Source organism: Hypanus sabinus, chromosome 27 (assembly GCF_030144855.1).
Source record: "Hypanus sabinus isolate sHypSab1 chromosome 27, sHypSab1.hap1, whole genome shotgun sequence".
Lineage (NCBI taxonomy): Eukaryota > Metazoa > Chordata > Chondrichthyes > Myliobatiformes > Dasyatidae > Hypanus > Hypanus sabinus.
This window is the reverse complement of record NC_082732.1, coordinates 24,937,107-25,079,428: the sequence shown is the minus strand read 5'-3', so window position 1 is coordinate 25,079,428 and position 142,322 is coordinate 24,937,107. Positions and strand designations below refer to the sequence as shown.

At 47.3% G+C, this 142,322-nt stretch overlaps 1 protein-coding gene across 2 annotated transcripts; it reads right to left on the bottom strand.

Moving 5' to 3' along the window:
- Positions 1 to 61,355: 61,355 nt before the first annotated feature.
- Positions 61,356 to 139,870, bottom strand: c1qtnf12 (C1q and TNF related 12). Of its 2 annotated transcripts, XM_059952007.1 has the most exons (9): positions 138,950 to 139,870; positions 117,537 to 117,674; positions 108,107 to 108,223; positions 105,009 to 105,120; positions 101,420 to 101,589; positions 90,227 to 90,335; positions 87,191 to 87,281; positions 81,751 to 81,829; positions 61,356 to 68,923 (listed from the first exon to the last, which is right to left on the bottom strand). In XM_059952007.1, the coding sequence occupies exons 1-9, from the start codon at positions 139,088 to 139,090 to the stop codon at positions 68,825 to 68,827; spliced, it is 1,056 nt and encodes a 351-aa protein (XP_059807990.1). In that variant the 5' UTR covers positions 139,091 to 139,870; the 3' UTR covers positions 61,356 to 68,824. The 2 variants fall into 2 exon arrangements, with proteins under 2 accessions (XP_059807990.1, XP_059807991.1); XM_059952008.1 differs by lacking the exon at positions 117,537 to 117,674.
- Between the last annotated feature and the right edge of the window lie 2,452 nt (positions 139,871 to 142,322).

Below are 142,322 nucleotides of genomic sequence, written 5' to 3'. Positions count from 1 at the left end.
TCCCTGGAGTGTCGGAGGAAGTTGGACTGTGTTCCTGGAGTGTCGGAGGAAGTTGGACTGTGTTCCCTGGAGTGTCGGAGGAAGTTGGACTGTGTTCCTGGAGTGTCGGAGGAAGTTGGATTGTGTTCCCTGGAGTGTCGGAGGAAGTTGGATTGTGTTCCTGGAGTGTCGGAGGAAGTTGGATTGTGTTCCTGGAGTGTCGGAGGAAGTTGGATTGTGTTCCCTGGAGTGTCGGAGGAAGATGGACTCTGTTCCTGGAGTGTCGGAGGAAGTTGGACTGTGTTCCTGGAGTGTCGGAGGAAGTTGGACGGTGTTCCCTGGAGTGTCGGAGGAAGCTGGACTGTGTTCCTGGAGTGTCGGAGGAAGTTGGACTGTGTTCCCTGGAGTCTCGGAGGAAGTTGGATTGTGTTCCCTGGAGTGTCGGAGGAAGTTGGACTGTGTTCCTGGAGTGTCGGAGGAAGTTGGACTGTGTTCCCTGGAGTGTCGGAGGAAGTTGGATTGTGTTCCCTGGAGTGTCGGAGGAAGTTGGATTGTGTTCCCTGGAGTGTCGGAGGAAGTTGGATTGTGTTCCCTGGAGTGTCGGAGGAAGTTGGATTGTGTTTCTGGAGTGTCGGAGGAAGTTGGATTGTGTTACTGGAGTGTCGGAGGAAGTTGGATTGTGTTACTAGAGTGTCGGTGGAAGTTAGATTGTGTTCCCTGGAGTGTTGGTGGAAGTTGGATTGTGTTCCCTGGAGTGTCGGAGGAAGTTGGATTGTGTTCCTGGAGTGTCGGAGGAAGTTGGATTGTGTTCCTGGAGTGTCGGAGGAAGTTGGATTGTGTTCCCTGGAGTGTCGGAGGAAGTTGGATTGTGTTCCTGGAGTGTCGGAGGAAGTTGGATTGTGTTCCTGGATTGTCGGAGGAAGTTGGATTGTGTTCCTGGAGGGTCGGAGGAAGTTGGATTGTGTTCCTGGAGTGTCGGAGTATGTTGGATTGTGTTCCCTGGAGTGTCGGAGGAAGTTGGATTGTGTTCCCTGGAGTGTCGGAGGAAGTTGGATTGTGTTCCCTGGAGTGTCGGAGGAAGTTGGATTGTGTTCCTGGAGTGTCGGAGGAAGTTGGATTGTGTTCCCTGGAGTGTCGGAGGAAGTTGGATTGTGTTCCCTGGAGTGTCGGAGGAAGTTGGATTGTGTTCCTGGAGTGTCGGAGGAAGTTGGATTGTGTTCCTGGAGTGTCGGAGGAAGTTGGATTGTGTTCCCTGGAGTGTCGGAGGAAGTTGGATTGTGTTCCCTGGAGTGTCGGAGGAAGTTGGATTGTGTTCCCTGGATTGTCGGTGGAAGTTGGATTGTGTTCCCTGGAGTGTCGGAGGAAGTTGGATTGTGTTCCTGGAGTGTCGGAGGAAGTTGGATTGTGTTCCTGGAGTGTCGGAGGAAGTTGGATTGTGTTCCCTGGAGTGTCGGAGGAAGTTGGATTGTGTTCCTGGAGTGTCGGAGGAAGTTGGACTGTGTTCCTGGAGTGTCGGAGGAAGTTGGACTGTGTTCCCTGGAGTGTCGGAGGAAGTTGGACTGTGTTCCTGGAGTGTCGGAGGAAGTTGGACTGTGTTCCCTGGAGTGTCGGAGGAAGTTGGACTGTGTTCCTGGAGTGTCGGAGGAAGTTGGATTGTGTTCCCTGGAGTGTCGGAGGAAGTTGGATTGTGTTCCTGGAGTGTCGGAGGAAGTTTGATTGTGTTCCTGGAGTGTCGGAGGAAGTTGGATTGTGTTCCCTGGAGTGTCGGAGGAAGATGGACTTTGTTCCTGGAGTGTCGGAGGAAGTTGGACTGTGTTCCTGGAGTGTCGGAGGAAGTTGGACTGTGTTCCCTGGAGTGTCGGAGGAAGTTGGACTGTGTTCCTGGAGTGTCGGAGGAAGTTGGACTGTGTTCCCTGGAGTGTCGGAGGAAGTTGGATTGTGTTCCCTGGAGTGTCGGAGGAAGTTGGATTGTGTTCCCTGGATTGTCGGTGGAAGTTGGATTGTGTTCCCTGGAGTGTCGGAGGAAGTTGGATTGTGTTCCTGGAGTGTCGGAGGAAGTTGGATTGTGTTCCTGGAGTGTCGGAGGAAGTTGGATTGTGTTCCCTGGAGTGTCGGAGGAAGTTGGATTGTGTTCCTGGAGTGTCGGAGGAAGTTGGACTGTGTTCCTGGAGTGTCGGAGGAAGTTGGACTGTGTTCCCTGGAGTGTCGGAGGAAGTTGGACTGTGTTCCTGGAGTGTCGGAGGAAGTTGGACTGTGTTCCCTGGAGTGTCGGAGGAAGTTGGACTGTGTTCCTGGAGTGTCGGAGGAAGTTGGATTGTGTTCCCTGGAGTGTCGGAGGAAGTTGGATTGTGTTCCTGGAGTGTCGGAGGAAGTTGGATTGTGTTCCTGGAGTGTCGGAGGAAGTTGGATTGTGTTCCCTGGAGTGTCGGAGGAAGATGGACTGTGTTCCTGGAGTGTCGGAGGAAGTTGGACTGTGTTCCTGGAGTGTCGGAGCAAGTTGGACTGTGTTCCCTGGAGTGTCGGAGGAAGTTGGATTGTGTTCCTGGAGTGTCGGAGGATGTTGGATTGTGTTCCCTGGAGTGTCGGAGGAAGTTGGATTGTGTTCCTGGATTGTCGGAGGAAGTTGGATTGTGTTCCTGGAGTGTCGGAGGAAGTTGGACTGTGTTCCTGGAGTGTCGGAGGAAGTTGGACTGTGTTCCCTGGAGTGTCGGAGGAAGTTGGATTGTGTTCCCTGGAGTGTCGGAGGAAGTTGGATTGTGTTCCCTGGAGTGTCGGAGGAAGTTGGATTGTGTTCCCTGGAGTGTCGGAGGAAGTTGGATTGTGTTTCTGGAGTGTCGGAGGAAGTTGCATTGTGTTACTGGAGTGTCGGAGGAAGTTGGATTGTGTTACTGGAGTGTCGGTGGAAGTTAGATTGTGTTCCCTGGAGTGTTGGTGGAAGTTGGATTGTGTTCCCTGGAGTGTCGGAGGAAGTTGGATTGTGTTCCTGGAGTGTCGGAGGAAGTTGGATTGTGTTCCTGGAGTGTCGGAGGAAGTTGGATTGTGTTCCTGGAGTGTCGGAGGATGTTGGATTGTGTTCCCTGGAGTGTCGGAGGAAGTTGGATTGTGTTCCTGGATTGTCGGAGGAAGTTGGATTGTGTTCCTGGAGTGTCGGAGGAAGTTGGATTGTGTTCCTGGAGTGTCGGAGGATGTTGGATTGTGTTCGCTGGAGTGTCGGAGGAAGTTGGACTGTGTTCCCTCGAGTGTCGGAGGAAGTTGGATTGTGTTCCCTGGAGTGTCGGAGGAAGTTGGATTGTGTTCCTGGAGTGTCGGAGGAAGTTGGATTGTGTTCCCTGGAGTCTCGGAGGAAGTTGGATTGTGTTCCCTGGAGTGTCGGAGGAAGTTGGATTGTGTTCCTGGAGTGTCGGAGGAAGTTGGATTGTGTTCCTGGAGTGTCGGAGGAAGTTGGATTGTGTTCCCTGGAGTGTCGGAGGAAGATGGACTGTGTTCCTGGAGTGTCGGAGGAAGTTGGACTGTGTTCCTGGAGTGTCGGAGGAAGTTGGATTGTGTTCCCTGGAGTGTCGGAGGAAGTTGGATTGTGTTCCCTGGAGTGTCGGAGGAAGTTGGATTGTGTTCCCTGGATTGTCGGTGGAAGTTGGATTGTGTTCCCTGGAGTGTCGGAGGAAGTTGGATTGTGTTCCTGGAGTGTCGGAGGAAGTTGGATTGTGTTCCTGGAGTGTCGGAGGAAGTTGGATTGTGTTCCCTGGAGTGTCGGAGGAAGTTGGATTGTGTTCCTGGAGTGTCGGAGGAAGTTGGACTGTGTTCCTGGAGTGTCGGAGGAAGTTGGACTGTGTTCCCTGGAGTGTCGGAGGAAGTTGGACTGTGTTCCTGGAGTGTCGGAGGAAGTTGGACTGTGTTCCCTGGAGTGTCGGAGGAAGTTGGACTGTGTTCCTGGAGTGTCGGAGGAAGTTGGATTGTGTTCCCTGGAGTGTCGGAGGAAGTTGGATTGTGTTCCTGGAGTGTCGGAGGAAGTTGGATTGTGTTCCTGGAGTGTCGGAGGAAGTTGGATTGTGTTCCCTGGAGTGTCGGAGGAAGATGGACTCTGTTCCTGGAGTGTCGGAGGAAGTTGGACTGTGTTCCTGGAGTGTCGGAGGAAGTTGGACGGTGTTCCCTGGAGTGTCGGAGGAAGCTGGACTGTGTTCCTGGAGTGTCGGAGGAAGTTGGACTGTGTTCCCTGGAGTCTCGGAGGAAGTTGGATTGTGTTCCCTGGAGTGTCGGAGGAAGTTGGACTGTGTTCCTGGAGTGTCGGAGGAAGTTGGACTGTGTTCCCTGGAGTGTCGGAGGAAGTTGGATTGTGTTCCCTGGAGTGTCGGAGGAAGTTGGATTGTGTTCCCTGGAGTGTCGGAGGAAGTTGGATTGTGTTCCCTGGAGTGTCGGAGGAAGTTGGATTGTGTTTCTGGAGTGTCGGAGGAAGTTGGATTGTGTTACTGGAGTGTCGGAGGAAGTTGGATTGTGTTACTAGAGTGTCGGTGGAAGTTAGATTGTGTTCCCTGGAGTGTTGGTGGAAGTTGGATTGTGTTCCCTGGAGTGTCGGAGGAAGTTGGATTGTGTTCCTGGAGTGTCGGAGGAAGTTGGATTGTGTTCCTGGAGTGTCGGAGGAAGTTGGATTGTGTTCCCTGGAGTGTCGGAGGAAGTTGGATTGTGTTCCTGGAGTGTCGGAGGAAGTTGGATTGTGTTCCTGGATTGTCGGAGGAAGTTGGATTGTGTTCCTGGAGGGTCGGAGGAAGTTGGATTGTGTTCCTGGAGTGTCGGAGTATGTTGGATTGTGTTCCCTGGAGTGTCGGAGGAAGTTGGATTGTGTTCCCTGGAGTGTCGGAGGAAGTTGGATTGTGTTCCCTGGAGTGTCGGAGGAAGTTGGATTGTGTTCCTGGAGTGTCGGAGGAAGTTGGATTGTGTTCCCTGGAGTGTCGGAGGAAGTTGGATTGTGTTCCCTGGAGTGTCGGAGGAAGTTGGATTGTGTTCCTGGAGTGTCGGAGGAAGTTGGATTGTGTTCCTGGAGTGTCGGAGGAAGTTGGATTGTGTTCCCTGGAGTGTCGGAGGAAGTTGGATTGTGTTCCCTGGAGTGTCGGAGGAAGTTGGATTGTGTTCCCTGGATTGTCGGTGGAAGTTGGATTGTGTTCCCTGGAGTGTCGGAGGAAGTTGGATTGTGTTCCTGGAGTGTCGGAGGAAGTTGGATTGTGTTCCTGGAGTGTCGGAGGAAGTTGGATTGTGTTCCCTGGAGTGTCGGAGGAAGTTGGATTGTGTTCCTGGAGTGTCGGAGGAAGTTGGACTGTGTTCCTGGAGTGTCGGAGGAAGTTGGACTGTGTTCCCTGGAGTGTCGGAGGAAGTTGGACTGTGTTCCTGGAGTGTCGGAGGAAGTTGGACTGTGTTCCCTGGAGTGTCGGAGGAAGTTGGACTGTGTTCCTGGAGTGTCGGAGGAAGTTGGATTGTGTTCCCTGGAGTGTCGGAGGAAGTTGGATTGTGTTCCTGGAGTGTCGGAGGAAGTTTGATTGTGTTCCTGGAGTGTCGGAGGAAGTTGGATTGTGTTCCCTGGAGTGTCGGAGGAAGATGGACTTTGTTCCTGGAGTGTCGGAGGAAGTTGGACTGTGTTCCTGGAGTGTCGGAGGAAGTTGGACTGTGTTCCCTGGAGTGTCGGAGGAAGTTGGACTGTGTTCCTGGAGTGTCGGAGGAAGTTGGACTGTGTTCCCTGGAGTGTCGGAGGAAGTTGGATTGTGTTCCCTGGAGTGTCGGAGGAAGTTGGATTGTGTTCCCTGGATTGTCGGTGGAAGTTGGATTGTGTTCCCTGGAGTGTCGGAGGAAGTTGGATTGTGTTCCTGGAGTGTCGGAGGAAGTTGGATTGTGTTCCTGGAGTGTCGGAGGAAGTTGGATTGTGTTCCCTGGAGTGTCGGAGGAAGTTGGATTGTGTTCCTGGAGTGTCGGAGGAAGTTGGACTGTGTTCCTGGAGTGTCGGAGGAAGTTGGACTGTGTTCCCTGGAGTGTCGGAGGAAGTTGGACTGTGTTCCTGGAGTGTCGGAGGAAGTTGGACTGTGTTCCCTGGAGTGTCGGAGGAAGTTGGACTGTGTTCCTGGAGTGTCGGAGGAAGTTGGATTGTGTTCCCTGGAGTGTCGGAGGAAGTTGGATTGTGTTCCTGGAGTGTCGGAGGAAGTTGGATTGTGTTCCTGGAGTGTCGGAGGAAGTTGGATTGTGTTCCCTGGAGTGTCGGAGGAAGATGGACTGTGTTCCTGGAGTGTCGGAGGAAGTTGGACTGTGTTCCTGGAGTGTCGGAGCAAGTTGGACTGTGTTCCCTGGAGTGTCGGAGGAAGTTGGATTGTGTTCCTGGAGTGTCGGAGGATGTTGGATTGTGTTCCCTGGAGTGTCGGAGGAAGTTGGATTGTGTTCCTGGATTGTCGGAGGAAGTTGGATTGTGTTCCTGGAGTGTCGGAGGAAGTTGGACTGTGTTCCTGGAGTGTCGGAGGAAGTTGGACTGTGTTCCCTGGAGTGTCGGAGGAAGTTGGATTGTGTTCCCTGGAGTGTCGGAGGAAGTTGGATTGTGTTCCCTGGAGTGTCGGAGGAAGTTGGATTGTGTTCCCTGGAGTGTCGGAGGAAGTTGGATTGTGTTTCTGGAGTGTCGGAGGAAGTTGCATTGTGTTACTGGAGTGTCGGAGGAAGTTGGATTGTGTTACTGGAGTGTCGGTGGAAGTTAGATTGTGTTCCCTGGAGTGTTGGTGGAAGTTGGATTGTGTTCCCTGGAGTGTCGGAGGAAGTTGGATTGTGTTCCTGGAGTGTCGGAGGAAGTTGGATTGTGTTCCTGGAGTGTCGGAGGAAGTTGGATTGTGTTCCCTGGAGTGTCGGAGGAAGTTGGATTGTGTTCCTGGAGTGTCGGAGGAAGTTGGATTGTGTTCCTGGATTGTCGGAGGAAGTTGGATTGTGTTCCTGGAGTGTCGGAGGAAGTTGGACTGTGTTCCTGGAGTGTCGGAGGAAGTTGGACTGTGTTCCCTGGAGTGTCGGAGGAAGTTGGATTGTGTTCCCTGGAGTGTCGGAGGAAGTTGGATTGTGTTCCCTGGAGTGTCGGAGGAAGTTGGATTGTGTTCCCTGGAGTGTCGGAGGAAGTTGGATTGTGTTTCCGGAGTGTCGGAGGAAGTTGGATTGTGTTACTGGAGTGTCGGAGGAAGTTGGATTTTGTTACTGGAGTGTCGGTGGAAGTTAGATTGTGTTCCCTGGAGTGTCGGTGGAAGTTGGATTGTGTTCCCTGGAGTGTCGGAGGAAGTTGGATTGTGTTCCTGGAGTGTCGGAGGAAGTTGGATTGTGTTCCTGGAGTGTCGGAGGAAGTTGGATTGTGTTCCCTGGAGTGTCGGAGGTAGTTGGATTGTGTTCCTGGAGTGTCGGAGGAAGTTGGATTGTGTTCCTGGATTGTCGGAGGAAGTTGGATTGTGTTCCTGGAGTGTCGGAGGAAGTTGTATTGTGTTCCTGGAGTGTCGGGTGATGTTGGATTGTGTTCCCTGGAGTGTCGGAGGAAGTTGGATTGTGTTCCTGGATTGTCGGAGGAAGTTGGATTGTGTTCCTGGAGTGTCGGAGGAAGTTGGATTGTGTTCCTGGAGTGTCGGAGGATGTTGGATTGTGTTCCCTGGAGTGTCGGAGGAAGTTGGATTGTGTTCCCTCGAGTGTCGGAGGAAGTTGGATTGTGTTCCCTGGAGTGTCGGAGGAAGTTGGATTGTGTTCCTGGAGTGTCGGAGGAAGTTGGATTGTGTTCCCTGGAGTGTCGGAGGAAGTTGGATTGTGTTCCTGGAGTGTCGGAGGAAGTTGGATTGTGTTCCTGGAGTGTCGGAGGAAGTTGGATTGTGTTCCCTGGAGTGTCGGAGGAAGTTGGATTGTGTTCCCTGGAGTGTCGGAGGAAGTTGGATTGTGTTCCCTGGATTGTCGGTGGAAGTTGGATTGTGTTCCCTGGAGTGTCGGAGGAAGTTGGATTGTGTTCCTGGAGTGTCGGAGGAAGTTGGATTGTGTTCCTGGATTGTCGGAGGAAGTTGGATTGTGTTCGCTGGAGTGTCGGAGGAAGTTGGATTGTGTTCCCTGGAGTGTCGGAGGTAGTTGGATTGTGTTCCCTGGAGTGTCGGAGGAAGTTGGATTGTGTTCCTGGAGTGTCGGAGGAAGTTGGATTGTGTTCCTGGAGTGTCGGAGGATGTTGGATTGTGTTCCCTGGAGTGTCGGAGGCAGTTGGATTGTGTTCCCTGGAGTGTCGGAGGAAGTTGGATTGTGTTCCCTGGAGTGTCGGAGGAAGTTGGATTGTGTTCCCTGGAGTGTCGGAGGAAGTTGGATTGTGTTCCTGGAGTGTCGGAGGAAGTTGGATTGTGTACCCTGGAGTGTCGGAGGAAGTTGGATTGTGTTCCTGGAGTGTCGGAGGAAGTTGGATTGTGTTCCTGGAGTGTCGGAGGAAGTTGGACTGTGTTCCCTGGAGTGTCGGAGGAAGTTGGACTGTGCTCCTGGAGTGTCGGAGGAAGTTGGACTGTGCTCCTGGAGTGTCGGAGGAAGTTGGACTGTGTTCCCTGGAGTGTCGGAGGAAGTTGGACTGTGTTCCTGGAGTGTCGGAGGAAGTTGGATTGTGTTCCCTGGAGTGTCGGAGGACGTTGGATTGTGTTCCTGGAGTGTCGGAGGAAGTTGGATTGTGTTCCTGGAGTGTCGGAGGAAGTTGGATTGTGTTCCCTGGAGTGTCGGAGGAAGTTGGACTGTTTTCCTGGAGTGTCGGAGGAAGTTGGACTGTGTTCCTGGAGTGTCGGACGAAGTTGGACTGTGTTCCCTGGAGTGTCGGAGGAAGTTGGACTGTGTTCCTGGAGTGTCGGAGGAAGTTGGATTGTGTTCCCTGGAGTGTCGGAGGAAGTTGGATTGTGTTCCCTGGAGTGTCGGAGGAAGTTGGACTGTGTTCCTGGAGTGTCGGACGAAGTTGGACTGTGTTCCCTGGAGTGTCGGAGGAAGTTGGATTGTGTTCCCTGGAGTGTCGGAGGAAGTTGGATTGTGTTCCCTGGAGTGTTGGAGGAAGTTGGATTTTGTTCCCTGGAGTGTCGGTGGAAGTTGGATTGTGTTCCTGAAGTGTCGGAGGAAGTTGGATTGTGTTCCCTGGAGTGTCGGAGGAAGTTGGATTGTGTTTCTGGAGTGTCGGAGGAAGTTGGATTGTGTTACTGGAGTGTCGGAGGAAGTTGGATTGTGTTACTGGAGTGTCGGTGGAAGTTGGATTGTGTTCCCTGGAGTGTCGGTGGAAGTTGGATTGTGTTCCCTGGAGTGTCGGAGGAAGTTGGATTGTGTTCCTGGGGTGTCGGAGGAAGTTGGATTGTGTTCCTGGAGTGTCGGAGGAAGTTGGATTGTGTTCCCTGGAGTGTCGGAGGAAGTTGGATTGTGTTCCTGGAGTGTCGGAGGAAGTTGGATTGTGTTCCTGGAGTGTCGGAGGAAGTTGGATTGTGTTCCCTGGAGTGTCGGAGGAAGTTGGATTGTGTTCCTGGAGTTTCGGAGGAAGTTGGATTGTGTTCCCTGGAGTTTCGGAGGAAGTTCGATTGTGTTCCCTGGAGTGTCGGAGGAAGTTGGATTGTGTTCCTGGAGTGTCGGAGGAAGTTGGATTGTGTTCCTGGAGTGTCGGATGAAGTTGGATTGTGTTCCCTGGAGTGTCGGAGGAAGTTGGATTGTGTTCCCTGGAGTGTCGGAGGAAGTTGGATTGTGTTCCTGGAGTGTCGGAGGAAGTTGGATTGTGTTCCCTGGAGTGTCGGAGGAAGTTGGATTGTGTTCCCTGGAGTGTCGGAGGAATTTGGATTGTGTTCCCTGGAGTGTCGGAGGAAGTTGGATTGTGTTCCCTGGAGTGTGGATGGAAGTTGGATTGTGTTCCCTGGAGTGTCGGTGGAAGTTGGATTATGTTCCCTGGAGTGTCGGAGGAAGTTGGATTGTGTTCCTGGAGTGTCGGAGGAAGTTGGATTGTGTTCCTGGAGTGTCGGAGGAAGTTGGATTGTGTTCCCTGGAGTGTCGGAGGAAGTTGGATTGTGTTCCCTGGAGTGTCGGTGGAAGTTGGATTTTGTTCCTGGAGCGTCGGAGGAAGTTGGATTGTGTTCCCTCGAGTGTCGGAGGAAGTTGGATTGTGTTCCCTGGAGTGTCGGAGGAAGTTGGATTGTGTTCCTGGAGTGTCGGAGGAAGTTGGATTGTGTTCCCTGGAGTCTCGGAGGAAGTTGGATTGTGTTCCCTGGAGTGTCGGAGGAAGTTGGATTGTGTTCCTGGAGTGTCGGAGGAAGTTGGATTGTGTTCCTGGAGTGTCGGAGGAAGTTGGATTGTGTTCCCTGGAGTGTCGGAGGAAGTTGGATTGTGTTCCCTGGAGTGTCGGAGGAAGTTGGATTGTGTTCCCTGGATTGTCGGTGGAAGTTGGATTGTGTTCCCTGGAGTGTCGGAGGAAGTTGGATTGTGTTCCTGGAGTGTCGGAGGAAGTTGGATTGTGTTCCTGGATTGTCGGAGGAAGTTGGATTGTGTTCCCTGGAGTGTCGGAGGAAGTTGGATTGTGTTCCCTGGAGTGTCGGAGGAAGTTGGATTGTGTTCCCTGGAGTGTCGGAGGAAGTTGGATTGTGTTCCTGGAGTGTCGGAGGAAGTTGGATTGTGTTCCTGGAGTGTCGGAGGATGTTGGATTGTGTTCCCTGGAGTGTCGGAGGCAGTTGGATTGTGTTCCCTGGAGTGTCGGAGGAAGTTGGATTGTGTTCCCTGGAGTGTCGGAGGAAGTTGGATTGTGTTCCTGGAGTGTCGGAGGAAGTTGGATTGTGTTCCCTGGAGTGTCGGAGGAAGTTGGATTGTGTTCCTGGAGTGTCGGAGGAAGTTGGATTGTGTTCCTGGAGAGTCGGAGGAAGTTGGACTGTGTTCCCTGGAGTGTCGGAGGAAGTTGGACTTTGCTCCTGGAGTGTCGGAGGAAGTTGGACTGTGCTCCTGGAGTGTCGGAGGAAGTTGGACTGTGTTCCCTGGAGTGTCGGAGGAAGTTGGACTGTTTTCCTGGAGTGTCGGAGGATGTTGGACTGTGTTCCTGGAGTGTTGGACGAAGTTGGACTGTGTTCCCTGGAGTGTCGGAGGAAGTTGGATTGTGTTCCCTGGAGTGTCGGAGGAAGTTGGATTGTGTTCCCTGGAGTGTCGGAGGAAGTTGGACTGTGTTCCTGGAGTGTCGGACGAAGTTGGACTGTGTTCCCTGGAGTGTCGGAGGAAGTTGGATTGTGTTCCCTGGAGTGTCGGAGGAAGTTGGATTGTGTTCCCTGGAGTGTTGGAGGAAGATGGATTTTGTTCCCTGGAGTGTCGGTGGAAGTTGGATTGTGTTCCTGAAGTGTCGGAGGAAGTTGGATTGTGTTCCCTGGAGTGTCGGAGGAAGTTGGATTGTGTTTCTGGAGTGTCGGAGGAAGTTGGATTGTGTTACTGGAGTGTCGGTGGAAGTTGGATTGTGTTCCCTGGAGTGTCGGTGGAAGTTGGATTGTGTTCCCTGGAGTGTCGGAGGAAGTTGGATTGTGTTCCTGGGGTGTCGGAGGAAGTTGGATTGTGTTCCTGGAGTGTCGGAGGAAGTTGGATTGTGTTCCCTGGAGTGTCGGAGGAAGTTGGATTGTGTTCCTGGAGTGTCGGAGGAAGTTGGATTGTGTTCCTGGAGTGTCGGAGGAAGTTGGATTATGTTCCCTGGAGTGTCGGAGGAAGTTGCATTGTGTTCCTGGAGTTTCGGAGGAAGTTGGATTGTGTTCCCTGGAGTTTCGGAGGAAGTTCGATTGTGTTCCCTGGAGTGTCGGAGGAAGTTGGATTGTGTTCCTGGAGTGTCGGAGGAAGTTGGATTGTGTTCCTGGAGTGTCGGATGAAGTTGGATTGTGTTCCCTGGAGTGTCGGAGGAAGTTGGATTGTGTTCCCTGGAGTGTCGGAGGAAGTTGGATTGTGTTCCTGGAGTGTCGGAGGAAGTTGGATTGTGTTCCTGGAGTGTCGGAGGAAGTTGGATTGTGTTCCCTGGAGTGTCGGAGGAAGTTGGATTGTGTTCCCTGGAGTGTCGGAGGAAGTTGGATTGTGTTCCCTGGAGTGTCGGAGGAAGTTGGATTGTGTTCCCTGGAGTGTGGATGGAAGTTGGATTGTGTTCCCTGGAGTGTCGGTGGAAGTTGGATTATGTTCCCTGGAGTGTCGGAGGAAGTTGGATTGTGTTCCTGGAGTGTCGGAGGAAGTTGGATTGTGTTCCTGGAGTGTCGGAGGAAGTTGGATTGTGTTCCCTGGAGTGTCGGAGGAAGTTGGATTGTGTTCCCTGGAGCGTCGGTGGAAGTTGGATTTTGTTCCTGGAGCGTCGGAGGAAGTTGGATTGTGTTCCTGGAGCGTCGGAGGATGTTGGATTGTGTTCCTGGAGCGTCGGAGGAAGTTGGATTGTGTTCCCTGGAGTGTCGGAGGAAGTTGGACTGTTTTCCTGGAGTGTCGGAGGAAGTTGGACTGTGTTCCTGGAGTGTCGGACGAAGTTGGACTGTGTTCCCTGGAGTGTCGGAGGAAGTTGGACTGTGTTCCTGGAGTGTCGGAGGAAGTTGGATTGTGTTCCCTGGAGTGTCGGAGGAAGTTGGATTGTGTTCCCTGGAGTGTCGGAGGAAGTTGGACTGTGTTCCTGGAGTGTCGGACGAAGTTGGACTGTGTTCCCTGGAGTGTCGGAGGAAGTTGGATTGTGTTCCCTGGAGTGTCGGAGGAAGTTGGATTGTGTTCCCTGGAGTGTTGGAGGAAGATGGATTTTGTTCCCTGGAGTGTCGGTGGAAGTTGGATTGTGTTCCTGAAGTGTCGGAGGAAGTTGGATTGTGTTCCCTGGAGTGTCGGAGGAAGTTGGATTGTGTTTCTGGAGTGTCGGAGGAAGTTGGATTGTGTTACTGGAGTGTCGGAGGAAGTTGGATTGTGTTACTGGAGTGTCGGTGGAAGTTGGATTGTGTTCCCTGGAGTGTCGGTGGAAGTTGGATTGTGTTCCCTGGAGTGTCGGAGGAAGTTGGATTGTGTTCCTGGGGTGTCGGAGGAAGTTGGATTGTGTTCCTGGAGTGTCGGAGGAAGTTGGATTGTGTTCCCTGGAGTGTCGGAGGAAGTTGGATTGTGTTCCTGGAGTGTCGGAGGAAGTTGGATTGTGTTCCTGGAGTGTCGGAGGAAGTTGGATTGTGTTCCCTGGAGTGTCGGAGGAAGTTGGATTGTGTTCCTGGAGTTTCGGAGGAAGTTGGATTGTGTTCCCTGGAGTTTCGGAGGAAGTTCGATTGTGTTCCCTGGAGTGTCGGAGGAAGTTGGATTGTGTTCCTGGAGTGTCGGAGGAAGTTGGATTGTGTTCCTGGAGTGTCGGATGAAGTTGGATTGTGTTCCCTGGAGTGTCGGAGTAAGTTGGATTGTGTTCCCTGGAGTGTCGGAGGAAGTTGGATTGTGTTCCTGGAGTGTCGGAGGAAGTTGGATTGTGTTCCCTGGAGTGTCGGAGGAAGTTGGATTGTGTTCCCTGGAGTGTCGGAGGAAGTTGGATTGTGTTCCCTGGAGTGTCGGAGGAAGTTGGATTGTGTTCCCTGGAGTGTGGATGGAAGTTGGATTGTGTTCCCTGGAGTGTCGGTGGAAGTTGGATTATGTTCCCTGGAGTGTCGGAGGATGTTGGATTGTGTTCCTGGAGTGTCGGAGGAAGTTGGATTGTGTCCCTGGAGTGTCGGAGGAAGTTGGATTGTGTTCCCTGGAGTGTCGGCGGAAGTTGGATTGTGTTCCCTGGAGCGTCGGTGGAAGTTGGATTTTGTTCCTGGAGCGTCGGAGGAAGTTGGATTGTGTTCCTGGAGCGTCGGAGGATGTTGGATTGTGTTCCTGGAGCGTCGGAGGAAGTTGGATTGTGTTCCTGGAGCGTCGGAGGAAGTTGGATTGTGTTCCCTGGAGCGTCGGAGGAAGTTGGATTGTGTTCCCTGGAGCGTCGGAGGAAGTTGGATTGTGTTCCCTGGAGCGTCGGAGGAAGTTGGATTGTGCTCCCTGGAGCGTCGGAGGAAGTTGGATTGTGTTCCCTGGAGCGTCGGAGGAAGTTGGATTGTGTTCCCTGGAGCGTCGGAGGAAGTTGGATTGTGTTCCCTGGAGCGTCGGAGGAAGTTGGATTGTGTTCCTGGAGTGTCAGAAGAAGTTGGATTGTGTTCCCTGGAGTGTCGGAAGACGTTGGATTGTGTTCCCTGGAGTGTCGGAGGAAGTTGGATTGTGTTCCTGGAGTGTCGGAGGAAGTTGGATTGTGTGTCGGAGGAAGTTGGATTGTGTGTCGGAGGAAGTTGGATTGTGTTCCTGGAGTGTCGGAGGAAGTTGGATTGTGTTCCTGGAGTGTCGGAGGAAGTTGGATTGTGTTCCCTGGAGTGTCGGAGGAAGTTGGATTGTGTTCCCTGGAGTGTCGGAGGAAGTTGGATTGTGTTCCTGGAGTGTCGGAGGAAGTTGGATTGTGTTCCCTGGAGTGTCGGAGGAAGTTGGATTGTGTTCCTGGAGTGTCGGAGGAAGTTGGATTGTGTTCCTGGAGTGTCGGAGGAAGTTGGATTGTGTTCCCTGGAGTGTCGGAGGAAGTTTGATTGTGTTCCCTGGAGTGTCGGAGGAAGTTGGATTGTGTTCCCTGGATTGTCGGTGGAAGTTGGATTGTGTTCCCTGGAGTGTCGGAGGAAGTTGGATTGTGTTCCTGGATTGTCGGAGGAAGTTGGATTGTGTTCCCTGGAGTGTCGGAGGAAGTTGGATTGTGTTCCCTGGAGTGTCGGAGGAAGTTGGATTGTGTTCCTGGAGTGTCGGAGGAAGTTGGATTGTGTTCCTGGAGTGTCGGAGGATGTTGGATTGTGTTCCCTGGAGTGTCGGAGGAAGTTGGATTGTGTTCCCTGGAGTGTCGGAGGAAGTTGGATTGTGTTCCCTGGAGTGTCGGAGGAAGTTGGATTGTGTTCCTGGAGTGTCGGAGGAAGTTGGATTGTGTTCCCTGGAGTGTCGGAGGAAGTTGGATTGTGTTCCCTGGAGTGTCGGAGGAAGTTGGATTGTGTTCCCTGGAGTGTCGGTGGAAGTTGGATTGTGTTCCCTGGAGTGTCGGAGGAAGTTGGATTGTGTTCCTGGAGTGTCGGAGGAAGTTGGATTGTGTTCCTGGAGTGTCGGATGAAGTTGGATTGTGTTCCTAGAGTGTCGGAGGAAGTTGGATTGTGTTCCTGGAGTGTCGGAGGAAGTTGGATTGTGTGTCGGAGGAAGTTGGATTGTGTTCCTGGAGTGTCGGAGGAAGTTGGATTGTGTTCCTGGTGTGTCGGATGAAGTTGGATTGTGTTCCTGGAGTGTCGGAGGAAGTTGGATTGTGTTCCTGGAGTGTCGGAGGAAGTTGGATTGTGTGTCGGAGGAAGTTGGATTGTGTGTCGGAGGAAGTTGGATTGTGTTCCTGGAGTGTCGGAGGAAGTTGGATTGTGTTCCTGGAGTGTCGGAGGAAGTTGGATTGTGTTCCCTGGAGTGTCGGAGGAAGTTGGATTGTGTTCCCTGGAGTGTCGGAGGAAGTTGGATTGTGTTCCTGGAGTGTCGGAGGAAGTTGGATTGTGTTCCCTGGAGTGTCGGAGGAAGTTGGATTGTGTTCCCTGGAGTGTCGGAGGAAGTTGGATTGTGTTCCTGGAGTGTCGGAGGAAGTTGGATTGTGTTCCTGGAGTGTCGGAGGAAGTTGGATTGTGTTCCCTGGAGTGTCGGAGGAAGTTGGATTGTGTTCCCTGGAGTGTCGGAGGAAGTTGGATTGTGTTCCCTGGATTGTCGGTGGAAGTTGGATTGTGTTCCCTGGAGTGTCGGAGGAAGTTGGATTGTGTTCCTGGAGTGTCGGAGGAAGTTGGATTGTGTTCCTGGATTGTCGGAGGAAGTTGGATTGTGTTCCCTGGAGTGTCGGAGGAAGTTGGATTGTGTTCCCTGGAGTGTCGGAGGAAGTTGGATTGTGTTCCTGGAGTGTCGGAGGAAGTTGGATTGTGTTCCTGGAGTGTCGGAGGATGTTGGATTGTGTTCCCTGGAGTGTCGGAGGAAGTTGGATTGTGTTCCCTGGAGTGTCGGAGGAAGTTGGATTGTGTTCCCTGGAGTGTCGGAGGAAGTTGGATTGTGTTCCTGGAGTGTCGGAGTAAGTTGGATTGTGTTCCCTGGAGTGTCGGAGGAAGTTGGATTGTGTTCCCTGGAGTTTCGGAGGAAGTTGGACTGTGTTCCCTGGAGTGTCGGTGGAAGTTGGATTGTGTTCCCTGGAGTGTCGGAGGAAGTTGGATTGTGTTCCTGGAGTGTCGGAGGAAGTTGGATTGTGTTCCTGGAGTGTCGGATGAAGTTGGATTGTGTTCCTGGAGTGTCGGAGGAAGTTGGATTGTCTTCCTGGAGTGTCGGAGGAAGTTGGATTGTGTTCCCTGGAGTGTCGGAGGAAGTTGGATTGTGTTCCCTGGAGTGTCAGAGGAAGTTGGATTGTGTTCCCTGGAGTGTCGGAGGAAGTTGGATTGTGTTCCTGGAGTGTCGGAGGAAGTTGGATTGTGTTCCCTGGAGTGTCGGAGGAAGTTGGATTGTGTTCCCTGGAGTGTTGGAGGAAGTTGGATTTTGTTCCCTGGAGTGTCGGTGGAAGTTGGATTGTGTTCCTGCAGTGTCGGAGGAAGTTGGATTGTGTTCCCTGGAGTGTCGGAGGAAGTTGGATTGTGTTTCTGGAGTGTCGGAGGAAGTTGGATTGTGTTACTGGAGTGTCGGAGGAAGTTGGATTGTGTTACTGGAGTGTCGGTGGAAGTTGGATTGTGTTCCCTGGAGTGTCGGAGGAAGTTGGATTGTGTTCCCTGGAGTGTCGGAGGAAGTTGGATAGTGTTCCTGGAGTGTCGGAGGAAGTTGGATTGTGTTCCTGGAGTGTCGGAGGAAGTTGGACTGTATTCCCTGGAGTGTCGGAGGAAGTTGGACTGTGTTCCTGGAGTGTCGGAGGAAGTTGGACTGTGTTCCTGGAGTGTCGGAGGAAGTTGGACTGTGTTCCCTGGAGTGTCGGAGGAAGTTGGATTGTGTTCCTGGAGTGTCGGAGGAAGTTGGACTGTGTTCCTGGAGTGTCGGAGGAAGTTGGACTGTGTTCCCTGGAGTGTCGGAGGAAGTTGGACTGTGTTCCTGGAGTGTCGGAGGAAGTTGGTCTGTGTTCCCTGGAGTGTCGGAGGAAGTTGGACTGTGTTCCTGGAGTGTCGGAGGAAGTTGGATTGTGTTCCCTGGAGTGTCGGAGGAAGTTGGATTGTGTTCCCTGGAGTGTCGGAGGAAGTTTGACTGTGTTCCTGGAGTGTCGGAGGAAGTTGGACTGTGTTCCCTGGAGTGTCGGAGGAAGTTGGACTGTGTTCCCTGGAGTGTCGGAGGAAGTTGGACTGTGTTCCCTGGAGTGTCGGAGGAAGTTGGATGGTGTTCCCTGGAGCGTCGGAGGAAGTTGGATCGTGTTCCCTGGAGCGTCGGAGGAAGTTGGATCGTGTTCCCTGGAGCGTCGGAGGAAGTTGGATCGTGTTCCTGGAGCGTCGGAGGAAGTTGGATCGTGTTCCCTGGAGCGTCGGAGGAAGTTGGATCGTGTTCCCTGGAGTGTCGGAGGAAGTTGGATCGTGTTCCTGGAGTGTCGGAGGAAGTTGGACTGTGTTCCCTGGAGTGTCGGAGGAAGTTGGATTGTGTTCCTGGAGTGTCGGAGGAAGTTGGATTGTGTTCCTGGAGTGTCGGAGGAAGTTGGATTGTGTTCCCTGGAGTGTCGGAGGAAGTTGGACTGTGTTCCTGGAGTGTCGGAGGAAGTTGGACTGTGTTCCCTGGAGTGTCGGAGGAAGTTGGACTGTGTTCCTGGAGTGTCGGAGGAAGTTGGATTGTGTTCCCTGGAGTGTCGGAGGAAGTTGGATTGTGTTCCTGGAGTGTCGGAGGAAGTTGGATTGTGTTCCTGGAGTGTCGGAGGAAGTTGGATTGTGTTCCCTGGAGTGTCGGTGGAAGTTGGACTGTGTTCCTGGAGTGTCGGAGGAAGTTGGACTGTGTTCCTGGAGTGTCGGACGAAGTTGGACTGTGTTCCCTGGAGTGTCGGAGGAAGTTGGACTGTGTTCCATGAGCGTCGGAGGAAGTTGGACTGTGTTCCCTGGAGTGTCGGAGGAAGTTGGATTGTGTTCCCTGGAGTGTCGGAGGAAGTTGGACTGTGTTCCTGGAGTGTCGGAGGAAGTTGGACAGTGTTCCCTGGAGTGTCGGAGGAAGTTGGATTGTGTTCCCTGGAGTGTCGGAGGAAGTTGGATTGTGTTCCCTGGAGTGTCGGAGGAAGTTGGATTTTGTTCCCTGGCGTGTCGGAGGAAGTTGGACTGTGTTCCCTGGAGTGTCGGAGGAAGTTGGATTGTGTTTCTGGAGTGTCGGAGGAAGTTGGATTGTGTTACTGGAGTGTCGGAGGAAGTTGGATTGTGTTACTGGAGTGTCGGTGGAAGTTGGATTGTGTTCCCTGGAGTGTCGGTGGAAGTTGGATTGTGTTCCCTGGAGTGTCGGAGGAAGTTGGATTGTGTTCCTGGAGTGTCGGAGGAAGTTGGATTGTGTTCCTGGAGTGTCGGAGGAAGTTGGATTGTGTTCCCTGGAGTGTCGGAGGAAGTTGGATTGTGTTCCTGGAGTGTCGGAGGAAGTTGGATTGTGTTCCTGGATTGTCGGAAGAAGTTGGATTGTGTTCCTGGAGTGTCGGAGGAAGTTGGATTGTGTTCCTGGAGTGTCGGAGGATGTTGGATTGTGTTCCCTGGAGTGTCGGAGGAAGTTGGATTGTGTTCCTGGATTGTCGGAGGAAGTTGGATTGTGTTCCTGGAGTGTCGGAGGAAGTTGGATTGTGTTCCTGGAGTGTCGGAGGATGTTGGATTGTGTTCCCTGGAGTGTCGGAGGAAGTTGGATTGTGTTCCCTGGAGTGTCGGAGGAAGTTGGATTGTGTTCCCTGGAGTGTCGGAGGAAGTTGGATTGTGTTCCCTGGAGTGTCGGAGGAAGTTGGATTGTGTTCCCTGGAGTGTCGGAGGAAGTTGGATTGTGTTCCCTGGAGTGTCGGAGGAAGTTGGATTGTGTTCCCTGGAGTGTCGGAGGAAGTTGGATTGTGTTCCTGGAGTTTCGGAGGAAGTTGGATTGTGTTCCCTGGAGTTTCGGAGGAAGTTGGATTGTGTTCCCTGGAGTGTCGGAGGAAGTTGGATTGTGTTCCTGGAGTGTCGGAGGAAGTTGGATTGTGTTCCTGGAGTGTCGGAGGAAGTTGGATTGTGTTCCTGGAGTGTCGGAGGAAGTTGGATTGTGTTCCTGGAGTGTCGGAGGAAGTTGGATTCTGTACCCTGGAGTGTCGGAGGAAGTTGGATTGTGTTCCCTGGAGTGTCGGAGGAAGTTGGATTGTGTTCCGTGGAGTGTCGGAGGAAGTTGGATTGTGTTCCCTGGAGTGTCGGAGGAGGTTGGATTGTGTTCCCTGGAGTGTCGGAGGAGGTTGGATTGTGTTCCCTGGAGTGTCGGTGGAAGTTGGATTGTGTTCCCTGGAGTGTCGGAGGAAGTTGGATTGTGTTCCTGGAGTGTCGGAGGAAGTTGGATTGTGTTCCTGGAGTGTCGGAGGAAGTTGGATTGTGTTCCCTGGAGTGTCGGAGGAAGTTGGATTGTGTTCCCTGGAGCGTCGGTGGAAGTTGGATTTTGTTCCTGGAGCGTCGGAGGAAGTTGTATTGTGTTCCTGGAGCGTCGGAGGAAGTTGGATTGTGTTCCTGGAGCGTCGGAGGAAGTTGGATTGTGTTCCCTGGAGCGTCGGAGGAAGTTGGATTGTGTTCCCTGGAGCGTCGGAGGAAGTTGGATTGTGTTCCCTGGAGCGTCGGAGGAAGTTGGATTGTGTTCCCTGGAGCGTCGGAGGAAGTTGGATTGTGTTCCCTGGAGCGTCGGAGGAAGTTGGATTGTGTTCCCTGGAGCGTCGGAGAAAGTTGGATTGTGTTCCCTGGAGCGTCGGAGGAAGTTGGATTGTGTTCCCTGGAGCGTCGGAGGAAGTTGGATTGTGTTCCCTGTAGTGTCGGAGGAAGTTGGATTGTGTTCCTGGAGTGTCAGAAGAAGTTGGATTGTGTTCCCTGGAGTGTCGGAAGACGTTGGATTGTGTTCCTGGAGTGTCGGAGGAAGTTGGATTGTGTGTCGGAGGAAGTTGGATTGTGTGTCGGAGGAAGTTGGATTGTGTGTCGGAGGAAGTTGGATTGTGTGTCGGAGGAAGTTGGATTGTGTTCCTGGAGTGTCGGAGGAAGTTGGATTGTGTTCCCTGGAGTGTCGGAGGAAGTTGGATTGTGTTCCCTGGAGTGTCGGAGGAAGTTGGATTGTGTTCCCTGGAGAGTCGGAGGAAGTTGGATTGCGTTCCTGGAGTGTCGGAGGAAGTTGGATTGTGTTCCCTGGAGTGTCGGAGGAAGTTGGATTGTGTTCCCTGGAGTGTCGGAGGAAGTTGGATTGTGTTCCTGGAGTGTCGGAGGAAGTTGGATTGTGTTCCTGGAGTGTCGGAGGAAGTTGGATTGCGTTCCCTGGAGTGTCGGAGGAAGTTGGATTGTGTTCCCTGGAGTGTCGGAGGAAGTTGGATTGTGTTCCCTGGAGTGTCGGAGGAAGTTGGATTGTGTTCCTGGAGTGTCGGAGGAAGTTGGATTGTGTTCCTGGAGTGTCGGAGGATGTTGTATTGTGTTCCCTGGAGTGTCGGAGGAAGTTGGATTGTGTTCCCTGGAGTGTCGGAGGAAGTTGGATTGTGTTCCCTGGAGTGTCGGAGGAAGTTGGATTGTGTTCCCTGGAGTGTCGGAGGAAGTTGGATTGTGTTCCCTGGAGTGTCGGAGGAAGTTGGATTGTGTTCCCTGGAGTGTCGGAGGAAGTTGGATTGTGTTCCCTGGAGTGTCGGAGGAAGTTGGATTGTGTTCCCTGGAGTGTCGGAGGAAGTTGGATTGTGTTCCCTGGAGTGTCGGAGGAAGTTGGATTGTGTTCCTGGAGTTTCGGAGGAAGTTGGATTGTGTTCCCTGGAGTTTCGGAGGAAGTTGGATTGTGTTCCCTGGAGTGTCGGAGGAAGTTGGATTGTGTTCCTGGAGTGTCGGAGGAAGGTGGATTGTGTTCCTGGAGTGTCGGATGAAGTTGGATTGTGTTCCTGGAGTGTCGGAGGAAGTTGGATTGTGTTCCCTGGAGCGTCGGAGGAAGTTGGATTGTGTTCCCTGGAGCGTCGGTGGAAGTTGGATTTTGTTCCTGGAGCGTCGGAGGAAGTTGGATTGTGTTCCTGGAGCGTCGGAGGATGTTGGATTGTGTTCCTGGAGCGTCGGAGGAAGTTGGATTGTGTTCCTGGAGCGTCGGAGGAAGTTGGATTGTGTTCCCTGGAGCGTCGGAGGAAGTTGGATTGTGTTCCCTGGAGCGTCGGAGGAAGTTGGATTGTGTTCCCTGGAGCGTCGGAGGAAGTTGGATTGTGTTCCCTGGAGCGTCGGAGAAAGTTGGATTGTGTTCCCTGGAGCGTCGGAGAAAGTTGGATTGTGTTCCCTGGAGCGTCGGAGGAAGTTGGATTGTGTTCCCTGGAGCGTCGGAGGAAGTTGGATTGTGTTCCCTGGAGCGTCGGAGGAAGTTGGATTGTGTTCCTGGAGTGTCAGAAGAAGTTGGATTGTGTTCCCTGGAGTGTCGGAAGACGTTGGATTGTGTTCCTGGAGTGTCGGAGGAAGTTGGATTGTGTTCCTGGAGTGTCGGAGGAAGTTGGATTCTGTGTCGGAGGAAGTTGGATTGTGTGTCGGAGGAAGTTGGATTGTGTGTCGGAGGAAGTTGGATTGTGTTCCTGGAGTGTCGGAGGAAGTTGGATTGTGTTCCTGGAGTGTCGGAGGAAGTTGGATTGTGTTCCCTGGAGTGTCGGAGGAAGTTGGATTGTGTTCCCTGGAGTGTCGGAGGAAGTTGGATTGTGTTCCCTGGAGAGTCGGAGGAAGTTGGATTGTGTTCCTGGAGTGTCGGAGGAAGTTGGATTGTGTTCCCTGGAGTGTCGGAGGAAGTTGGATTGTGTTCCCTGGAGTGTCAGAGGAAGTTGGATTGTGTTCCTGGAGTGTCGGAGGAAGTTGGATTGTGCTCCTGGAGTGTCGGAGGAAGTTGGATTGTGTTCCCTGGAGTGTCGGAGGAAGTTGGATTGTGTTCCTGGAGTTTCGGAGGAAGTTGGATTGTGTTCCCTGGAGTTTCGGAGGAAGTTGGATTGTGTTCCCTGGAGTGTCGGAGGAAGTTGGATTGTGTTCCTGGAGTGTCGGAGGAAGTTGGATTGTGTTCCTGGAGTGTCGGATGAAGTTGGATTGTGTTCCTGGAGTGTCGGAGGAAGTTGGATTGTGTTCCTGGAGTGTCGGAGGAAGTTGGATTGTGTACCCTGGAGTGTCGGAGGAAGTTGGATTGTGTTCCCTGGAGTGTCGGAGGAAGTTGGATTGTGTTCCCTGGAGTGTCGGAGGAAGTTGGATTGTGTTCCCTGGAGTGTCGGAGCAGGTTGGATTGTGTTCCCTGGAGTGTCGGAGGAGGTTGGATTGTGTTCCCTGGAGTGTCGGTGGAAGTTGGATTGTGTTCCCTGGAGTGTCGGAGGAAGTTGGATTGTGTTCCTGGAGTGTCGGAGGAAGTTGGATTGTGTTCCTGGAGTGTCGGAGGAAGTTGGATTGTGTTCCCTGGAGCGTCGGAGGAAGTTGGATTGTGTTCCCTGGAGCGTCGGTGGAAGTTGGATTTTGTTCCTGGAGCGTCGGAGGAAGTTGGATTGTGTTCCTGGAGCATCGGAGGATGTTGGATTGTGTTCCTGGAGCGTCGGAGGAAGTTGGATTGTGTTCCTGGAGCGTCGGTGGAAGTTGGATTGTGTTCCCTGGAGCGTCGGAGGAAGTTGGATTGTGTTCCCTGGAGCGTCGGAGGAAGTTGGATTGTGTTCCCTGGAGCGTCGGAGGAAGTTGGATTGTGTTCCCTGGAGCGTCGGAGAAAGTTGGATTGTGTTCCCTGGAGCGTCGGAGGAAGTTGGATTGTGTTCCCTGGAGCGTCGGAGGAAGTTGGATTGTGTTCCCTGGAGTGTCGGAGGAAGTTGGATTGTGTTCCTGGAGTGTCAGAAGAAGTTGGATTGTGTTCCCTGGAGTGTCGGAAGACGTTGGATTGTGTTCCTGGAGTGTCGGAGGAAGTTGGATTGTGTTCCTGGAGTGTCGGAGGAAGTTGGATTGTGTGTCGGAAGAAGTTGGATTGTGTGTCGGAGGAAGTTGGATTGTGTGTCGGAGGAAGTTGGATTGTGTTCCTGGAGTGTCGGAGGAAGTTGGATTGTGTTCCTGGAGTGTCGGAGGAAGTTGGATTGTGTTCCCTGGAGTGTCGGAGGAAGTTGGATTGTGTTCCCTGGAGTGTCGGAGGAAGTTGGATTGTGTTCCCTGGAGAGTCGGAGGAAGTTGGATTGTGTTCCTGGAGTGTCGGAGGAAGTTGGATTGTGTTCCCTGGAGTGTCGGAGGAAGTTGGATTGTGTTCCCTGGAGTGTCGGAGGAAGTTGGATTGTGTTCCTGGAGTGTCGGAGGAAGTTGGATTGTGTTCCTGGAGTGTCGGAGGAAGTTGGATTGTGTTCCCTGGAGTGTCGGAGGAAGTTGGATTGTGTTCCCTGGAGTGTCGGAGGAAGTTGGATTGTGTTCCCTGGATTGTTGGTGGAAGTTGGATTGTGTTCCCTGGAGTGTCGGAGGAAGTTGGATTGTGTTCCTGGAGTGTCGGAGGAAGTTGGATTGTGTTCCTGGATTGTCGGAGGAAGTTGGATTGTGTTCCCTGGAGTGTCGGAGGAAGTTGGATTGTGTTCCCTGGAGTGTCGGAGGAAGTTGGATTGTGTTCCCTGGAGTGTCGGAGGAAGTTGGATTGTGTTCCTGGAGTGTCGGAGGAAGTTGGATTGTGTTCCTGGAGTGTCGGAGGATGTTGGATTGTGTTCCCTGGAGTGTCGGAGGAAGTTGGATTGTGTGTCGGAGGAAGTTGTACTGTGTTCCTGGAGTGTCGGAGGAAGTTGGACTGTGTTCCTGGAGTGTCGGAGGAAGTTGGATTGTGTTCCCTGGAGTGTCGGAGGAAGTTGGATTGTGTTCCCTGGAGTGTCGGAGGAAGTTGGATTGTGTTCCCTGGAGTGTCGGAGGAAGTTGGATTGTGTTCCCTGGAGTGTCGGAGGAAGTTGGATTGTGTTCCCTGGAGTGTTGGAGGAAGTTGTATTGTGTTCCCTGGAGTGTCGGAGGAAGTTGGATTGTGTTCCTGGAGTGTCGGAGGAAGTTGGATTGTGTTCCCTGGAGTGTCGGAGGAAGTTGGATTGTGTTCCCTGGAGTGTTGGAGGAAGTTGGATTTTGTTCCCTGGAGTGTCGGTGGAAGTTGGATTGTGTTCCCTGGAGTGTCGGAGGAAGTTGGATTGTGTTCCTGCAGTGTCGGAGGAAGTTGGATTGTGTTCCCTGGAGTGTCGGAGGAAGTTGGATTGTGTTTCTGCAGTGTCGGAGGAAGTTGGATTGTGTTACTGGAGTGTCGGAGGAAGTTGGACTGTGTTACTGGAGTGTCGGAGGAAGTTGGACTGTGTTACTGGAGTGTCGGAGGAAGTTGGACTGTGTTCCCTGGAGTGTCGGAGGAAGTTGGATTGTGTTCCCTGGAGTGTCGGAGGAAGTTGGATTGTGTTCCCTGGAGTGTCGGTGGAAGTTGTATCGTGTTCCCTGGAGTGTCGGAGGAAGTTGGATCGTGTTCCCTGGAGTGTCGGAGGAAGTTGGATCGTGTTCCTGGAGCGTCGGAGGAAGTTGGATCGTGTTCCCTGGAGCGTCGGAGGAAGTTGGATCGTGTTCCCTGGAGCGTCGGAGGAAGTTGGATCGTGTTCCCTGGATTGTCGGAGGAAGTTGGATCGTGTTCCTGGAGTGTCGGAGGAAGTTGGATTGTGTTCCCTGGAGTGTCGGAGGAAGTTGGACTGTGTTCCTGGAGTGTCGGAGGAAGTTGGATTGTGTTCCTGGAGTGTCGGAGGAAGTTGGATTGTGTTCCCTGGAGTGTCGGAGGAAGTTGGATTGTGTGTCGGAGGAAGTTGGATTGTGTTCCCTGGAGTGTCGGAGGAAGTTGGATTGTGTTCCTGGAGTGTCGGAGGAAGTTGGATTGTGTGTCGGAGGAAGTTGGATTGTGTTCCCTGGAGTGTCGGAGGAAGTTGGATTGTGTTCCCTGGAGTGTCGGAGGAAGTTGGATTGTGTTCCCTGGAGAGTCGGAGGAAGTTGGATTGTGTTCCTGGAGTGTCGGAGGAAGTTGGATTGTGTTCCCTGGAGTGTCGGAGGAAGTTGGATTGTGTTCCCTGGAGTGTCGGAGGAAGTTGGATTGTGTTCCTGGAGTGTCGGAGGAAGTTGGATTGTGTTCCTGGAGTGTCGGAGGAAGTTGGATTGTGTTCCCTGGAGTGTCGGAGGAAGTTGGATTGTGTTCCCTGGAGTGTCGGAGGAAGTTGGATTGTGTTCCCTGGATTGTTGGTGGAAGTTGGATTGTGTTCCCTGGAGTGTCGGAGGAAGTTGGATTGTGTTCCTGGAGTGTCGGAGGAAGTTGGATTGTGTTCCTGGATTGTCGGAGGAAGTTGGATTGTGTTCCCTGGAGTGTCGGAGGAAGTTGGATTGTGTTCCCTGGAGTGTCGGAGGAAGTTGGATTGTGTTCCCTGGAGTGTCGGAGGAAGTTGGATTGTGTTCCTGGAGTGTCGGAGGAAGTTGGATTGTGTTCCTGGAGTGTCGGAGGATGTTGGATTGTGTTCCCTGGAGTGTCGGAGGAAGTTGGATTGTGTGTCGGAGGAAGTTGTACTGTGTTCCTGGAGTGTCGGAGGAAGTTGGACTGTGTTCCTGGAGTGTCGGAGGAAGTTGGATTGTGTTCCCTGGAGTGTCGGAGGAAGTTGGATTGTGTTCCCTGGAGTGTCGGAGGAAGTTGGATTGTGTTCCCTGGAGTGTCGGAGGAAGTTGGATTGTGTTCCCTGGAGTGTCGGAGGAAGTTGGATTGTGTTCCCTGGAGTGTCGGAGGAAGTTGGATTGTGTTCCCTGGAGTGTTGGAGGAAGTTGTATTGTGTTCCCTGGAGTGTCGGAGGAAGTTGGATTGTGTTCCTGGAGTGTCGGAGGAAGTTGGATTGTGTTCCCTGGAGTGTCGGAGGAAGTTGGATTGTGTTCCCTGGAGTGTTGGAGGAAGTTGGATTTTGTTCCCTGGAGTGTCGGTGGAAGTTGGATTGTGTTCCCTGGAGTGTCGGAGGAAGTTGGATTGTGTTCCTGCAGTGTCGGAGGAAGTTGGATTGTGTTCCCTGGAGTGTCGGAGGAAGTTGGATTGTGTTTCTGCAGTGTCGGAGGAAGTTGGATTGTGTTACTGGAGTGTCGGAGGAAGTTGGACTGTGTTACTGGAGTGTCGGAGGAAGTTGGACTGTGTTCCCTGGAGTGTCGGAGGAAGTTGGATTGTGTTCCCTGGAGTGTCGGAGGAAGTTGGATTGTGTTCCCTGGAGTGTCGGTGGAAGTTGTATCGTGTTCCCTGGAGTGTCGGAGGAAGTTGGATCGTGTTCCCTGGAGTGTCGGAGGAAGTTGGATCGTGTTCCTGGAGCGTCGGAGGAAGTTGGATCGTGTTCCCTGGAGCGTCGGAGGAAGTTGGATCGTGTTCACTGGAGCGTCGGAGGAAGTTGGATCGTGTTCCCTGGATTGTCGGAGGAAGTTGGATTGTGTTCCCTGGAGTGTCGGAGGAAGTTGGATTGTGTTCCTGGAGTGTCGGAGGAAGTTGGATTGTGTTCCCTGGAGTGTCGGAGGAAGTTGGATTGTGTGTCGGAGGAAGTTGGATTGTGTTCCCTGGAGTGTCGGAGGAAGTTGGATTGTGTTCCTGGAGTGTCGGAGGAAGTTGGATTGTGTGTCGGAGGAAGTTGGATTGTGTTCCCTGGAGTGTCGGAGGAAGTTGGATTGTGTTCCTGGAGTGTCGGAGGAAGTTGGATTGTGTTCCTGGATTGTCGGAGGAAGTTGGATTGTGTTCCCTGGAGTGTCGGAGGAAGTTGGATTGTGTTCCCTGGAGTGTCGGAGGAAGTTGGATTGTGTTCCTGGAGTGTCGGAGGAAGTTGGATTGTGTTCCTGGAGTGTCGGAGGATGTTGGATTGTGTTCCCTGGAGTGTCGGAGGAAGTTGGATTGTGTTCCCTGGAGTGTCGGAGGAAGTTGGATTGTGTTCCCTGGAGTGTCGGAGGAAGTTGGATTGTGTTCCCTGGAGTGTCGGAGGAAGTTGGATTGTGTTCCTGGAGTGTCGGAGGAAGTTGGATTGTGTTCCCTGGAGTGTCGGAGGAAGTTGGATTGTGTTCCCTGGAGTTTCGGAGGAAGTTGGATTGTGTTCCCTGGAGTGTCGGTGGAAGTTGGATTGTGTTCCCTGGAGTGTCGGAGGAAGTTGGATTGTGTTCCTGGAGTGTCGGAGGAAGTTGGATTGTGTTCCTGGAGTGTCGGATGAAGTTGGATTGTGTTCCTAGAGTGTCGGAGGAAGTTGGATTGTGTTCCTGGAGTGTCGGAGGAAGTTGGATTGTGTGTCGGAGGAAGTTGGATTGTGTTCCTGGAGTGTCGGAGGAAGTTGGATTGTGTTCCTGGTGTGTCGGATGAAGTTGGATTGTGTTCCTGGAGTGTCGGAGGAAGTTGGATTGTGTTCCTGGAGTGTCGGAGGAAGTTGGATTGTGTGTCGGAGGAAGTTGGATTGTGTGTCGGAGGAAGTTGGATTGTGTTCCTGGAGTGTCGGAGGAAGTTGGATTGTGTTCCTGGAGTGTCGGAGGAAGTTGGATTGTGTTCCCTGGAGTGTCGGAGGAAGTTGGATTGTGTTCCCTGGAGTGTCGGAGGAAGTTGGATTGTGTTCCTGGAGTGTCGGAGGAAGTTGGATTGTGTTCCCTGGAGTGTCGGAGGAAGTTGGATTGTGTTCCCTGGAGTGTCGGAGGAAGTTGGATTGTGTTCCTGGAGTGTCGGAGGAAGTTGGATTGTGTTCCTGGAGTGTCGGAGGAAGTTGGATTGTGTTCCCTGGAGTGTCGGAGGAAGTTGGATTGTGTTCCCTGGAGTGTCGGAGGAAGTTGGATTGTGTTCCCTGGATTGTCGGTGGAAGTTGGATTGTGTTCCCTGGAGTGTCGGAGGAAGTTGGATTGTGTTCCTGGAGTGTCGGAGGAAGTTGGATTGTGTTCCTGGATTGTCGGAGGAAGTTGGATTGTGTTCCCTGGAGTGTCAGAGGAAGTTGGATTGTGTTTCCTGGAGTGTCGGAGGAAGTTGGATTGTGTTCCTGGAGTGTCGGAGGAAGTTGGATTGTGTTCCTGGAGTGTCGGAGGATGTTGGATTGTGTTCCCTGGAGTGTCGGAGGAAGTTGGATTGTGTTCCCTGGAGTGTCGGAGGAAGTTGGATTGTGTTCCTGGAGTGTCGGAGGAAGTTGGATTGTGTTCCTGGAGTGTCGGAGTAAGTTGGATTGTGTTCCCTGGAGTGTCGGAGGAAGTTGGATTGTGTTCCCTGGAGTTTCGGAGGAAGTTGGATTGTGTTCCCTGGAGTGTAGGTGGAAGTTGGATTGTGTTCCCTGGAGTGTCGGAGGAAGTTGGATTGTGTTCCTGGAGTGTCGGAGGAAGTTGGATTGTGTTCCTGGAGTGTCGGATGAAGTTGGATTGTGTTCCTGGAGTGTCGGAGGAAGTTGGATTGTCTTCCTGGAGTGACAGAGGAAGTTGGATTGTGTTCCCTGGAGTGTCGGAGGAAGTTGGATTGTGTTCCCTGGAGTGTCGGAGGAAGTTGGATTGTGTTCCCTGCAGTGTCGGAGGAAGTTGGATTGTGTTCCTGGAGTGTCGGAGGAAGTTGGATTGTGTTCCCTGGAGTGTCGGAGGAAGTTGGATTGTGTTCCCTGGAGTGTTGGAGGAAGTTGGATTTTGTTCCCTGGAGTGTCGGTGGAAGTTGGATTGTGTTCCTGCAGTGTCGGAGGAAGTTGGATTGTGTTCCCTGGAGTGTCGGAGGAAGTTGGATTGTGTTTCTGGAGTGTCGGAGGAAGTTCGATTGTGTTACTGGAGTGTCGGAGGAAGTTGGATTGTGTTACTGGAGTGTCGGTGGAAGTTGGATTGTGTTCCCTGGAGTGTCGGAGGAAGTTGGATTGTGTTCCCTGGAGTGTCGGAGGAAGTTGGATTGTGTTCCTGGAGTGTCGGAGGAAGTTGGATTGTGTTCCTGGAGTGTCGGAGGAAGTTGGACTATATTCCCTGGAGTGTCGGAGGAAGTTGGACTGTGTTCCTGGAGTGTCGGAGGAAGTTGGACTGTGTTCCTGGAGTGTCGGAGGAAGTTGGACTGTGTTCCCTGGAGTGTCGGAGGAAGTTGGACTGTGTTCCTGGAGTGTCGGAGGAAGTTGGACTGTGTTCCTGGAGTGTCGGAGGAAGTTGGACTGTGTTCCCTGGAGTGTCGGAGGAAGTTGGACTGTGTTCCTGGAGTGTCGGAGGAAGTTGGACTGTGTTCCCTGGAGTGTCGGAGGAAGTTGGACTGTGTTCCTGGAGTGTCGGAGGAAGTTGGATTCTGTTCCCTGGAGTGTCGGAGGAAGTTGGATTGTGTTCCCTGGAGTGTCGGAGGAAGTTTGACTGTGTTCCTGGAGTGTCGGAGGAAGTTGGACTGTGTTCCCTGGAGTGTCGGAGGAAGTTGGACTGTGTTCCCTGGAGTGTCGGAGGAAGTTGGACTGTGTTCCCTGGAGCGTCGGAGGAAGTTGGATCGTGTTCCCTGGAGCGTCGGAGGAAGTTGGATCGTGTTCCCTGGAGCGTCGGAGGAAGTTGGATCGTGTTCCCTGGAGCGTCGGAGGAAGTTGGATCGTGTTCCTGGAGCGTCGGAGGAAGTTGGATCGTGTTCCCTGGAGCGTCGCAGGAAGTTGGATCGTGTTCCCTGGAGTGTCGGAGGAAGTTGGATCGTGTTCCTGGAGTGTCGGAGGAAGTTGGATCGTGTTCCTGGAGTGTCGGAGGAAGTTGGATTGTGTTCCCTGGAGTGTCGGAGGAAGTTGGATTGTGTTCCCTGGAGTGTCGGAGGAAGTTGGATTGTGTTCCTGGAGTGTCGGAGGAAGTTGGATTGTGTTCCTGGAGTGTCGGAGGAAGTTGGATTGTGTTCCCTGGAGTGTCGGAGGAAGTTGGATTGTGTTCCTGGAGTGTCGGAGGAAGTTGGATTGTGTTCCTGGAGCGTCGGAGGAAGTTGGATTGTGTCCCTGGAGTGTCGGAGGAAGTTGGATTGTGTTCCCTGGAGTGTCGGAGGAAGTTGGATTGTGTTCCCTGGAGTGTTGGAGGAAGCTGGATTGTGTTCCCTGGAGTGTTGGAGGAAGTTGGATTTTGTTCCCTGGAGTGTCGGTTGAAGTTGGATTGTGTTCCTGAAGTGTCGGAGGAAGTTGGATTGTGTTCCCTGGAGTGTCGGAGGAAGTTGGATTGTGTTTCTGGAGTGTCGGAGGAAGTTGGATTGTGTTCCTGGAGTGTCGGAGGAAGTTGGATTGTGTTCCCTGGAGTGTCGGAGGAAGTTGGATTGTGTTCCTGGAGTGTCGGAGGAAGTTGGATTGTGTTCCTTGAGTGTCGGAGGAAGTTGGATTGTGTTCCCTGGAGTGTCGGAGGAAGTTGGACTGTGTTCCTGGAGTGTCGGAGGAAGTTGGACTGTGTTCCCTGGAGTGTCGGAGGAAGTTGGACTCTGTTCCTGGAGTGTCAGAGGAAGTTGGATTGTGTTCCCTGGAGTGTCGGAGGAAGTTGGATTGTGTTCCTGGAGTGTCGGAGGAGGTTGGATTGTGTTCCTGGAGTGTCGGAGGAAGTTGGATTGTGTTCCCTGGAGTGTCGGAGGAAGTTGGACTGTGTTCCTGGAGTGTCGGAGGAAGTTGGACTGTGTTCCTGGAGTGTCGGACGAAGTTGGACTGTGTTCCCTGGAGTGTCGGAGGAAGTTGGACTGTGTTCCTGGAGTGTCGGAGGAAGTTGGACTGTGTTCCCTGGAGTGTCGGAGGAAGTTGGATTGTGTTCCCTGGAGTGTCGGAGGAAGTTGGACTGTGTTCCTGGAGTGTCGGAGGAAGTTGGACTGTGTTCCCTGGAGTGTCGGAGGAAGTTGGATTGTGTTCCCTGGAGTGTCGGAGGAAGTTGGATTGTGTTCCCTGGAGTGTCGGAGGAAGTTGGATTTTGTTCCCTGGAGTGTCGGAGGAAGTTGGACTGTGTTCCTGGAGTGTCGGAGGAAGTTGGACTGTGTTCCCTGGAGTGTCGGAGGAAGTTGGATTGTGTTCCCTGGAGTGTCGGAGGAAGTTGGATTGTGTTCCCTGGAGTGTCGGAGGAAGTTGGATTTTGTTCCCTGGAGTGTCGGAGGAAGTTGGACTGTGTTCCCTGGAGTGTCGGAGGAAGTTGGATTGTGTTTCTGGAGTGTCGGAGGAAGTTGGATTGTGTTACTGGAGTGTCGGAGGAAGTTGGATTGTGTTACTGGAGTGTCGGTGGAAGTTGGATTGTGTTCCCTGGAGTGTCGGTGGAAGTTGGATTGTGTTCCCTGGAGTGTCGGAGGAAGTTGGATTGTGTTCCTGGAGTGTCGGAGGAAGTTGGATTGTGTTCCTGGAGTGTCGGAGGAAGTTGGATTGTGTTCCCTGGAGTGTCGGAGGAAGTTGGATTGTGTTCCTGGAGTGTCGGAGGAAGTTGGATTGTGTTCCTGGAGTGTCGGATGAAGTTGGATTGTGTTCCTGGAGTGTCGGAGGAAGTTGGATTGTCTTCCTGGAGTGACAGAGGAAGTTGGATTGTGTTCCCTGGAGTGTCGGAGGAAGTTGGATTGTGTTCCCTGGAGTGTCGGAGGAAGTTGGATTGTGTTCCCTGCAGTGTCGGAGGAAGTTGGATTGTGTTCCTGGAGTGTCGGAGGAAGTTGGATTGTGTTCCCTGGAGTGTCGGAGGAAGTTGGATTGTGTTCCCTGGAGTGTTGGAGGAAGTTGGATTTTGTTCCCTGGAGTGTCGGTGGAAGTTGGATTGTGTTCCTGCAGTGTCGGAGGAAGTTGGATTGTGTTCCCTGGAGTGTCGGAGGAAGTTGGATTGTGTTTCTGGAGTGTCGGAGGAAGTTCGATTGTGTTACTGGAGTGTCGGAGGAAGTTGGATTGTGTTACTGGAGTGTCGGTGGAAGTTGGATTGTGTTCCCTGGAGTGTCGGAGGAAGTTGGATTGTGTTCCCTGGAGTGTCGGAGGAAGTTGGATTGTGTTCCTGGAGTGTCGGAGGAAGTTGGATTGTGTTCCTGGAGTGTCGGAGGAAGTTGGACTATATTCCCTGGAGTGTCGGAGGAAGTTGGACTGTGTTCCTGGAGTGTCGGAGGAAGTTGGACTGTGTTCCTGGAGTGTCGGAGGAAGTTGGACTGTGTTCCCTGGAGTGTCGGAGGAAGTTGGACTGTGTTCCTGGAGTGTCGGAGGAAGTTGGACTGTGTTCCTGGAGTGTCGGAGGAAGTTGGACTGTGTTCCCTGGAGTGTCGGAGGAAGTTGGACTGTGTTCCTGGAGTGTCGGAGGAAGTTGGACTGTGTTCCCTGGAGTGTCGGAGGAAGTTGGACTGTGTTCCTGGAGTGTCGGAGGAAGTTGGATTCTGTTCCCTGGAGTGTCGGAGGAAGTTGGATTGTGTTCCCTGGAGTGTCGGAGGAAGTTTGACTGTGTTCCTGGAGTGTCGGAGGAAGTTGGACTGTGTTCCCTGGAGTGTCGGAGGAAGTTGGACTGTGTTCCCTGGAGTGTCGGAGGAAGTTGGACTGTGTTCCCTGGAGCGTCGGAGGAAGTTGGATCGTGTTCCCTGGAGCGTCGGAGGAAGTTGGATCGTGTTCCCTGGAGCGTCGGAGGAAGTTGGATCGTGTTCCCTGGAGCGTCGGAGGAAGTTGGATCGTGTTCCTGGAGCGTCGGAGGAAGTTGGATCGTGTTCCCTGGAGCGTCGCAGGAAGTTGGATCGTGTTCCCTGGAGTGTCGGAGGAAGTTGGATCGTGTTCCTGGAGTGTCGGAGGAAGTTGGATCGTGTTCCTGGAGTGTCGGAGGAAGTTGGATTGTGTTCCCTGGAGTGTCGGAGGAAGTTGGATTGTGTTCCCTGGAGTGTCGGAGGAAGTTGGATTGTGTTCCTGGAGTGTCGGAGGAAGTTGGATTGTGTTCCTGGAGTGTCGGAGGAAGTTGGATTGTGTTCCCTGGAGTGTCGGAGGAAGTTGGATTGTGTTCCTGGAGTGTCGGAGGAAGTTGGATTGTGTTCCTGGAGCGTCGGAGGAAGTTGGATTGTGTCCCTGGAGTGTCGGAGGAAGTTGGATTGTGTTCCCTGGAGTGTCGGAGGAAGTTGGATTGTGTTCCCTGGAGTGTTGGAGGAAGTTGGATTGTGTTCCCTGGAGTGTTGGAGGAAGTTGGATTTTGTTCCCTGGAGTGTCGGTTGAAGTTGGATTGTGTTCCTGAAGTGTCGGAGGAAGTTGGATTGTGTTCCCTGGAGTGTCGGAGGAAGTTGGATTGTGTTTCTGGAGTGTCGGAGGAAGTTGGATTGTGTTCCTGGAGTGTCGGAGGAAGTTGGATTGTGTTCCCTGGAGTGTCGGAGGAAGTTGGATTGTGTTCCTGGAGTGTCGGAGGAAGTTGGATTGTGTTCCTTGAGTGTCGGAGGAAGTTGGATTGTGTTCCCTGGAGTGTCGGAGGAAGTTGGACTGTGTTCCTGGAGTGTCGGAGGAAGTTGGACTGTGTTCCCTGGAGTGTCGGAGGAAGTTGGACTCTGTTCCTGGAGTGTCAGAGGAAGTTGGATTGTGTTCCCTGGAGTGTCGGAGGAAGTTGGATTGTGTTCCTGGAGTGTCGGAGGAGGTTGGATTGTGTTCCTGGAGTGTCGGAGGAAGTTGGATTGTGTTCCCTGGAGTGTCGGAGGAAGTTGGACTGTGTTCCTGGAGTGTCGGAGGAAGTTGGACTGTGTTCCTGGAGTGTCGGACGAAGTTGGACTGTGTTCCCTGGAGTGTCGGAGGAAGTTGGACTGTGTTCCTGGAGTGTCGGAGGAAGTTGGACTGTGTTCCCTGGAGTGTCGGAGGAAGTTGGATTGTGTTCCCTGGAGTGTCGGAGGAAGTTGGACTGTGTTCCTGGAGTGTCGGAGGAAGTTGGACTGTGTTCCCTGGAGTGTCGGAGGAAGTTGGATTGTGTTCCCTGGAGTGTCGGAGGAAGTTGGATTGTGTTCCCTGGAGTGTCGGAGGAAGTTGGATTTTGTTCCCTGGAGTGTCGGAGGAAGTTGGACTGTGTTCCCTGGAGTGTCGGAGGAAGTTGGATTGTGTTTCTGGAGTGTCGGAGGAAGTTGGATTGTGTTACTGGAGTGTCGGAGGAAGTTGGATTGTGTTACTGGAGTGTCGGTGGAAGTTGGATTGTGTTCCCTGGAGTGTCGGTGGAAGTTGGATTGTGTTCCCTGGAGTGTCGGAGGAAGTTGGATTGTGTTCCTGGAGTGTCGGAGGAAGTTGGATTGTGTTCCTGGAGTGTCGGAGGAAGTTGGATTGTGTTCCCTGGAGTGTCGGAGGAAGTTGGATTGTGTTCCTGGAGTGTCGGAGGAAGTTGGATTGTGTTCCTGGATTGTCGGAGGAAGTTGGATTGTGTTCCTGGAGTGTCGGAGGATGTTGGATTGTGTTCCCTGGAGTGTCGGAGGAAGTTGGATTGTGTTCCTGGATTGTCGGAGGAAGTTGGATTGTGTTCCTGGAGTGTCGGAGGAAGTTGGATTGTGTTCCTGGAGTGTCGGAGGATGTTGGATTGTGTTCCCTGGAGTGTCGGAGGAAGTTGGATTGTGTTCCCTGGAGTGTCGGAGGAAGTTGGATTGTGTTCCCTGGAGTGTCGGAGGAAGTTGGATTGTGTTCCCTGGAGTGTCGGAGGAAGTTGGATTGTGTTCCCTGGAGTGTCGGAGGAAGTTGGATTGTGTTCCCTGGAGTGTCGGAGGAAGTTGAATTGTGTTCCCTGGAGTGTCGGAGGAAGTTGGATTGTGTTCCCTGGAGTGTCGGAGGAAGTTGGATTGTGTTCCCTGGAGTGTCGGAGGAAGTTGGATTGTGTTCCTGGAGTTTCGGAGGAAGTTGGATTGTGTTCCCTGGAGTTTCGGAGGAAGTTGGATTGTGTTCCCTGGAGTGTCGGAGGAAGTTGGATTGTGTTCCTGGAGTGTCGGAGGAAGTTGGATTGTGTTCCTGGAGTGTCGGATGAAGTTGGATTGTGTTCCTGGAGTGTCGGAGGAAGTTGGATTGTGTTCCTGGAGTGTCGGAGGAAGTTGGATTGTGTTCCCTGGAGTGTCGGAGGAAGTTGGATTGTGTTTCTGGAGTGTCGGAGGAAGTTCGATTGTGTTACTGGAGTGTCGGAGGAAGTTGGATTGTGTTACTGGAGTGTCGGTGGAAGTTGGATTGTGTTCCCTGGAGTGTCGGAGGAAGTTGGATTGTGTTCCCTGGAGTGTCGGAGGAAGTTGGATTGTGTTCCTGGAGTGTCGGAGGAAGTTGGATTGTGTTCCTGGAGTGTCGGAGGAAGTTGGACTATATTCCCTGGAGTGTCGGAGGAAGTTGGACTGTGTTCCTGGAGTGTCGGAGGAAGTTGGACTGTGTTCCTGGAGTGTCGGAGGAAGTTGGACTGTGTTCCCTGGAGTGTCGGAGGAAGTTGGACTGTGTTCCTGGAGTGTCGGAGGAAGTTGGACTGTGTTCCTGGAGTGTCGGAGGAAGTTGGACTGTGTTCCCTGGAGTGTCGGAGGAAGTTGGACTGTGTTCCTGGAGTGTCGGAGGAAGTTGGACTGTGTTCCCTGGAGTGTCGGAGGAAGTTGGACTGTGTTCCTGGAGTGTCGGAGGAAGTTGGATTCTGTTCCCTGGAGTGTCGGAGGAAGTTGGATTGTGTTCCCTGGAGTGTCGGAGGAAGTTTGACTGTGTTCCTGGAGTGTCGGAGGAAGTTGGACTGTGTTCCCTGGAGTGTCGGAGGAAGTTGGACTGTGTTCCCTGGAGTGTCGGAGGAAGTTGGACTGTGTTCCCTGGAGCGTCGGAGGAAGTTGGATCGTGTTCCCTGGAGCGTCGGAGGAAGTTGGATCGTGTTCCCTGGAGCGTCGGAGGAAGTTGGATCGTGTTCCCTGGAGCGTCGGAGGAAGTTGGATCGTGTTCCTGGAGCGTCGGAGGAAGTTGGATCGTGTTCCCTGGAGCGTCGGAGGAAGTTGGATCGTGTTCCCTGGAGTGTCGGAGGAAGTTGGATCGTGTTCCTGGAGTGTCGGAGGAAGTTGGATCGTGTTCCTGGAGTGTCGGAGGAAGTTGGATTGTGTTCCCTGGAGTGTCGGAGGAAGTTGGATTGTGTTCCCTGGAGTGTCGGAGGAAGTTGGATTGTGTTCCTGGAGTGTCGGAGGAAGTTGGATTGTGTTCCTGGAGTGTCGGAGGAAGTTGGATTGTGTTCCCTGGAGTGTCGGAGGAAGTTGGATTGTGTTCCTGGAGTGTCGGAGGAAGTTGGATTGTGTTCCTGGAGCGTCGGAGGAAGTTGGATTGTGTCCCTGGAGTGTCGGAGGAAGTTGGATTGTGTTCCCTGGAGTGTCGGAGGAAGTTGGATTGTGTTCCCTGGAGTGTTGGAGGAAGTTGGATTGTGTTCCCTGGAGTGTTGGAGGAAGTTGGATTTTGTTCCCTGGAGTGTCGGTTGAAGTTGGATTGTGTTCCTGAAGTGTCGGAGGAAGTTGGATTGTGTTCCCTGGAGTGTCGGAGGAAGTTGGATTGTGTTTCTGGAGTGTCGGAGGAAGTTGGATTGTGTTCCTGGAGTGTCGGAGGAAGTTGGATTGTGTTCCCTGGAGTGTCGGAGGAAGTTGGATTGTGTTCCTGGAGTGTCGGAGGAAGTTGGATTGTGTTCCTTGAGTGTCGGAGGAAGTTGGATTGTGTTCCCTGGAGTGTCGGAGGAAGTTGGACTGTGTTCCTGGAGTGTCGGAGGAAGTTGGACTGTGTTCCCTGGAGTGTCGGAGGAAGTTGGACTGTGTTCCTGGAGTGTCAGAGGAAGTTGGATTGTGTTCCCTGGAGTGTCGGAGGAAGTTGGATTGTGTTCCTGGAGTGTCGGAGGAGGTTGGATTGTGTTCCTGGAGTGTCGGAGGAAGTTGGATTGTGTTCCCTGGAGTGTCGGAGGAAGTTGGACTGTGTTCCTGGAGTGTCGGAGGAAGTTGGACTGTGTTCCTGGAGTGTCGGACGAAGTTGGACTGTGTTCCCTGGAGTGTCGGAGGAAGTTGGACTGTGTTCCTGGAGTGTCGGAGGAAGTTGGACTGTGTTCCCTGGAGTGTCGGAGGAAGTTGGATTGTGTTCCCTGGAGTGTCGGAGGAAGTTGGACTGTGTTCCTGGAGTGTCGGAGGAAGTTGGACTGTGTTCCCTGGAGTGTCGGAGGAAGTTGGATTGTGTTCCCTGGAGTGTCGGAGGAAGTTGGATTGTGTTCCCTGGAGTGTCGGAGGAAGTTGGATTTTGTTCCCTGGAGTGTCGGAGGAAGTTGGACTGTGTTCCCTGGAGTGTCGGAGGAAGTTGGATTGTGTTTCTGGAGTGTCGGAGGAAGTTGGATTGTGTTACTGGAGTGTCGGAGGAAGTTGGATTGTGTTACTGGAGTGTCGGTGGAAGTTGGATTGTGTTCCCTGGAGTGTCGGTGGAAGTTGGATTGTGTTCCCTGGAGTGTCGGAGGAAGTTGGATTGTGTTCCTGGAGTGTCGGAGGAAGTTGGATTGTGTTCCTGGAGTGTCGGAGGAAGTTGGATTGTGTTCCCTGGAGTGTCGGAGGAAGTTGGATTGTGTTCCTGGAGTGTCGGAGGAAGTTGGATTGTGTTCCTGGATTGTCGGAGGAAGTTGGATTGTGTTCCTGGAGTGTCGGAGGATGTTGGATTGTGTTCCCTGGAGTGTCGGAGGAAGTTGGATTGTGTTCCTGGATTGTCGGAGGAAGTTGGATTGTGTTCCTGGAGTGTCGGAGGAAGTTGGATTGTGTTCCTGGAGTGTCGGAGGATGTTGGATTGTGTTCCCTGGAGTGTCGGAGGAAGTTGGATTGTGTTCCCTGGAGTGTCGGAGGAAGTTGGATTGTGTTCCCTGGAGTGTCGGAGGAAGTTGGATTGTGTTCCCTGGAGTGTCGGAGGAAGTTGGATTGTGTTCCCTGGAGTGTCGGAGGAAGTTGGATTGTGTTCCCTGGAGTGTCGGAGGAAGTTGAATTGTGTTCCCTGGAGTGTCGGAGGAAGTTGGATTGTGTTCCCTGGAGTGTCGGAGGAAGTTGGATTGTGTTCCCTGGAGTGTCGGAGGAAGTTGGATTGTGTTCCTGGAGTTTCGGAGGAAGTTGGATTGTGTTCCCTGGAGTTTCGGAGGAAGTTGGATTGTGTTCCCTGGAGTGTCGGAGGAAGTTGGATTGTGTTCCTGGAGTGTCGGAGGAAGTTGGATTGTGTTCCTGGAGTGTCGGATGAAGTTGGATTGTGTTCCTGGAGTGTCGGAGGAAGTTGGATTGTGTTCCTGGAGTGTCGGAGGAAGTTGGATTGTGTACCCTGGAGTGTCGGAGGAAGTTGGATTGTGTTCCCTGGAGTGTCGGAGGAAGTTGGATTGTGTTCCCTGGTGTGTCGGAGGAAGTTGGATTGTGTTCCCTGGAGTGTCGGAGGAGGTTGGATTGTGTTCCCTGGAGTGTCGGAGGAGGTTGGATTGTGTTCCCTGGAGTGTCGGTGGAAGTTGGATTGTGTTCCCTGGAGTGTCGGAGGAAGTTGGATTGTGTTCCTGGAGTGTCGGAGGAAGTTGGATTGTGTTCCTGGAGTGTCGGAGGAAGTTGGATTGTGTTCCCTGGAGTGTCGGAGGAAGTTGGATTGTGTTCCCTGGAGCGTCGGTGGAAGTTGGATTTTGTTCCTGGAGCGTCGGAGGAAGTTGGATTGTGTTCCTGGAGCGTCGGAGGATGTTGGATTGTGTTCCTGGAGCGTCGGAGGAAGTTGGATTGTGTTCCTGGAGCGTCGGAGGAAGTTGGATTGTGTTCCCTGGAGCGTCGGAGGAAGTTGGATTGTGTTTTCTGGAGCGTCGGAGGAAGTTGGATTGTGTTCCCTGGAGCGTCGGAGGAAGTTGGATTGTGTTCCCTGGAGCGTCGGAGAAAGTTGGATTGTGTTCCCTGGAGCGTCGGAGGAAGTTGGATTGTGTTCCCTGGAGCGTCGGAGGAAGTTGGATTGTGTTCCCTGGAGTGTCGGAGGAAGTTGGATTGTGTTCCTGGAGTGTCAGAAGAAGTTGGATTGTGTTCCCTGGAGTGTCGGAAGACGTTGGATTGTGTTCCTGGAGTGTCGGAGGAAGTTGGATTGTGTTCCTGGAGTGTCGGAGGAAGTTGGATTGTGTGTCGGAGGAAGTTGGATTGTGTGTCGGAGGAAGTTGGATTGTGTTCCTGGAGTGTCGGAGGAAGTTGGATTGTGTTCCTGGAGTGTCGGAGGAAGTTGGATTGTGTTCCCTGGAGTGTCGGAGGAAGTTGGATTGTGTTCCCTGGAGTGTCGGAGGAAGTTGGATTGTGTTCCCTGGAGTGTCGGAGGAAGTTGGATTGTGTTCCTGGAGTGTCGGAGGAAGTTGGATTGTGTTCCCTGGAGTGTCGGAGGAAGTTGGATTGTGTTCCCTGGAGTGTCGGAGGAAGTTGGATTGTGTTCCTGGAGTGTCGGAGGAAGTTGGATTGTGTTCCTGGAGTGTCGGAGGAAGTTGGATTGTGTTCCCTGGAGTGTCGGAGGAAGTTGGATTGTGTTCCCTGGAGTGTCGGAGGAAGTTGGATTGTGTTCCCTGGATTGTCGGTGGAAGTTGGATTGTGTTCCCTGGAGTGTCGGAGGAAGTTGGATTGTGTTCCTGGAGTGTCGGAGGAAGTTGGATTGTGTTCCTGGATTGTCGGAGGAAGTTGGATTGTGTTCCCTGGAGTGTCGGAGGAAGTTGGATTGTGTTCCCTGGAGTGTCGGAGGAAGTTGGATTGTGTTCCTGGAGTGTCGGAGGAAGTTGGATTGTGTTCCTGGAGTGTCGGAGGATGTTGGATTGTGTTCCCTGGAGTGTCGGAGGAAGTTGGATTGTGTGTCGGAGGAAGTTGGACTGTGTTCTTGGAGTGTCGGAGGAAGTTGGACTGTGTTCCTGGAGTGTCGGAGGAAGTTGGATTGTGTTCCCTGGAGTGTCGGAGGAAGTTGGATTGTGTTCCCTGGAGTGTCGGAGGAAGTTGGATTGTGTTCCCTGGAGTGTCGGAGGAAGTTGGATTGTGTTCCCTGGAGTGTCGGAGGAAGTTGGATTGTGTTCCCTGGAGTGTTGGAGGAAGTTGGATTTTGTTCCCTGGAGTGTCGGTGGAAGTTGGATTGTGTTCCCTGGAGTGTCGGAGGAAGTTGGATTGTGTTCCTGCAGTGTCGGAGGAAGTTGGATTGTGTTCCCTGGAGTGTCGGAGGAAGTTGGATTGTGTTTCTGGAGTGTCGGAGGAAGTTGGATTGTGTTACTGGAGTGTCGGAGGAAGTTGGATTGTGTTACTGGAGTGTCGGAGGAAGTTGGATTGTGTTACTGGAGTGTCGGAGGAAGTTGGACTGTGTTCCCTGGAGTGTCGGAGGAAGTTGGATTTTGTTCCCTGGAGTGTCGGAGGAAGTTGGATTGTGTTCCCTGGAGTGTTGGTGGAAGTTGTATCGTGTTCCCTGGAGTGTCGGAGGAAGTTGGATCGTGTTCCCTGGAGTGTCGGAGGAAGTTGGATCGTGTTCCTGGAGCGTCGGAGGAAGTTGGATCGTGTTCCCTGGAGCGTCGGAGGAAGTTGGATCGTGTTCCCTGGAGCGTCGGAGGAAGTTGGATCGTGTTCCCTGGAGTGTCGGAGGAAGTTGGATCGTGTTCCTGGAGTGTCGGAGGAAGTTGGATTGTGTTCCTGGAGTGTCGAAGGAAGTTGGACTGTGTTCCTGGAGTGTCGGAGGAAGTTGGATTGTGTTCCCTGGAGTGTCGGAGGAAGTTGGATCGTGTTCCCTGGAGTGTCGGAGGAAGTTGGATTGTGTTCCTGGAGTGTCGGAGGAAGTTGGATTGTGTTCCTGGAGTGTCGGAGGAAGTTGGATTGTGTGTCGGAGGAAGTTGGATTGTGTGTCGGAGGAAGTTGGATTGTGTTCCTGGAGTGTCGGAGGAAGTTGGATTGTGTTCCTGGAGTGTCGGAGGAAGTTGGATTGTGTTCCCTGGAGTGTCGGAGGAAGTTGGATTTTGTTCCCTGGAGTGTCGGAGGAAGTTGGATTGTGTTCCCTGGAGTGTCGGAGGAAGTTGGATTGTGTTCCCTTGAGTGTTGGAGGAAGTTGGATTGTGTTCCTGGAGTGGCGGAGGAAGTTGGATTGTGTTCCTGAGTTTCGGAGTTTGAACGGTGACCTGATGTGAAGCATGTAACAAGAAGAGATATAGAGATGGTCAGAATCTTTTTCCCAGGGTTAAAATATCGAATGCTGGAGGCAACAGATTTAATAGCGGGAGGAGTAAAGTTTAAAGGAGGTGTGTGAGGCAAGTTTGTTTGCACGCAGAGTGTGGCAGGTGCCTGGAACACTCTGCCAGGGAGGTGGTCGAACCAGATATAATAGAGACATTTGGACAGACACATGAATAGATAAGAAATGGACAGATTGGGACCACCTGTATGCTGATGGAATTAGTTAGATTGGAATCACTGCTAGCACAGACACGGTGGGGTGAAGGGCTTCTGCTTGTGTGATGCTTTTCTAATTTTTTTAATAAGAGCTTGCACTATCTTACCACCTTTGGTAATATTTAGCTGACGCTATTTAATTCTTACATAGACTGGACCAGCTCTCATATATCCAGTTAGGTGGTTAAACTGTGGGTTTCTGAGGGACTGGCCACTGACAGTTAACCAACAGAGGGAGACAAATAAAGATGGTTGCACCCTAATGTCAGTACACCTCAGAGAACAGTACCGCACAGTATGTCCTTTCAGCTCACAACGTTATAAACCAGCTCCACGATCAATCAAACATTTCCCTCCCACAGAGTCCATAACCCTCCATTTTTCTTACATCCACGTGCCTATCTAGGAGTCTCCAATGATATCAGTGTCCACCACCACCACGGGCAGCGCGTTCCAGGCCCCCATGAACAAAACTTGCCTCTGACATCTCGCTGTTGCTTTCCTCTACTCACCTTGAATGAATGTCCTCTAGAAATGGCCATTGACCCCCTGGGAAAAGGCGCTGGCTATCCACTTCAGTCACAGCACGGAAACAGGCCATCTCGGCCCTCCTAGCCCAACTTCATTGATGCTAACTTTCTCTCTATCTTTACTGATGAGATTATCCAATTTATTTTGGTGTGGTTTAACCAGACACAGTCCAGACTGACTATATAATCAGTTTAGGGACCACCTAGCATTTCTTTTACTTAAGGTCTCATAGTATTTAACTAGAATTATGTAACTTAATGACATCTTGTATTAACTCATGACGTCCAGTGTAAGTGTGCAAGAACAGGCACTCTATGATCAACAGCTAGTCAATAGTAAATGATTTTATCTAACTAATTCTGATGCTATGTAACCAGATGTAATACCACCTAATGAGTTTTAGTACCACCTAAGCATTCAAGGAGTGTTACCACAAACAAGGGAAGATCAGCAGATGCTGGAAATCTGAGCAACACACACAAAATATTGGAGGAACTCAGCAGGTCAGGCAGGAAAAGAGTACGGTCAACGTTTTGGGCTGAAACCTCTCGGCAGACGGTGTTACCATCTAACCAGTTCTGGTGCCTCCCGAACCACTGTGGAAAAATGTATTTGTTTCATAACTTAATATTTAATGAAATATTTTGAAATAACAATGCCTTAGCAATTCCAACATTTGAATTTAATTTCGTGTTTTAACTTGATTCTGGGGAATTGAACCTCCAACAATATTGAGCTAGCAATAAAAGATTGATGTCTTTGCATAGCATTACACCTCCTAAAACAGGCTTAGTCCTGTCTAGCATCAACTCAGTGTGGACGGCCACGAATGGATCATGTTACAAAATGTTTTTATTTGACAGCGAAAGCTCCATACAATCCTGTACCTCTTATTATAAGATTATTATTTACAGCCTGGAAGTTGCTGTCTTTGGGTTCACTCAAGATTTCTGGGGAAATTTATTCCTTCTGGCTCACCCCAGATATTGCTGTTTTCGGTCTGTAGGGAAAACTGCGGAGTATTCTCAGACACAGTGAAACGGCCAATAGGAATTGGAGCGGTATCAAAATCCTGAAGTGGTGACAAGCTACAGATATCAGCCAATAAACAACTGGTACAGCAAGAGCAATTATTTAACGAATGGCAATCCGAGAATAAACAAAAGTCAGGAACTTCCATGAAGGATTTGCCTGAGGATCTACTGTAACTGCAACTAAAACTTTAGCAGGGTTAGCACAGCCATGTGTTCCCCAAATGGCCTCTATTGTTACCACAGAAAACAGCTGTTTAGAGAAGAGTGTGTCCGACCAATGCTCCAGAGAAAAGTAATCCAGCAGCTGATGTTCTTGCACACATTTAGCATTTGTCAATCCAGAGGTGAAATTTGCCCCTGATAAGTGACACCTTTTACCCACCTATCTATTTGTCCGGTGATTTCAAAATTTGGCAGGAACATCCAAGAAGCCAGTGCATTCATTTCTATAGACCCTGCCCGACCTCCAGAATATTGTGTGTTTTGCCTTGGATTTCCAGCGTCTGCAGATTCTCTTGTGTTTGCAGAAATTCTGGTCCTTTTTTTTATAACCATTGTTCTAAGTCAACCTCAGAAGTATGAAGTGGGGTCTTGGGGAAGGCTCAGTTAGGCTGTAAAGAGAGGTTCAAGAGGTGTGTTGAATCGGGTTAGTGAGTCAGTAAGCAAGTGCAAGCGGACTCACCGGTGAGGGGCTGAGATCTGGCCTGACCTTATCTGCTTCCCTCCTCAAGAGCTTGGTCCATGATGGCAAATGGTCACAGGAGCCAAGGACTTTCTGTGCCTGCTCCAAGCAGCAGATTAATTATGGGGACATCAATGGGAATATTTAACACCTTGTTATAAACTGCCAGTTCAGGAGCAACCTCTTTCCCCTTGCAATCAGATTTCCGAACTGTCCAGGAACCCATGAACACTACCACACCATCCCTCTTTCCCACTATTTATTTTTTTTACCCTTTCACTGTAACTTAAGAGTATCTTTGTGTCTTGCACTGTAGGGCTACCACATAACATCCAATTTCTTGACATATGTCAGTGATAATAAACCTGATTCTGATTCCCATTCTCATTCTCAGCAGACATTAAATCTCTCCCTTAATTTAAACAACGTTCTGATCCGTGTGAAGACCACAGCCCTTCTCCAGTCTGCAGACTGGAACACGGGGAGAAAGACAATGATCTAATATTCCGGGCTCTGCTGTGCCTCTTTAAACACTTACATCAATTGAAAGCAAATGGCATCAGATCCTGTCTGATCAAAATCTCAGTCAGGATTTAGCCTCTCCTTCAGGCTGATACTGATAAAGTGTGAGCTAAAGTATTCATCTCACTGGGAACTCAGCCAAAAGTAGAATAATTAATCCAAGTCCTATCCTTTCCAAGAGATGCATTTGCACCTGGTTAACTTGTTCTGTGTATCTGAATAAAAATAGCAAGGTTACAGGGTCCAGTATCTGTACAAGAGGGTGCATCTTCTCACCTACTGGGACAGAAATGTCAGCCTAGATGATTCAGAACCATTGAAGCTCCATAACCAAAAGCATTTACTTGGTGGGTGTTTTTTTAATATGAAAAACATAGCAATAAGCTTCACGGAAGCTTAATAAAAGTAGGCATTGAAGGAGAGAAGATGATTATTTGATGACTACCCAGAAGCTTGGCTAAGAGCCAAGTTTTAAACAAAAGTTTCTAAAGGAGGAGATAAAGTTGCAGAATTGCAGTGATTTGGGGAAGGACGCACTGCTCTGTCTCTACACTCATGACTATGTGGCTAGGCACAGCTCTAAAGGTTCACCACAGGCAGCACCGTCGTTGGCCGAGTCACAGACGGCAATGAGGAGGCACACAGGAGCGGGGTAGATCAGCTGGCCAAGTGAAGTAGCAACGACAACCTCAGCACGACCAGGGAATTGAGTGTGGGCTTTGCGAAGGGGACATTGAGGGGGCACACACCTGACCGTGGGGAGAAGTCAGTGGTGGAAAGGGTGAGTCAGCTTCTCAGAGGATCTGTCCTGGGAACCATCCTACAAACTGATGCGATCATGAAGAAGGCATGCCAATCATTATACTTCATTAGGAGTTTACGGTCATTTGGTGTGTCAACAAAGACTAGCACATTTATTTTACCTGTTAATTTATCGAGCTAGAGCTTGGAATCGGCCCTTCGGCCCTTTGAGCTGTGCCACCCCACCCAGCAACCCCCCCCCCCACCCCAATTTAACCCTAGCCTAATCGTAGACATCAAGATGGTTGTTGTGGTGTGCCTGGTGTGGTATTGCAGTGGGACGTGCTTGCCACTCTCACTTTCAGCTTCCACCACTGGCTAGCAGTCTCACGAAAAGGAGAGCTGAATGTGTAAGTCTCTCCCTGCCAGCACACGGTCTCTCCAACAGCAAGCCTCGTGTCGTGCCTCCTCGCTGGCGACACACGGAAACTGAACTCCTTTCGGACTCAGGCTGAACTACAGAGGACGGGAGGAGGTCTGGCCCCTGGACACGTAGCACGCGGGCCCACCGGCGTGTGGACATGCCCTGGTGCTCGTGAACCAGATCCCCAGCTACGGGTAAATAGCCCCACTGCTTTTTGGCAGCCTCGGGAGAGACGAAGGCTACGGGAGTAAACCCAGACGGCAAAGCTGGAGTGGAGTCCCAAAGGTGGCTGGATGTCATTGAACATCCTTCCGGCAGCTCCTGCAGCCAAGCTGGTGCCAGAGGTATTGCTTCATAAGCTCTCCTTTGGACTTCACTGGTGAGGCCGAGAGGGGATATTGACAACTGGGCAACTCAGGATCTCCATACCTTCCACCCAAGCTTGTGATGACGATCATTCGGTGTATTTAAGGCAGATTTTGATAGGTTCTTGATTGGACATAGCATCAGAGATTACGGGGAGAAGGCCGGGGAATGGGGTTGAGGAGGAGAAAAAAAAGGATCAGACATAACGGAATGACGGAGCAGACTCGATGGGCCAAATGGCTTAGTTCTGCTCCTATGTCTTATGGTCTTATGGTCTTATGGACTTATCATCACTCAAGACAGACGGATGCCAACCAATCACAGAGCAATCTACAATGACCAATTAACCTACTAACCCTCTAGTGTTAACATATGAGGAACGTTTGACCGCTCTTGGACTGTACTCCTTGGAGTTTAGAAGAATGAGGGGGGACCTCATAGAAACATTTCAAATGTTGAAAGGCATGGACAGAGTGGATGTGTTTCCCATGGTGGGGGAGTCTAGTACGAGAGGGCATGACTTAAGGATTGCAGGGCGCCTATTCAGAACAGAGATGCGAAGAAATTTGTTTTAGTCAGAGGGTGGTGAATCTGTGGAATGTGTTGCCATGGGCAGCAGTGGTCAAGTCACTGGGTGTATTTAAGGCAGAGATTGATAGGTATCTGAGTAGCCAGGGCATCAAAGGTTATGGTGAGAAGGTGGGGGAGTGGGACTAAATGGGAGAATGGATCAGCTCATGATAAAATGGCACAGCAGACTTGATGGGCCAAATGGCCAAATTCTGCTCCTTTGTCTTATGGTCTATGGTCCAATCGGAACTCCTTTGGACTGTGTGAGGAGACCAGAGCTCCCAGAGAAAACCCACACGGTCATGGGGAGAACGTACAAACTTCTCGTAGACAGCGGCGGGATTTGAACCTGGATTGCCTGTGCTGTAAAGTGTTGTGCTAACCGCAACGCTACCGTACCGCCCCATTTGCAGGGCAAAGCGCATCCTGGCTGGCTGCATCACCATTTCCAATGTAGAGGGCATACATCGCTAATTCCATCATGGGCAAACCCTCCTAGCCATTGACATCATCAAGAAATGGTGCCTCACGAAGGTTGCTTCCATCATTAAGGACCCTTTCCATCCAGAACGTGCCCTCTTTTCACTCCTGTCATTAGTAAGGAGGTATAGAGCCCGAAAACCTACACTTAGTGAATTAAGAACAACCTTTTGCCCTTCAGTATTACTTTTTGCACTTTGCTTTTACAATTTATCGATTTTTAATGTCTATTTATTTATATTTCTGCAATTTCCAGATCTTTATGTCTGTATTGCTGTTGCAAAATAACTGAATTCACATCACATATCAGTGATAATAAATCTGATTCTGACTGTGAATTTGAAAATGTGGTCACCAGAAGGGAGGTAGGACAGCAGTCAAAATCAGAGTTAAAGGAAGGGAGCAAGGCATAAGGGTGGCATGGTAGCACGACACTTTACAGTACTGATGACCTGGGTTCAGTTCCCGCCACTGCCTTTAAGGAGTTTGTACGTTCTCCCTGTGACCGCGTGGGTTTCCTCCAGGTGCTTTGGTTTCCTTCCACAGTCCAAAGATGTACCGGTTGGTAGGTTAATTGGTCATTGTAAATCTTCCTGTGACTAGGCTAGGGTTAAATCAGGAGATAGCTGGGTGGCACAGCTTGAAGGGCCTGAAAGGCCTATTCCGCACTCTATCTCAATAACAATAAAAGTAATATTTCAGTGCGATTTGTTAAAGACTTCCCAATGATTAACTTAAATATCATGCACTGATTTCCCTTCTTTGGTCTTTTGTAGCCTCAGTAAATCTTCAAATATTTGTTCTTCCTCTTTTGCAGTATTGGTGAATGCGGTAAGCAGCTAAATTTCAAATGCATTTGCTAAGTTGTTAAGCGGCTTGGGAAGACCGGAGACTGTGAAATTCAAATCTTCCTTCTGCTGCAGTGAGCAAGCCGATTGGTGGCTCATTCTATGATATACCTGCAATTTGCCCACGCCAGAATAGTTTGGGCTCGATGAAGTTGGCATTGGACCAGAATCAAGCATGGGCCAGCCTGGGGTAAAGGTGGCAGGTGTCATGTAACCGTACAGAACCAAAGGAAGAGCCTCATTTCATGAAAGCTGATACCATACAGCCAACTCTACACCAACTACCTCCACACGAAAAATTCTTAGGAGAGAAACAAAATGGTGTGAGAAAGCACATACAGTGCTACTGTGGGTAAAGTAGCAATGGGCCTCTCAGGGCAGGTCTTCTCTCAAGGACATTGGTGGCTACTTTTCTTCATTGACTCTCCAGCAGAACATTTCAAATCTGCCAGAGAGTGACCTGGTTGCGGATTCTGCAGCTTTAGTCCGCAGGCGTTGATCCTTCTTCACTCCCACCACCTCCACTGCTCACTCCTGCAAGCAAGATCCCGGTTTTGTTGCGGGGATGACCTTCTGTACACTTTTGTTCTCAGGAAATAGAGAACGGTTGTACTAATAACCTGCACGTCTTTGAAGATTGCAGGGCCCACCCTGCGTGGTAAGCATTCAACTCTCTGAGGAATGGTGATGAATTTAGAGGGATTCAGGATGAAGGAAAACCTGGCATCTCTGCTCCTGACTCCATGGAGAAATGTGGGGACCATGAGGAAGATCCCAGCAGGAATATGCTAAACCACCCTTCACAGGCTGAAGGAGATGTAAATGCCCAAGAGCCATGAATTATTTTCAGGGGCTCCGTTCCTTAGGCTGATCTTTCAGTCGATATGTTTTCCATTATCTGAAGCACACATCTATTTCAAATGGGAGATTTGATGCAAATGATGAGAGATGTAGGTAGGGAGGACAGTCAGAATCTTTCTCCCACGGTGGAAATGTTGAATACTAGAAGGCATAGCTTTAAGGTGCGGAGGCAGGGGTAAGTCAAAAGGGGATGGGCAAATTATTTACATCTTCCAGGGAAGGAAGCAGGATTGACTGTGGCACTCAGGAGGTTTTTGGATAGGCATATGAATATGCAGGCAAAGGGGGGGATATAGATCACGGTGCAGGCAGAAAACATTAGTTTAATACTTCTACGCTCAGCAGATAATAGACAATAGACGGTAGGTGCAGGAGTAGGGCATTTGGCCCTTCTAGCCAGCACCGCGATCATGGCTGATCATACACAATCAGTACCCCGTTCCTGCCCTCTCCCCATATCCCTTGACCCCACTATCTATAAGAGCTCTGTCTAACTCTCTCTTGAATGCATCCAGAGACTTGGCCTCCACTGCCTTCTGGGGCAGAGCATTCCACATATCCACCACTCTCTGGGTGAAAAAGTTTTTCCGCATCTCTGTTCTAAGTGGCCTACCCCTTATTCTTAAACTGTGGCCTCCAGTTCTGGACTCACCCATCAGCAGGAACATGCTTCCTGCCTCCAGTGTGTCCAATCCCTTAATAATCTTATATGTTTCAATCAGATCCCCTCTCATCCTTCTAAATTCCAGTGTATACAAGCCCAGTCGCTCCAATCTTTCAACATATGACAGTCCCGCCATTCCGGGAATTAACCTTGTGAACCTATGCTGCACTCTCTCAATAGCAAGAATGTCCTTCCTCAAATTTGGAGACCAAAACTGCATACAATACTCCAGGTGGGGTCTCACCAGGGCCCTGTACAGCTGCAGAAGGACCTCTTTACTCCTGTACTCAATTCCTCTTGTTATAAAAGCCAGCATGCCATTAGCTTTCTTCACTGCCTGCTGTACCTGCATGCTTGCTTTCATTGACTGATGTACAAAAACACCTAGATCTCATTGTACTTCCCCTTTTCCTAACTTGACTCCATTTAGATAGTAATCTGCCTTCCTGTTCTTGCCACCAAAGTGGATAACCTCACATTTATCCACATTAAACTGCATCTGCCAAACATTTGCCCACTCACCCAACCTGTCCAAGTCACCCTGCATTCTCATAACATCCTCCTGACATTTCACACTGCCACCCAGCTTTGTGTCATCAGCGAATTTGCTAATGTTACTTTTAATCCCTTCATCTAAATCATTAATTTATATTGTAAACAGCTGCGGTCCAGGCACCGAACAATAGACAATAGACAATAGGTGCAGAAGTAGACCATTCAGCCCTTCGAGCCTGCACCACCATTTTGAGATCATGGCTGATCAATTACTACTAATACCCTGTTCCTGCCTTGTCCCCATATCCCTTGATTCCCCTATCCATAAGATACCTATCTAGCTCCTTCTTGAAAGCATCCAGAGAATTGGCCTCCACTACCTTCCGAGGCAGTGCATTCCAGACCCCCACAACTCTCTGGAAGAAGAAGTTTTTCCTTAACTCTGTCCTAAATGACCTACCCCTTATTCTCAAACCATGCTCTCTGGTAGTGGACTCTCCCAGCATCTGGAACATATTTCCTGCCTCTATCTTGTCCAATCCCTTAATAATCTTACAGGTTTCAATCAAATCCCCTCTCAATCTCCTTAATTCCAGCGGGTACAAGCCCAGTCTCTCTAACCTTTCTGCGTAAGACAGTCCAGACATCCCAGGTATTAACCTCGTGAATCTACGCTGCACTTCCTCTACAGCCAGGATGTCCTTCCTTAACCCTGGAGACCAAAACTGTACACAATACTCCAGGTGTGGTCTCACCAAGGCGCTGTACAAATGCAAGAGGATTTCCTTGCTCTTGTACTCAATTCCCTTTGTAATAAAGGCCAACATTCCATTAGCCTTCTTCACTGCCTGCTGCACTTGCTCATTCACCTTCAGTGACTGATGAACAAGGACTCCAAGATCTCTTTGTATTTCTCCCTTACCCAACTCTACACCGTTCAGATAATAATCTGCCTTCCTGTTCTTCCCAAAGTGGATAACCTCACACTTATTCACATTAAACGCCATCTGCCAAGTATCTGCCCACTCACCCAGCCTATCCATGTCACCCTGAATTCTCCTAACATCTTCATCACATGTCACACTGCCACCCAGCTTAGAATCATCAGCAAATTTGCTGATGTTATTTTTTATGCCTTCATCCAAATCGTTAATGTAAATGGTAAACAGCTGTGGTCCCAATACCGAGCCCTGTGGCACCCCACTAGTCACCACCTGCCATTCTGAGAAACACCCATTCACCACTACCCTTTGCTTTCTATCTGCCAACCAGTTTTCTATCCATGTCAATGCCTTCCCCCTGATGCCCTGAGCTTTGATTTTACCCACCAATCTTCTATGTGGGACCTTATCAAAAGCTTTCTGAAAATCGAGGTACACTACATCCACTGGATCTCCCCTGTCTAACTTCCTGGTTACATCCTCAAAAAACTCCAACAGATTAGTCAAGCATGATTTACCCTTGGTAAATCCATGCTGGCTCGGCCCAATCCTATCACTGCTATCTAGATATGCCTCTATTTCATCCTTAATAATGGACTCTAGCATCTTTCCCACCGCCGATGTCAGGCTGACAGGTTGATAGTTCTCTGTTTTCTCCCTCCCTCCTTTCTTAAAAAGTGGGATAACATTAGCCATTCTCCAATCCTCAGGAACTGATCCTGAATCTAAGGAGTATTGGAAAATGATTACCAATGCATCCGCAATGTCCAGAGCCACCTCCTTTAGCACTCTAGGGTGCAGACCATCTGGACCTGGGGATTTGTCAGCCTTCAGTCCCATCAGTTTTCTCATCACCGTTTCCTTCCGAATGTCAATCTGTTTCATTTCCTCTGTTACCCTATGTCCTTGGCCCATCCATACATCTGGGAGATTGCTTGTGTTTTCCTTAGTGAAAACAGATCTAAAGTACTCATTAAATTCTTCTGCCATTTCTCTGTTTCCCATAACAATTTCACCCAATTCATTCTTCAAGGGCCCAACATTGTTCTTAACTATCTTCTTTCTCTTCACATACCTAAAAAAGCTTTTGCTATCTTCCTTTATATTCCTGGCTAGCTTGCATTCGTACCTCATTTTTTCTCCCCGCATTGTCTTTTTAGTTAAGTTCTGTTGTTCCTTAAAAACTTCCCAATCATCTGTCCTCTCACTCACCTTAGCTCTGTCATATTTCCTTCTTTTTTAATGCTATGCAATCTCTGACTTCCTTTGTCAACCACTGAGGCCCCTTTCCCCCCTTTGAATCCTTCCTTCTCTGGGGGATGAACTGATTTTGCACCTTGTGCATTATTCCCAAGAATACCTGCCATTGCTGTTCCACTGTCTTTTCTGCTAGGCTATCCGTCCAGTCAACTTTGGCCAGCTCCTCCCTCATGGCTCCATAGTTTCCCCTGTTCATCTGCAACACTGACACCTCTGAGCTGCCCTTATCCTTCTCAAATTGCAGATAAAAGCTTATCATATTATGATCACTACCTCTTAATGGCTCCTTTACTGCGAGATCGCTTATCAAATCCTGTTCATTACATAACACTAAATCCAGAATAGCCTTGTCCCTGGTCGGCTCTCGTACAAGCTGTTCCAAGAATGCATCCTGTAGGCACTCTACAAACTCCCTATCCTGGGGTCCAGCACCAACCTGATTCTCCCAGTTCACATGCATGTTGAAATCCCCCATAACTACTGCGATGTTACCTTTTGCCACATGCCAATGTTAACTCCCTATTCAACTTGCACCCAATATCCATGCTACTGTTTGGTGGCCTGTAGACAACACCCATTTGGGTCCTTTTGCCCTTACTGTTCCTCAGTTCTATCCACACAGACTCTACTTCTCCTGACCCTATGTCCCCCCTTGCAAAGGACTGAATCTCATTCCTCACCAATAGGGCCACCCCACCCCCTCTGCCCACATTTCTGTCCCTACGATAGCACATATACCCTTGTACTTTCATTTCCCAGGTCTGATCTCCCTGCAGCCATGTCTCTGTATTCCCAACAACATCATAGTTACCCATTCGCACCTGGGCTTCAAGCTCATCCGCCTTATTTCTGACACTTCGTGCATTCAGATATAGAATTTTTAACCCATTTCTCCTCTCTCTGTTTGAATCGCTGCCTATTGTGCTTAACCCAGCTCTCCGAACTCCCATCGGGCTATACGCCCCTAGAATTTTGTTGTCCTTCCTAAATTTACTTATTCTTTCAACACATTTAACTCCATGTTCCGTCAGACCATCCCTCTGTACATGAGTCCTCCTTATCACTTGTTTCACCTCATCTTCCTCTACTACACACTTAATATTCTGGTACCGTGTAGTCCCCACCTGTCCTTTGTTCTTCCTCTCACTATCCTCTCTCACATTCTGGATCCCCGCCCCCTGCAAATTTAGTTTAAACCCCCCCCCCCCCAAGAAGCACTAGCAAACTTCCCTGCAAGAATGTTAGTACTGCTCCAGTTGTGGTACCCCACTGGTCACAGCCTGCCATTCCGAAAGGGACCTGTTAATCACTACTCTTTGTTTTCTGTCAGCCAGCCAATTTTCAATCCATGTCAGTACTCTGCCCCAATACCATGTGCCCTAATTTTGCTCACTGATCTCCCATGTGGGACTTTATCAAAAGCTTTCTGGAAGTCCAGGTACACTACATCCACTGGCTCTCCCTTGTCCATTTTCATAGTTACATCCTCAAAAAACTCCAGATATCATGGACCAACAGACCTGAGCCTCTATTGTTCCGTATTTAAGAGAGACATTGGTTCAATCTCATTTGGGCTGGACATTTAGTATCTTTCTGTATGGTAAGATAATCTTTTTGTCCCAATCACAGCTGAGGGTGGGGAGAAAAGGTTTTAAAATTGCTGGGTGATAGGCCAAGGTTTTAAAAGTGTGATGATGTGCATGTGGAGCGATGGGAAACGGGTGAGCTCTTAAGTGAATACTTATTGTCTGCTGTTACCGTAGGGTGGGGCATGAAAGTTTGTGCATTCAGTTTTACAAAGGAGTAGATACTGGAGGTCCTGAAACGCATAACAATGGATAGATCCCCTGATGGGCAGCAAAAGGGGAGATTGCTGGGGGTTTGGTGGAGATTCTTGCATCTTCATTGGTCACAGGTGAGCTATTGCAGATGATGCAGGATAACTAACGTTGTGCCTTTATTTCAGAGAAGCTGTGTGAGCCTTACATCAGTGGTGGGAAGGTTATTGGTCAGTATTCTGAGGGACAAACATGATTTGCTTGTAGAAAGGCAGGGGCTGATACAGAGTAGTCTGCATTGCTTCATGTGTGAGAAGTCATGTCCCGTGAACTTGATTGAGTCTTTTGAAGAGGTGGCCAAGAGGATGGACAAGGGCTGGCTGATAGATGTGTGTTTATTTATTTATTTGGCGATACGGTGTGGAGTGGACACTCTGAGCCACTCCACCCAGCAACCCCCGTCAATCCTGATTTCATCCTAATCTAATCATGGGGCAATTGGACTGCAGGAGCATACCAGAGGACCCAGAGAAAGCGGGGTGGGCGTACTGAGATGTCGTACGGAGGATGCTGGGATTGAATCCGAATCCGATGTTCTGAGCTGTGAACCACTACACTACCATGGTGTCCATGTTGTCTTCATGGACATTTGCAAAGCCCTTGAGAAGGTTCTGCATGGTAGGCTCCCAGAACGAGTTAGCAAATTGGATACAGAATTGGCAAGGTGGGGGTGGCAGAGGGTTATTTTTCAGATTGGCCGCCTGTGTCTGGTGGGGTGCCACAGGGATTGGTGCTGGGGCCTCTGTTGTCTATTAACCATTTGGATGAGAATGCAGGTGGCACGATTGGTAAGTGCAGATGACACCAAGACTGGAGGCATGTAAACATTGAAGAAGATTGTTGAAGGTTATAATAGGACTGGGCGAATAGGCAAGGAAATGGCCAATGGGATTTAACTCAGGCAAGTATGAAGTGTTGCATTTTGGGAAGTTAAGCCATATATAGCATGACCCTGAGCTGTGCTGTTTAACAGGAAGATGGTGGGGTTAAAGTATATAGTTCCCAGATTACAGATAGTCAGGGCAGTGATGAAGATATATTGGCAATGCCTGCCTTTATTAGCAAAGGCATGGAGTAGAAGAGTTGGGATGTCCTGTTACAGCTATACACGATGTTAGGGAGACCACACTTGCAGTATTGTGTACTGTTCTAGTCGATATACTATGGGAAGGATGTGATTAAGCTAAAGCTGGTGCAGAAAAGATTCAGAGGTATTCTGCCAAGATCTGCTTTAAGGACAGGTTGGATAGGCTGGGTCTGTTTCTTTTGAGGCCATAGAGTCACAGAACACTAGAACACAGAAAAAGGACCTTCAGCCCAGCTAGTTCGTGCCAAACCATTAATCTAGCTAGTCCCATCAATCGGCACCTGGGCCGTAGCCCTCTGTATCCCTTCCAATCCATGTACATATCCAGATTTCTCTTCAATTATCAAATCAAACCTGCATCCACCACTTGCACTAGCAGTTCGTCCACACACCATCCTCTGAGTGAAGAATTTCCCCCTTAAACATTCCACCTTTCACACTTAACCTGCGACCTCCAGATGTCGTCTCACCGAACCTCAGTGGAAAAAAAAGCCTGCTTGCATTTACTGTGTCTATACTCCTCATAATTTTGTACTCCTCTACCAAATCTCCCCTCGATATTCCATGCTCTAAGGAATAAAGTCTTAACCTACTCAACCTTTCCCTATAACTCAGATCCTGAAATCCTGGCAACATCGTTCTAAATTTTCTCTGCACTCTTTCAATTTTATTTACATCTTTCCTGTAGGTAGTTGACCAAAACACTCCAAATTAGGCCTCAACAACATCTTGTACAACTTCAACATAACTTCCCAACTCCAGTACTCAATACATTGACTTATGAAGGCCAATGTGGCAAAAGCTTTCTTTATGACCCAGTCTGAACGAGATAAGGTGACAGGATAGAGGTATATAAAGTTAAGTGGGGCACAGATGGGGTAGATTTTTGTTTCCTATGGTAGGTTTTTATAAAACTAAAGGGCATAGGTTTAAGGTGAGAGGAATCCCGAATCAGGTTTAATGTGACTGGCATATGTCATGAAATTTGTTGTCATGTGGCAGCAGTACATAGCTACACATTATGTCTTTCCTGATTTGGATTGTTATTTTATTTCTAATCACGAGATCTCACTGCTTGCTGTTGTTGATTGCCCATTATCGCACTGTTAAGCAATTAGCTTTTGCCAGCAGGGCGGCCACTTTGTACGTGTCATTTAGTAGTTGGAAGCACTTGTTAGAAGTTGACGGAATTTCAGTCAATATTTCAATCTGCCTTTGGTAAGAACACCAAGAAGTAGTCTTTTACACCAGCTCCTTGCGGATTGTAATGTGTAGATGAATAATAATTATTATGCCGGGACACTGCTGGTACAGTACACAATAAAAACGAGACATTTTTCAGGACAATGGTGCTACATGAAACAATGCAAAAACTGCATTGAACTACGTAAACCAACACAGAAAAAAACTACACTAGACTACAGATCTACCCAGGACTGCATAAAGTGCACAAAACAGTGTAAACATTACAATAAATAATAGATTGGACAACAGGGCAGTAAGGTGTCAGTCCAGGCTTTGGGTATTGAGGAGTCTGATGGCTTGGAGGAAGAAACTGTTACATTGTCTGGTCATGAGAGCCCAAATGCTTTGGTGCCTTTTCCCAGATGGCAGGAGGGAGAAGAGTTTGTATGAGGGGTGTGTGGGGTCCTTCATAATGCTGTTTGCTTTGCGGATGCAGTGGGTAGTGTAAATGTCCATAAAGGCGGGAAGAGAGACCCCGATGATCTTCTCAGCTGACCTCACTATCCGCTGCAGGGTCTTGCGATCCGAGATAGTGCGATTTCCAAACCGGGCAGTGATGCAACTGCTCAGGATGTTCTCAATACAATCCCTGTAAAATGTGGATGAGGATGTGGGGTGAGAGATGGACTTTGATCAGCCTTCGCAGAAAGTAGAGACACTGCTGGGCTTTCTTGGCTATGGAGCTGGTGTTGAGGGACCAGGTGAGATTCTCCGCCAGGTGAACACTCTTAACGATCTCTGCCGAGGAGCTGTCGATGTTCAGTGGGGAGTGGTTGCACCGTGCCCTCCTGAAGTCAACAACCATCTCTTTTGTTTATCTGTCCAACTTGAAAAAAATGGGGAATATTCTTGAGTGAGGGCAGAATAATAATAAAAATCTATAAATTGCAATAAGAAATAAGTATTTTTAAAAAGTAAATTAAAGAAACTAGTGCAAAAAGAGAGAAAAAGTAGAGGCACAAAGAGTAGTTTGTATCAGTTGTGATCTGTTGGAGGAGGGTGGTGGAGGCAGGAACAGTAACATCACTTAACAGGCTCCTTGATATAAGAGGGCAGAGGGGGATATGGAATTCATTCAGGCAAATGCAATGAGTATTGTTAGGCCTGATGGCCAGCATAGACACAGTGGGCCAAATGGCCTGATTCTACACTGTATGACTCTGAATCTTTGATTCCATGACTCCTGACAGCACATCGAGTTCCTTCCCAAGAGTCCCCTGCCCTCCCAGCCACCTCAGCCTTCCTCTGTTCCCCATCGTACTGGTGTATGGTGGACTCCTGGCTGGCAACCAGCTCTGTGGGAATCTCGCCATAAAAAGCATTTCCTTCATTCCTGCATCATAGCCATGTTGCTCATATCGGAAGGTGCTCTCCTGCCATTCGTGAAACATGTTTGAGGCTCATCCTACATACACTGTGATTTCCTCAAGAGGTTCTGCTGTTCAGGTGAGGTCCACCTGCAGGATCTCAACTACCTTAGAAGACCAGATGTAGCTGCCTCCCCACTAGACTGTGTCTCCCTGCAATGCCCAATACGTACCTCTCTCTCCTACAGCCCAGCAGACCAAACTAACTTCCTAGATCCAAACTTAATATAATCTTCATACTTGGGTTTGGAAACACCCACACAGTGATTACCAGAATTAATGTCGTAACATTCCAGCAGCTTAGCCGCTGAATGGTTCGATTCATACTGGGAAATCGGTGCCATGCAGCTGTTGACATGGAGCGATCTCAGTCCAGCTCCGGGCAGAAGCTGGGGCTTTTGTAAGGGAGTTCAGCCGAACTTTAGTGAAATAGTGAGAACACAAAATGCACATCAGTGCAACTTCTATATTGTCAATTATGTATTTCCCAGTTAAATCATGATTCTTTCATTCACTTTAGACACTAGAAATTTTGGTTACTGGGACAAAGTTGCAGATGGCAATGTTTTAGATTGATTGGATTAACATTGGAAATGAAACACAGGCGACCCTGTGTTATGGGGGAGTGGGAGATTTTTTTTTGTTCTAGGAAATGGTCCGTTTCACAGATTTTTGTAACACGAAACCATGTCATCTGTGCATGTGTGGAGAAACACGAGCTGTCAATTTTGTGTCCAGTTTTTCTTTCACATGAAATCTGCGGGCAAGAGCATTGTCTCAAGCATTGGGGTAGTAGGTTGTGAACTCTGTCAGGGCAACAAGTGGCTGTAACACAGTAGTCACCTGCACAGGATTCCTTGTGTCATGCTGAGAATTGCCACCTAACACTAGGCATGCTTTAAGGATCAACTGGGACAATCTAATCAACCTTGCATTAAAGTCAATCAATTTAAGTCTCAGATCATTATAGGTGGTCATTTGTCCATTGCCCACACCACGAGGGTAGTGCAGTGGTATCACACTTAGTACTGCTGTCTTCCACCTCCAGAGGCCCAGGTTTGACTTCGATTTTCAGTACCAGAGGTGAGGAATTTGCGTGTTCTCCCAGTAGGTGCTCTGGTTTCCTCTCACAACCCAACAACGAGCTGGTTGATTGGTTAAGTGGCGACTGTAAACTCCCCCTGGTATGGTTAGGGGTGGGGGGAAGTGGTAGGAGAATTCAGGTGAAACAGATGGGTTGAATAATCTCCTTCTATATCAATACCAAGAAGCTCCTTCTGGATTCTTTCCATACAGATCAGTCTTCTGCAAGTTCTTCTTCAGAGAACATAGAGCTAAAACCAGTCCAGCTCAGGAACAGAGTCAGAATCAGGCTTATTATCGCTGGCATGTGTCATGAAATTTGTTTACCTAGCAGCAGTAGTTCAATGCAGTACATAATATAGAAAAAGAAAAGTTTAAAAAAAAGTTAAATTAGAGTATACGTATATTGAATAGATTAAAGTCGTGCAAAAACAGAAATAATATGTATTTAAAAAGTGAGGTAGTGTTCACGGGTTTAATGTCCATTTAGAAATTGGATGGCAGAGGAGAAGAAGCTGTTCCTGAGTCGCTGAGTGTGTGCCTTCAGGCTTCTGTACTTCCTACCTGATGGTAACAGTGAGAAAAGGGCATGCCCTGGGTGCTGGAGATCCTTAATAATGGATGCTGACTTTCTGAGACACCGCTCCTTGAAGCTGTCCTGGGTACTTTGTAGTCTAGTACCCAAGATGGAGCTAGTCTGTCAGAATGCTCTCCACAGTACAACTATAGAAGCTTTTGAGTGTTTTTGTTGACATGCCAAATCTCTTTAAACTCCTTATGAAATATAGTTGCTGTCTTGCCTTCTTTATAGCTGCATTGATATGTTGGGACCAGGTTAGGTCCTCAGAGATCTTGACACTCAGGAACTTGAAACTGCTCACTCTCTCCACTTCTGATCCCTCTATGAGGACTGGTATGTGTTCCTTCATCTTACCCTTCCTGAAGTCCACAATCAGCTCTTTTGTCTTACTGACGCTGAGTGCAAGATTGCTGCTGGGACACCACTTCACTAGTTGGTATATCTCGCTCCTGTACGCCTTCTCATCTCCATCTGAGATTCTACCAACAATGGCTGTGTCATCAGCAAATTTGTAGATGGTATTTGAGCTATGCCTAGCCACACATGACTGTCTATACCCATGACTGGGTATAGAGAGAGTAGAGCAGTGGGGTAAACACACAACCCTGAGGTGCACCAGTGTTGATCGTCAGTGAGGAGGAGATATTACCACCAATCCACACAGATTGTGGTCTTCCGGTCAGGAAGTCGAAGATCCAATTGCAGAAGGAGGTACAGAGACCCAGATTCTGTAGCTTATCAATCAGGACTGTGGGAATGATGGTGTTAAACGCTGAGCTATAGTCGATGAGCAGCATCCTGACATAGGTGTTTGTGTTGTCCTGGTGGTCTAAGGCCATGTGAAGAGCCATTGAGATTGCGTCTGTTGTTGACCTATTGTGGTGATAGGCAAATTGCAGTGGGTCCAGGTCCTTGCTGAGGCAGGAGTTCAGTCTAGTCGTGACCAACCTCTCTTCAGCCCACAATGTGCTGAACTAATTAAGCTTGTCCTTCTGCCCTCACAAAGTTCATGTCTCCCCTCTCTCTGCACATTCATATGCCTAACTAAGGGCTTCTTAAACATCTCTATTTGGTTTGCCTCCACCACCACCCCGGCAGCCACTCTGTGTGTGTGTAAAAAAAACTTGTCCTGCACTTCCCCCACTCAACATAAATGTGTGACTTCTCATATTAAGACACTTCAACCCTGGGGGATAAAAGTACCAGCTGTGTACTCTGTCCATGCCTCTCATAACCTTACCATTTGAGAGGCCTGATTGACTGCTTCCACTAGCTTTATGGATCATAACTACTCTCAGTGCTAAGAAAGTTCACCTCATGTCCTCCATCCATCTTTAGACCAGGTATCTTTGTTCTCTGGCCCTTGAGCCAACAGGAACAGCATCACTCAAATAGTCATTATAAATTGGCCTGTGATTAGACTGGAGTTAATTCAAGGGTTGCTAGGTAGCACAGGCCAGAAGGGCCAATTTTGCATTGATTCTCAATTTAAAAAAAATTAAACCAGTACATCTTGTAAACTTCTGTCATATCTCCTCGCAACATCCTTTGATTTGAAGAGATTTAGATCAGGCAGGACTCTGCAGAGAGTGGTGTGGGCAGCCCAGTGCATCTGTAGATGTGAACTTCCCACTATTTGGGACATTTACATAGACAGGTGTGTAAAAAGGGCCTGAAGGATCATTGGGGACTCAAGTCACCCCAACCACAATCTGTTCCAGCTGCTACCATCTGGGAAACGGTACCTCAGCATAAAAGCCAGGACCAACAGGCTCCGGGACAGCTTCTTCCACCAGGCCGTCAGACTGATAAATTCATGCTGACACAATTGTGTTTCTATACTACATTGACTGTCCTGTTGTACATACTATTTACTACTACTATTTATTACAAATTACTACATTGCACATTTAGACAGAGACGTAAAGTAAGGATTTTTACTCATGTGCGTGAAGAATGTAAAAAATAAAGTCAATTCAATTCAACTTAACCTCGGAGCTGAAATCCCTCCTCCCTGGAACTAGTTAAGAAGAAAATATCAATTTTCCTTTTCATTGAGGTGAAAAGAATGCCTGCCATTTTTACTAGCCTGGTGTTTACCGGTGTTGAAGCTCCCATATGTCACAGTCTACCTATCATTAGAATTCCGATTACAAGGCCATGTTCATGGAGCTAGAACAGAACAGACACAGCCCAGCATGGACATTTTATCCTGAGAAAAACTCCAGGAACTGTTAAATAACATTTCGAATGACACATGTGAGCAATGTTCCAATTTTATGCTGTGATGAAATATACATTTTTTTATAATTGCAAATTTAGATGTCCAGGAATAACTGAATTAGAAAAGCATTCAATTGTAGCAGAAATTATTTAGAAATCAAAGCCTGTGAAACATAAGACAAAATTATATATTTGAAATATTTCATATAATAAATTCATGGATAAAGTAAATGGTTTAAGGAGTTTCAAAATACATAAAGGTATACAGATGAATTTATACATGTGCATGTATAGAACACAGATACATTTTGGCAAGTGAGAATGTAGTGAAGAATAAATATATCTATGTATAATACATTAGTCACCTTATTTCTCCATGCAAGCCCATTATAAATTCTTTTAAGTCAACAAATAATGGGAATTGCCCATGAAATCATGTGTGGCATTGATTGCTGCCATCTGGGATTAGAGGGTTGCCTTATACAGAAACACTGAGTGGGCCGGACAGTATTCTCAATGTGATCTCACAGAAACATTTTGGAATCTAAGGGAGGTTTGCCTGGGTTGGTGCTCTGACCCCGTTTCCCCCTTGAGGGATCTTTACCTACAGGCATGGTATCTGAGTAAGAGGTCACACTTTAAAATGTAGGCGAGGAGATTTTTTTTCTCTCTCTCAGAGTTTTAAAATCTTTAGAATTTTGTTTTTATTCCAGACAACTGTGGAGGTCAAATAATCCAAGGCTGAGATGGTTTTTCGATCTAAAATGGAGACAAAGTTTATGGGGATCTGGCAGGAAACCAGAACTGAGTCAGACTTGCCTTTATCCGATTGGATGGTGGTGCAGGCTTCTGAGTTTTCTGATTTCTAATATCCCTATGTAATGGTATCTTAATGTTACCTCTTGCAACCCATCAGCTTGAACCACAAAAAAACCCTTATTTACTAATCAATTCAATTCCTCTGCATTTCATCTTGCTATTGGTTTTGCTACTGAACAACAAATATTCATTCAAAATTTCCCCAAAGGTTCTAGCCTTCGTCACACTGGCAGGGGGTTAGAACTTGGTCATAAAACAGAAAATTAGACAGAGAAACAACACAATGGCCCCTCATGGAAACTGGCTCAATCTGAAACTATACCATATTCCTCTCTACTTTGACGCAACCTGACCTGCTAAGTATTTGCATTCTTCTGTTTTTATTTCACATTTGTGGCGTCTGCATTGTTTTACTTTTCAAGGGCCCTATTATGTCAGCCATACTGACAACATGAGGTCACCACTAAACCAGCTCATAAGGGCCACTCATGTCCACAAGGTGAAATGGGGATTTGTGCCTCACTTTACTGTGAGTTCCTTCTCAGAAGTGACCTGAAAACTAGGCCAGAAACCGAACTCTTCAGGGATACAAGGCACCAGCCCACTGGATCTCCGTGGAAGTGTGGTTTCCAGCCGGGAAGATGGAAACCATTTGCACTTGTGTGGTATCTCTCATCACTCCAGCAGGTTCAGAAGTTCATTATGCCCAATTACAAGGGACACCGTGGGCAATGCACAAATCCCTCAAACAACAGTGACGTAACATTTAAAAAAATCATGCCTTAGTGATGTTGCTTGAGGGGTAATATTTAACCAGAAACTTAGGAGTGTCCAGCACCCCCCCACACAACCAACCCTCCCAATCCCCCAAATCTGCACCTCTTTGAAATAGTGCCCTGGCATTACTTACACCCACCTGCTGGGCTCCCCTACATGTATTACAAAGTTGAAGAGCTTTCTATTGCCGATGTGTGTTTGGAAATTCCAAGCAGCTGATGCCTACGGTGGTTATTGTTAGTGCTCATGCAGGCTGTTGGCACAAAGCTGGCTAAATAAGTGTTAGCAAACGTGATGCCACCCCTGGCAACCCCTACAGGTGGCTGTAACAATCTAATAAAGAAAGCTATTACATAAATGTTATACAGTACTGTGCCAAAGTCTCAGGTACCTGTAAAAAAAATCTGAAAAATGAAGATGATTGAAACAAGAAGTTTCTAAATATCAAAAAAATTGACAATAAAGAGCAGTGAACAGTAAAAAAAAGAACTAAATTAAATCAATATTTGGTGTGACCACCCTTTGCCTTTCAAACCGCACCAATTCCCTTAGGTACACTGTCGTGCAGTTTCATAAGAAAATTGTCTGGTGGGTTGTTCCAAGCATCGTGGAGAACTTGCCACAGCTCTTCTGCTGACCTTGGCTGTCTCGCTTGCTTCTGTCTCTCCAGATAATCCTGGACAGCCTGAATGATGTTGAGATCAAGGCTCTGTGGAAGCCAAACCATTTGAAACTATGTAAAAAATCTAGGGTGCCTAGACTTCTCAACAGTACTGTGCACGGTCATTAAAATAGGAACCAAATTCCATCATCATAGCGTGATTACTTTAACTATATGTGAACTTCATAACCACAGGTTAACATTCGGTTGATAATATTTCTCACTAACTTTTGACATGTAAACATTTACAGTTGAACATCCCCTGCGCAAGAAATGGATAGTAACTCTGTTGGTGAACCACTTTGATTACCCAAAATGCATTTCCAAGGTATAATCACTCACCACCTCTTTCACAGTAACTGAAATTCATAATGTCCAAATTAACAGTTTAAAAATAATACTTAAAGCACACATTTATAATTAGGATTACCAGCTGTGTTTTATTTTGCACATTGCAATTCTTTCACTGGGTTTTCCACCTTCTGTTGTTCAGTGGCACTTCAAAGCTGACCTCAGGCTGGATACTTTTACTCCACAGAGATGTGTTTCGCTGCTGAGCGCAAGGTTTAGAGGACATCCTGACCTTTACCTATAGAATCTATGGGTTTCTCCTTTTTTCTCTCAAAACAATTTGAAAAGAGAGTGGATGTCGTAGCGATGTGACTGTTATGGGAGGCTGGAACTGGAATTGGAAGACGTCCCATACTGTAATGGGATCTTGGAATTTTGGAATGAGGGTGGCAGGGAGCAGCCTCCAGCACCTGATTCTGCTGAATAGAGGGTCCGTCAAATGGAGGCATTGCTGGACAGGGCACAGTGAGATTTGAAAGGATTATAAGCAGGGTCTAATAAACATCAGCAAAGCAAAGAAAATAGAAACATAGCCTGCAGAGGAGAACTCAAAAATAGACAGGCTTAGAAATTTGAATGGACATAAATTACAGACCACAAAGGCTTTCATTTTAACCACACTGCACAGGCTGATTGTCTCTTTTTGTACCACGACTTTCCACGGTCCTATGATCACGAGACTAAAACAAACAGAGGATAAGTCAAGAGAGATGTGAAACAAAGGAGAGGGGCAGAAGGAAATAGAGAGAGACAGAATCCTAAATCAGTAACAGCAAAAACATAAACAGAGACGGGAGGAGCAGGGAGAGATCGGGACACAAATATCAAAAGCAGGACTTAAAAAGGCTCTAGTAGAAACAGGCTTAAAAAATAGAAGAGCTTTAAACACAAATGTGGAAGCAAGGTTTTCATTTCCTGGTTCAAAAACACCGCAATTCTTGGCTACAAAATTAGCAAAAGCGAAGATTTGTCCCACAACTTTCCGATTGGCTGCACCTCTTATGGCCAGAGGCTTGTGGCAAGGCTGGTCCTCAGACAAGGGACTGCTCACAAACATTGCTCTCCTCTGTGGCTAGGACCAGGGCTTGATGCCAACTCACATCGAGGGTAAAACAAAAACAACTCGTGTTCCATGTGGGAATTCGAAGGCAGACAGGCTGATGACTGAAGATAAAATTGAAACCACTGTGCCTGGAGACAAGGTCAGCGCAGAGCTGACAATGAAATAAATTTTGGGTCCATTTACAACAGCAATGTCAACACAAAGTCATTTTATTTATAATAGAGCTGCAGTATTTGGGCCAGGCAGTCTTCTGACTCTGAAGGTATGTGACAAAGTCAGAGGGGGAAACTTGGGCCAAATGTGCCCAAATCCTGGTTGTGATCTGGCCTGATATGGTGACAAATAAGAGCAAGGTTTGCTGGAGGGGTGAGTCTTAGGCTGAGAGTCTCCAGATTCAAGTAATATTGATTTACAATCCTCAACGGTGCTGAAGTTAAATGCACAGAATCCTGAGCACAACACCATCCTTGAAATAAAAGGCCACAGACTTGGCTCAGTGCAGAGGAAGCAACTGAACCATCTTCATCTTGAGTCAGTGGAACAACTCAGCTGATGAAAGAGACAGAGGCAGGAGTTTTAGAGAGAGAGAGAGATAGAGGAAGAGTCAAAATATTGGACATACACTCGATGGCAACTTTAATAGGTATACCTGTACTCCCGCTTGTTAATGCAAATATCTAAACAGCCAATTATGTGTTAGCAACTCCATGCACAACAGTATGCAGACAAAGTCAAGAGGTTCTCAGTAACTCAAATAACCACGCGTTACAACCGTGGTGTGCAGAGGAGCATCTCTGGACCTACAACACATCAAACTTTGAAGTGGATGGGTTCCAGCAGCAGAAGACCATGAACATACACTCAATGGCCACTTTATTAGGCACCGGGGGTACCAAATAAAGTGGTGACTGTGTGTCAGTGTAAATCGTGCATTAGAGATGGAAAAAGGAATGGATACGAGAAGCACTACACAGTCAATATCACCAGGCTTGAAAATAATGCCCAAGTTTTAACCCAGCAAGTCTGAAGTGCATCAGAGTCAATGCTTGTAAATCAGTGATTGAAAAGCAAAAGTCTGCAGATGTTAGAAATCTGAAATAAAATCAGAGAACACAGGAATTACTCAGCAGGTCAGGCAGCACCAGTGGAAAGAGAAGCAGATAATCATTCTGGCTGATCACCTTTCTGCAATATCAGTGGAGCGTGACATAGGAAACTGCTCTCAACACATATTAACACCGATGGTCCCAGGTTAGTTTTCAGTGAGTTTGGGAATGGGTTATTTTACAACTATATGAGGTGGTAGCTGATGGCATTTTTGGGCAGCAGGTTAAACCTGTAGGCCAGAAGCGGTGAAATAAATTTATCAGGGGGGAAAGAAGCAGTAGCACTCCTTCTGAAGCAGCCTATCAGGAGCACATAGAGCCATTTTTAGAACTGGTATAAAGGTTACCATTTGCCTGCAATAAAAGCTTTAAGAATTCAGTATTTCGTTTCAAAGATTACTTTTTTTGCAGAGAGTGGAGACACTCTTCCAATGATGAGAAAACCAGACTTCTTCCACCTTCCAGCAGATTCTGAGGGACAGACTGCGTTCACTGAAACTGTAAGGTACCCGAACTGGCAGTTACATAGGCACAAAGATTGCAAGATTAACAAGTAATTATAGAGTGATAGAACACAGAAGCAGGCCCTTTGGCCCATCTAATCCATGCTGAACTATTATTCTGCCTAGTCCCATCGATCTGCACCCAGACCACAAACCTCTATACCCCTCCCTTCCATGTGCCTATCTAAATTCCTCTTAAATCCATCACTTCTGCTGACAGCTCGTTCCACACTCTCACCACCCTCTGAGTGAAGAAGTTCCCCCTCATGCTCCCCTTAAACATTTCAACCTTCATGTTTAACCCATGACTTCTAGTTCTAGTCCCACCCAACCTCAGTGGAAAAAGCCTGCTTGCATTTACCTTATCCATACCCCTCATGATTTGAATACCTTTATCGAATCTCCCCTCATTCTCCTATTCGCTAGGGAATGAAGCCCTAGCCTATTGAATCTTTCCCTATAACACAGCTCCTCAAATCCTGGTAATACCCTTGTAATTTTTTTCTGCGCTCTTTTTCAATGTTATTTACATCTTTCCTGCAGGTAGGTGAACAAAACTGTACACAGTACTCCAAATTAGGCCCTAATAATGTCTTAAATAACTCCAACATAACATCCTCGGTTTTCTGAATTATGAAGGCCAATGTGCCAAATGCTCGCTTTATGATCCTATCTACCTGTGACGCTACTTTCAAGGAATTATGGATATGTATTCCCAGATTCCTCTACTCTACCACACTCATCAGTGGCTTACTGCCACTTGGTACCTTGATTTTGTCCTCTTAAAGTGCGACACCTAGCACTTGTCTGCATTAAATTCCATCTGCCATTTTCCAGCTGCAAACTCTGATAGCTTTCCTTGCCGTCCACTGCACCCCCCAATCTTGGAGTTATCCACAAATTCCAGTTTACCACATTATCATCCAGATCATTGATATGGATGACAAATAACAACAGACAGCAATGTACGTGTGACAGATAATTAGCACTATTTGTTACGTTTCTTGCAAACGTACAGTGAAACGCATCACTTGCATCAAATCGAATCAGTGAGGATTTGTGAGCCCCCAGCTCTATCAGTGATTATCATTTAAAGTTGCAATTTTTCTGAGGTAAAATGATCCGGCGGCCAACATCTACAGGTAATTATATGTAAATAAAGGCATCAAAAACTCAACGATTATAGTCAAAGTTGTAAGTTATTTTTAACCAATAATTTTGTTTGTAACTTTTTTATGGATACTTAACATTTATGCAAAAATAGAAGAGAGTGTTTCCTTGGAGAGCATTTTGAGTATATTTTTTCGGGAAGCGATAATACAGTGTTATCTTATAGTGCAACAGATAACTGTGGAATCCCTTATTTGAGTGTCAGTTTGTGTTTGACTGACATATGTAACATTGGCATTCCCACCACAGTAGATTCAATGGGCTATACGTAACACATAAGATTAAAAATAAGATATACAAAGATAGGCAGATGTTATATATCAAAGATCTCATTCAAAACTGAAATTACGTCAGAGCATCACGCATTTAAATGATGGAAAAACATGCTTGATTTCCCTTTCGAGAACAGAACTTGCTTGCAACACCACTTCCAAATCCAGGTATTACCTTTATATAAGGTTGCACTCCTCATAACTAATTCAAAATGTCAGAAGTTGTAGTTACAGTAAACTAATTACTTCCATCGCAAAATGTAATTTGTCCCCAGGAATTATTGTACCTCGCGCTCGAGACTCTCGTGTGTTTCTTTCTCGGCTCCCTGTAGAAACTTTTCTTCTGTTCAGAGTTCCTGTACAACTCTTGGGCCACATCAGGCAGTTCAAACATCGTAATGATACCGTCTCAGAATCTAGTGTCCACTGAAACATCTTGAATTCGCTGGAAAAGCTCTGTGTTCAAGCTGAAGACATACTATAGCACTGAGCACATAATAACTTGGAACCAACGTGGCAGCATTTCATTCAAAAAATTAGCTTTCTGTTCTTCATGTTTAATACACACCTTTCTGCTGTGTTGCCCCAATGGATACAATCACTTTTATATGTTGCAGTTCAATGCTGCTGATGAAGACTCTTCTTATAGTTAGGCATTGTGTGCATTTTTGAAGTAAAACACTTGTAACGAAATACCGATCAACGTAAATAGACGAAGATTAGATGGCAAAGTACAAAGGGAGAACTATTGATGGTAAAATCCCACCGGTTTTATTTCTCCTCAACAGTACGTCAGTCTCTCTCTCACATTTTAAAATCTTAATAGTTAAGATAGCCAAAATGCTTGCATTACGGTCTGTTTCTTAGTAGGATACGTCTTGCTATACACCAACAAGTATGCCCATAAAATCAGATCCACTCTGGATAGATATTGACGCTCCTGCACTGTTGTCCACAAATATGGATGTATATTGCTCGGCCTGAAACACACAAAGAGAGAAAAAAATCAGTGAGCTTCTGTAAACCTTCCGCCAAACAAATATCCAACTGTAGCTTTCTGAATTATAGATGATTCATATCTGGGTCAAGGGAGATTTCTAATCATAATGATGTTAGTAATAAAGACAAGGGAATCTGCAGGTGCTGGAAATCCAGAGCAGCGCATACAAAATGCTGGAGAGCTCAGCAGATCAGGTAGCACCTATGGAGGGATTCGGGCTGAGACTGTTAGTCTGGACTGGAAAGGAAGGGGGAAGAAGCTGGAATAGGGAGGTTGAGGGAGGGGAAGGAGATTATCAGGGCAGAACCAGTGGGAGTGCATTTCCAAGCCATGCCAGGCCCGGGTGGAGACATGGCTCTGAGATGATGGAGATGGAGTCCCAACATCCTTCATATATCTGCCTGAGCCAGTGCTGAGACAACTACTCTTCTTCTCCTAGCACTCAGTACATTTCCTCTTTAAGGTGATGGTGGCCTTGGAGACGTTTTGCAAGCTTTCTTGAGACATGATGAAGCTGTGGAGTGAAACATCAGTCACCATCTCTTCTAGAAAGTTGGCTCTCATTCTAGACGTATCAGAAGAACGCTCAGGGGCACAGAGGTTCCTGACCTATAAGACCATAAAATATTAGACCATTCAGTCCATTGAGTACACTCCGCCATTCGATCAGGGCTGATTTATTTTCCCTCTCAACCACATTCTCCCCTTCGCCCTGTAACCTTTGACTCCCTTAGATACTTTGATACCGATCCACTCAGTCTGCATCACACCAATGTGCCAACACTAACCTGTAGCAGCCACATTGATACAACAATGACTCTGGAAGCTGGCAATTGTTTTCACAGTAGAACATTTGTGTCATGAGCCTTCTGACACATTAATACTCATTACAGCATGAGACCCTCACTCCTCACTTTTGTTCTGTTTCTTCAATGAACGGTTTTGGGACTTTACCTGAAGAGTTATGTCCAGTAGTCTATATCTCTGACACCAGCAGACTAGCAAAATGACCTCCTTGGGGTATTAGGAATAATATCAGTTGAGAGAAGCTAACATGCCAACAAGAAGAGGTAATGGCAATAATCAGAAAATGTGTAGCTCGGGTGGTTGATGGTTGAGTTGAGTTGTTCTCTGATCTTGGGCAACTTACTTGACCGAAAGTTTGGACGACACCAAGTGGTGATGTCTCCTTGTGCGCTGATAAAACGTTTGCAAGTAGATTGCCAAGATCGGAGACCAATTCAACCCAATCAGAGGTAACGGCATTATCGGCCAGAGACTATGACAGCAGCAGCCAGACAAAACAGTACCCTCAGACAGTAGCTAGGAAAGTACAAACACAAGAGATTCTGCAGGTGCTGGAAATCTAGACAAACAGGCGGAAAATGCTGGAGGAACTCGACAAGTCAGGCGGCATCTATGGAGAGGAATAAAGTGTTGCTTTTTCAGGCCGAGACCCTTCAGCAAGGAACACAGCCCAACCCTCGCTTTGATAGGCTCTCGCTCTAACGATAAACCGTCAACACGCATTGCACATGGGACTATATACAGAGCTGTGGAGAGGCAGGGAAAAGTGTGACCATAGCTCCAAAGCATGAGTGTATATTTAGAAAAATCTCAGCAAGTTGTTAGGGAAAGATCAAGCTATAAACTTGCAGGGTGGGTGTGTGTGTAGGGGGGGGTGGAAGAGGGGGGTTGAAGGGAAAGTGGGGAGAGTGAAGGAATGAAGTAGGCGTTGGAGCTGTTTTCAGGTGGGTAGACGAGAGGAGGCATTAAGCTGGCTGAAGGTGACCTGCTCCACCTGTAAAACCAGAAGTCATGATCAAAGTGAGAGCATCTGGGGCAAAACAACAGCATCAAGCCTCTGGGGGATCAGGTAATCGGGTTAACATAGAAACATAGGAAACCTACAGCATGATACAGGCCTTTCGGCCCACAAAGCTGTGCCAAACATGTCCTTACCTTAGAAATTATCTAGGGTTACCCATAGCCTTCTATTTTTCTAAGCTCCATGTACCTATCCAGGAGTCTCCTAAAAGACCCCATCATACCCACCTTCACTACTGTCGCTGGCAGCCCATTCCATGCACTCACCATTCTCTGCATAAAAAACTTACCCCCCCCCAACATCTCCTCTGTACCTACTCCCCAGCACCTTAAACCTGTGTCCTCCTGTGCAACTGAAAAAGCCTCTGACTATCCACACAATCAATGCCTCTCATCATCTTATACACCTCTATCGTCACTTCTCATCCTCCATCGCCCCAAGGAAAAAAGGCCGATTTCACTCAACCTATTCTCATAAGGCATGCTCCTCAATTCAAGCAACATCCTTGTAATTCTCCCCTGCACCCTTTCTACGGTCTCCACATCCTTCCTGTAGTGAAGCGACCAGAACTGCGCACAGTACTCCAAGTGGGGTCTGACCAGGGTCCTATATAGCTGCAACATTACCCCTCGGCTCTAAACTCAATCCCATGATTGATGAAGGCCAATGCACTATATGCTTTCTCAACCAGAGTCAACATGCGCAGCAGCTTTGAGTATCCTATGGACTCAGATCCCAAGAACACTCTGATCCTGCACACTGCCAAGAGTCTTACCATTACTACTATATTCTGCCATCATATTTGACCTACCAAAATTAACCACCCTACATTTATCTGGATTGAACTCCATCTGCCACTTCTCAGCCCAGTTTTGCATCCTATCATTGTCCCTCTGTAACCTCTGACAGCCCTCCACACTATCCACAACACCTCCAACCTTTCTGTCATCAGCAACTTACTAACCCATCCCTCCACTTCCTCATCCAGGTCATTTATGAAAATCACGAAGAGCAGGGAATCCAGAACAGATCCCTGAGGCACTCCACTGGTGACCAAGCTCCATGCAGAATATGACCCATCTACAACCACATTTGACTTTTGTGGGCAAGCAAGTTCTGGATCCACAAAGCAATGTCCCTGCTACATCCCATGCCTCCTTACTTTCTCAATAAGCCTTGCATTGGGCACCTTGCCAAATACCTTGCCGAAATCCATATACACTACATCAATGCTCTACCTTCATCAATGTGTTTAGTCACATCCTCAAAAAATTCAATTAGGCTCGTAAGGCACAACCTGCCTTTGTCAAAGCCATGCTGACTATTCCTAATCATATTATGCCTCTCCAAATGTTCATAAATCTTGTCTCTCAGGATCTTCTCCATCAACTTACTAACCATAGAAGTAAGATTCACTGGTCTATAATTTCCCGAGTTATCTCTACTCCCTTTCTTAAATAAGGGAACAACATCCACAAGCCTCCAATACTCCAGAATCTCTCCCGTTCCCATTGATGATGCAAAGATCATTGCCAGAGGCTCAGCGATCTCCTCCTTCACCTCCCACAGCAGCCTGCAGTACATTTCATCTGGTCCCGGTGACTTATCCAACTTGATGTTTTCCAAAAGCTTCAGCACATCCTCTTTCTTAATATCTACATGCTCAAGCTTTTCAGTCCATTTTAAGTCATCCCGACAATTGCCAAGATCCTATTAAGTTGTGAAAACTGAAGCAAAGTATTCAATAAGTACCTCTGCTATCTCCTCCGGTTCCATACACACTTTTCCACTGTCACACTTGATTGGTCCTATTCTCTCATATCTTATCGTCTTGCTCTTCACATACTTGTAGGATGTCTAGGGGTTTTCCTTAATCCTGTCCGCCAAGGCCTTCTCATGGCCCCTTCTGGCTCTCCTAATTTCATTTTTAAACTCCTTTCTGCTAGCCTTATAATCTTCTAGATCTCTTATCATTATGTAGTTTTTTGAACGTTTTGTAAGCTTTTCTTTTCTTCTTGACTAGATTTTCTACAGCCTTTGTACACCACAGTTCCTGTACCCCACCATCCTTTCCCTCTCTCATTGGAACATATCTATGCAGAAATCCACACAAATATCCCCTGAACATTTGCCATATTTCTTTCATACATTTCCCTGAGAAAATACGTTCCCAATTTATGCTTCCATGTTCCTGCCTGATAGCCTCATATTTCCCCTTACTCCAATTAAACGCTTTCCTAACTTGTCTGTTCCTATCCCTCCCCAACGCTATGGGAAAGGAGATAGAATTGTGATCACTATCTCCAAAATGCTCGCCCACTGAGAGACTTGACCCCTGACCAGGTTCATTTCCCAATACCAGATCAAGTACAGCCTCTCCTCTTGTAGGCTTACCTACATATTATGTCAAGAAACCTTCCTGAACACACCTAACCGTCTCCACCCCATCTAAACTCCTTGCTCTAGGGAGATGCCAATCAATATTTTGGAAATTAAAACTCCAATCACGACAACTCTGTCATTATTACACCATTCCAGAATCTGTCTCCCTATCTGCTCCTCGATATCCCTGTTACTATTGGGTGGTCCATAAAAAACACCCAGTAGAATTATTGACCCCTTCCTGTTCCTAACCTTCACCCACAGAGACTCCATAGACAACCCCTCCACAGATGAAAAAGATGAAGGCATGGTTTGGGTGGCAGTGGGAGAAAAATCCCATTTAGCAAAGGCTCTTCCCTCCTCCTTGTTGTCCCATCAAAACGAAGCTCCCTTTGCACTTCTCTTTGGCTGGGCCACAGACCGCTGATGGGATCCTTCGGGCAACACAAAAAACCAACTGGCGTACCCAGTTGAGTTGCCTTCCATCAGACCTTTGCTCTTGAAGAACACCAATTTACAGAGCAATGTGGAGAAGCCAAAGGGCTGTGGCGATCTGGACAGCACTTCGAAAGGGGCAGGCACAACGCTAATGAGATGAATGACTTCCTCCAACATTGACGCTAAAACAGAGAAGATAGCATCAGCAGTGAATTTTACACTATGAGTGTCGGGGTGGAGATATGTCACTATCAAAGGAGGTGTAAAGCACTCCTTCCCTCCGCTAGTCTGCAGGTCACCCTTGGGAAGGGTATAGCATCTGCTTAGCCCCCCGGTCAGGGTCACGTGAAGCCACTGGAGCAGGTGGCGGATGGTTGCATGAGCAGCCGGTGACCTCTGACGCTAGGCAGACAATCTCTGAAATTTGGGGGTCATCCATCTAGTAATGGTGTTGCCCAGAAGAAGACAATGGCAAACCACTTCCGTAGAAAAATTTGCCAAGAATATTCATGAAAGATGATGATCGCCCGTGACATTTGACTCAGCACACAATGAGCGAACGGATGATATTTATGATGCACACAAGCGACTCTGCCAATGCTGGACATCCAAGTAACACACACAAAATGCTGGAGGAACTCAACAGGTCAGGCAGCATCTGTGGAGAAGAATAAAGAGCCGATGTTTCAGGCCGAGACCCTTGGTTGGGGCTTCTTCCCTCTTCCCTTCCCGTCTCGATGAATGGACTTGGCCCAGCACGTCAGCTCTTCATTTCCCTTTATAGATAGTTATGATGCAGTCATCTTGCAGTAGAAAAACCCACAGCCTCTCCCCATGGTTTTCACATGGAACACGAGGCAGACGCAGAACGGCTACTAGGCTGGAGAAAGAAGAAATGTGGCTGCTAATTTGAATATGAATATAAAACCAGAAAAAACGCAAAATCTCGTTTCCTATAAATCACGCCCCTTGAGAGATAGTGGAAATATATCCTCAGCAGGCGAATTCTCCCCTTCAGACACAATTCCCCACACGGATTCATCCTCTCCTATCACTCATTAAGCAAGAATTCTTGTGCAGTGGAACTGTAAATAGTTGACTGTAGCATTTGCCGTGAAAATTTATTGCAGAAACAAAATGATAGATCGTTGACAGGTAGACATAAATTAAAAGAAGAGTAGTGAGGTTATGTTGCTGAGTTTGTGTAACGTTCAGAAGTCTGATGGCAGAGGAGCTGAAGCTAATACAAGAAGTCATGATTGAAGGTGACTGGATGAAAGTATAGGGGAATGTCAAAAATGGGTATTCCACACAGAGAGTGGTAGGTGCCTGGAACACGCCCAGGGCGTTGGTAGAGGCAGATACATTTCTAACGTTTTCCCTAAGAAGTTTGTACGCTTTCCCTGTGACCACATGGATTTCCTCCGGGTGCTCCGGTTTCCTCCCATAGTCCAAAGATGCACTGGTTGGTAGGTTCATTGGTTGTTGTGAATTGTTCTGTGATTAGGCATGGGTTTAATTGGGGGTTGTTGGGTGATGTGGCTCAAGGGCTGGAAGGACACTGTGCACTGTATCTCAGTAAATAAATCAACGTTTAAGTGGTGGATGACAGAACAATGCAAGGTTATGTGGAAGGGAAGGGTTAGATTAATTTTGGAGTAGATTAAAAGGTCAGTACAACATCATGGGTCGAAGGGCCTGCACTCTTCTACGTTCTGTATTTTACTAGTTTTGGACCATGGGAGACAACCGGAGCATTCATACAAGTTCATGCGGTCACAAGGACAGCGTGCAAACTCCACACAGATGGTACCTTACGCCGGGATGCTAGAGATGTGAGCTAATGGCTGTGCCACCTTTCTGAAACCTGGTCTATTCTGTCAGGCAGCAGGAGACAAGGGCCGAGACACCAGCACCACCAGCGGCTGCTTGCTGTGCTTTTTATATGCAAAAGCCCAACTATCCAGTTCCAACTCTTCAAACTCTCCCTTAAATCCCATATGGAGCCATTTCCCTTTCTAAGCGTTGGAGATAAAAAGGTGATGGAAGAGATGCCGAAGCTGAGGCAGCCTTTAGTAAGTTATTGCAATACGTGTAGCAAGCCCCTGTAACTGGGCATCGTGACCAGGACCAATGTGATTGCTTACTGGACCTCTGGAGGTCTTGGCAGGTTCACTGCAGATCAAAGCGGAGTCCCACTGGTAAAGCAGGAGCCTAGGAATTGCTTTACTATGTCTGACAGCATGAAAGCATCACTGGGTTATCAGAATCAGGTTTATTATCACTGACTTACGCCAGGAAATTTGTTGTTTTGTGGCAGCTGTACAATGCAACACCTAAAATATTACCTAAGCGACAGTCGGAATGTATAAAAAATAAATAAATATAGCAGAAAGAGAACATAAAAGTGAGGCAGAGTTCATGGGTTCATGGAGCATTCAGAAGGGAAGAAGATGCTCCTAAAATATTGTGTGTGTGTGTGTGTGTGTGTGTGTGTGTGTGTGTGTATGCCCCCATGTCGGCTACCCCGCAGAGTGTTATACGGCCAGCTACATCACGGTCGACACTCAGCCGGAGGGCCGAAGAAGCGCTATAAGGATCAGATGAAGAACGCATAAAGGAAGTGCGAGATCAGACCTGAGGACCTGGAGGATGTTGCTGCTGACCGTAACACTTGGCGACAGCTGTGTAGGGACGGGGTTCGTATTCTGGAGATGGAAGGAACAACCAGAAGTCAGCAGAAGAGAGCCAGGAGAAACGCAGCCATGGTTGCCATCACTACCACCACCACCACATATACATGTCCCATCTGCAATAGAGCTTGTGGGTCCAGGATAGGACTGTACCGTCATCAAAGATCTCACTGTTAAAGGAGTGGACGTCGTCATCGGATTTCGATGGACAACCGAAGAAGAAGAAATGTGTGTGTGTGTGATGCTACTGTTATTAGTGAAAACCTTACACTGATTGACAAACTCAAGAGATTCTGCAGATACTGGAAACCTGGAGCAGCAAGCAGCACACACAAGATGCTGGAGGAACTCAGCAAGTCAGGCCAGCGAGGAAAAAGTTTCAGGCCGAGACTCTTCATCAGGACTGGACAGGGAGGGGGAAGAAGCCAGAATACGATGGTGGGGAGAGGGGAAGGAGTACTGACTGAAGCCGCTGCCTGTAAGGAGTGTGACCATTCTCCCTGTGACCGTGTGGGTTTCCTCTGGGTGCTCTCCAAAGGTGTAAAGGTTAGCAGGTTAGTTAGTCTTTGTAAATTGTCCTGTGATTAGGCTGGGATTAAATCGGCGATTGCTGGGCCTACTCTGTGCTGTACCTCAATAAATAAATAAACTTCAAACATCAAGCTCATAAAATAGTATTCTAGTTAAGAGTGCACACTGCTTCTTTCTGTGGATCATCAATGAAGAAATCCTAGGGGAAGTATTAATAGAATTTAAAAAGTATTAAAAAATCCTAGATCACATCTATCGCACTTGCTGAATTGCATTAATTCATGCCGAGTTGCATTTATTTTGGACAGACTCTTCACGATGCAAATACAACAGTAGCGACAGATGAGATCAGCTTTTGCAGAGTTGGAGATGGAAACTGTAACTGGGGTTGCCCCCCTCAATCACCACGTGGGCACTGATCAAAATCTGCTGTTCGTCGCCCCTCACCATTCAGGAGTCTTCGGTCAATATCGTTATGCTTCAGGGTAGAATTACACTGATGCTTGGTCGGCAGACTCCCCGCACGTGTAAAACACTCCACAGCTATGGTACGTATCTGCTAAAGGGTCCACTCTGAGCAGATTGAGGGTGTATTTTTTCATCGGTGCCTCATGTATTTAGCTTCTGCTGTGCTTCAGACCTATCTTGTTGCATTACACATTCACACACGTCAATATGCATTTTTCAACATCACATATCTGGAACAACAGTGCCTAGACTTAACTAATTTCATATGCTTCCTGAACTCTGTGCTATCAGACCCTTGCCATGCCTAGTCACAAGCTTGCTTCTACCTTAATTTCTTTTGTTGCCGGTACTTTTCATCCATTAAACTTTTGGCTACTTACTTCGCTGTGTCTTGAATAGCATCTGCTGGAATTTCGGCCATTAAAACAAAGAGATTTCTATCCCATGCAGATTGCCTTGAAATAAATACCAGCAGGAGTAGAATTGCATAGAGTCAAACTCATGATGTCTCCTTATTCCACTGGTGTAACGTACAAAATCAAAAGACAAATTAGAATACTTTGTTAATAGTGAGAGGTTATATACTGCATCGGACCAAGGACATAGTGTCATAGAGTGATACAGCTTGGAAACAGGCCTTTCGGCCCATTGCATCCATGCCCACCCTCGATCATCCATTTAGACCAAACAGAATCAGGTTTAATATCACCGGCTTATGTCGTTAAATTTGTTGTTAGGCAGCAGCGGTACAATGCAATGCATAATTATTAAAAACTGTAAATTACTGTAAGCATGTATATGTTAAAATGTTGAATTAAAAAGTGCAAAAAAAAGGGAAGGAAGTAGTGAGGTATTGTTTATGTGTTTAATGTCCACTCTGAAATCAGATGGCAGAGCGGAAAAAGCTGCTGCTGAATCATTGAATGCATGTTTTCAGGTTCCTGTACCTCTTCCCTGTTGGTTGCAATGAGATGGGTGATGGGGGTCTTTAACGATGGCAGCCGCCATTTTGAGACATCACTCCTTGAATATGTCCTGGATGCTGGAGAGGCTACTGCCCATGATAGAGCTGGCTGACTAATCCCACCATATTCCCATTGCTCTATTCTCCCAGCATCCTCATCGGCTGGAGGCTGGAGCCAAAGTCGGCCTGTTAAGGGACTAGTGGAGTGGGTATGCACGTTGGGTGGTGGGTGGGTGGGAGGAAGAAGGGCTCATTTTGCTGTCGCTGCTTTGTCGCTTGTTCTGTTCTGTTTTGTCATATTCTGTGTTGTTTTGCCAATCATTGTGGGCATCGCTGGCACCAGGGGGGTGTGGCCACACTTGTGGGCTGCCCCAGCAAACACCTTTGGTTGTGTAGGTTGCTAATGCAAATAATTTCACAGTATGCTTCAATGTACAGTAATAGTACTTAGGCACCTGACACACATCTATAGCTAGGGAGCCTAAAACTTTTGCACAGTAATGCATTAATTTTATGTGCAACAGGAGAACACACATCACAGTTCAATAGTCTTTCTTTAATTATTTTGTACATTATTATTTCAGATTATCATTCTGTATATTATTATTCTGTACTTTATTATTGGTTATTATTATTATATTTATTTTATTTATTATTATTATTGCCAAGTGTGTTTTTAAATGTTGCTGCAGTTATGAAGTAATTTCCCAGTCAGGATCAATAAAGTAATTAATATTATTGTTATTATTGCACTGTACAGCTCCTGCAAAAGAAAACAAACAAATTTCTTGATATATGTGAGTGATGATAAACCTGATTTTGATATGGGTCTCTGTTGTGGACTGAGAGTGGGAGGGGGACAGGGAGAGGGGAATCATGGTTGGGAAAAGGGGAAGGGAGGGGGGAGGGAATGGGAAGTACCAGCGAGACATTCTGCAATGATCAATAAGCCAACTGTTTGGAATCAAATGAACTTGCCTGGAATGTCAGGGCTGGGTGTGTCTGGACCCACATCACCCGCCCCCCCCCCCCACCCCGGCACTCCTTCTCTGCCACGCCCCTCCTGCATCACATTATTCCCGTCAGATTTACAAACTCGCTCTCCGCTCCACGTTGATAAGTACAGTCCTGTGCAAATGTTTTAGGTGCTCTAGCTATAAATATGTGCCTAAGGCTTTTGCACAGTACTGTAGGTCAGATTAATAAATCTGAAGATGAATCAGATCATTCCCATCGTCTGCAGTTTACAGAAGCCAATGAACTGACTAACTTACACGTCTTTGGGATGTGAGAGCAGCCAGAGCACCTGGAAGAAACCCAGACACTCACAGAGAGGACATGCAAACTCCACAAAGACAGCATCCAGGTTCAGGTCCCAGACAGCTGGCGCTGTGAGACAGTGGCTCCTCCAGCTGTGTCATTACACTGTCCCACTGGGATACTGGGTCATTACACTGTCCTGCTGGGATACTGGATCATTACACTGACCTGCTGGGATACTGGGACATTACAGTCCTGCTGGGATACTGGGTCGTTACACTGCCCTGCTGGGATACTGTGTCATTACACTGTCCTGCTGGGATACTGGGTCATTACAGTCCTGCTGGGATACTGGGTCATTACACTGCCCTGCTGGGATACTGTGTCATTACACTGTCCTGCTGGGATACTGGGTCATTACAGTCCTGCTGGGATACTGGGTCGTTACACTGTCCTGCTGGGATATTGGGTCATTACACTTTCTTGCTGGGATACTATGCTGCCTCAGAGCAACTCTCTGAATACTCCCTCCAGCCACGTCCCTACACGTTGACTGTGGATGAAAACGGTCCCAACCATCCACGATGCTACTCTCTACAAGCTGCACAGACAGAAACAGATGGGGGGGGGGTGGTAGTGGGTGATGGGTAGATGAGGCCGGGTGTGGGAGAGAAAAAATGCACTGAGACCCTCACCCATCTCCCATCCAGTTCCACCTGCCTGAAATGTACTTTTCCTTATCTGTTTCTGTCTATCACCTATGAACCTCTGACTCAGGACTCTCCCTGCTTCATTACTGATCCCCCCCCACCACCTCACCAGGTTCCATTACCATCTAGCAGCCCTGCCTCATCCCTCCCCTCATTTCTCCACACTAGCCACCCTCCCTCTACACACCACAGGGGCTCCACCTGAAACCACCTCCTTGCCTCCACAGATACCCTGCAGCAGTTTGCTTTTTGTGTAAAACTACCACAGGAAAGCAAAATGAGTGTTGGGACAAGCAGGAAAGCTAATGGTCTTTTCGGGTGGGGCGTAAATGGGAGAAGTAGGATCACTATCAGAAATGTCAAAAAGAATGCGGAAGGTGGAAGTCTGAATTGGGAACACTGGAATTGTTTGTCATTGGTAACGTTCAACACAGTGTTGACTCTATGTTTCTGTGTTCAATAAAACAAAAAAATCAAACACTTGTTAATTATTTCTCCAGTCTTCCAGTTTCCATAGTTTTGCTTTCTGCTATGGTTAATTTATGTCTGAATTCTGTATTAATCTCATGAACAGTTGATATCTGGGAACACCAGCACTTGGGAATCCCCGTCCAAGTCACTCACTATCCTGACTTGGAAACGTATCGCCGTTCCTTCATTGTCGCTGGGTCAAATTCATGGAATTCCCTCCCTAACAGCACCGTGGGTGTACCTACACCTCAGGGACCGCAGTGATTAAGAAGGCAGCTCATTACCACCTTCTCAAGGGCAACTGGGGATGGGCAATAAATGCTAGCTTAGCTGGTGACGCCCAGATCCCGTAAATGCACAAAAATTACTTTACTCTGTACTCTTTAGCTAAATCTCATTCTTCACTCTGAACCAGTCAATACGTACTACAGATCCAACAATGAAGGTAGTGAAGGGGACTTGGAGAGAACGCTCTGCTTCTGCAATGCCTGATTTCTTTTGTCAAACAGAACATTCCCAACGGTCCATCGCTCCCTCCCAGAACAACCGTCAAGGTCTCTGTTTACTACCTATTACACTGTCGCCATTTAGGGCAGCAGTGAAGGTCCTCCATCTCTGGAGGTGTTGAGGTCTCCCTTCATCATGTCAGTAGCTCAGTTTTCACTACAGTCAGTCAAGCATATGCCCAGCAGAGACTTCGATGTAGAATGATTCTTCATTGCTGTTTCTGTTACAATTGCTTTTTGACCAGTCAGGGTTGTTGGCCCTGAGCTGAACCCCTGAACCTGGAGGACCGGTGGACCACTCTTAGTCTGGCCTCTACCCTTTGACCTGTTTGGCGTGGGTGACCCTACTGAGATCCAAAGCACAAACCCCTGACGCCAGGCAGCATCACTCTCCGGGTCACGTTGAAGCACGCAAGCCTCCAAACCCAATGACAAAGTTGTGGTCATCTCGGAAGATGAAAGGACAGTTTTGACCTAGTGTGATGTCGGCTTCCAGGAATAGAATCGTTGTCCTGGAGCCTGTGGAGACTACACTGTGAGGTTGGTGCAGACTAACCTGTAACTGAAGTAACCCATGCACATAGACTGTGAATATTTTGCTGTTGCTCTCCAGGCCAGCTATAACTTCAAGGGAACTGCAAGTGAAACAAAAAGGTAAAAGGTCACCTCAAGATGCTATCAACTGAAGGCAGACTGAAGTAATTAAAGCCTGTAATGATAGCACCAACTAAAAATAAACAAATGCGCTGTGTTTGAAAATATAATATTTCCCATGTGTGAGAAAATCTGCAGAATAGATTAATCTGAAAGGGAATAAATATAATAGAAATAATGAGGGAAGAAACAATGTAAACGAATTAATCCCGTTCTTCAGATATCATCTCCAAAGCAGCTGTCTTCTGCAGGCACAATAAAGGACACTCAGTTCGGCTTTTAATATTCAACATAAAAATAACAGAAGTTCAATTTTTATTTGTAGCCAAGATCAACATAAATGTCAGTCAGAATATTCTATTTTTATTTTTATTTAGAGATGCTGTATGGTGACAGGTCCTCCTGGCCCAACGAGCCTGCGCCACCCATCGACACTCATGTGACCAACTAACCTCCCCCAACCCGTACATCTTCGGGAGAAACCGGAGGAATTTATTTTTTCTTGCCTGTGATGGACTGTCTTAGTTTTTTTTTGTTGATCACAACAAACGTGGCTGAAGTGTATCAGTAAAATCAGGATACAAGAAATAGAAGCAGGGGTATGCTACCAGTGTCTGTCACCCTCAAGAGGCTCCTGAGGTACGGGGAGTGGCCAATGAAGCTTTATTGTTGGGGGGTGATGTTGTGCAACGGGGCCAGCTTGGTAGAGGACCTTGGAGCGCAAGGTCCCATCTCTTCTCTGTCTCATGGAACAAGTTGACAGTGAACTCGGCCTTTTCTCCTTGGAGCGACAGAGGATGAGAGGTGGCCTGATAGAGATGTATAAGATGATGATGGGCATTGATCGTGTGGATAGTCAGAGGCTTTTTCCCAGGGCTGAAATGGTTGCCACAAGAGGACACAAGTTTAAGGTGCTGGGGAGTAGGTACAGAGGAGATGTCAGGGGTAAGGTTTTTTACTCAGAGAGCGGTGAGTGCGTGGAATGGGCTGCTGGCAATGGTGGTGGAGGCGGATACGATAGCAGCTTTTAAGAGACTTTTGGATAGGTACATGGAGCTTAGAAAAATAGAGGGCTATGGGCAAGTCTAGTAATTTCCAAGGTAGGGACATGTTCAGCACAACTTTGTGGGCCAAAGGGCCTGTATTGTGCTGTAGGTTTTCTATGTTTCTATGACAATGATTGGAATTCAGAGTTTGAACATACTTCTACATAAGTGTTCACATATGGACAAGTACAGTGTACATACTCAATATGAGCAGAACTTCCCGGTAGCCAAACATTTTAATTCCGATTCCCATTCCTGTTCTGACATGTCGGTCCATGTCCTCCTCTTGTGCCAAGGTAAGGCCACCCTCAGAGTGGAGGAACAACACCTTATATTCCAGCTGGGTAGCCTCCAACCTGATGGCATGAATATCAACTTCTCTTTCTTGTAAATAAATTTCACCCGCTCCCTTCCTCTGTTTCCCACTCTCCTTTTACCCTCTCTCACCCGCCTATAATTCCCCTTGAATCCCTACCTCCTTCCCTTTCTCCTATGGCCCACTCCCCTCTCCTGTCAGGTTCCTTCTTCTCCAGCCCTTGACCTTTCCCACCCACCTGGCTTCACCCATCACCTTCCAGCTCACCTCCTTCCCCTCCCCCCCACCCTTTTATCCTGGCACCTTCCCCCTTTCTTCTCAGTCCTAAAGAAGGGTCTCGGCCTAAAACATCAACTGTATATTCATTTCCATTGATGATGCCTGACCTGCTGAGTTTCTCCAGCATTGTGTGTGTGTGTGTGTGTGTGTGAGTGAGTGAGTGAGTGTGTGTGTGTGCATGTGCGTGTGCGTGTGTGTGTGTGAGTGTGTGTGTGTGAGTGAGTGTGTGTGTGTGCGTGTGCGTGTGTGAGTGTGTGTGTGTGAGTGTGTGTGTGTGTGTGTGTGTGTGTGTGTGTGTGTGTGTGTGTGTGCGTGTGTGCGTGTGTGTGTGTGTATGTGTGTGTTGCTTTGGATGTCCAGCATCTTCAGACTTTCTTGAGTTTATACTGAAAATGAGATGGGTTGACTGAAAATGGAATTCCCTTCGTTAAGGACAGGAGCTAAAAGCAATTGAATGTTCTGATCTCTTCTCAATACTACCATATAGCTCATTGTCTATAAACCCTTTTAGTATGTCTTCAAATCACTGAAGTATGGATGGAAGTTCTTTCTCTAAAAGCACTAGACCAATGGGAGATTTTGTGGGAAGGGGTTGCCTGTACAAATTGCTGTTTTCCTGTGGGTAAGGTTGATCATTGTGAGGCAGACCGGATCAGCAGGGAGATCAGGAGATAATCAGTTGTGCCGAGGAGCCCAGACAACGGATTGCTTTGAAGTGCTGCCTCTCAAGGTAAGCTCCTCAGCCACCGTGCAACAAGAAACTGTCAGCTTCTGCTAGCGACACTCGGGGAGGAATGTTGGCTGGAAACCTCAGATACAGCCTCAGTGATTTTACTGCTTGGCAAGGCAGCTATGTCTAGCACCTCAGACAAAGGATAAAGCATCCTCAAGCTCCAGGGCCACTGGGATGCATTATCAACTAAAGTCTTGGAACTTCTGTTTCCTTTATTTTTGGCTTCTATCACCAGGCCACCATTTCTTACCACAACTGAGTCAACTTACTGAAAATTACCATACATGCTGTAGTTGCTCCCAATAATAAAAATAATAGGAACTTCAGTGTGTAGTTTTTGCTGGTGGATGTACCTTTCGATGTAACTATTATGCATGAAGGTGGTGAACAGTCAGTCCACAACACAAATGCTTGACTCAACACAAAGCTACAGAGATTTTCTTTTTGGCTGTTTGAACAGTATGGAGAAACCCAGCCGTTTTTAAACAAAACACGGTGTGAACCAAAACAGAAAATGTCCAAAGTACTTAGTAGGTCAATCAGCATCTATAGTGAGGGAAATAGATTAACGTTTCAAGCCGCTGACCCTTCATCATTAATTCATAGAGTCATCGAGCCTTTGGCCCACTGTGACCATGGTAACCATCTATATAAATCTCATTTACAAATTCTTGGATTCATTGCCTTCTCTGCCTTGGTGATTGAAGTGTTCTCTTAATACTTCTGTGAGAGTACCTGCCACAAGCACCCACCCAGGCAGTGTCTCCAGATTCTGACTATAGATCTCTCTGGGGGCTTTTGCTATTGCTTGCGTGGTGACGGGGGGGGGGGTGGTGTTGGAGCAAGTGGGGGGATGGGGTGGGGGGTGGTCAACAGTCTGATGCTGCTTGTATGTGGGAGGGGGAGGGGGCTTTGGGGTTCTGCTTTCACTATCATTTATTCTTTGGGTTTTCTTGTTTCATGGATGTCTGTGAAGAGTAAGAAGTTCAGGTTGTGTACTGTATACATCCTCTGCTATTAAGTTGAACCATTTAGAAAGGTTCTTCCTCAGATCCCCTCTAAATGGTTTACCCCTGGCCCTAAACTTGCCCTTCCATTTTATGGGGAGAAGACTCCTACTTTTTAACCCTATCTATGCCCTGGATTCTGATGAAGAGTCAGTGAGATGTTGGCTCTTATTCTCCAGCCTGACCTGCTGAGTTTCTGGTGTTTACTGATTTTATTTCAGATTTCTAGTGTCTGTAGTTTTTTTTTAAAACTTCACATTTCTGAGCACAGTAGCCATCACAAACCACGAAATACCAGTCAACATGTTGGGAATTATTCAAAGGCTTGTTGGTAGTTTGAATCTTGGAACTTGAATACCGGAACAATACTGGTTTGTGGCTGATGAATAAATTACTTGTGGCCCCAGGATTATACTTAATGGATGACCTATTCCCAGTTAACTTGGAATGGAAGAAGGAATATCTTAAAGCAGAATAAGCTGGGAGAATTACGAAAAACAGCAAAAACACAGTGAAGGTGCCAACTTTCATTGATTTACTCTGGCAGGAACTGGAGAGAAGAATTCTACAGAGTACTTTATTAATCCTCTTAAAAATTGACTCATTTATTGTTCATAATCACACCCAGGATGATCAGTTTGTTTCCCTCTAGGAAAGGGGGGTCACTGATTCGTGAACATCCAGAGTTGGGGTGCTTTCACTGGTTCTATAGCAATAATTCCACCAAAGGGATCACCAGAACACCAGATCATACTTTATGGCAAAGCTTGCTCCATGAAGGGAGCACTTGATTTCCTCCCTGCCCTTTCCGAAGAAGATGTTCTCACCACTTTGTTAACTAAACTGGCAGTCTCTCCCCCAGGGTAGAGGAGCTCAATGATGCAAGTTATGATGTATAGCTGACTAAAGACCATAAGAAATAGGAGCAGGAGTAGACTATCTGACTGAACCTGCTTTAGAAGTTAGTGCAACAGTCTGCAAATCAGAGCCATTTGACGATCAATTATGCTGCATTTCAGTGCTAGTGAAAATGCACTCAGCACAGAATTTGAACTAAACTACCTAGGGCAATAAGATTAAGATTTAGATAATTTAGTGTATTATTTCCTCTGAGTGCTTCGGTTTCAACCCACTTTCCAAAAAGATGGACCGGTTAGGGTTAGCAAGTTGTGGGCATGCTATGTCGGCACTGGAAGCACAGTGATACTTTGCAAATGATGACACAAACAATCCATTTCACTGTATCTCTTAAATTTAATCTTTTTATCTATTTTCAAACGCACCAGGGTGCAAAGCAAATGAAAGTCAAAAAGTCCCAAACTTCTGCAATGTGTGAAAATCATTTGTCTATGTTAATTAACAATAACATGTTAATGTTAATCCTTTAAAAAGTTTAAGTGAACAGGTGAACCACTGGACAGTCACGGTAACCAGCAAATTATTGTAGTAAGTGACACACAGAAATTTTTGAGACAGTTGATGTCTCATTGGCAATTCAAGATGAAAAGACCCAGAGTAGGATGTCCAAGAAGGGGAGGAAGGTTGAAGATGGATGAAGGGGTCCTCTTTGTAGGGGGGGGGGGGATTTTTGCCAAAGAAGTGGGCTCAACGATGTTGGTAAAACCTCAGTGTCATAATACCATAAGATATAGGAGCAGAAGTAGACCATTCAGCCCATCGAGTCTGCCCCATCATTCAATCATGGGCTGATCCAATTCATCCAGTCATCCCCACTCCCCTGCCTTCTCCCCATACACTTGGTGCTGTTAGGACCACTGCAGATATTAATGATATAGAATAGATTTTCCTATTTTAGTTGCTATAATCCTACAATGTGATCCCTAAATTTTCCACAAAAATAGCCTTTAAGTCTGCCTGAATAGATATTGCCCATTGAATTGGGAGTAATTTAGTAGCTCAGTTATCTGCTGAATAAGTTCAAATATAATTTGTGGTCTTACGTATTCCTTTGGCAGAGTGACTCAATGCAGATGAGAACGTGCACATTATCTCTTGGCCGGAGGGGACCTTTGCTCTTCATTTCACTGTGATCTAGAGTGAGCAGATTGAGAAACTCGTTAGGCAAGAACAATCATATCGAGCTGTCCGCGTTGTTAAAATTCAGGCAAATACCTTGATTTCTGCTCCTCTTAGTGAAAAGGGAGCGATAGAGTTTGAAGAACAACATATTTTCAGTTTGCTTAAGAAGTCACGAGTCATGATGTAAACAAAATGCCTGCTTGATCTGAGCTTTCAGTGAGAGACTGCAAGTCTGCTGTAATTATTTTTCATTAACATTGTCTAAAGGGTTCTATATGGCAGTGTCTCCGTAATGTAGCCGCGCCGTCTGCACCAAGATCTCTATCAGAATGCCTCAGCATTACAGAATAATAGCATGGGGAGGGGCTTGTTGATGATAACCCCCTTCCTGGAGGAATGCGCCTGGTACCTGTTCCCCGAGCCAGTGAGTTTCAGCACTGAAGGAAGTTACCTCTGCACTGTGCACAAGACACAGTGTGCAGACAGCAGTAGGCTCTTGCCTCCTACCCACTGCGGAGGCTGGACTACCTTCAGCTCTGGGAAAACATCGCCGATACTGCCTGCAGAATTCAAGTTCACGGGAAGGGCAAGGGAAGCAGAGTCAGTGTCCTCTCCCAGCTCAGCGTTCCCAGCACCGGGGCCCCATTCCTCCAGACTGGCTACAGTGTTTGTGTACCCGACACCAGGCTCTCGAAACAGACACTCCATTCTGAGCTTTGCCTAGTGGCCAGAGGAACAGAATCCGGTGACCAGAACTGCACGCAGTACTCCAGGTGCGACCTAACTTGAGTTTTATAAAGCTGCAGCATAACTTCCTGACTTTTGAAACCAATGCCTCGACTAATGATGCCATCTCCAATGACATGCATTCCCTCAGTGAGGTGGTGAGAAACTCGGGCAGCCTCCCACTATCTGTAAATGGCTAGCGGACTCTCCAACCACATGGTGAAAGGTGGGCCGGAAGACAACACCAGGAGCCTAGTTCCCAAGTTTTGATGGAAGTTCTGCAAGAAGTTCAATGACTGGTCATGGTCAGTGAAATGAATTCTTGAGTGCACGTCTCCAGCCTCATCCTGTTCCCACACCTCATAACTAGCAACTTCTATCCACTAGCAAAATCATCTCCAAAGGATGGTACCATGTGTCATTATGGACCCTCACCACCTGGGACCTGCCCTCTTCTCATTACTACCATAAGGGAGCATGAAGACCCACAGCCAACATTGTAGGACAGGTTAGAAAATGGTACAGCACAAAACAGGCCGTCTAGCCCTCTGGTATGCTGACCTTTTAACCTACTCTAAGATCAATCTAAACCCTCCTTTCCTCATAGCCCCCCTCATTTTTCATTCATGTGCCTATCTAACAGTCTCTTAAATGTCCTTAAATGTATCTGCCTGTACCACCACCCCTGGCAGGGCGTTCCACACACCCACCATGCCCTGAGTAAAAACCCTTCCTCTGACTTTGCATTACGAGTGGCTCCAATTAGCTTCTTCACCTCTGCCATCTGGTTTCTGAACAAAGCACGGACTCACGAACACTACTCTTCTTTTTAATCTATCTGTTGCTGTAACTTTTAGTAATTTTCTATACCTTGCACTCTACTCCAGCTACAAAAATAACAGACTGCACAAAATATGCCTGTGATAATAAACAGGATTTGGATTCTGACACGTTTCCATGCACCCATCTCATGTTTTGTCCAGAACGGCAGCTATTCAACCATGACAGGAATGTCCTCCGGGTATATTGCACATGGCACTCACTGGTCCATGAATTGTAAACTGCCTGTTGCACCACTGATGTTTAGGGCAGCAATGAAGGTTCTCCATCTCTGGCGGTGTTCGGGGCTTCTTTCATCGTGTCAGTAGCTTCCTCTCGGTTTTCGCTACTGTCAGTCATGCAAATCCCAAGTGGAGACTCAGGAATACCGTCGCACTCAGATGTAGAAGGATTCTTCATTGCTGTTTCTGTAACAATTTTGTTTTACTAGTTGGGGTTGTAGGCCAAGAACTGAACCCCCAAACCTGGAGGACTGGTGGACCACTCTTAGTTTGGCCTCTGTCCTTTGACCTGTTTGGCATGGGTGACCCTACCAGGAGGCAATGCACGAAGCTCTGACTCCAGTCAACATAGCTCTCCAGGTCACTGAGGCATGTAAGCCTCCAACCCTGCAGCAAGGTTGTGGTCCCCTTGGAGGACCACAACCCATCACAGACAGGGGTAGAGCCTTGCTCTCCAAGGAGAAGGTAATATTGGAAGTGCCCCCTTTAAGGAGGTGACAAAACTTGTTAAGTTGCCAGAGTTCTCATTCCCCTTCCCACCATGTTCTACCTCCTCCTTAACCCACAATATAAAGCTCCAGCCAACTTGGCTAGGATTGATTTTTAAACTTTCATGTTTTTATACTCTGCATGGCAGACAATAACGTAACTATATTAGGATATATTATTTTAGTATTATTATACACTTCTGGTTTTCTTGCTTTTGGATGAGCACATAAGTTAAGTGAGTAAATTTAAAATAATACACTGTCATTGGAATGGTTAGAAAACTGATATTTTGCACCTCTTCCTTCTATCTCTTAAAAAAAATCACAGCGACTATCAATTTAATGCTCCAACCACTCCTGTACAGTATTAGAACTGAGAGTTCCAATCCAGACATTTTTGGCCTTACCTCAGGATTACATTTTTAAAATATATTCCACAGAAAAATTGGCAGAATGTTGTCAGTTAGTGTAATTCTTCATTGGGATCTTTCTTCAATAATAACACTTACACAAGCAATAAATAACCAACCTACACTCTTTCCCAAAGGAGTCAGTAATCAAATCACTTGCTCTTGATGGAATCGCGGCTGTTTTTCAAGCTCAGTTTAAGGTTCATTTCTTACAATTGCTCTCTGCAATAAACATCAGTTATTATCAGGCGGAGCTCTGCACGGGTACTTACCAATGTGCACATTGGCAGAAAATTGGTAGATGCCAGTGACTGGTGCTGTAAATCGCCCAGTGGACAGATTCATCCCAGATCCCCTCAGGAATGCTCCTTTTGCAAGTGGCTGCAGGAAAACAAACCAGTCTGGGTTTGTAAGGATGTCAACCGAAACCAATGCTAAAATAAAAGACATCACTCATAAATTACCGAGCCTGACACGGGCAACAAATGCTTGGCATCATCTCGGAAATTTCCTCCGGTTTTTAATGAGGCATGAACAGATTTATTTGAAGGAAGGTTAACGGCTCTGGTATTGCAGACAAAAATATACCATAAGGAATTATAAATATTTTTCCTATTTTGCCAATAGCAATTTCCAAGCTTTCCTTTACTTTTGACACTAGAGAAAGCAGAGGCATCTTTCAGCTTTTTAACTGAAATATAAGATTAGTTTGCATTCTTATCTGCATTTTTGTAAGTCCTCCATAGGTTACAAGCACTGGACTTATAGAAGTCCTCGTCACATGTACGAGCAAGCACTTGGGAGACTGGTGGGGATCGATTTTCGGGCTGCTGTAGGTTGCAATCATCTCCTGCCGTGTGGGAACTTGCTTCGAGGCCTATTTCCAACTTGTGATCTGTTCGAGTTGCAAACAGTTCATGGGAATGGAGCCCTGCCTTAACCTGGGGGTGACCGACACACATTTCCTTAACTTTTACGAAAGAACACACACCAGATAAATAACTTCTAAATGTACAAATATACTTTCGTGGAAAGAATGCAATGATCCTCCCTCAGACTGAGAGCGTTCAGAGTCACTAAATCCCAGACAACCTCACAAAGCTCTCCCTTTTATCAGAATCAGAATCAGGTTTAATATCACCACGTGTTGTGAAATTTGTTAACTGTACAAGAGCAGTATAATGCAATATAAAATAATAGGGAAAAAACTGTGAATTACAGTAATAATAGCTAAATTAAACAAGTAGTGCAAAATAGAAATTTAAAAAAAATAGTGAGGCAGTGTTCATGGGTTCAGTGTCCATTCAGAAATCGGATGGCAGAGGGGAAGAAGCTGTTCCTGAATTGCTGAGTGTGTGCCTTCAGCTCCTGAAACTCCTCCCTGATGGCAGCAATGAGAACAAGGCATGACCTGGGTGATGGGGGTCCTTAATGATGGACACTGCCTTTTTGAGGCTAGTACCCATGATGAATCTCAGTTTACCACTCTCTGCAGCTTATTTTGATCCTGTGCAGTAGCCCCCTGCCCCAAGCCCCCATACCAGACGGTGACACAGCCAGTTACAAAGCTCTCCATGGTACAACTGGAGAAATTTGTGGGCGTCTTTGGTGACATACCAAACATCCTCAAACTCCTAATGCAATGTAACCACTGTCGTGCCTTCTTCGTAGCTACATCGATATGTCAGAATACCTTCAAGGAAAGTTCTGCTATGACTGAACAGAGGCAGAAAAGGCTGCGAGCACTCCACAGATCAAGCAGGATCAGAGGAACAAGAAAAAGAGTTGACGTTTCAGAAACACAAAGGATTCTGCAGATGCCGGAAATCCAGATCGACACGCACAAAAAGCTGATCTCGGCTGAAATGTTGACTATTGTCCTCCATAGATGCTGCCTGCCCTTCAGAGTTCCTCCAGCATCTTGTGTGCTGACATTTCAGAACTGGCCAAGCGTTCCTTACCTTTGAAGAGGCGAGGGTGGAAAGAACAGGGGGAATGTCTGTGATAGGGCATGAATCTGTGTTGTCAAGGTAACAATTCAAAAGCCTACAGTTTGAGAAAGAAGAAAAGGAACATAATGAAACAGATAAAATAAGATCTAGAGAGGGAAGAAGAGCGAGTAAAATTAACTGGAAGTACAGAGACCTAGGATCTGCAGTATGCCCAGTGGGAAAACAAAAGTGCTCTTTCTCAAACTAAAGTTAGTCTTGGCTAAGTCAGTATGACAAGGGGATGGACAATTCCAAGAGTAGGTGACTGGAAGCTCCGACCACCTGATCTGCATTTGGTTTCTCCTTTGGCCTGGATATCCCGCATCTGAAGCTCTTTATCTTCATGTAGGAACTCGGACTCAGTCCAAAAACCTACAGCCTGGTTCCCAGCTGGCTGATGTCCTGCAGTCCCACCGCACTTCTAACTACTGACTCGCAGTCAGAGTCTTGCTGTTGTTTCTGGCTACAGGGAGGTGTCACCAGGCAGACGCCAGAGAGCTTCCGTAATTTCCAGCAAACCGTCTCAGCCAATCGCCCCTCCCAGCCGGTCCGATTGGAACGAGGGGCTATGCAGCATCCAGGCAGAAAGGTCGGGGCAAAATTGTGTGGCTTAGTTTACCCAATGGCTGACCAATAATGGGTTAAAGACCCCCCCCCCACCTTTGCAGCCCTCATTTAAGGCATCCAAACCCGGTATTCCAGGGAATCTGACTCTTCAAGAAAAATGAGAGTTTTCTTTCATTTGCCCATCTAATTCCCTGGGGGTTCGTCAAAATGTCACACAGAACTTCTCACTCCACAATTCCCTTCCCAGCAGAATCAGAATCCGAATTATTATCACTGACAAACAGTATGTTGTGAACAACAACACACAAAAAATGCTGGTGGAACACAGCAGATCAGGCAGCATCTATAGGGAGAAGTGCAGTCGACGTTTCGGGCCGAGACCCTTCGTCAGGACTAACCAAAAGGAAAGATAGTAAGAGATTTGAAAGTAGTGGGGGGGAGGGAGAAATGCAAAATGATAGGAGAAGACCGGAGGGGGTGGGATGAAGCTAAGAGCTGGAAAGGTGATTGGCAAAAGTGATACAGAGCTGGAGAAGGGAAAGGATCATGGGACGGGAGGCCTCGGGAGAAAGAAAGGGGGGGGGAGCACCAGAGGGAGATGGAGAACAGGCAAACAACTAAATATGTCAGGGATTGGGTAAGAAGGGGAGGAGGGGCATTAACGGAAGTTAGAGAAGTCAATGTTCGTGCCATCAGGTTGGTGGCTACCCAGCCGGTATATAAGGTGTTGTTCCTCCAACCTGAGTTTGGATTCATTTTGACAATAGAGGAGGCCATGGATAGACATATCAGAATGGGAATGGAACGTGGAATTAAAATGTGTGGCCACTGGGAGATCCTGCTTGTTCTGGCAGACTGAGCGTAGGTGTTCAGTGAAACGGTCTCCCAGTCTGCGTCGGGTCTCACCAATATATAAAAGGCCACACCAGGAGCACCGGACGTAGTATACCACACCAGCTGACTCACAGGTGAAGTGTCACCTCACCTGGAAGGACTGTCTGGGGCCCTGAATGGTGGTGAGGGAGGAAGTGTAAGAGCAGGTGTAGCACTTGTTCCACTTACAAGGATAAGTGCCAGGAGGGAGATCAGTGGGAAGGGATGGGGGGGGAACGAGTGGACAAGGGAGTCGCGTAGGGAGCGATTCCTGCGGAAAGCAGAAAGGGGGGGAGGGAAAGATGTGTTTGGTAGTGGGATCCCGTTGGAAGTGGCAGAAGTTATGGAGAATTATACATTGGACCTGGAGGCTGGTGGGGCGATAGGTAAGGACAAGGGGAACCCTATCCTGAGTGGGGTGGCGGGTGGATGGGTTGAGGGCAGATGTGCGGGAGAGATGTGTTTGAGAGCAGAGTTGATGGTGGAGGAAGGGAAGCCCCTTTGTTTAAAAAAGGAAGACATCTCCTTCATCCTGGAATGAAAAGCCTCATCCTGAGAGCAGATGTGGCAGAGACGGAGGATTTGTGAGAAGGGGATAGCCTTTTTGCAAGAGACAGTGTGGGAAGAGGAATAGTCCAGGTAGCTGTGAGAGTCTGTAGGCTTATAGTAGATAACAGTAGATAGGCCATCTCCAGAGATGGAGACAGAAAGATCAAGAAAGGGGAGGGAGGTGGCGGAAATGGACCAGGTAAATTTGAGGGCAGGGTGAAAGTTGGAGGCAAAGTTAATGAAGTCGACGAGCTCAGCACGCCTGCAAGAGGCAGCGCCAATGCAGTCGTCGATGTAGCGAAGGAAAAGAGGGGGATGGATACTGGTATAGTCTTGGAACATGGACTGTTCCGCTAAGCCAACAAAAAGGCAGGCATAACTGGGACCCATATGGGTGCCCATGGCTACACCCTTGGTTTGGAGGAAGTGGGAGGAGCCAAAGGAGAAATTATTGAGAGTGTTGTGTATGTTGTGAAATTTGTTTTGTACAAGACATTGACAAATTACTAAACATTGCAAAGGACATAGACAAATTACTAAACATCACAATAAAAAAATAATAAATAGTGTGAAAGAAGACGAGTGAGGTAGTGTTCATGGTTCATGCACTGATCAGGAATTTGATTCCGGAGGGGAAGAAGCTGTTGCTAAAATGTTGAGTGTGAGTCTTCAGGTTCTTGTACCTCCACCCTGATGGTGGTATTGAGAAGAGGGCAATAAGTGGCAACTTTCAGTCAACAATTAACCTATCAGCAGACATTGGGACGTGGGATGAACCCGGAGCACCTCAAGCACGTGTGTGTATTACAGGGAGAAGGTGCAAGCTCCCCTCTCGTCAGAGGTCAGGATCGAAACTGGGTCTATGGAACCATGAGACATCAGTCCTCCCTGCCACGTCACCGTCTCCTGTCAGTCACACTCACACGCTCAGCACCGGCTGTGACCCTCAGCCATGGCAGACGCAGGGTGGGGCACTGCCTCGCCCCTGTCCGTATGCTGCTTTCGTCTCCATCCCCGCTCAGAACACACCATCTCCTTCCCTGCACTACACACTGCATCCCTCGCTCTCTGCCACACTCATCCTGCAGCCTCAGGAGGGGAGTAACCAATGGAAGGTCCATCTTGTGCCTCACTGGGAGGGAAGACACCCAGCAGCGGAGGCACTGAAGGTGAGTACGAGGGGTAGGGAAGCTTCTGACTATTGCCTTTCTGCAGCTCGACACCGACTGCACCATTGGTGCCATTCTAATCATTTCCAGATGAGGTTGCCAATTATGAGCTTCTTAAGGACAGCTCAGGGCTGAAAGTCATTGAGGCTGAGGGGCAAAAAACTCTGCAATCTGCAAAGCAGCAGAAGGGGGCCAGAGTGAGCACGGCCATACACTCAGTGGCCACTTCCGTAGATACACCTGCTCGTTAACACAAATATCTATTCAGCCAACCATGTGGCGGCAACTCAATGCATACAGAAAGCTCAAGAGGTTCAGATGTTACTCAGGTCAAACATCAGAATGGGGAAGGAATGTGGTCTCAGGGACTTTGTCCGTGGAATGATTGTTGGTGCCAGATGGGGTGGTTTGAGTATCTCAGAAACTGCTGATTTCTCGGGATTTTTCACGCACAGCAGTTGTTAGAGTTTACAGAGAGTGTTGTGAAAAACAAAAAAAAACATCCAGTGAGCATCAGTTCTGTGGGTGAAAACGCCTTGGTCAGAGGTGAACGGCCAGAGTGGTTCAAGCTGACAAGAAGGTGGCAGTAACTCATATAACCATGTGTTACAACAGCGGTTTGCAGGAGAGCATCTCTGAACTCGTAACATGTCAAACCTTAAAGTACAATAGCAGAGAACCACAAACACACACTCAGTGGCCATTTTATTAGGTACAGGAGTACCTACGAGTGTATGTAGGTGGGCAGGAAGTGGTCTGTGCCCCGGGTCAGCTGAGACACACTCAGGACATTCGCCGTCTGATGTTGCCGTGGTAACGCGGTGCACATTGAATTCGACTTGTTTACTGAACAGGCAGGGTTATTTGCCACAGGATTCAGGCAACTCTCCAGCAAGCTGTTCTCCTGTTGGTCAGAAGTGCGGTGCTGACCCTTAACCCTACTGCAGTGGCAAGGGGACCAACTCCTGTCACCCCCTCTCAGGGTAACTCTCCTCTCCGGCGCCTGCCACCTGCCCACCACAAAAAGAGGCCGACTGCAAGCCCTCTGTGCCTGCAGTGCATGGCTGGGTTTCCTCTGAAACCTCCGTCCCTGGTTACGAAGGAACGACCGGGTTCCTTTCAGAGCTGCATTATTTATTTAAGCTTAAAAGTGTACGGTGTAAGTATGGTTTCCCCCAATCAATATTGACAAGTAAAAGCAAGCTGCTTATAAATGTGCTTATTCTTGTTTGGTCAAGCCTGCCTTTTCTCCCTAAGCATCCAGTTAGAATGGGGGAAGAAAATTACACACTACTTTACAAAAACCATATTACATTACATGTGCACGGTACCACAACAGTATAATTTTCTAGACGTCGTAATTGCTTTGACACATTGCTATACCTCTTGTTAACTACTAGGGATCATCACGTCAGTGATTGTGGACAATAGCAGACAGGTTTGTACCAGACCTTTTGCAGATCTCATTACCTTGACCATCGCGGTGTAATTAATTTGAATTTCTTTTCACAATAAAATGCAACATGATCTTGTAAAACGCAGTTATTATCATACCATTTCATTTCATAATCTGTTCATTAACATCAAAACATGAAACCATTTCATACACTTCATATCCAAATAGAAAGCTGCTTGCTTTATACCCACTGAAGTTCCTCTTTGACACGATGACTTCTCCATTGACAACGTGCCTACCATGCAACAAACTTGATTTTGCAAACACAGCTAAATCCTTTCACATGGCGAAACATCATTAACTTCCATTCACTGCCGTGGGAATCACTTACCAGACTGCTTTAATCCCTTAATTTCATCGCCCTTCTGCATTTCCCCAAATTTCTCCTTTCACTGTTTTATCTCTGCAGTAAATGCTTCAAATTCTGTTTCAATTCTGTCTACAGCTTAGTGATGATAATGTGGCCAGAATTGTTGCTTTATACAGCATAGTACGTAAAGGTGAAATGTTGCTTTCAAAAAAAACTGAAATTGCAACCAAAACTGTGATAGAATGGAGGAAAATCTTGACTGTTGTAGAAAGAATGTGCATAACAATGAGTCAGTTATACAGAGACTCAATGTAATTTCTCTTGGGTGCAAAGCAGTACCCATGAATGACACCAGCAGGTTTTTTTGCCTCAGTTATCTAGTGGCTCGAGACAATTCACTGACAACTGGGAACAAGAATCGTACCTCGAAGTTAATTTATTATCAAAGTACATATATGTAAAAATCCAAGATGGCAGCATGACGCAGCTTGCAGCGGCCACTCCGGAGCTGATTATCTGTTATTTGTGAAGTGGGATGCCATGCGCAATCATAATCAATTGAAAATGGACGTGGGAGCACGGAGGAACATCTGGAATTCTCCAGGAAGGCCTTCTTCATTGCTGCTGCTGCTGTGAGGTCCGGGACTCTGCTGGGAAGAACATGCCCCCAGTCCTTGGGGTCGCGTTGACGATGGCTGTTGGCTGGGCCGTCTTAATACGCTTGGCAGAGGATGGTGCTCGGAGAAGCTGTGCTGGAGGGGATGGTCATTGGCTCGGAGGTTCGACGGACTCGGAGTCCGCTGCAGTCAGGTCGCTTTCGGTGTGCGCTGTGTCTGTGAGGCTATGTCAGGCTGCGCCGTGGAAGTCCATAGCGGGGGTATTCCCTTCTGCCGCCGGCGTGGGATGGCGAGTCTGTCGGGACCCTGGGGACTTGTGGAAACCGTGTGGTGATTTCTTTTGAACTCATAATCCTTTAACATCTTTGGACTATTTTTACTGTGCCCATGGTCTGTTTTTTTTATCAATTATGCTATCGTTTGCACTGTTGTAACTATATGTGGTTTTGTGCAGGTCTTGTAGCTTTAGTTTATGGTCTTGTTTGTCTGGTGGATTTGGAGCTCCTTTCCGGGAAACGCACTAAGACGGTAGCACAATATTAATACGCAGCAGCCTCTCCGGACTCTGGATTGGGGATTGCCAAACGTTTTGTGGACTTTTTGGTGTAGTCTGTTTTGTCATATGTTTTTGTGATATCATTCTGGGGGAACGTTGTCTCATTTTTTAACTGCATTGCTTTTATGGTTTCTAAATGACAATAAACTGAATCTGAATCTGAATCTGAATCTGATATGTCACCATATAAACCCTGAGATTCATTTTCCTGCACAGTTTAAGTACAAGAAACACAATAGAATCAGTGAAAGGCCGCACCAAACAGGCAAACAGCCGAAGTGCAAAAGACAACAAGCAGATACAAGAAGAAAAAAAGAAATAATCATAACAAATAAGCAATAAATATCTAGAACATGAGATGAAGAGGCCTTGAAGGAGAGTCCATAGGTAGTGGGAACTATTCAGTGATGGGGCAAGTAAACGTGGGTGAAGTTGCCCCCTTTGGTTCAGGAGCCTGATGGTTGAGGGGTAATAACTGTTCCTGAACCTGGTGGTGAGAGTCCAGAGGCCCCTGTACCTTTTTCTTTATGGCGAGTAGAGAGTGAATGCCCTGGACGGTGGAGGTCCTTGATGATGGACGCTGCTTTCCTGCGACAGCGTTCTGTGTAGATGTGCTCAACGGTGGGTAGGGCTTTTCCCGTGATGGACTGGGCCACATCCACTAACTTTGTAGGCTTTTCTGTTCAAGCACATTGGTGTTTCCACACCATGCAACCGGTCGATAACACTCTCCACTTGACATCAATAGAGGTTTGTCAAAGCTTTAGAAGTCATGCGGAATCTTTGCAAACTCCTAAGGAAGTTGAGGCGCTGTCGTGCTTTCTTCGTAATGGCACTTACATGCTGGGCCCTGGCAAGGTCCTCTGAAATGATAACAGCGAGGAATTTAAAATTGCCGACCCCCTCCAGCTCTGATCCCTCGATGAGGACTGGCTCGTGGACCTCTGGTTTCCTTCTCCTGAAGTCAATAATCAGCTCCTTGGTCTTGCTGACATTGAGTGAGAGGCTGTTGTTGTGGCATCACTCAGCCAGATTTTCAACCTCCCTCCTATAAGCTGATTCATCATCACCTTCGAGTCGGCCTGTGGCAGTGATGTCATCGGCAAACCTGAAGATGACATTGGAGCTGTGCTTGGCCACACAGTCATAAGTGTAAAGTGAGTTGAACAGGCGATTAAGCACACAGCTTTGTGGTGCACCTGTGCTGATGGACATCGTGGAGGAGATGGTGTTGTCAATCCGAACTGACTGGAGTCTGCAAGTGAGGAAATCGAGGATGCAGTTGCACAAGGAGGTATTGAGGCCAAGGTCTTGAAGCCTATTGGTTAGTTTTGAGGGGAGGATATTAGTGAATGCCGGACGGTAGTCAATGAAGAGCATCCTGATGTATGCACCCTTGTTGTCCAGATGTTGCAGGGTTGAGTGACGAGCCAATGAGATGGCACCTGCTGTGGACCTGTTGTGACGGTAGGTAAATTGGAGGGATCCAAGTCACTTCTCAGGCAGGAGTTGATACGTTTCATCACCAACCTCTCTAAATACTTCATCACAGAGGATATAGGTGCTACCGGACGATAGTCAGTGAGACAGGTTGCCGCACTTTTGTTAGGCACCAGTTATTAAAGCCTGCTTGGAACAAGTAGGTACCGCAGACTGCCGAAGCAAGAGATCATAGATCTCAGTAACCACTCCAGCTAGTTGTTCAGCACAGGCCTTTAGTACTCGGCCAGGTACCCACGTGGGCTGGATGCTTTCTGTGGGTTCACCCTCCTTAAGGACACTCTCATGTCAGCCCCAGAGACTGAGATCACAGGGTCACTGGGGGCCGTGGGAGTCCGTGAAAGTGCCCATATAGATTAGGTTCAGTGGCTCAGACAGGTTAACATTATTATTGTAAATCTAAATACTGCCAGCTGACTGAATTTACAATTCCCTTAACTCTCAAATATGCAAATAAAACTGATAACCTAATACTTGAACTTAAAGGAATCCCAAAGATTCAGCTAATGATGCTGCTTCAACCTTCTCACTTGCCGGGATCCCAGTCCCACATTCCTGTCAACCGACCAGGATCCCAGTCCCACATTCCTGTCAACCTACCAGGATCCCAGTCCCACATTCCTGTCAACCGACCAGGATCCCAGTCCCACATTCCTGTCAACCTACCAGGATCTCAGTCCCACATTCCTGTCAACCTACCAGGATCCCAGTCCCACATTCCTGTCAACCTACCAGGATCTCAGTCCCACATTCCTGTCAACCTACCAGGATCCCAGTCCCACATTCCTGTCAACCTACCAGGATCCCAGTCCCACATTCCTGTCAACCTACCAGGATCCCAGTCCCACATTCCTGTCAACCTACCAGGATCCCAGTCCCACATTCCTGTCAACCCACCAGGATCCCAGTCCCACATTCCTGTCAACCCACCAGGATCCCAGTCCCACATTCCTGTCAACCTACCAGGATCCCAGTCCCACATTCCTGTCAACCTACCAGGATCCCAGTCCCACATTCCTGTCAACCGACCAGGATCCCAGTCCCACATTCCTGTCAACCTACCAGGATCCCAGTCCCACATTCCTGTCAACCGACCAGGATCCCAGTCCCACATTCCTGTCAACCTACCAGGATCTCAGTCCCACATTCCTGTCAACCTACCAGGATCCCAGTCCCACATTCCTGTCAACCTACCAGGATCTCAGTCCCACATTCCTGTCAACCTACCAGGATCTCAGTCCCACATTCCTGTCAACCTACCAGGATCCCAGTCCCACATTCCTGTCAACCTACCAGGATCCTAGTCCCACATTCCTGTCAACCTACCAGGATCCCAGTCCCACATTCCTGTCAACCCACCAGGATCCCAGTCCCACATTCCTGTCAACTCACCAGGATCCCAGTCTCACATTCCTGTCAACCCATCAGGATCCCAGTCCCACAGTCCGTTCCAACCCACTGAGATCCAAGCTCTCACATTCCCTTCCAACTCACCGGGATCCCAGTTCCCATATTCCCTTCCAGCTCATCGGGATTCAGGTACCCACATTCCTGCCTACTCACTGTGATTGCAGTCCCATATTACTTTTTAACTGACCACGATTTTAGGTTTCACATTCCCTTGCAACTCCCAGGGACACCAATTCGCACTGTCCCTTCTAGCTCATTGGGATGCCCTTCCCAGCTCACTGAATTAAATGCACTTTGGGGTATTAATCCTAATAAAACAGAAAATCTGCCAGGTCAACAATCAGCAAAGTTCTAGCGTGCCTGATTATCACATAAATCCCAGCTCAATAACATTTTACTTTCTCGTTCTTGTTATATAGCCATCTGGGGACAGGTTTGTGGTATCTGAGAAATGTCAGCTTCCTTACCGCCTGGAAGTTCTGAAGTTCCAGCAGAGTTCTCTTGTCCACAGTAACTGTCCCCTTCAGTTTGCAATGAAAAGCTTCCTCTACTCTTCTGTATGGATGGACGTCTTGAAACGAGAGAGAAGTTGGTGCCTGCACTTCAGTCAGAATAGCTGCCCGTCTCTCTGCTTCTTCTGAGAAAGGCAAGGAAAAATTCTCAAGTTTATAGGATTACTTCAAAAGAAAAGGATCAAACCATGTTAAACAGCTTCCTGATGTGATCCAATACTCCACTTGAAGCAATGGGACGCCTCTTGACCATTCCTGCAACATCTGCTGGTTTAAGACTTTGCTCATGTGGAAAGATCACAACAGAAATTTAGCAATGCAACCAGCTGAAAACGCACAGGGCCAGCATGGCCACATCATAAAATGGTAGGATTAAGTTCTGAACTTGCACATTGACATTGGCATTATTCAGGAGGTGACCAGTGTGGGCATTCCAGAAATCTGACCAATGCTGAGGCATCCCTTCCCCACTTCATTTCTTAAAGATCAATCAGATAGCATTGTTACGTCTTCCCTCATGTTCTTAAAGAATGTGTTTTTTAAAAATAACGTTGACTTGTTTCAGAAGATAGCTACAAGATAAGGAGCCAGTCATTTAAAACGGAGATATGAAGAAATCTCTTCTCACAAAGGGTGGTAACCTTCGGAATTTCCTGTCCTGGTGGGTGGAAGCTGGAACATCAGTGTTTAGTGACAAGTATTTGATAGGTTGAGGAGCAGAGGTGCAGATGAGGAGTTGAGGCCACTATGGATCAACTATCATTATTTTGAACAGCACGGCACAGCACGGCCTGTAGCCTGTAGTCCTACTCATTTACTGATTACTGTAGTCACCAAGTTCTAGAACATGGATGCAAACCATTTGGCCCAACTAGTCCATGCTGACAATCCTGGTTAGTTCTCTTTGCCTGTGTTTGGCCCGTATCTTCCTAAATCTTTCCAATCAACGTACCTGTCCAACTGTCTTCGAAAAGTTGCCACTGTACCCGCCTCAAACACCTCCTCAGCAGCTCATCGGGATCCCAGTCCCCACATTCCCGCCAACTCACCGGGATCCCCGTTCCCACATTCCCGCCAACTCACTGTGATCTCAGTTCCCACATTCCCTCCAACTCACAGGGATCCCAGTTCCCACATTACTGTCAGCTCATCGGGATTCCAGTTCCCACATTACTGTCAGCTCATCGGGATTCCAGTTCCCACATTCCTGCCAACTCTCCGGAATCCCAGTCCCCACATTCCTGTCAGCTCATTGGGATTCCAGTTCCCACATCCCCACTATGACACATACAGTACCATCTACCCTTTGTGCAATAAAGTTGCCTCTCAGGTTCCTATTAAATCGTTCCCCTCTCACCTTAAAGCCATGCCCTCCATTTCTTCAATCCCCAACTCTGGGAAAAGAATTGGGTGCATTCTCCTTATCGATGCCCGTCATGATATAATGTCACTTCTAAGTCTGCTACACTTCAAGGAATACAGTCCTAGCACAAACGTCTTCACTGTTCACTCTACCACCTATTTTAGAGTTAACTGCAAACTTAATAACCATTCTTATCCAAATGGTTGATCTAGATGACAAACAGTAATGAGCCCAGCACCAACCACTAAGTCATGCCACTAGTCATGGGACTCCTGCTTCCATTTCCTTGAGTTCTTGTACACTACTTGTTCAATTGTGAGGACAAGGAATTCAGACACACATCTATCATGGCTTCCTCTTGATGGTATGTGTTTCTTCCTCTCGTTATCCTTGCAATGCCTCAGCAAGAACTTGAAGAGGCGGTTGAGCTGGCAGCTTAAACTCAAAGATTACCCTTGAGTGCCCATCACAGTGGCCAGCTTATAAACCTGCCCCTTGTTGTAGAACAGCAGGACCTGGGCGCAGGCCCACGTGAGCCTGTGAGCCAGATTTTGATTGCAGCTACAAGGGTGCCAAGAATGAAGCCTGTGGCTTCCTTTCGGATGGGGAGAGTGAGTCACTTCAATTGGCAGCACACAGTAGAAAACACAATATGCTCCAACTTGTCATTATATAGATTCCTTTCATAACTGGAATGGAAAATATACTCAAGTCTCTTTATCTAATATACAGGTGATGTCATAATTACCCAACGACTTCTCCAGCTCATTCCATGTGGTCTGAGGAAATTATTCCTAAGTCTGAGCAACCCACACAGAATGTTGGAGGTACTCAGCTGGCCAGGCAGCATCAATGGAGGGGAGTAAACCATCAAATGTTTCAGGACGAGATCCCTGCATGTTACTGCTTTACTGCTAAACGCATTGTGGAACGAATTAATCAAGGTAAACTTTTCACAGCATCTTGGTATGTGTGACAATAATTAACCAAAACCAATACCAGTCTTCCCTGCCAGCGTTAACCTGTTATTTTCGAGTCATAGAGAAGTTCGGCCCATCTAGTCAATGCTGAAACCATTTACCCTGCTGGTCCCATCGACCTGCACTGGGACCACAGTCCTCCACAGGCAACATCTATGGAAAAGAGTACAGCCGACATTTCGGGCTGAGAACCTTCCACAGGTTCTTAACCTCATCCTGTGTGGGTCAAAGCAGGGGTCGAAAACACACCGACATATTGAACCTTCACCTCACCTGCAGCCTGGAATTCAGTTCAAACAGCAAAACGTCGCAGATTCCTGAAATCTGAAGTAAAGAAGGGAAGTGCAGGATCGCCTCAGTATAGGAAGGATGTGGAAGCATCAGAAAGGCTACAGAGGAGATTTACCAGGATGCTGCCTGGTTTAGAGAGTATGGATTATGATCAGAGATTAAGGGAGCTAGGGCTTTACTCTCTGAAGAGAAGGAGGATGAGAGAAGACGTGATAGAGGTGTACAAGATATTAAGAGGAATAGATCGAGTATACAGCCAGCGCCTCTTCCCCAGGGCACCACTGCTCAATACAAGAGGACATGGCTTTAAGTTAAGGGGAGGGAAGTTCAAGGGGGATATTGGAGGAAGGTTTTTTACTCAGAGAGTGGTTGGTGCGTGGAATGAACTGCCTGAGTCAGTGGTGGAGGCAGATACACTAGTAAAATTTAAGAGACTTCTAGACCAGTATATGGAGGAATTTAAGGTGGAGGGTTATATGGGAGGCAGGGTTTAAGGGTCGGCACAACATTGTGGGCTGAAGGGTCTGTACTGTGCTGTATTGTTCTATGTTCTATAAATACTCAGCAGGTTGGGTCACGGTGGTGGAGGGAGAGAAGGTTTCAGGTCGATGGTTCTAATGACAGGCCACCCATCGTCCAATTTATGTACTTTGTGCGGTCCATACCTAAAAGCCCGTGAGACAGCCAAAGCAGGTTTTTTGTACCTATACTTGTGCGCAATCAGCGTAGACTTGAACTCTGTTTCTTCTCTCCACAGATGCTGCCTGACCTGCTGAGTGTTTCTGAGCATTTCCTGTTCCAGAGCTGAATCGCCAAGCCAAATTCACGATCCTCTCCCCCTTCACTCTATCGCCGGTCACTCTGCCCCAAGCCCCTGCCTTCCCCCCCCCCCCCCACATTCGCAGCTTACCTCGTACCATTGCTTTGAATTCACGCATCAGTATCTCCTGAGTGATGGCAGCCCCTGCTGGCCCGGGGGGTCCCGGTGGTCCTGGAGGTCCGGGGGGGCCGGAGAGGCTTGGCTTGGGGGTGGGGGGGGAACAAAGAGAAATGTTGTTGCGGGACGGCACTGGTTCTGGGAGCAAGAACAATGTTGGCTATATCTGTGTCTGAGGGCTTCTGACTTTATCCCTGAACAAGAGACCCCTTGGGATCAGGCGAAAGGCTGGACTGATACCCTGGCTAATAACTGCACAGCACGGTTAAGTTAAATGATAATGCGTCTTAGCAAAAGGAACAATAGTGTGGACTATTATCTAAATGGAGAGAAGGTTCAGACATCAGAGGTACAGAGTGATTTAGGAGTCCTCATGCAAGACTCCCAGAAGATTAATCTACAGGTTGAGTCTGTAGTAAAGAAGGCAAATGCAATGTTGGCATTTATTTCAAGGGGAATAGAATATAAAAGCAAGGAGATAATGCTGAGCCTTTATAAGACACTAATCAGGCCGCACTTGGAGTATTGTCAACAGTACTGGGCTCCATATTGCAGAAAGGATGTGTTGTCATTGGAGAGAGTCCAGAGGAGGTTCACAAGGATGATTCCGGGAATGAAGGGGTTAACATATGAGGAGCGTTTGGCAGCCTTGGGCCTGTACTCACTGGAATTTAGAAGAACATGGGGGGATCTCATTGAAACCTATCGAATGTTGAAAGGACTAGAGAGGGTGGATGTGAAGAGGATGTTTATTATGGTGGGGGTTGTGGTGAACTACATATACCTGTCTGGACACGCCCCCCCCCCCCCCCCCCCGCTGACTGCTCCTGTGGCTCCTCCCACGGACCCCGGTATAAAGGCGATTGAGGCTTCCAACAGACAGATTAGGTTTAAAGAAGTCCCTATACCAATCTAAATTGACAATATTCACCTTCATATTTTCAAATTTACTGGGCCGATCTCCACAATCGTAGGAAACTATGTCTGAGAGTGGTATCTGCTAACGGAGCAGTGACCCCTTGATAGAGGCAGCGTATAAGAGATCAAATTGATCGTGGCAGGAAGCGCAAGGGAGATGCTGGAAACCTGGAGCCACGCACGAGAATCTGGAGGAACTCAGCAGCTCAGGCAGGTCTGACGAACAGACTAGGTCTGGGATTGAGCCCTCGCATCAGGACTGGAAAGAAAGAGGTGGGAAAGCCGGTATGAAAAGAGGGGATGGGGAGTGGAGCTAGAGCTAGTGGGTGAGAGGTGAATCCAGGTTAGGAGTGAAGGTGGGGGGGGGAGGGGAGGTGATGGGCAGTTTGAGCGAGGGGGAGAGTGAGAATGATGTAAGAAGCTGGGAGGTGATAGGTGTAAATGACAAGGGGCCGAAGACAACGGAATCTGATAGAAATGGAGACTGGACCATGGAACAAATGGAAGGAAGTCGCAGGGGGAACCAGAGGGAAGAATGTGTGTGTGATGGGCAGATGGACATGGGAGTGGAGGTGAAGAAGGCAGGTGAGATAAAGAAATAAAAGGGGGAAGTAGTTATTGGAAATTAGAGAAATCAATGTTCATGCCATCATGGTCAGGCAGTACAAAAGTGGAAAATTAGGTGTTGCTCCTCCAATTTTGAGTCTTGCCTCAACATGGCAGAAGAGGAAGCCGTGGATAGACATTGAGTGAAACTAAAATGGCTGGCCATTAGGAGATCCCGCCTGGTACAACAGGAGGAGTGAAGGTGTTCAGCCTGTTGAGTATTTTGCATTGCTTCAGATTGATTGTTGCTGATAAGATTTGCCTTGGAAAGGTCATCCAGAAAGTCACGAGGCATGGGATCCATGGAAACTTGTCTACATGGATTCAGAAATGGCTTGGCACAGAAGGTAGGTGGTGGTGGTAGATGAAGTGCATTCTGCCTTTAGGTCGGCAGCCCGTGATGTTCTGGGACCTCTGCTCTTGGTGATTTTTATAAGCAACTTGGATGAGGTAGTGGAAGCGTGGTTTAGTAGGTTTGCAAGGTTGGTGGTGTGAATAGTGTGGAAGGTTTTTGTAGGTTGCAATGGGATATAAACAGGATGTGAAAATCCACGGAGAAGTACTTGATGAATTTCAACCCAGAAAAGTGATGCACTTTTGGAAGATCAAACTTGAAGATGGTGCACAGGTTAATGGCAGGATTTTTAGCGGCATGGAGAAACAGGGTGAACTCGGGGTCTAAGTTCATAGATCCTTCAAATTTGCTACTCCACTTTATCGGGGGTCGGTAAGAAGGTGGGCCCTGAGCCATGAGGTAATGTTGCAACTCTATAAAGCTCTGGTTACATGTGTGATCACCTCATTATAGGAAGGATTTGGAAGCTTTAGAGAGGGTGCAGAGAAGACCTATCAGGTTTCTGCCTGGATGAGAGAATAATGTGTCTTATGATGAAAAGTTAGGCAAGATAGGACTTTTCTCTTTAGGCTGAAGGGGCATCAGAGGCAGCTTGAGAGAGGTTTATAAGATTATGAGAGCCATTAATAAAATAGACACCCAGAGGCTTTTCCCCAGGCCACGCATTTATGGAGGAAAGCTTAGAGATGTCAGAGGTAGGATAGTTAACACAGAACTTGGCAGGTGTCTGAAATGCACTGTCAGGGCTCGTGGATACAATAGGAAAATTTAAGAGATTCTTAGGAAATGGATGTAAGAAAAATGGAGGGTTATGGAACGTGTAGGAGGAAAGGGTTTGATTGATTGTGGAATGGGTTGGCACAACATCATGGGCCGAAGGGCCTGTATTGATCTATGTTCTATGCTGGGTTTGCTCACTTGTCACTGGTTAAGGTCTTACAACTGGCCTCGGGACAGCTGGGCTGGGTAGTGAAGATCAGTAAGGGAACGTCTCTCAAGTGTTGTGCAGCCGTTGCTGCTGTATCTTTGGGCCTTGAGTCTGGACGTGGGCAGGACTGAGTTAAGCTCTGTGATTGTGCCAACGGTCACAGTCACAGTTTGTGGCTACTTGGCTGCCCGATGAACCATATCCCAGGAATGAGTCAAGATCTGGACAGGAGGAAGAGAGCGGAAAAAAAATAAACTGGAATACCAATACTCTTTTCCGGTTGGGTCTGCATTTCTTGTTTTTCTTGGCTCCATCTCGTTGTACAAATTTAATCCAGGATGAATGTGGGTCCACCGGACGATGCTCTCGATTTTCTGGGAGCTAGGAACAAGCAAACTGATTACTCCTCCAGGCATTCTTCTCTTACATTATCTCCAGATCCCCTTCGTGTATCAGGGGAACCAACACTGGAAAATACACACATTTGAACTTTACATGCCCATTATGTCATTTCAACCCGGCAAGACAACGTTCACAAACCTGATGTATATCTCTGTGGGCCTTTACGTACATTTATGGTCATGAATTATCTAAGGAATTCCTTCCCTTCACACCAGGCTTCTAAAGAATGGTGAAATAGTCCGGGCCAATGCCCTCCAGAATTGGGAAGAATGGTTGGTGGTGACCTCATTGAGATTCTGAGGGGGGCTCAGTCAGGAAGACCCGGAGAAGTGGTTTCTCCTCATCTGTAATTAGCCACGTGGTTTCAGAAATAAGACTCACTCACGTCAGGTGGATGTAAGGAGGGTTGTGAATCTTTGGAATTTACTACTCCAGAGAATATCAAAGGATGAATCACTGAATACATTGAAGGTTGGTCCATTAGGGAGAAAAGGGATCTGGTTCTCTTTTTGTTTTTAAAAAGTCTTACTGGTTTAATTTAGAATTGCTGTTAAATTTCCTTACCTGCATAGTTTTAAATGGCACATTTCGCAACACCAAGAGGGGAGAAACCCTCCTTACATCCACCTGACGTGAGTGAGTCTTATTTCTGAAACCACGCGGCTAATTACAGATGAGGAGAAACAACTTCTCCAGGTCTTCCTGATGGAGCCCCCCTCAGAATCTCAATGAGGTCACCACCAACCATTCTTCTCAATTCTGGAGTACGTTAAATTTAGAAACTGCTAAAACCAGTTAGTTGAAATCATGTGACCCATGATGTGACTTCAGAATAGAAATCTGCAGCTAAAGGTGAAATAAATTAACTAAATGAAATGAAATTAAGAAACTATTTTAAGGTGTGCATAAGGTGGGTGAGGAATTGCAGCTGTAGTATTTGGTGGAAGTCAACAGCAAGCATGGTGACCATCTCTACAGTAAGTGACGGTTCTGAGTTGATAATCTGGAGTCTGAGCTTCACAGGGAAGGGGAAAACCTCCAGGCCCCTTTGTTCCGGGAGCTGCGTGTATTGCTTGGTTTGGATAACGCTGATCTGGTTGGTAAAAAAGGCCAGGTCGAAGAGTGAGGAGGGTTCGGCAATCCAGAAGCTGGCATTGGAAACCTTGCAGTTGTCCAACGGGCAGAGTTCTTGCTGCCCTTGCAGACAGGAGCAATAAGCAGGTAAACTGGCCACTGAGGTACAGGAGCCAGTTAATTTGGGTGAGTCACAGGGAATATAGCAACAATAGGAGACAGTTTAGTTGGAGAACAGATACTTCTCCTTGTTGCCCGACTGGTGACACTTAATGACATCTCCTCAGAGCTGGAGGGGATCTTCCAGCAGGAGGGGAGAGGTCTGGTGGTCAAGGTCCATGAGGTTGCCATTGACTTCTGTAGGATAAAGGAGCAGGTTTCGCTGAAGGAATATTGTAACTGGGGCCCAAAGTAAACAGCAGAGTCTTTGAGTTATTACCTGAGTCCACCAAATTGGCAGAGTAAGAAAGATCAGAGAACTGAAAGATTGCTGTAAAGGCCACTGTTGAAGAAATGGGTGCCAACTAACGTACTGTGGCACTGGATTGGAGGAAAAGGAATTCTTCTTTTGCGACTGGCTTCACTTGAATTGGAACGCGACCAGCAAGTTGAATAGCCGGGACTATGTAATAAAACTGAGCACAGATAGAAACGCGATAACCTGCTAATTCCTGATGGTCCAGAATTCCCAAATTCCCAGTGCTGTGGCTCCTGCTCCCTTTAAACCCACTGGAACCAAGCTTCCTGCGCTCTCCTTTACATTCAAAAGGGAGCAGGTTCCCAACCTCCCATGAAACTCAATAGCTGTGTCGCAGCTACTGAACATGAATCCAGAGCAGGCTGATGAATTAATAACTATAACATCCAATAGTCCACCACCAAAATCCCAAGTGTGGAAATAGTAAAACCTAAAGTAAATCCGAGGATATAGATCTGGTGACGGAGAATTCATATAGTTAAAACAAGTATAAAAGTCACTACTGCAGGATAGAAGGGTGAGTAATAAGAATTGGAGCCGGTATCCAAGCAGAAGGATATTCCTCCTGTAGAATGAGAAGAGAGTAAATGACACAAAGACAGATCTGAACCATCTTTATCTCTCCACATGTGGCATCAATGAAAAGGTGGGTGAATTAATCACAGCCGTGGAAAGAAATGTATAATATCTAACAGTATGCACAGAGATGTTCCAACGTTGGAAACTAAATATTGGCAACCCCAGCCCCCTCTGGTTTACAGATCATGATTTTCTGTAATACAACGCTACATTACCTGCAGATGCGTTAGTTAGAAAAAATGTGTTTATTTATTTACTTTCTTCACATAAATTTTACAAGAGTGGATTTTTGTTCTACAGCTCAGATGACTTGGTACTGATTTGTGAATTCCATAAGGTCATACTTCCCTCATCGGCTGGCACACCTCCTTTCCCATTCCCTCTCATAACGTCTGGAAGGGAGAGAAAGAATGGAAATTGAGATGGGATAGAGAAGAACAGGGTAAGGATTGTCAAGAGGATGGAACATCAAGAAATTTGTCAGTTTGAGTGGAGCCACGAAACAGCAAGGGGCAGAAACCATCAGTGGGAGTTACTGTATCTTCAAGATCCCAGGCTGTAAGGGTAATGTGTTAATCAGGAATGTGTAACAAGGCTAATACAAAAATCAATGTGCATTTTAATCTACATATGTGATAGATAAACAAAATTAGTGGTATTAGGTTAAATTGATGGAATATATAAGGAATAGTTTTCTAGATCATTGTGTTGAGGAATGATTGAGAGGACAGGTTATCCCAGATAATTAATCATTATGTAATAAGAAAGGTCAATTGATAACCTGGTAATTAAAGGAGTTGGGGGGGGGAGCATGATCATTATAAAGGAGAATGTTAGGTAGAGATTGAAACTGACAGGAACTCAGCGAGACAGGCATCATCACAGAGGGCAATAAGCAGTCATTGTTTTGGGCTGAGACCCTTTATCAGGGCTGGAAAGGAGGGGGGCAGAAGCCAGAATAAGACGGTGGGGTTGAACCATTTTCCTTTCCAATACTGATAAAGGGTCTCAGTCTGAAATGTTATTCCTACAGATGCTGCCTGACCTGCTGATTTCCTCCAGAATTCTGTGTGTGTCCCTCAAGGTTTCCAGCATCTGCGGAATCTCTTGTGTTTAGAGTTCTGTCGGAAACTAAGGTCCCAATGAAGCAAACTATGGAGACGTGAGACACGGATTAGGAAACTACATTATCGGGTATGACAGTAAATACCTAAGCAGTTAATAAATGTTTACAAGTAATATACATCTAAGCAGGCAAAAGAAAACCAGGTGAAGTGTTCTGCAGTGGATTTTGTAGAAGGTGCAGGTGCACTGATTGTCATCATCCCAAATTGCCAGGATTGCAGAATTTTTCCCAAGACTGGAAGATAGCAAATGTAACCCCAGTACTTGGAAAGAAGAAAGAGGAAACTGAGGACTTCAGACCAGGTTAAAGTGGGGAATGAGCTGGAACTAAGGAAGCGGTTTTGGCAAACATGGAAAATTATAAAGGGCTTGTGTCAATGTCATTAACAGGAAATCCTGTTTTACAAGTCAGTTGGGATATTGAATTGACTTTATCACTTACATCTTTCATATACATGAGTAAAAATCTTTACGTTACGTCTACATCTAAATGTGCAATTTATAGTAATTTCTAATAAATAGTATGTACAACAGGACAGTCAATGTAGTATAGAAACACAATTGTGTCAACGTGAATTAATCAGTCTGATGGCCTGGTAGAAGAAACTGTCCCGGAACCTGTTGGTCCTGGCTTTTATGCTGTCGTACTGTTTCCTGGATGGTAGCAACTGGAACAGTTTGTGGTTGGGGTGACTCAGGTCCCAATGATCCTTCAGGCCCTTTTTACACACCTGTCTTTGTAAATGCCTCGAGTAGTGGGAAGTTCACATCTACAGATGCGCTGGGCTGTCCGCACCACTCTCTGCAGAAGGGATGTGCTGAGTTGCAACCAGCAGAGTAGAGAAGGTTGCACCAGTAGATGTGACAAATTTGGACTTTATTAAAGGAGATTATTAAAGAAAATTAGAACAGACAGAACTGGAGGTAATCATGCTGGCACAGATAGAAGTTTGGCTAATGGACAGGAATAAATGGATTAACAGAGAGTAGGTTGGAAAACTGTGGCTGCCACAAGGAATGGTGGGGAGGCCATGACTATTCACAGTGCCTGTCAATGATCTGAATAGGGAGATCACTGGAAACAACGCCATGTTCAGAAGCTCATTCTTAACTTACAAAACTAAACAGCCAAGGTCAGCAGGCCACCGACCACAAAGTCATCACTGTCCTCCCCTAATGCACACACAGATGCATTCCCCAGCAGGAATGGCAGCAAGGACAGGAAGTTCCAAGGACCGGGGCCAACAACAGAGACGCTTGGTCTACCCAACAAAGACTGATCTCCATGGCCTTTGGAACTCTGCATCTTAATCCACAAGTAATGACGGGCCTCGGCATTGAGAAATACCATTCTGGGTTTTTTTTTCAGGGAAGTTTCACATCTTTTGTAATGCTCTCCATTGCTGCTAAAAATCCTTGTGCACTGGAAGTCAAAAACCTCCAGATTAAATCCCTTTCCAAAGCAGTACAATTTACCATTATACCGTCACAAAACCGAAGTAACGTCGATGCACAGACACCAAATTTCACAGGACAGATTGGCAATTGCAGTAGTTTTGTGTCCTACTGGATCACAAAGAGACTAATCTTGGAGATAGGATGTGGAGTGAAACAGTGTCACTGTGAATAGAGAACATAGAACATGGAACACTACAGCACACTACAGTCCCTGTACAGGCCCACAATGATGTCCCAACCTTATAACCTACTCTAAGGTCAAGATAAATCCTCCTCTCCTCTGTATCCCTCCATTTTACTAACATCCATGTGCTTATTCAAGAGTTTCTTGAATGCCCCTAATGTATCTGCCTCTACCACCACCTCTGCAAGTGGTAAGAAGAAAAGGGTGTTCTGGGCAGGTAGAGACCACAGATATAAGGGGAGTAGAAATTGCCAAGGACCCCTCCCACCTGTTCTACAATCTTTCCAACCTCCTGCCACCAGGTAGAAGGTACCACAGTATATGAACGAGGACTGTTAGGCTGGGTAACAGCCTGTGAAACTTCTGAACATCTGGTATTCATTAGTTATGACAGCACCAGTAACAGTAATACTGTTGAATATTTCACTATTTGTCATAACGGAGACACCTCTTTTTCCCTTATTAGAGAGAGAGGGAGCCTGTGGTACGTCGAATTACCGGGTGAATGAGTAGTCTTGGGGGGGGTCTGTGTCTTTACTGATGATTTGCTGCACACTTGAGTGCTCGGTGGAGGGTGCTGATGCTTTTTTTGCTGGTGGGGGGAGTCTTTGCTTTGTTGCTGCTTGTGCGTGGGGGTGGGGGGGCTTTGGGGTTCTAACATTTAACTGCCATTCATTCTTTGGGGAACTCCTCTGCTTTTTGTGGATGTTTGCGAAGAAAAAGAATTTGAGGATGTATATTGTACAGATTTCTCTGACATTACATGTAGCTATTTAGACCTATATGCATTTTATGCCATCTACAGAATATTTGTTCCTTTGTTAATATCTTTGTGATGCTATTATTTTATGTGCTGTATCTGATATATCTGCTGTGTTTTCAACTCAGCCCCAGAGGAATATCGCTTTGTTTAGCTGTAGACAAGTGTAGGGTTGAATGACAATAGACCCGAACTTGTAATGTAGTCCCTGGTGTTAAATCCTGAATGAATGATATAGTTGTGGTTGTACACGGGATTCCACTCCCGACATTGGAGTGAATGGAGCCAAATTTCTGAAGCAGAAGCCAATACACATTCACTGCGATCTGCGGCAATCTGCACATGGACTGGGATGTCCTTCAGTTATTATGGACAGACCACACCCCTGCTGAATTATTACGGTGAAGGGAGGAACTGCGGGCAATTCCGAGTCTCTTGCTGCTACTGAATCACTCTGAACTGCCAGTTGCTGTCGTGAGGTCAGTCATCCAGGAGTCAACGGGCCCCACAGGCCTCCGGTGTTTTCAGAGTTGGTTACTCATCACTGCACCGTAGCAGCAGCCAAGACCTCTCTTCTCAAGCCCCAGGCAGACACCCGCAAACTTCCTCTGTGGAGGCAGGGACGTCCTAATACGTTGAACGACCAGCTGGCCAAAGAATGAATTCAGCTCAGCAGCTAAGGTGGTGTGATAAGGAGCAGATAATCCGGTTTTAATAATGGATAAAGACAGGCCAGAGCACCAAGCACCTGCTCCTCCTCAAATTTACCATAGTTACTACAGTCACTTGGATAGAATGGTGCCAGAGGTTTTTACAGACCCAGGCGACTTCTTCCAGTTTGTCCGCAAAACAGCTCATTCTTCTCTTCTCGTGTCTCTTTTTCCTTTCAAGGTGGCCAGGGTCCTGTTGGAGTCCGTGATCTACGGCTGCAGCTCAAACTACCATTCTTCACGGGCAGTGGGTTCTCACTTTTGGACGTGCCGAGCGACCTGGCGTTTCGATACGGCCTGGCAGACGTGCGTCTTCAGGGTGTGTTCCTGTGGACAACCCAGTTCCTTGCCACTGCCACCAACTGAAACGTCCCGGGAGATGGAAAGATCGAGACAGCAGGCGGTACACGCTCCTCTCAAAAGAAGGCCCCTGCACTCAAGCGATCTCTCTCGCTCTCAATGGTGAGAGAGAGCCTTCTGCTCCTCGAGCTGGGGAACTCGGACGAGACCATAAGAGCAGAATTAGGCCATTGGCCCATAGAGTCTGCTCTGCCATTTCATCATGGCCAATCCATTATTCCTCTCAGCGACAGGACACATCGTAACATCGAAACTGTGAGCGGCTGGTCTCCCCTCTCGTAAAAGAAGCGATATCTCTCTCTCTCCACCCCCCGCCCCCCAGGTTGTGAGAGAGAGAGACCATGCTGAGATATCAAAGCGTTGGGATGGACGGAAGTGATTTTGATGGACTCCAGATCATGGTCTCTTTGCTCGCATGGTGGGTGGGGGGGGGGGTGATCCTCTTACTGGAGCAAGTGGGGAGAGGAGGAAGCCTTTGCTGCTGCTTGTGCACAGGGGAGGAGGGGAAGCTTTGGGGTGCTAACATTTTCTGTCACTCATTCTTTGGGGCCCTTTTCTGTTTTGCGGACAACTGTGAAGAGTAAGAATTTCAGGTTGTTTACTGTATCCACTCTCTGACATTAAATCGAACCGTTGAACCATTGGACAGGTCCTATAAAAGCACACATTGCAGCGACATCCTTTCTAAGCACTGCTGAAGCAAACTACCACAAAAGCCGCAGATCAGAAATAAAAACAGGGAATGCTGGAAAACCTCTGTGGATCCGGCAGCATCTCTGAAGAGGAAGAGGCAGAGTTAACACATCAGGTCAACTCTGACTCTCTCTGCATAAGTTGTCAGTATTTCCTGATGTGGTCACTCAACGGTGCAACAGCCAAGATACATCATCTTCAGTTCTCCCGCCTGCGACCAAAACCCACAACTTCCCTTTGCTGGGGCAGAAGGACTGTCCTCAAATGTTGAACAAGCAACTGGCTGATGGATGATTCCTCTAGTTCAACAGCTCAGGGTGAAAACTTTTAAAACCACACCTTGTTAGCAAGATTGAACAGCAGCCCCAGATCCAAATGCTGATGGTGCAGTGGCCTTGGATACCTTCAAATAAGTATTGAGTCTCAGAGAAGTCATGGGCTTGGTCATCTGCTTAAAGTTCCAACAATCTCATCTATAAGTTCAACGGTTCGATAACAAGCCCAACAATCAATCAATCATTCTCTCTCTCTCTCTCTCTTTCCCTCTCTCTCTTTCCCTCTCCCTCTCCCTCTCCCTCTCCCCCTCTCTCCCTCTCCCTCTCTTCTAGTCATTCTGCAGGCGTTGTTCTGGGTATACACAGATATCAATGTCTTCCCCGGGATATTCTCCTAATGGGTCCTAAACTAAGCTGATGCCCTCGGATTGTCTTTATGGTGCCTTTCCCACCATACACGGTGAATATTCCATTTCGTTAGTAATAGGGTGGGTAAGTGTGCAGATGTTGTTTGTATACTGTACAGGTGTTCCCCCCCACCCCTTTACAAAGGTACAGCGTTCTTATGAAACATTTCTTAAGCCGAAATGGCATAAAGCGAAGAACCATTAATTTATATGGGAAAATTTTTCATAAAAGCGAAAATCCTCTTTGTAATGCGAAAACAGGTTACTAATGTAGGTCTTTTGTAAAATCAAAGTGGCATAAAGCAAACATTTGTAATCTGGGGGACACCTGTATTTAATGTAGATACTTCAGTTTATTTTTTTTTAATGTGATTGTAACCACATTACGCATGCATCGTATTCTGACTCATGTGTAGGCTTAAGTTAGCTTTGTGGGTAATTAAATACGGTACCTCCTGGTGCCTAATAAAACAGGGCTCTTCACCCTCAGTAGGAGAGAAATACAGGATGCCAGCAGTTCACACTGGACAAAAATAGGGAGCTATAACTTGGTTTTCTGGTAGATATCTTTTTGCAAGTATTGGTACTTTTCTTTTCACTATTTTTGCTAATTTTTGTAAATTTGATTTTTGACACACCCAATAAACACCCTTGCACTATAGTGCTGAGCAACTTCAGCCATTTTTTCCTTTGGTCAAAACTCAGATATTTAACAAGGACATATAGGGATTCATCATTGAAAAAATACTAATAAAGTAGAAGATGTTATAGGCAGGAATACACGCAGCTTCAGAATTTCAAATAAAATAAATAAAAATTAGCCTACTATTTTTGTAGTTTCTTTCCGTAATTTTTTTAAGGAACTAATTTCTTTCAAGCTCTTGAGTTCCTTTCCAAGGTCTGAAGAAACCTTTCGCAAAGTAATTGCACGAAATTCTGCAACACATTTGAAACGAGCGATGATTTTTAAAGATATCGCAAAGAAATCCTGTGGAATCTGGATCCTTTCCGAGTTTGAAAAGAGCAGCTAGAGCAAGGGAAGAAAACTTCAAGCCGTGGTTGAGGTACAAAAGCCAAAGCCTGATCTGTATAGGACCCTAGAGCCCAAGTACGCTGCCTGCTTCGCTGCCACTTTAAGAGGCAAACTGTGTGGTCATCATCGTGCACCCGGTGAAGAGGAGAAACTCACATGGGTCGTCTCACCCTGCAACGAGGGTGCCACCTGTTGGCTGGCCAAGGACTGGCACTGGCGTCGGAAGTCAGGAAGCTCTCCACGCCCTGTTCTTCCACCCTCCGGCCTGGGAGAGGGGGTCTGGAGGGTAAAACCCTTGAGATGGGGGAAAAAGGGAGAATAATAAATAAAATAAGGAATAAGTTGATTTTTTAGTTTTTCTTTAAAAGAAATCAAATGCCAGTATATAGGGAATAAGTCAGCTTTCTTTTAATTTATATTTGAGATTTTAAAAAGACTACCTTTTTAGTCCTAATGCGAGCCTTGTTTAGGGAACTGTGCACAGGTCAAGAGAGGGAGAAATTCCTTTAATTGGACAGTGTGTAGGATTATAAAAAAAGGGACCGGCTCTTTCAGTGCTGGGTCTCTGGTCTTGTGTTTCAGAGGCCAGCCAGGCCTGCTGCTACCCTGATGTACACGAAATGTCAGATCTGCACTGTTTGGTACAAATTACCCCCATTCCATTGCAAAGCAGGCTCAAAGCTCACCCTTGAGGGCAAGGAAACGGGTTTTGAAAGGGCTAAGCTATAAATTTACAAACAAAATATCACTAAAGCCACCTCATGTGTGAGGTGACCACATGGAGTGACCCACTGTTGATTTACTGTCTTAACTTCCCACACTGTGATGTGTTAAATTACAATGTAAACTCCCGGGGATTAAAGGTGCTTTGAATGGTAGCTTTTAACAAGTGGCTTGTTGTGGGCCGTCCCGGGGGTATCTCTCGATTATTAACCTCTCACGATGTGAAAGAGACAGACCCCGGGGATAATCCGCAGAAACAAACAAAAATAAAATAGTCTTGATAGTATTTTAAGAGTATTTGACTTGCAGAGAATGTCCTTGGCTGTTTTCAATCTATGCATTTTTAATCAATACGACGGTTAAAATCCATGTTTACTTTTAATTTTGCTTTTTAACAATCTGAGTTTGCATTGAAGTTAGTGTGGGGGGACATTAAATGCTTGGAATATTAATAGAACATAGAACAGTACTGTACAGGAATAGGTCCTTGAGCATACAATGTTGTGCCGAATCAGTTAAATTTGTAATCAAATGGCAGCTAAACTAATCCCTTGCACCTACACAATGTCCATATCCTTCCATCTTCCTCACATACATATACCTATCTAAACATCTCTTAAAAGCCTCTAATGTATTTGCCTCTACCATACCAGGCAGCGCATTCCAGGCATCCACCTCTCTCTGAGTAAAAAATCTTACCCCTCACACCCCCTTTCAAATTATCCCCTCGCCTTAAATGCATGCCCACTGGTATTCGACATTTCATCCCTGGGGGAGGAAAAAGATACTCTCAGTGTACCCTATCTACGCCTCTCATAATCTTATAAAGCTCTATCAGATCTCCTCTCAGCCTCTGCCAGTCCAGAGAAAACAACCCAAGTTTGTCCAAGCAACACACACAAAATGCAGGAGAAACTCCGCAGGACAGGCAGCATCTATGCCAAAGGGTATGGTCGATGTTCCAGGCTGAAACCCTTCGGCAGGACTGTATTCTACTCCATAAAGGCTGCTGAGTTCCTCCAGCACTTTGTGTGTGTTGCCCAACCTCTCATAGCTGACACCCTCCAATTTAGGCAGCATTTTCTAAACCTTCTCTGAAGCCTTGACATCCTTCCTATAATGGGGCAGTCAGAAATGAATGTAATACTCCAGGCACAGCCTGGCCTGGAACATAATTTCTGACTTTTGAACTCAGTGTAAAGTATTAAAATATTTAAAAGATAAACATCCATAAAATAAATAAACCATTCCTTTATTTGTTTTCATCTGATAATATTGTTATTATTATATTAAATGAATAGTTTAACATTTATTGTTAAACTATTAATGTACAAAAGCACAATAACTTTAGTTTTTTGTTAGTTGAGAACAGGCATTAATGTATTCTGATTAACCACTGTGGAGATATCGTTTGTTGATCTGTGAAGTGAGATTAGAAAGTATCTTTTCCTCTTGGCTATAATACGTTCTGGGACAATCTGAGCTGAGAAAGATACTTGCATACATGCATTTCCTTCTTTATATCTCAAACTGCTAGTGAAACTCAGAAGAAGGCTTAAGAAATTGAAAGGAAAGACTTCGCCTGATTAAAAGACTAAATGTTCCTCTTCTTCCTACATAAATATGCTTAAACTCCGCTTGCCAACATGCCCATCTTTGACAACAGAGCCAACTCATTTGCTTTTTAACACAAGTACCCTCGGATGCCACTTGTAAAGGAAATGCCTGCTTTGCCACCCATCAGCAGCAAAACGAATGAACTGGAGCTCGTCCTCATGCTGGGTTTGCTCTGTAAGCTCCATGTCCCTCCTTTTTGACTCCAAACTCATTGATCCTCTGCATCGCAGCCTCCCGTTTCCCTGCAGTGCTGGGATGGCTGTTAGCGTCCAGTTGGAGCAGGGTTGGAGGGGACACTTCCCTCGCCTGTGAAAAGCTGTCCTTTCATAAAAGATAGGCCATGGTTTGGAGGTAACCCAGAAGAGAGAGGACATTCCTTAATGTGGTTGGCTTCAGAGAGTTATGGACTCAAATGGCTCCATCACAGCCACAATCCCCCCCCCCCCCACCATCGAGGATGTCTTCAAGGGGCAGTGCCTCAGGAAAACAGCACTTATCATTAACTTGCCCCCTTCTCTATTTGCTGCGCGTGGTGGTGGTAGAATTGTTTGAACCAGGGCCAGGACGTAAACACTTCTACCTTGGCCTGCTTTCTAAGGCCTTGGAGGGACTAACATCCTACCTCCGCACAAACCCATCAAAGACGCAAGTTTGTGCATCCCACCTCAGGAACCGTGAAGCCAAACGACAGCTTGAAGTGACCTGGTGTGGAGCCACAGTGACGCATCACGAGCACCCTAACTGCTTAGGAGTCACCCCTGACAGATGCCTCACTCTCAAGAACCACATCAATAAGACAAAGGCAAAAGTGAGCGCACGAAGCAACATCCTGAATAAGCTCACTAACACAAAACGGGGAGCAAGCTTGAAAACATTGCGAGCCAGTGCACTTGCTCCTTGCTATTCCACTGCTGAATACGCCTGGGCTGCGTGGGAAAGATCTTCTCATGATAAGAAGATGGATGCCGTTCTGAACGCAAGCTGCCGACTTATCGCAGGTTGTTCGAAACCAAAAACACCAACAGCCTATATATCCTGGCGGGTATTGCTCCCCCGATGGGAGCCATCAAGAAAGAACGATTCCGTCAGATGAGAGGCACCCTCTACGTGGTCATACACCTACACCCAGCCGCCCAAAGGCAAGGAAGAGCTTCACGAACAGTGTTGTTCCATTACAATCAACCCCATCTGAAGCCCGCATCACCTTGTGGGAAGACCGGCTTGCCAGTCTCAAACAACCCCCAATGACGGAAATTCCACCGGATGAAAGCCGTCCCCCAGGAGCTAACTGCAACTGGGCAACCTGGAATTGCCTGAACAGACTGAGGACTGGTGTAGGTCGTTCAAAGGTGTCACTAAGCAAATGGGGATATACAGCCAGCCCGACAACTTGTGAATGTGGAACTGAGCCACAAACTATGCAACATCTCCTGTAGTGCCCATCGCTAGAGGAACCCTGTACTGTTGCAGACCTTGGCCGAATTCAACAACAGGGCGCAAAAAATGTGTCCAGTTCTGGCTGGGCCATGTATAGACTGTCCGTGGACACAATAACAAGAAGAAGCCTCTTCTCACTATTACCATCATTGAGGAAGTGCAGGAGCCTGAAGACCCAAACTCAATCACTTTTCCCCCTCCGCTATCAGATTTCTGAACAGCCTGTGAACTCATGAGCACCAATTCAGAGTGAGAATCAGAACCGGGTTTAATATCACCAACAGGCATCGTGAAGACCCTGCGAAGGGTCTCGGCCCGAAATGTCGATTGTGCTTCTCCCTATAGATGCTGCCTGACCTGCTGCGTTCCACCAGCATTTTGTGCGTGCCGTGAAGTGTGTTGTCTTTGTGGTAGCAGTTCAATGCAATAAATAATAGAAAAGAACCAAATTTAAGTACATATATTAAATAAGTATTGCAAAAATAGAAACTTAAAAAGTTGTGAGATGGTGTTCACGGGTTCAATGTCCATTCAGAAGTTTGGTGGCAGAGGGGAAGAGGCTGTTCCTGAATCTGTCCATGAAGGTTCTCAGTCATCCAGGTCATTGTTATATCAAGCAGTAGTAAATCAAGGCAACTGGATATGCTGTGTTGTCTAGAAGATGTTTCACCACTCATCCGAGAGGCTCCTTCAGTTCTGATCCAGGGTGGGTAGCTTTCAGGCTTATAAACTCTGTGTTGTTTAAAGGTATAGCAATCACATGAGGGTCGTTAAGTGTTGTAGAGGTAATGAGGGGGTCATTAGTTTTACCTTTGCATGAATGGAGGTGTGGAGGTGCCGGGGTGGAGATGTTCGGACTGTATTGTAAGTAGCTGATAGGTGGTGTCCTACCCCAGCCCCTCTGTTCAGGGATGGGTTTTCCACTTTGGCAAAGATGGCTTCTTTAACCTCTCTTTCAAACCACCTGTCCTCCCTGTCCAAAATGGGCACATTGTTATCAAAGTGCACATTGTCCTTTAGCTGCAGATACACAGCTGGGTCTTGACCTGAGGTGTTAAAACTCCTGTGTTGAGAGTGTGCCTTTAGACTTCTGTACCACCTTCCTGATGGTGGCAGTGAGAACAGGGCATGACCTGGGTGATGGATGCCACCTTGCCACCTTTTGAGGGATTGCCCCTTGAAAATGTCCTGGATACTATGGAGACTAGTGCCCATGATGGAACTGACTAGGTTTACTACTCCCTGCAGCTTATTTTGAACCCGTGCAGTAGGCCTCTCCACCTCATATCAGACCCCCTATCTCAGAAAGAATGTATTGCCATTGGAGAGAGTCCAGAGGAAGTACATGAGGATGATTCCAGGAATTAAGGGGTTAATATATGATGAGTGTTTGGCAGCTTTGGGCCTGTACTCACAGGAACTTAGAAGAATGCATGGGGATCTCATTGAAACCCACCGAATGTTGAAAGGACTAGATGGGCTGGATGTGGAGAGGGTCTTTTCTATGGTGGGGGGGTATCCAGAACTAGAGAACAAAGCCTCAAAGTTGAGGGGCAACCTTTTAGAACAGAAGTAAGGAGGAATTTTTTTTAGCCTGATTGCTCTGCCACATACTGCAGTGGAGGCCAAGTCCGTGGGTATAGTTAAGGCAGAAGTTGATCATTTCCTGATTGGTCAGGGCATCAAAGGATATGGTGTATGGGGTTGAGTGAGATCTGGAATCAGCCATGATGGAATGGTAGAGCAGACTCGATGGGCTGAATGGCCTAATTCTGCTCCTATGTCTTATGGTCTTATACCAGTGGGTGAAACACCCAGTTAGAATTCTCCCCACCGTACATCTGCAGAAATTTCACTATTCCTCTTTTGCACTGTTATTTATTTTTGTAACTAATGGTAACTCTCATGCCTTGCCCTGGAACAACAAATGGCATGACATACTGGGTGACGCGGTCGCACAGCGGTTAGTGTTATACTATTACAGTAGCAGCGACCGGGGTTCAATTCCGCCGCTGTCCGTACGTTCTCCCCAGGACTGTGCGGATTTCCTCTGGGTACCCCGGTTTCCTCCCTCAACTCAGAGACCCTGTACAGGTCCGTGGGTTAATTTGTTCACGGTGTGGGCCAGTAGGGCCCGTTACCGCGCTGAATCGGAAGTAAATTAAAATCCGCCGGTGATGGATAATAAACCTGATTCTGATTCTTAGATCTGCGAAGGCAACATACAGTGAAAATGTCTGCAAGAGAACTGGGAGTTCTCACACGGGATTGCCGGTGATTTTCATGCTGACTCAGGCCTCGGCAAACATGTGCGTACACATGCAGAAGCCCCAGAGTTCCACGGCTGATCACTGCCTTCACGTTTACTGTAGTCAGATTGAGGAGCCCAGAGGTGGATGCGAGCTGCCTGCTGTTTCCCAGCAGCTACACTGTGTAATCTGCCCGCTGAACCCGTGCCAGTTTACATCTGGCACGAATTCAACAGCTCCATTCACTTTAATGCAGAGGCGCAGCTGCAAGTGAGAGATTGCAGTTTCGGGTCACTTACAATTTCTTTGTTTAATTGAATTGATTTTAATTGTTTTTCTGTTGATATAACTGTCTACAGTTTTGTTTATTTTCTAAAAAAACATTGTTTTCAATACTTTCTGAATGTTTGTGGATGTCAGAGACATTTAGATCCTTCGACAGCTGGTTTAGCCTGGGGACAGCTTCACTAGCTGTCTGAGTACTTAGGAGGGAATTCCCACTGGAAAGTCCAGAACTGCCCACGGCCTTACCAAAAGAGTGGAGGTGACTTTGAGAAAGAAGTTTTCACGAGTAGCTTGTAGAGCTGCTCCCTTGCAGTCCCAGAAACAGAATTTTAATTCTGACCTCTGATGCTGTCAGTGTGGTGTCAGCAAACCGTCCTATGCTCACACCAGGCATTGCCATTTCATCCCACACCCAAATGAGGTGTAAATCCGTAGGTCAGTTGCCCACTGGAAGTTGCTCCTTGTGGGCAGGGAAGGGTTGGGACCTGGAGGGAGGTGTTGGGAATGTGGACAGAAACAGGGATTCATGGCCGGGTTGGTGTCTCCCGCAGGCCCTGGTGCACTGATGCATCTACTCCTGCACTATGATGCAAACGTGTCCTCCTGAGCCCTTCCACAAGCTCACCAGTCTGCAAGTGTGGAAATTGCACTGAGAAAGTTTTAGTCGTGAGAAATAGTGAAGTATAGTGACATAGTGCACCAGTAAATTGCAGCTAGTGAGTAACAAAATCAGGGTAATGTTCCTGCAAGTAAGAAGCATTGAACCCACGAACACTACCTTACTTCTTAAAAAATAAGTATTATTTTTGTTTTTGCTCTAGTTCTAATCTATATATTATACTGTAATAGATTTAATTGTTTCTTTCTTTCTATATTATCATGTATTGCATTGTACTGCCGCTGCTAAGTTAACAAATTTTGCAGGTGACAATAAACCTGATTCTCATTGCTCCACTGTTATTTCCACCCGTGGACCAGGATGTCAACTGGACAACCACCCACATCTGGCACTGGGCAACCAAGTGGGGCTGCTGGATTTGAACTCACGGGCAGTCCGGCATCTTCCTACTGGCCTTGGCTTTCCCTTATGGGATTCCCTTTCTCCTGGCCGAAGGACCGGGCAGGATCTTAAGCAGTGAACAGGAGAAGGAATCTCAGGGCTGAATGTGGTGACGTGTATGCACTCTGATAATAAACTTCGCTTTGAACTGTGATTTGGAGTGCTTTCCTGGTTGCAACGGCGTATCAGAATTAGAAACAGAATCAGGTTTGTTACCACTGACATAAGTAATGAAATCCATTGTTTTGCTGTAGTACAGTGCAAATACATAAACTTTAGGACACAATAAGAAATACATTAAAAACCGATAAATAGTGGGAAAAGACAGCAAAAATAGTGAGGGGGCAGTGTTCGTGGGGCCATTCAGAAATCTGAAGGCAGAGGGAAAGAAGCTGTTCCTAAAACTTTGAGTGTATCTGTTCCTCCTCCCTGATGAGAAGAGTGTATGTCCTGGATGGTGAGGGTCCTTAATGTTGGCACAACTTTTTGAAGATGTCTTTGACAACGGGGTGGCTAGTGCCTGTCATGGAGCGGGCTGGGTCTATAAGACTCTGCGTTTTTATCCTGATCCTGAGCCCGTAGACCAGACGGTATATTCACCCAGTCAGAATGCTCTCCACGGTATAACTGCAGAAATTTGCTAGGTGCTGGCAACATACCAAATCTCCTCAAGCTCCTAACGAAGTATAGCTATTGGCGCGTCTGCATCAATATGTTTTGTGGCTCAAGATGGCGGGAAAAAAAGAAAAAAATAAAAAGTTCAACAGAAGTGATAGACTACCTGCCACCCGATGGTTCCATAACACAAAGGTATCAGCACACTTGTCGCCTGTACATTCTTCCTGGCCTGCTGAGTTCCTCCAGCATTTTGTGTTGCAGCTCCCTCAAAGATTAACTTTATTTGTCACATACAGTGAAACGTGGTGTTTGTGTCAAAACAAATCAGTGAGGATTCTACTGGACAGACCACAAAAAATCGCCATACTTCCAATGCCAACATCATATGTCCAAGCCTCACTAACGCTAGCCGTACGTTTCTGGAAAGTGGGAGGAAACCTGAGCACCGGGAGGAAACCCACACAGTCACAGGGAGAACGTGCAAACTCTTTTACAGAGGGTTTTGCAGTGTAAACTCTGAAACTACAGCTGGTGCTGACAATGGCAACCCCATCTGTCTCTATCCATGCCTTGCTTCCATCAAACTAATAGGTAGGTGGCTTCAGAATGTTTGTACTTAATTGCCCAGTGGGGTGTCTTCCGCATAACGAAACAGGGATCAGTGTGAAAGAAAACTCTCCTTGAAAAATCCAGAATACCTGGCACATATTAAAGTACATTTATTACCAGAGGATGTATACATTAGATAACCTTGAGATTTGACTTCTACAGACAGCCAGAGAACAGGAAACCCAGAAGTACCCGTTTAAAAAAAGCCAAACACCCAGTGTGCAGCGAGAGGGGGAGAAAAACAAATTGTGCAAACAGTAAAAGTAAGCAAATAGCATTCAGAGTGGAAGTGAGCCCTTGGACACAAAGCCGGAGCAGACCGCAGCCTCAGTTCAAAGCAGAGCAGAGCCGAAGCAGTGCGCAGAACTGGCCTGTTCCTCGCCTCTGGTCCCAACACCCGGACCTTTCCAATCTGCTACGGAATAACCTCACTGTGCTTGCTGACAGATGCCAGTCCGGGTACGTATACTCTGAACGAAAGCCCAGCTTTGTTCATGAATCCCTGAACTTTAAGATCATGTAGACCTGAGTGCTTATTTCTGCTACAATCTTTATAATCCCATTTCTCATCTTGCAGTAATATACAGCTAATACAAAATTAGTCCAAGCAATTTGCTTTATAAGTGGTCACATAGATGGAGGACACCAACACTTATAGAAAATGCACTGTAGTGACAACGAGATGGAGCTTGCCGATGACCTTTTATCAGAATGCTGAGAATATTATTTCAGAACTTTGGCATCTGCAGGACAGTGTGTGTGAATAAACTGGCTGGAAACTCATTAAAGCAACAACTACAGCTGCCTTTTTTTCTGTCAGTGTTGACTCCTCCCTCTCTAATTCCTCTATCAGGAGGACAATCAGTCCACAAGACAAGGTCACACACAGAGCTTTCTCTGTCCACAAAACAAGGTCACACACAGAGCTTTCTCTGTGAGCCTAGATGCTACGTGGGCCTTCGCATCCTTCACAGCTGAGTGGAAAACAGATGCCACGTGCGGACATTTTTGCCATAATCCCCCTTATTACAGCTGATAATGTAAGCAATCGATGCTGCACTGTAAGCAGGCAAACAGCAAGGTGTGAAACTCATAATACAAGTTCCTTCCTGTTCAGCGCAGGATCTACAAGCATTCCAATTATGCTGGTGTTGTCGTTTGGAGTCTGTCACCACAGAAACTGAAGTATCGTGCTTGGGGCAGTCTACTCATTGCTGAAAGACTTATTCCAATATTATTCAGTTTGTCCGCATTTGAAAGTGCCATTCCGTGAGACCAGAATTAAATGGGCTGCTAATTCATCGCGGCATGGGCAGATGTCGACATTGAAAAAGAGTCTGTGAGCAAACTCTCGACAGCGGGGGCCAATTAGCATTAGTTTGCAGAGAAACGGAAGATGTAAACACATAACATAGGAACAGAGAGGGCAGCGTAAGGATGACTACAGCATCCTCATTTCTACTTTCAGTAGAGTAGTTACGTTAATGAATGGGATGCTGTTAGACAGTCGCCTCGCTGAATAACCGGCAGAATGGCCAAACATTGTGCCATATCATAGTTAAAACTGCCCCCCCTCACCTCCCGTGCATCCCCAGTACCAGCCTACCCCCATTGAGGACGTACGGTATATACAGAAAGGGGCCCGATAAAAAGCCCAGGCCAGTAATATCATGAAGGATCCCACCCACCCTGCTCATGGACTGTTTGCCCCACTCCCATCAGGGAAAAGGCTGCTTAGCGTCCACAGCAGGACCACCAGACTCAGAAACAGTTAATCCCCCCCCCAACCTGTAAGGCTGATCAACCGCTCCATCGATTAACTCACCCCATCACCACTACGTACGCATCACCAAGCCTCACCTTATGTACATACAGTCAGCCTATGTGTATAATAGCCAATGTGTACATTGTCCTTTATAGGATTGCTTTTATATTCATATATATTATATTTTATGTGTTCTTTATGCTCAGTGTTTTTAATGCTGTGTCAGATCCGGAGTAAGAACCATTTCTTTCTCCTTTACACTTGTGTGCTGAAGAGTGACGATAAGGCATCTTGAATCTTGAATAGTAAATAAGCTGCCATCCAGGTGTTAATAGGGAGTTCACACAGACCTCTTTGGAAATGGATGGTCATGTTGTCTGGCTCGGTGGTGGCCTGGTTAAAGCCAGCACCACAGGTAACACACTCAAGAAGACATTGTCTGTTTGGACATGGCAACTTCACCCATACCACTTGAGGTCTGGTTATCATTTTGTTTACGGATTTATACCAGGTCTTCGAAAGCCAGAAGGTCATTTGAGAGCCCGTTGCCCTCACACAGTAGGATGGGAGGGTCCTTTCCATGATTTTATATCCCTGAATGCTGTGGCCTCTGAATTAACCCGGACCTTGACCAGACGAAGCTCTCCGATTGAAAAACCATCACACCCACTCAATTTATGAAACCCAGGGCTGGTTCGCTCCCAAATGGCTTTCGATAAAAGCAGAACAGCCTTTAGTTAATGTGATACTGGAATGCCAGCCATGTTCGACACACAGCCTCCTTCCACAGGCGCAGGTGGAGCTGCTTCTCCTCAGTTAAATACTTCTGAGTACCCTTGTCCCTTTGCCTCAATCATCGCCTAGTGCTTATGCCCTAACTTTTTTACCTCAACTTCGATATCAGAGTTGCAATCCTCTTTCTTACCAGTTGTAAAGGTCTATGCACCACAGCCTACCATCCTCTCTGCTCCTCTTAAAGCGTTTCCACATGTTGCATTAACTCTCTCCTCATTCATCCTCAAAAACGTGTCATCTATCATTTCTTCACGTTAAATTTCATCTGGTATTTGTTTGCCCCATCTGCAGACATCACTCCCATGTCCCACTGCAGACAACTGTAGCCCTTCTCCGAAACAGTCAGCCATCTTATTTTGTATTAATGCAACCAGATTTTGAATTGGGATCATCAGCATATGTTGTGAAATTTATTGACTCTGCGGCAGCAGTACAATGCAATACATAGTAATATATAGAGAGCAAAAACTGTGAGTTACAGTATGTATATAGATATTAAATTGGTAAATAAGTAGTGCAAAAATAGAAATAAAACACTAGTGAGATAGGGCCCAGGGGTTCAATGTCCATTCATAAATCGGATGACACAGGGAAGAAGCTGTTCTGAATCACTGAGTGTGCGCCTTCAGGCTTCATACCTGCTTCCTGATAGTAACAATGAGAAGAGGCATGTCCTGGGTAATGGGGGTCCTTAATAATGGATGCCACCTTTTCGGGGCCTCATTCCTTGAAGATATCTGGATACTATGGATGGAGCTGACCAATTTTACAACTCTCTTGCGGCTAATTTCGATTTTTAGCCCTATCCTAAACACATGCGTGTGCAAATGTGCAATTCCAACATACGAGCACACACATGCATACATGTGTATAAATGCACACAAGCATGTGCACACGCATGAGCCACACATATCTTCAAGCACACACACACGTATGGTATACCACAGTGAGGATATTGACACCAGTGCCCAAGAACGGAAAAGCCTACAAGAAGTAGTGGACACAGCCCAGTCCATCACATGAAAAGCCCTCTCCATCAGGAAGCCCGTCTACATGGAGCGTGGCCGCAAGAAAGCAGCATCCATCATCGGGGCCCCCGCCGTCCAGGCCATGCTCTCTTCTCATTGCCGCCGTTGGGAAGGAGACAGAGAAGCCTTGGATCCCACACCACCAGGTTCAGGAGCAGTCATTACCTTTCAACCATCAGGCTCCTGAACCAGCGAGGGTAACGTCACTCAGCTCAACTCTGAACTGATTCCACAGCCCTCAGACTCGCTTTCAAGGGCCCTACAACTCAGATTCTCAGTTTCATTTATTAATCATTATTATTATTATTATTAGTTTTGCACTTGCACAGTTTGTTTTTTGCACACTGGTTGTTTGTCAATGTTTCTGTGCAGTTTTTCATTGGTTCTTTTCCTACTATGAATGCCTGCAAGAAAATGAATCTCAGGGTTGTATACGGTGACATATACGTACTTTGATAATAAATTTACTTTGAAGGACGGAGGTGCGTGGAGACCTTGTGCACTCCCTCTTCCATCACTGGAGATGAGTGAATTCTGCCCGTTTGAAGGAAACATCATCTGGTGTTTATCGACATCAGCAGCCCCAAGATCCCCTAAAGGTCACACGTCAGCGTTTCTTCAATGTCTCTGGGTCTAAATCCTGACTGGAGCTCCCCACCAGGGTGTTGCACGGACTTCGATGACCGCTCACTACAACATTCTCAAGACAGACCGGGGAAGAGCGAGAAATGCCAGCGTCCCTGTTGCTGTCCACTGCCCAAGAAGTGGGCTTCGGGAATGATACTGTGCTGCCCAAGGGCAGTGTCGACAAACTGAAGATGAATAATAATTGAATAATAATATTTCATTATTAATAATGAATAATAATAATGAATTGAATAATAATAATTTTTATGAAAATTTCATAAAAGGCTGACTTTAAATGGGCCAGGGAAGTTGACTTTGAAAAATGTAATGAGGTCCACATGACATTGCTTTCAAGTGACACACTTCTCTCCATCGGCTCAGACCAATCCCATTCCTGCTCCGTTCTGGCTTTTGCTCCCTACTGTGCTCAGAACTTTGTTTCTCTTTATTCCTCAGGAAGTACGCCAGTCCTGCTCCATTCCGAATGCCGCCAAACTTCTCAGCTCCTTACATCAGGCAAGTGGCAAATAATTCCATTGTGCTCAAGACTTGTGGAGATGTTTCAGGAGGTGAGTCACTCACCACAAGGCACCAAGCCCCTGGCCCGCTCCTGTCTACAACAGGACTGTCCCAGCTACTGTTGCTGGTCAACACTGAGCCCCAGGGCACTTGGCTGTTTGTGTCACTGACATCAAAGCTCGGTGGTTTTTCTCTCTCTCTCTCTCTTTCTTTCTCCCCCCCACACTATCTTTCTCTCTCACACATGCATATATTGCATATGGGGGATACCTTTGCCACATCACTGTCATTTGATGCCTCTCTTAGGGGCACAGACACATCAAACCACATAGAACATTACAGCACAATGCAGGCCCTTCAGCCCACTATGTTATGCTGACCTTTTAACCTACTCTAGGAATCTAACCCATCCCTTCTACATAGCCCTCCATTTTTCTATCATCCATGTGCCTATCCGAGAGTTTCTTGTATACCTCTAACGTATTTGCTTTTACTGCTATTCCTCGCAGCGCACTCCACACACTCACCACTCTCTGTGTAAAGGGGAAGACAGTTTGTGCTTCATGTCTGAAGCTTTAGGTTCTGATGAAGTTATCAACCTCAGGCTTTTCTGCCACAGCTTCTGCTTACTGACTTCCAGGTTCATTCCTCATTTGCCAAAGACCTTATCTGGGAAGAAGGTCCTTCGGGAGTCAGCCAGCCGGATCGAGGCTGATGCCACCATGTCTCTCTTGGTAACGGACACTACAAGTCCCATTCAAACCACATTCTATACCCAAGAAGAATGTATCTGTACGAGATGGGTGTGTCAGTGTGAGATAGGTGTGTCAGTATGAGACAGGCGTGTCAGTGAGATGGGTGTGTCAGTGTGAGACAGACGTGTCAGTGTGAGATGGGTGTGTCAGTATGAGACAGATGTGCCAGTGTGAGATGGGTGTGTCAGTGTGAGATGGGTGAGTCAGTGTGAGACAGGTGTGTCAGTGTCAGATGGGTGTGTCAGTATGAGACAGACGTGTCAGTGTGAGATAGGTGTGTCAGTGTGAGATGGGTGTGTCAGTGTGAGACAGATGTGTCAGTGTGAGATGGGTGTGTCAGTGTGAGACAGACGTGCCAGTGTGAGATGGGTGTGTCAGTGTGAGATGCACGTATCAGTGTGAGACAGACGTGTCAGTGTGAGATGGGTGTGTCAGTGTGAGACAGACGTGTCAGTGTGAGATGGGTGTGTCAGTATGAGACAGATGTGTCAGTGTGTGATGGGTGTGTCAGTATGAGACAGATGTGCCAGTGTGAGATGGGTGTATCAGTGTGAGACATACATGTCAGTGTGAGACAGACGCGTCAGTGTGAGATGGGTGTGTCAGTATGAGATGGGTATGTCGGTGTGTGGGTGTATCAGTGTGAGATAGATGTGTCATTATGAAATGGATGTGTCACTGTGAGATGGGTGTGTCAGGACGGGACAGAAGTGCCAGTGTGGGATGGGTGTATCAGTGTGAGATAGACGTGCCAGTGTGAGATGGGTGTGTCAGTGTGAGATACACGTATCAGTGTGAGACAGATGTGTCACTGTGAGATGGGTGTGTCAGGATGGGACAGAAGTGTCAGTGTGGGATGGGTGTGTCAGTTGCTGAAGTGTGTGTACGGTTGAGTGAGTTGTGGACATTGCTTGTTGGTGCTGGAAGCTTGGTGACACTTGTAGGCTGCCCGTCCCAATCCTTGCTGACTCGATGTGGTGCAAACAACATGTTGACCTGCATGTCTTGATGTACACGTGACAAGTAAAGCTAAACATTATTTTTTAAATTTTTGCTTCTTGTGTTCAGTGTAAGGAACTCAAAGATGTGTTCTGTGATCCGGCAGTCGCAGAGAATGCTTTGTTGTGCGTTAAGGACAATCAGCCCACCATTTTCATCCACAGAAACGAATGGGTTGAGATTCCTAAGATATCTGGTAACAGCAGAGCGAGGAATGATGGCGTACAGCCAAGCTGGTACATAATCAGTAGGAAGGACCAATATCAAGATAAAATTAAACAGACATAGCAGATTACACAAAAAGAATAGTCGGTCTTTCACCAGGTCCTCAATTCAATTTTAAAAACAATGCATGTCACAAAGCATCCCTAACTTGTGATTGGATCATTCAGCTGCGATAAGAAACTTGCCATAGTTTGAATAGTAGGTGTTGTGCCAGAAATGTGCTACAGAATCTTTAATGATGTGCTCTGTGTATCGGCTTCCGTGGCAAAAAGACACAAAGATCGGAACATGAGCGTTGGGAAGATTCAATCAAAATCGCAATCTTAAAGCAAAGAAATTGAATGACTGTATTTCCTCAAACCAATGCATCAGAATGAGGAGTGATTGTAAGGAGGCGTATAGAATTCTGAACGACGTAGATCGAGGGAATGCACCTAGTCTGTTTCCCAGAATTGGGATGTCGAAATAAACAAGGGAGTATATATAAGTGAGAGGGAAGAGATTTAAGGTGAACCTGAAAGGCAACTTTTTTACCCCGAGCTTGGTCTGTGCACAGACTGAACTGCCTGAGGAAGTGACTGGGGCAGGTACACTTGCCACATTGAAAGGCGCTCTGACAAGTACGTGGATAGGAAAGGTCTAGTGGAAACGGGGCCAGTTGCGGCTAGCTCTGATGGGAACTTCGGCTGACGTGAAACCACTGGGCCAGACCCATACTGTGCTGTTTGACTCTTGACTCTGACTCTAGGCAACTTTCATAGCAAGCAAGCTTAAAGAACGTGTTCAACGATGTACAATCAAAGTCTCAGTCTTACTCTCAGAGCCATATTAATAAGTAGGCTTCTCATATGCATGGGCTTTGTAAGTAGAACATTCAAAGTTAAGCGTTCTGTCCTTTTTTTATAGTGACTTCAACAGAGATTTCAGGAAGTTTGCATCAAGTGGCTCCATACTTGACAAATTATCAATATTTTGCTGACATCTTCCCAACCTTTAATATGCCATGGACCAATACCATTAGGCAAGGGGGCCATAGACCCCAGGATGGGAAGAACTGTGACTTAAGCTAATACTTGCAGACTTAGCATCTGGTGGAAGTAGTTATTTTTCTTATGTACCTGTTGAAGCTCTTCCTTTCCAAACGTGAGTCATTCATTGAAGGGTGGTAGGTGTAGCAGCATTGTACAATTCTAAAATAAGTCCTTCATCCCCAGAACTAAAGAACATCGACAAGAGTGCAGATACAGCAGCATGTGGGGTAATTGGTGGGACGTTCAGGAGCATGTGGCAGTGGCACTGTAACTCTGGGCAGGTCAACAGGGCATTCTGAACAAGGGCTCCCAGATCAGTATGGTGCATAAGTACGCCATCAAAATGACAGAAGCAGGAGTATTGAAGAAAGACATTGCAAAACATCCATGTGTCTGGATGAGATCGATATGTCAGTATGAAGGGTTTACTAGTTAGCCCACATTCAACTACTAAGCTAGACAAGAGAACAATAAGGAGATGAATGAGTGACCTTAGCTAGGAAAACGTGGGAAGCTCATGTGGAATGGATGGTTTCTGTGGCGCCTCTTCCACCCACTGAGTGACCTAGGTCAAACCACAATTGACATTTCACGTCGAGCCATAAAACTAGTCAACCGGTGGGCCCAGAATTCCACTGAACACGGCCACAGAATTATTCGCAAGACAAAATGGGATGGATAAGCTTAATGGCGGAAGGGAAATTCATGACAGATAGACACAATAGACCCAGAATAAGACTCGGACAGAGTGGTAATGTGTTTATTCACGCCTTGACCACCCCTTCAAGCGGTGGGCAGGTTCAGTTGTGACAGCATATTGAAAATAGTCAGTACTTATGAATGCTGCTCAGGGTGGTATTCGAGCTATAAGCATTAGTTAGTTTCTTTTTTTTTGAATTAGCGCACATTTGGAATGTCAGCTTCCTTGTGTAAAAAGCAAACGTATGTAGAAAAGAGCTCGCTAAAGATTCCTCAGTTCCCGTTGGTCAATGAGAATCATTAGAGCAAAAAGGGATTACTTCATGTAAACTCCTTACTTAATGATGCAGCTTGAAACTAAATTTTGTCACTGAAGGACGTGGGAAAACAAATCTATTAACATTCACAGTGCCAATTGGCAGTTCTATATCATCCTTGCCAACTAACCACTGCCAAGAGATTGCTGAAATTCCAAGAGACCAGTCTAACTGTGGAGAAAGGGTGGCAAGAGTTCGATTAAACTGCATAAGTTTCAGTTTTCTTATCAACCCATATTAATTTGATTTGCTTTATTCCAGAATGCCAATTTTCCTTGGTTTAATGTATGAGAAATGTTCGGTGGATCTGGGTTTGTACTTGTTGGAATTTAGAAGGACGAGGGAGGATTTCATTGAAATCTACCAAACACTGAACAACCTGGCACAGAGGGTGAGGAGACTTGTCCATTGGTAGGAGAGTCTATGAATTGAGGGCACAGCCTAGGAATAAAGGGGCATACCTTTAGAACTGAGATGAGGAGGAATTTCTGCAGGGGATTGTGAATCTGGAATCTGTTATCAGAGTGGGCTGCAAAGGTCAAGTCGTTGAGTGTACTTAAGGCAGAGATTCAAAGGTTTTTGATGGGTAAAGGGGTTAAGGGTTACAGGGAAAAGGAAGGAGAATAGGCTTGAAAATAAAACAGCAATGATTGAATGCTCAAGCAGGCTTAATGGATCAAATGGGCTAATTCTTCTCTTATATCTTATGGTCTATGGTCTTTGCAATTCTTTGTCGGGACACAGAAACAACTATAACATGTAAATGACCTGATTTATCCATCTCTTATGACCAGCATGGCCTCTTCGCTCTGCGGATTTGACTGCAAGGGTCTTGCACTGGGAACCAAAGCCAAGAGGTGTAGTGGTTATGAAGGTGCAGGGGCTCCTGTCGAGCAAAACCAGAGGGCCTCGAGAAACGAGCAGCCAGCCTTTAAAAGCACTGCAGAGTTTTGTTGAGCTTATTGAAATCAGACTCTTCACTTTGAGACCAAGCTCCCCAGCAGCTGATGACCCTGGATTGTATACTGGGAGTGAGTTTGACGCCTTACACAACTATGAAAATCATAGGGCTTCATACCGCAGAAGGAGACCATTCGACCCATTTTGGAAATTGCCAGCCAGAAGCCTATTTGGATTAAACCTAGATTGAAGTCAGTGTCTTCTGGATTCATGGAAAACTATTGTCCGTGTTGCTTTATCCTGAGGCTCAAAGTGAAGTAATGAACATTCCTCTCAGGCAATGAACAGAAAAATCAGACCCTTTGACTTTGCCTGATTTGGCGAATAAATCTGCAGTATTTACATTAGTGGGTTACATAAATAGCTTCATCTCCCAGATGTCTGGCTTACTATATTGGTCTCTGACATTCATGAGGTGCTATTATAATATGCAATCAAACGTGGGGGAGGTGTGCAGTATCATTAGTTTGAGGTAATTCTCTTTATCCCAGGAAAGAGGAGTTTACTAGTTGGACAGCTATTGGAACTGCGGTCATTCAAGAGTAGCTGAAACGGATACTCAGTTGCTCATCCTGGGGGTTGTCAAACCAGATACTTTGCCAGATCAGAGACACAGGAGATTCTGCAGACGCCAGAAATCTTGAGCAACACACACACAGCATGCTGGAGGAACCCAAGCAGATCAGGCAGCATCCGTGCTGGGGGAAATGAACAGTTAAAGTTTCCAAAACCCTTCATCAGCACTGGCAAAGAGTCCTGGTCTGAAATGTCGACCGTTCATTCCCCTCCACAGATGCTGCCTGACCTGCTGAGTTCCTACAGCATTTTGTGTCTGTTGCTTTCCCAGACCTCCTCTGCTTTACAGAAGGGAAACTTTTTACATTTGGTAACATATATGACCTAAAATTGCATTTAATTCTTGCTAACATGAGGAAATCTGCAGATGCTGGAAATTCAAACAACAACACACACAAAATGCTGGTGGAACACAGCAGGCCAGGCAGCATCTATAGGAGAAGCGCTGTCAACGTTTCGGAAGTCAGGACGAAGTGTCTTGGCCCGAAACGTTGACACTGCTTCTCCTACAGATGCTGCCTGGCCTGCTGCGTACCACCAGCATTTTGTGTGTGTTGTTCAATTCTTGCTGCTTCCATGTCTGTTGGTTTGTATCTCGTCAGTGAGACGAACCTCTCTATTAAATATGGTAACAGCTAAAGCAGTTCTTATCAATGAAAGACTATCTTCTTCTTTTGCTCTTTAATTGTCAGACAATGCAACCACCTCTGTTCTGCTTTTACTATGTTCCCGTTCTTGCTGTCTCTGAACTGATTGGTCAGTCACAGGTCTGCAAGCCCCTGGATGTCCTCCCGCATGTGAATCAACCACATCCAGTGTTTCTCTGACAGTTTAGATGACCACTCCCACAGTCAAAAATCTGTTAACTCTGAGTTCAAGTTCCCACTTTCGGGAGATCATGACATCTTATTGAGACACAGCGCCGAAAAGGCCCTTCGAGCTGCACAGCCCCGCAACCCCCGATTTACCCCTGGCCTAATCACAGGACAACTTACAATGACCAATTAACCAACCAACCACTGCGTCCTTGGACTGTGGGAGGGAACCGGAGCACCCGGAGGAAACCCACGCGGTCACGGGGAGAACATGCAAACTCCTCACGGGCAGCAGCGGGAACTGAACCCCGGTCGCTGGTACTGTAAAGTGTTGTGCTAACCGTTATGCTACTGTGCTCATGATGTGCTTGAATAGATTATCCTGCAGGTTTCCATTAGACTTAATTTATTTGTCACAAATCCCCAACTCTTCAATGAACTAAAATCAATACCTTCTATTAAATAGCATTGTTAGGAAGAGTAAAAGATCATTCTTCTCTCCATGTGAAACTCCCCTTGGATGAAGGCATATGTACCAAGGGTCAGTTTTATTAATGCTTTTGAAAATGGGTTTAGAATATAGAACACAGGAATCTACAGCACGTTACAGGCCCTTCGGCCCACACTGTCGTGCCGACAATGTGGCCTACTCTAGAAACTGCCTAGATTATCAATAAAAGTAGAATTTAATAAGTATCTAATGTTCTGCATGATTTTAAAAGCAATATTTAATCATTAGTCACTGCGCGGTTTAATATTGATCAGTTTTCTCACAGGACAACATTCTAAAATCAAAATGCGATCGTTTAGTGTGTGAGCTGGAAGAAAACCGATTTTGGAAGGGGCTTCCCAAGATGTTGTGGAAACTGAGAAGGCTGCGCTTTTATGACAACACCGGACTGGAATCAGTGGGTAATTTCTACCTCCAATCAAACGGGATCAAAACGCTGCTGCTGGACTTCACGCCCGTGATTTACACGCAGCTACTCTCCACTCAGTGCCGTCTTCTGGAGAAAATGGTCCCACGTTTATTGGGAGAAGTTGTTGTGATTTCCCCGTCCCTTGCGCTCATTCGGCATTCAGCTGGTTTTGTTCGCAGTGTCTGTTTTGCTGCGAATAATCCTCCCCGTGGCGCCTCCACCTAACCGGCTGAACTCGGAATGCGGAAAGCATGAGAGAGAGAGAGAGAGAGAGAGAGAGAGAGAGAGAGCACAGCCTGCTGTTTGCTGTTTGCCCGACCCCGGCCGGATTCGGCTTTCAGCACTGGCAGACTCAGGGAGAGATCCGAGGCCACTTGCCCAAAGAGACAAGCGCAGCCCTGCTTTCCCCGTGCGGTCACCGAGACACGGAAGTGCAAACCCTCCGGAGAGGTCACACCTCCAACCTACAACACGGGAGCCGACTCCCACTCCTGCCTTCCCTGAGTTTAGACCGCTCTCGGCAGCTGCTCTTCTATACCCACAAATACCCTACTCGCCATCCATTGTCACCAGCGGGAGCCCACTCACTTTTCAATAGCTGGTCCCCAAAAAGAATCGAATCGCCCCTTCGCGGATCAATACTTTAAACTGAGATCTTCCACCCCAAGAGGGGGCCGCTCTGATTCCACTCCCCATCCCAACAGCGCCCAAGCTAGAGGGGACACGGCTCTTCATAACTCACGCCGCCGCATCTCTACTCCGCACTGCAACCCCTTCAGTCCCGGGGGAAAGGGCTACGAATGTCACCAAACGCTCAGTACCATGCAAGCGACTTTTGTCTGGCATCGTTAAATGACAGAGTGCAGATGGTGAGCCGGACAGCCACCCTTTAGGGGCGAGTAAACGCAGCGAGACAGAGCGAGTTCAGTCCTTTACTCACCTCTTCGCTGTTGCTCAGCGTGGTGTTGAAGGGCTCGGTGTGCTGGTTTAACCTCGGCGATCGCCTGGCGCTCGCCTGCCTGTACACGGCGAGCTGATGCCACAGGATGGTGGTCAAGATCGCCGCTCTCCAGCCTCTCATTGTCAGCGCCAAGCGGCTGCACTTCAACGCCAAGCTGCGGGGAGATGTGCCGTGCTCACACGCGGGTGAATCAGAGGCATCCGCCAGCAAAACACCGGCTCACGGCGGCCAACGTCAAAAATAAACGCTGCTTTGAGGGAAACGTCGGAGCTTTTAAAAAAAATATATATATCGTAGATGGGATGGGGTGCCGGATTGATCCCGGTTGGCAAAACCCAGGTCAGTTATCGTCTACACTGCCGTTTTGCTGAGCGGCCGCTCCCGCTCCCGCCAGCAGAGTGCGGATGTCCCCGCTCTGGCAGACTGCAGACACCCCTCGGGAAACATTCCACCCCCCAGCACCCTCTCCCGAGCCCGGGGTCGGTGCCTTTAATCCTGTGCACTTTCCGATCCTTGTTAAAGAGGGGGAAGGTGGGGGGGGGTTCTGTTTAAAGTAATAATCTGCCTGCGAACATTAATCCTCCTCTCAAAGGAAATTGACCATCAGATGTCAAGGATTGGATCCCAATAACTTGACCATCCGCACGACAGGAGTGCACAGCTCCTGGTGGGCGGGGGGGGGGGGGGGGAGGTGGTTAGGAATTTCTCACATGCCTCCGATCGCTCGCTCCTTGTTTGTGGAGGAGGTGGAGAGCGGTGAAACAGCTCCCACCGAGCCTGTGTGCAGTCTGTTTAATCCATTATCAGCAGCAGAGGCGGCGACCCGCTCCCTCCGAGAGTGACTCTTTTAATAGATCGCCGCGGGAAAGAGATGAGAGGCTGTGAAGCCCGAGCCGAGGGCTTGTGTCAGTCCCTCGCCGTCTCTACTTTTCATCGCCTTCCCGGGGGCATTGTTCTGTTTTATAGCGTGAGATTCTGTTATCTTGCTTGACCATCAGTGATGCGCCAAATCATTCGTAGTGTTACCCTGCCGGATAAATATTATCATGTTTCTACAACTTTAAAAAAAACATAACACACGCAAAAAGACGCCAGAGAATAGAAAAGTTTTGCAAACTGTTACAAAGTCAGTACCTCACTTGGAGAGTGGGTTTATCGTGAAGAATACAAGCTCAATTAATATATTTTAAAATGTGAAACCTCGGTTCAATACGTTGCATAATATAACAAGTTGCTTAGTATTTTTTGTCAATAAATGGTTCAAATATAACATGCAATACAATTATAATTAGGTGCAGAATTAGGAGAATTAATCTGTTTTTAAATTATTTGATACTTTAAAAAATACAAATTACTTTTGGTTATGCAGATATCCATTTGGATTTTTCGTGGAGTTTGCTAAGTGTGGAATCTATTTAAAACTAGTGCATTCATATTACATTCTATATAGAAATATGAAAAAAAAACCCCTCAGCGCAGTTTGTGGGAATCTGGGCGCTGCTTTTCATCCAAGTCCCGACAATGCGATGGAACCTGATGTATTTATGGGAATGTGGAGTATTACCAGAAATGACACCGTGAAAGGTAGTCCTACAAGCGACGGGAATCAGTCCCACGCACCGTGGCAAACCAGCCCAGAGCTACGGCCGCAGGACGTTGTGAGTACAGTGCCGGGAAAATAAACCACGTTCACAGCATGTACGCAACCGGACACGCCGGCCGCACGGAATGAAGTCTTTTGGGAATGCAATCCCAATTAGAGCACGCAGCAAGTGTATGATAAATTATGTCGAGATACAGAAAATCTGAAGATACTGAAGTTGGTATGTTACGCAATTAAACTAAATGCTCGGATTATACACTACAGACGCCCTCTAGACTGTCATTGTGCCGAGCAATCCAGAAGTATTTGCAATGTGTTGGATTCGTAGTAATCTCGTTTTTAATTCCTCTATTTCAAAATACCCAGCCGCCACAATTCCCGTCATAAGTACACTAATAGGCAAAAATCCAGTCAGAATTTTTTTTGGTGAGGTTTGAATCCATCTCTGCAATTGAAGCTTTCAGACTTGGTTGGCAAAGGGAGGGAGGAGCGATAGTTGTTTCCCACTTCATCACCTTGGGTGGGAAAAAAACAAAAGTAATTTTACTAAATGCTCCTTGAGTCAGACAACAGCCTGGAGGATGTTTACTACACCCGCGCCCTGATAGAAACACAGTATATACTGTTAGGTCGGCGCGGGCGTTATCAGGACGAAACTCCACAGGTACACATACCTGCGAATAGCAAGATGCCTGTATTTGTCAAACTGCTTGCTGGGAACACTCAAATCAGATTAACAGGAAATCCGCACGGCCTGTTCTCATGGAATAGACAGACACACGTTAGCTACCGTAATGGCAAACTGGTGCATGGTTCCAGGAGAGAGGGAATTTGGTAATATATTACTTCGCTTCCCCCAGGCCGCCCCATTCCTCGAAGAATTTTTACTAGGCGTTTTACCAATCCCAGTAGAATCCAACGCTCGGGTTTATAGGCAGTGAAAAGATGGATTAACTGAAATTCACGGGGTTAATTTGTGCATGTTTGAAATGGATGGCGATTGCCGAGAGATTGCCTCACCGTATTAATAAAGCAAATCGGAAAAGCTTGTTCTGTGATGTGGAATTATTGCGCGTTTTCCCGCCCAGACAGCGGGGAAATCAGCGTCGTTCTAAACAGGAACAATTTAAATATTTTCAGCGTTTAAACATGACTAGATTTGGAAAGATTCTGATTGTTTTCATTACTGGGCGGTTGAAGGTAATGGTGAGTTTGTGGACAAATCTGAGCTTTGTGGTGGCTAAGGAAAGTGATTGTACTGGGGAACGCAGGAAAACACACGCATGTCTCCCCCAGAAACAAAAACCCGCAGGGTCTCGCCCGGTCGGGGCTGATTTGCGTCCATTCCCGTCCACGGAGTTTGAGGTGACAAACATTTGGATTGTTTGTATGGGTTGGGTTGTGCCTGCTTATCCCTGGCCTCTGCCTGCTTCGGTGCTTTGGCTTTATTTTGAATACATGGCCAAGAAGTCTATAGGCTCACTATATTTTTCCAAGCAGACTTTTAAAAAGGATCTTTGAAGCATCTCTCCTCCTAGAAATGCGTTGGCATTACAACGTGCAGGATTTGTTTTGGGAATCTGGGGTCAATTGTGCGGATAGTTCGGGTTGGTGGTTTTGGGGGTACCGTTGGTCTCCAGGATGACGCTGCCGTTGTTAGCCTATTCCTGCCAATGGGATTGAGACCATTTTGAGGATAAAATGTTGGCTTTGGTGCCTTGAGATGACTATTAGTACGTTTCCCACACA

What these genes read in the sequence shown, in the direction of transcription:
- c1qtnf12 (XM_059952007.1), bottom strand. Translation starts at nt 139,090, where the DNA reads ATGAGAGGCTGGAGAGCGGCGATCTTGACCACCATCCTGTGGCATCAG. An exon ending in CCAACCGGAAAAGAGTATTG is followed by an intron (nt 105,121 to 108,106) that starts GTATTCCAGTTT and finishes CCCACCCCCAAG; the next exon opens with CCAAGCCTCTCCGGCCCCCC. An exon ending in ATGGGTTACTTCAGTTACAG is followed by an intron (nt 68,924 to 81,750) that starts GTTAGTCTGCAC and finishes TGTGTGTTTCAG; the next exon opens with GCCGAGCAATATACATCCAT.